This window comes from Lagopus muta, chromosome 3 (genome assembly GCF_023343835.1).
Source record: "Lagopus muta isolate bLagMut1 chromosome 3, bLagMut1 primary, whole genome shotgun sequence".
NCBI lineage: Eukaryota > Metazoa > Chordata > Aves > Galliformes > Phasianidae > Lagopus > Lagopus muta.
Genome location: NC_064435.1, coordinates 10139748 through 10283926, shown reverse-complemented (window position 1 = coordinate 10283926; position 144179 = coordinate 10139748).

The window sequence follows — 144179 nt, the reverse complement described above, 5'->3', positions numbered from 1 at the left end:
CCAGATCATGCCAGCTCTGCAGTTTGATTGGGAAGTGCGTATCCCAGGGCACCTCTAGTCCAAATAGGCTTTTAAATCACACAGGTAATTTTTAAGAAAGATCATTAAGTTCCTGAGTTACTCAGTAATGTCTACAAGTGTTACCGCAAATGGCTCGTGAAGCACTAACTTCTGCCAAGTGGCAAGTGCATTATTAGGAGACAATCAACTGCCCATGTGGCATGAGTCTTGGGGTGTTTAACTGAGTTGCTGTAGCACAGCTCTGCTGAACTGACCTCACCTGCCTCCATGCTCTGATAACCCTCCCTGGGTGAAATGCATCTTAGTGGAGCGGTGTAAGATGCTTCTGCTCCTATTTCCTGCTGCACAAAGCTGCTATCCTCAGAGACACGGGCATTTACACCTTATCCATTGCTTCCGATTAGCACAAAGCCATCTTCTGTTGATAGAAGAGCTGAAGCATGAGGAGAGGATGTCAAAATTTGACAGGTCTACTCTTCCTCCCCTTGCTGTGGATAGGGGATTGATCTCTGGCAACACAGCAAGTGAGGACAGTGACATCTCTGAGGCTGAATGCAGAGCACAAGGATCATGGGGGGCTTCTAAAGAGAGATATTACTTGAGGCATTGTAGGGGGGGAAGAGGTGAATACCACTCTGTTTCCATAAGATTGTATTAGATCTGAGTCAAAGATTTCTTTGGATCTTGGCTCAATGCTTCCATAATTTAAAATGTTGTCATTTTTGTCTGATTTAATGACAGGTAGTACCTAAGAATAGATTCCCGGGTGTTTTATCATGTCTGGGCAAATCGTGCTGTTCAAGTGTCACAAGATGCTTTGTTGAAGCCACAGTGGTGTGCTGTGAACAAGCTGCTCGGTGGCCATTTGCTTTGAGAAGCAGACCACATACACCTGAAGTGTATCTTAAAGTGTCAGCTTGGAAAACCTTGCAATGTAGAAAGGCAGCAGAGGAATATTGGGCGCTGTATTCAAAGAAAAGTGACAGGCTCAAAGTCTACCCTGAACAGCACGTCGTCCTCTAGGTAGAAGACCAATGTGAAAACCCCATTATTGCTTCTGCTCCTCCCTGCAGTATTTCCAAGGTTTTTGCTGTGTTGCTGTCAATGTGGCACAGAAATGGTTGTTGTCTACAGTAGGTTACTACGCAAGGGGCCTTGTGGAATTCAAGATGCTCCTTGCAGTAAAGGAGCACATTGAGTGGGTGCTGAGGTTTCTTCTCAACTTGTTTTCACCAAAGGCAAAGTCACAAGCTCCCCTACTCATGTTTTCATCCTTGACACAAGTCTCCTGGGAGGTCAACCACCATTCTCAGACACTTGGTCACTTAGTGGAACAAACTCAAGGGCCCTCACAAGTTATTGGTGGAATTCCCGTTGCTTCCTGGAGGAGTTTGTAGTTCCCTAATAGGACATCTTGGTTTGGGGCTCTGAAGTGTGCACACATGAACAGAAGGGAAGCATAAACGTGTACCTCCATCCTGCTAGTGAAAATTAACAGGGAAGACTTTTGTCAACTTCTAGAATTGCGTGGCTGGGATGCATTTAACTGCAGCCAGCCCAGGGGGAGGTGACACTAAAGCAACAGCGATGATCCTGATATGAATTTCTCCTCACTGGGCAATGTGTCTCTCTGGGGCAAGTATAGAGCAGTTATAGGAAGCAGTCAGATCATATCCAGTCTGTCATAACCTTTGACGAACTGGCATGGGCCAACACCAGGCCTGGGCATGGGGATATTGGGTGCCTACAGAGTGCTGGACACCGCTGGTGTGCACTGATGAAAGGAAATACACCATCAGGTACCAGCAGCTCAGTAAGGAGCCAGGAGGGAGCTGGTACGCCCTGCTGGCACTGCCTGGCTCAGTCTGCCCATTACATGTCTTGACAAGGCTTTTGGGTGCATTGGAAAACAGAATGCTAGAATCCCAGGTTGGAAGGGAACTCTGGGTCCTCTGGCCCAACCTCTGCTCAAGCAGGACACACAGATCAGGATGCCCAGGACCATTCCAGAAGGGTTTGGAGATCTCCAAGATGATTCCACAGCCGCTCTGGACATCCAGAACTAATCACCCACACAAGAAGAATTGTTTCCTGCAGCTGCTGCAGCACTGGTGTGCTGTGGTGGGGAGGCTGCAGAAGGCGAAGGCAACTGAAGTTGAGTGCTGTAATCCAGCCTCTGTTTCCTGGGTTGGCTGCTGCCTCTGGAGGTGAATGGGCGACAAGAGTGCATGTGATTGTGAGTGAGCCTGCCCTGCTGCACAGGGTTAGATTTGTCAGTGTGCTGTGGCTATGCTCCTTCCTGGATCCCAGCACCCTCTGTCCCTTTCTGACAGTGCAGGTGTCCAGGGGCAGCTCTGCCATCTGCATGGGTTTGATGGCAGCAGACTTCCCCTTTGCAAGGGGAATTTTGCTGGGCCCTACAGAGGCTAAGCAGTTACAGCGATAGCGCTTGGCCTCACTACAACAGGTCTGTAGCTGTATCACAAACAAGGAGTAGGGGAAGCACCTGGAGACACATCTGTGAAATGTATCCGTGTTGCATGGTGAGGCAGTGAGTTCATGCAGAGCCCATGTCCTGCCTGCATGCATCTTCCAGCATGGGTGCTGGGTTTGGATGAGACAGGGACAAGCTGGCTTCTGAATGTCCCTCAGACGCCTCTGTGCTGCACCCAGAGAACTTCAGCTCTCTGAAGAAGAGAGGAATGACAAAGCAAAGAATAACCAGTGTTTTCCTTGGTGAGCTTGTGGTGGGACCTCAGGAAATCTAAACACAGGCAAAGATGGATGTATGATGTCAGCCTGGTCTCCAAGCCACAGTCAACATATTTCTCACCTTAGTTCCTAACCCTCACGTTTCTTTTTTTTTTTGGAGCTGCAGTCTGAAAGCACTCAAGCTAAATGTCATGTTGTAACCGTTGCTCATCTGAAAGTGTGGAGCCAGCTCTCAGCAGCTGCTAAAATAGCAGAACTGAAGTGGAGAATGAAAAGTGAGATGGTGATTAAGACCGATTTCCCGTTGCAGCCTCGTATGGCTCCTGCTGGCTGTGGAGTCGTCGGTGGCATCAACAGCAGCAGTCTGAAATGGTCCTTGTGCTGTCCTTGGGGTGGCTGAGTCATGGTGGGCTGTCCTCTGTGCTCAGTTACTGCAGTCCTTGCAGACACTGGTAAGCATGCTGTGGTGGCCCCAGTGTGCTGCAATATATGAAGGAAAAAATTACTATTGGTGTCCAGAGGAAGGCATTTTGGGTGGACCTGTGTGGAGCAACTCCCTGAAAGGAGGTTGTGGCGAGGTGGAGGTCAGCCTCTTCTCCCAAGCAGCAGCAATAGGATGAGAGAACATGGCTTCCAGTTGTGCCAGGGGAGGTTCAGGTTGAATATTAGGAAGAGTTTATTCTCCAAAAGAGCGGTAAGGCTTTGGAACAGGCTGCCCAGGGAAGTGGTGGATTCATTGTTCCTGGACGTGTTTAAGGGAAGGGTGTACATAGTATTTAGGGGTATGGCTTAGTGGGCAATATTGGTGGTAGGTGGACAGTTGGATTAGATGATTATATATGTCTTTTTCCAACCTTGATGATTCTGTGATTCTTGTGGGTCCCTTGCAACTGGAGATATCCTATGATTCTATGATTGTATGATTAACATCCCTTGTATGAAGGCTAGAAGGGTAGGGAGGACACATGGGGTTGGAAGCAGCCACAGTGAAGTCTGGAGAGTCCTGGGGCTGATGTTAGTTTCTGGTTTCTTTCTCACCCTGGAAGTGCAAATCATTGCCCTCCTCTGTGTACTGAAACAACTCCTAGGTCTACTCTACAGAGGTTTGAACCTTGTGTTTCAGCAATGAAGGTCCAGTGATCCAGCACACAGGAAGTTGCATCTGAAGATGAGGAGAAGTTTCTGTGCTGTGCGAGTGGCTGACCTCTGACACAGAATGCCCAGAGGATTATAGGGTCTCCTTGGAGATGCTCAGCAGCCACATGGACATGGTCCTGGGCTGCCTGCTCTGGACGTCCCATCTCTGATAACCTTGCATGAACTTTCATACTAGTTAGCAAGCCACTTTGTATTTCTGAGAAAGCCACAGTAGCTCCATATCAACCCTAGTGCTAAAACCACCAGATTCTCTCACTACTCTTTGCTTAATTCATTTTTGCAAGCCACCTCTGTATGAATCTCAGTGGCATGTGCAGGCGGGCCTATTTGACCTCTCTCAGCTCTTGGGGTCACCAACATGACCACCAAAATTATATTCATGCAGCACCCAGCACTGCTGGGACAGGCTGGTGTAGAATGGATGGCATATAAGTGGCTCATGCTATCTGATCAGTGGTTAGTAAGGAAATATAAAGAAAAACACACTTTTTTTTTTTTTTTTCTGAGTGGGTCAGAGTGTGAGGAAGGCCTTGGCAATGGTGTCAGGGGAGACTCACAGCAGGCAAGTTAATTACCTTAAATTGGTACCTGTTAGCCCCATTTCTTTGCTCTGATCCAGGAATATTCCATGACTGTTGTACAGTTTGAAGTGTATGTGCAGAAGGGAAAGAAGCAAAAAGGAGAGATGGTCCTGTGCCTGGTGAACATCAGCAGCAGCAGGAGAGGAGGGGGAGTCTGCTTGCAGTGAAATTCTGCATTCTCTGCATTCACAGAGGGAGTTGTGTAACATCCCCTGCCATGAAGGATAGTGATTTCCTACACTCTTCTGTTGTCCTTCATCCCAGAGGAGTTCTTAGTTCTTTTTATACTGCTTTCATACTGCTGAAAAAGGGGTGATCAAGAGGTTTTGAGTGAAATGCACTCCTCTGCCCAGCGAGCAGTGTCTGCTGCTGGGTACCCAGTGCTCCTTAAATGCTGGCCAACAAAGCAGAGACACAGCATGACAGGATTTGAGGAACCCAAGCAGCCCAGAACTGTTATGAGTGCTTTAAGAATGATTTCACAGAATTACACAATCACAGAATGGCCAGGGTTGGAAGGGACCTCAAGGATCATGAATCTCCAACCCTCCTGCCATAGGCAGGACCACCAACCTCCCCATTTAATACTAGACCAGGCTGCCCAGGGCCCCATCCAGTCTGGCTTTGAACACTTCTAGGGATGGGGCATCCACAGCCTCTCTGAGCAGCCTGTTCCAGCACCTCACCACTCTCTCTGTAAAGAACTTCCCCCTGACATCCAACCTAAATCTTCCCTCCCTCAACTTAAAACCATTTCCCCTTGTCCTACCCTTTCATAGAGTTTTAGTGGGATGTTGGGTTAAAAGAGAGGAAATAGCACAGATAGGGAAAGGTAAACAACTGCATTTGAAATGGGGGGCTAAGGATGTCTTGGAGGTGGTAGCCAAGATACAACAGATGTCTTGAGCATCATCATCTAGATGTACTGTTCTGCTTTGCTAGTGACGTCTTTCCTATCAAACTAAGGAAGAAACAACACTTCAAACATAGCCTTGCTCTTGAACACCTGGAATATTCTCCAGTCCTGATTCTCCAGCTTGGGAAGGACAAAGAAGACTTAAAGGATTGGAAAAGACAATTGCCCATTAAGCCGTGTCCCTATGTACCACATCCCCATGGTTCTTGTACATCTCCAGAAATGGTGACTTCACCACCATCCTGGGCAGCCTATTCCAGTGCCCAACCAATTTCTTTCAGAGAAGTTTTTTCTGATATCCAACTTGAACCTTCCCCAGTGCAACTTGAGGCCATCCGCTCTCTTCCTATCACTGTTACCTGGGAGAAGAGGCTAACTCCCACCTCACCACAATCTCCTTTCAGGGAGTTATAGAGATCAATAAGGTATCCCCCGAGCCTTCTCTTACTCTAGACTGAACAATCCCAGTTCCCTCAGCCACTCTCCATAAGACTTGTGCTCCAATCCCTTCACAGTTTCATTGCCTTTCTCTGGGCATGCTTCAGGGCCTCAATGTCTTTCTCGTAGCGAGGGGCCCAAAACTAAATACAATACTCAACCACCAGTACTGAGTACAGCAGGATGGATCACCTGGTCCTACTGGCTGCACTATTTCTGGTGCGAGTCAGGATGCAAGGCAGTTCATTCTTCTGGGATGATCCAAGCTCCTGCAGTTACACCTGAGGATGAGCTGGTGAATGAGGCAGGACTCTGTTGGTGACCACATCCATCATGCAGAGCCAGTGTGCGGAGGTGCTCTGGAGCTGCACAAGATTGCATCTGAAGGATACCCAGGCCAGGCAGCGATCCCTCTGTCTTTGCTCATAGTGGTTGTGGAAGATCATGATCATACCTTGAGGTGTCCAGCACAGCCCAGCTGCAGCGGGTTGGGCTTTGATGTGCCTTCTTTTGCCAGCCATGTCCTTTGCTTGCTTTTAGAGCCTATTGCTCCAGTACCTTGCAAGACCCTAACTGGGGAGTACAGTCCAGCTTGAGAATAATTCATACAGTGCAGGTTGATCCTGAGATCAGGAGCTGTCCCCAGAAAGGGACAGTGCTGGGCAGGAGGACAGAGAGGACACATCCACCAGGCACATGTTCAGGGCAGTGAATGTCAGTGGCAGAGCCAAAAGCTCTCTCATGAGAGCGTGTCTCTGTTTACAAAGCTCGTGAGAAGACAGAAAAAGGTCATTTTGTCTGATGAGAGGCGGGAAGAAGGGTCGTAAGCACTGATGCCATGTGGGCTTGTCACTTTTTCGAGAGGAAGACAAAGCATCTCCGTGATGTCAGGAAAGCAGCGGGGAAACAGCCAAAAGATGAAAGCTAGCTCGCCCCTTAGCAACCCTCTCTCATCTCTCTTCTCTTGTATCTCTTTGCCACTGAGAGTAGGGAATAAAAAAAACCTGCACACACAACAACCAAATGACACAGGGAAAAAAAAAAAAAGAAACAATGAGAAAGGTTTTGAATAAATGCCAAGGTTGATTTAATTAGATGTATTGAATACGTTAACTTTTGAACGAGATGTCTGCTGTGCAGCACAAATTATCAGCTGTGAGCGGCAGCGGCAGCGTGGCACCGACCTGCCAAAAGGCTCAGCAAGGCAGAAACATTGACCTACTTTCATCAGCTCTGTGGGGAGCACAGACAAGCGCGTTCCTCTCACCGGCACTGTGCCTCCGTTCTGTCTGCCTGACCTGGGTACATCCATCAGGAAGAGCTGGGAGCTGCTGGGGTGTCCTGCATCACCCCTGTGCTCTGGCACAAATTCAGGGCTGGATCAATGGCTGTCTGCCTGTGGGCAGCTTGCTCAGCTCTGGCTTTGTGTGCTGGATGCTGACTTCTGCCTGGTGCTGGTTTTCTGCTTCTCCCACCTATTGCACCTTTAAAAAAAAATATGCTGGTATTCTTTGATAATAGGCCTAAATGCTGTTGCAGCTGATAAGGATGATAAAATCAGCCATGCACACTACCATGGCAACCTGCAGCAATTGTTCTGCTCTAGTCATATCTCTCCTCTGCTCTTTGATGATTGCATGGATGTGTGGTTTCAGCAAGGTCTTGCCTTGGAATTATCACCTCAGAAAGACTGTTGGGGCTCAGAGCTGAGAGATCTGGTATTGAGTTTGAGTTATGGTGTGGTATTGGAGATTGCCTCTTGAAAGAAATGCTAGAATCGTAGAATCAAATAATAGAATCATAAAATTATTAAGGCTGAAAAAGATCTCTAAGATCATTTTGTCCAACTGTCCATCTACCACCAATATTCCCCCACTAAGCCGTATCCCTAAGTACCACTTCTCTGTGGTTCTTCAACACCTCCAACGATGATGAGTCCGTCGCCTCCCTGAGGAGCCTGTTCCAGTGCCTGACCAATCTTTCAAAGAATAACGTTTTCCTGATAGCCAAACTGAACCTTCCCTGGTGGAACTTGAAGCCACTTCTTGTCCTATTGTTAGTTATCTGGGAGAAAAGGTCGACCCCCACCTCACCCCAACCTCCTTGTAGCTTCAAAGAGCTACAAGGTCTACCTTGAGCTTCCCCTTCTCCAGACTGAACAATTCCAGTTCCCTCAGCCTCTCCCCGTAAGACTTGTGCTGCAGATGCCTCACAGCTTTGCTGCCCTTCTCTGGACACGTTCCAGGGCCACGATGTCTTTCTTGCAACGAGGCCCAAAACTGAATGCAGTACTCAAGGTGCGGCCTCACCAGAGCTGAATACAGAAGGATGATTGCTTCCCTGCTCCTGCTGGTCTGATACAAGCCAGGATGCCATGAGCCTTTTTGTCCACATGGACTCACTTCTGTCTCACATTCATCTGGTCACTGACCAACACCCCCAGGTCTTTTTCCTCTGCACAGCCTTCCAGCCACTCTGACCCAAGCCTATAGCATTGTATGGAGTTGTTGTGAACTGGTTGGAAGGCCTCTAAAACAGAAGATTAATGAAGATTATAAAGACAGACCCTGGGTTTCTGCTCCTGTCCCCATCATAGCACGTTCCTGCGTGTGTTCCTGCCAAGTGCCAGATTCCTCCCCACAGAAGGTAGCCATGGGGATCCAGGTGAAGTCTGGACTGTACCACCTGGACAAGTGACCTCTGAGAAGTCCAACAGCTATACTGCATCCACATGTTCTGACTCTCGTACCAGTTATGAACCCGATTCCTTCCTCTTGTTTTGCAGTCATATTCATTGTCTGTTAGTCTGAATGCAGCGTCTTGTGAAGCTGGAACTGCCTGCCAAGTAGGGAAGAGAACATAGATCTCCTGAGCTTGACAGTGGTGTAATTATTGTAGAGGTTGTTGGTCAAGACGTTCAGAGCTACATGAGACCAGAGAGAGTTTTGTAAGTCCTAGGGCTTAAAAGTGCTGTATGGAACTTTTGTCTAGGTTGCAATGAAGATTTTAATGTTATTAGACAAGGAGATGACACATCATCAGTCTCTGGTTTTTACATTATCAGTGTTAGCCCCCAGATGGTAATACTAGGGCTACCACACACATCCTAATGGTAGTCATTCAGTGAAATGGGCAACTTGCTATTTCAATAGGGAAATGAGGCCAGGCAGTGTTGGAAAACTTGTCCAAGGTCATGCAGAAGAGACAATTGGGACGTTGTTCTCCGATGCTGAAGTTTTGGCCTTTTCTACCTACCCCGAGCGTGGCTTCTTCTCCTGACCCCACAGTCCTCTCAGCTGGAGCAGAGAAGGATTGCTCTAGTGAGGAGATGAAGAAATAAATGTTATTTCACTGAGCAATGTCGGGAAATGATAGGGGAAGAAGAAACACAGGACAGACAGAAGGAATCCAGCTGTCTGCTTCTGGGGAAGAAGCATCTCTTCATAGTTTTGAGGCTGCTTTCAGGATTCATGATTCAGCTTTCATGTTGGTTGTTGATGGTTAGGATGTTTTCATTTTGACTTCAGCTGCTGATGAGACGGTAAGAGCCTTGAGAGGACTCCTATCTCTCCATCATGTATGACTAATTGTGTTGAGACAGCCGTAGGTACGATAACAGTTCTATTTTTCTCTAGAACAACTCCATTACAGACCTCCTGGTAGCGGAGCCCCAGCAAGTGTTTTGCAGGAGTTTTGCTGATTGTGCAGCACAGATAACCTGTGAGTGAGTAAACATGGAGAGCGTTGAATATTCAGCCCAGCGTGAGACACTCAGAAACCAGAAGCAGGCTTGTTTTATTGCTTGTCTCAACCTAAGCTTTTAACTGTGTGTTGTGAGTGCTTTTCAGGAAACTGCCTTGTCTGAGACACATCACTGGGCAATGAAGTGCTCTGCTTCAGGGACAGCCAGCAGAAGCACTGTGAAAGGCCAGAAACCAAGTCTAGACAAGGACAGGATTTCTGGTATCTTTGTGTTTTGCTATGGTGCTCTACTTTCCCTGTGTTCTCCTTGGACACCACAAGTCAATCCATGCAAAATAGGTACGTTTTTAAAAAAGAGCAAACTATGATTTCTCATAGCCTTGTACTCAATATATATGTGTATATATCCAAAAAAAGGCCAATGCATGTCAGATGTCTTCTACTGTTAGATCCTGTCCCTGCAGAAAACCCAGGGGTTTTGGAGCAACCTGTGAGCCACACTTCTTGTAGCTAACCAGGTTGCCTGCTCCTCCCTGGGGTAACACTTACATGTGTGCATGAAAGCTATTTTTATGTCCCTGAAGAATTGTGTTGGCACAGATGTTCAGCTGACCACAATATACCAGCTCAGTGGTTAGTGTCCTGCAGAAAGATCCTCAGTATACAGCTCTTCCACTTGGCAGATTTAATCTATTGATTATAGAATAAAGTTCTGTACAAGAGGCTGCACAGATTTAGAGCCATGTTGATGGAAATAACTGTTTAGTCCTCAGGGAGGTTTGTAGTCATCTTAAAGCGGCACTGGAAGCATGTAAGTGGGCAAGTGGATAGTCCATCAAGCAGACAGAGGCAGAAGAGATTTTCTTAAACCCTTTCCCCCTAAATGGGAAGGAATGTTGCCTGCAGCAAGGCAACCTTGTTGTGTGCTGAAGTGTGAGAAAACTGGATATGCAGAGAAGGCACATGGCAGGATGAGCTTGCCACAGATGAGGCACTCCTTGCAAGGGCTACTTCACATGTTTGCAGTTCTTTAAAATAAGGATGTATCCTAGAATCATAGAATCATTAAGGTTGGAGAAGACCATTAAGATCATCTAGTCCAGCCATCAACCCATCACTACAATGCCCACTACACCATATCAGCTCACCATGTATCAGCTCACCATGCATAGCCCTCCTTTTCTGGTGCACGAGACGTCGTTTGCTGATGTGTCTCCATCCTGACGGACCACAGCAGGAGTGAGCTGTCAGCCTTGGGGTGATTCCCTTCACTCCTGCTGGCCATGTATGATGCACCGCAGCAGGAAGAGGAGGCATGCTGGCTGCTGCTGATGCTCTAAAAATGATGGCTGTGCAAAGTCTGTCTTTGTCGAGACTCCAAGGGGCTGCTGTGCACAAGGCCTTCACAGAGTTTCCTTAACAGGCTCCTTTTCACTTTTTCCAGGGACTCGCACTGTGCTTCATTTCAGAGGGATCCAGTGAATTAACATATTGTTGCTGCTACTTTGGTAATTGCATGCCCAGGGTCTGCTCTGCTCCGACTCAGTCTGCCTGGTTTCCCAGACAGAAACCATCCTTCTGTATCAAACAAGGCTGCAAAGTATTGCCCAGAGACATTGCTTCAACGAAGGAGGACGGGGTGGGAGGAGGAGGGGGAGATTGTTTCCAAAGGCACATCTGGCTCCAAGACCTCGCTTCTCCAGGAGGAAGAGAAGGTAGGGGTTTTAATCTTATTTTTGTACCAAGGTACTAATTTTGACTTAAGCTGTGGTTTCTCTTGCTGTTTTGTACAGACGTCCGTATGGGTACAGTTGCAGAAATTTAGGCCAGCACAAGTCACTATGGGGGCTCAATATGTAGGAACTGCTTTAAATTAGCTACCCTGGGTTACACAGGAGTTTCAACAGAAGTTGAAACTGAGTGATCTGATACCCTTTTCTGTACTAAAAATAAAAATCTCTGAGCAGGTAAGTATAAAAATGCTTATTGGTCTCACTTCCAAGTATAAAAACCTATATGTGGAACCCTTAGAGCCCTCTAAGGCCTTGTGAGAATAGACCGCATCACAAGGCAAGTTAGCGAATGTATTTTCAAAGTCAGATTAGTGTCAATGTAGATGCAGTTTTGCATTGTTAAAAGGTATTATTTGGTCATGAATAACTTCTGGTGGGGAACTGGCATCCCTTCAGCTTTGGTCTCTCAAAGGAAGCGTGGTTATGTGCAGTGTTAGTAGAGCAGCTTTGCCCCCTAACACAGAAGGCATGAAGAGGGCAGGGAGCATCAAGACACTGGGAAAAAAGGGAAGCTTGACTTTGTTGCAGACCTCGTGGATGACCTCTGGCAAGCAAATGAACCTTTCCTCATCCATTCCTTCCTCTCTTGCCTACCCCTCCATGTGATGGTTGCTTCATTGTTGGTATGAATTCCTCTAAGTGAGAGCTCAGCAGCCCTGTCTGTAAGGTTCCTTTTCATCTCCTTGGTTGTGACATTTCCTGTCCCTTAGCCACGTGCATTATTTTGACTGGAAGCAAAGGATTGCTCCAACACCTTTCACGACACAAGAGCTGGAGAATGGGGGAGGGTCATGCTGGTGGTGTAGCTGGCTCATTGCACACCAGAATACTGCAACTGGTGGACCAGAGGGAAGGGTTTTTGAGACGTCTTGATTATGTGTATTAGAAATTGCAGCCTCAGGAATTACTGAGAGTCTTTTTACAGCTGATGCTGTATACTGGGCTTAGGAAATCCTGTTTATTCTGTAAATATGTGTGTTTGTAGGAGTAGGAGGAGCTGTGACTGCTCTCTAACACCGCTGTTTGTGTGCTACAGATTGGACACCAACAGAGGTTCCTTGACTGCTGCTTCCCAAACTGTTCCTTTCAAATGGAGATGGACAGTTTGCGGGTCATGGTGGGACTGGAGGCAGAAGTGGGATTTATTATGTCCTGAGAGGAATGTAAGTTGTGATGCTGAGGATGTACCTTTTAGGGCCTTCAAGAAACCTGATCTATCGTGAAGATCTTATAGCTTATGTCCAGAGAAAGTCTGAGGAAAGAGCAGACAGAAAGTGATTATCATGCCCTTTGATTAACAGTCTGTAAAATGAGCTGGTCTGTCTTCCTGATGGACCTCCTGGACTTGAGTTATGGTTGTTTTTCTCAACTGTTTTGCTTGGATGATATCTTAGTACTTGAGTACTGAATGATCCCCATCCTTTCTTCCAAAGTCTCTGCACTGGTAGCATTTGTAAGACGGATTGTAGGACTGCAGGATAAGTCTGAAAGGGATCTAGGAGGTTTCTAGCCATACCAGTGCAGAGCAGGGTTGGATGTGACATTAGGCCAAATTACGTATGACTTCAGTCCAGTCTTGAAAACCTCCAGAAATGGGAAGTCATAGCAAGTTCCACATAAAAAAACTTTTCTCAACTTCCAGTCTGAACTTCTTGTTTCAAGTGTATTGTCTCTCATTTTTCTGCTTGACACCACAGTGCAGAGCCTAGCTCTGCCTTCTCAGTCCCATCCCAGAAGCTCTGGGAGCTGCTGCTGGATTCCTCAAAGGTGTCCCTTCTCCTGGATAAATGAACTCAGCCTCTTTGGGCAAGTCTGCCTACATGAGACAGCCTGGTGCTTCTCAACCGAACTCTAATTTGTCCGTCTTTTTTTTTTCTGGCTTCTAATGACATGACTTTTTCAGAGGCACAGGTCTAACCCTAGCAGATAAAATGGTGAAGTGAGTTCTGCAGAAAAATGCAAAGATGTGCATTTTTAGAATTATGATTGTCTCACTTACTCATCTGTAAAGCAAGCTTTTACTTGCCTCTGATCTTTCTGTGGAGCTCTGACTGATGATGGTTCTGGAGTACTAAGATGAGTGCTACAAATGCAAAGCATGATCAAACATTGCTTACTGTGTTTATTGGAGGAAGCACCATTCCTGGTATACAGGAATTGTATGTGTATATATATGTACATATGCCATACTGAAACACAATACATAAAATTTCATTTTATGCTGCAGATAGTGTGTGAGAGCTTGAGAGGACACCAGCAACCTATATTCTTTAAGATCTAAGAGCCTTGGGAAAATATCCATTTTTTTTTATATTGTACTAATTTCAAAGATGCTGGGTTTTAGCGCAGCAAAGTTACAAAAAAAAAAAAAAAAAAAAAAAAAAAGGAAAGGCAGAAAGACCTGTACAATGATTTTGAAGGTTTTTTGCTTTTCTGTTAGTCCTCTATTCAGGAAATAAGATGTGACTATACATGGGATAGGAATGAAACCACATATCACAAGCCTCTGTCAAGTTCATGAGATGGCCACATTGAAAAAATAGTGAAAAATGTGTTCTTGCCTTCGTCACCCATAGGAGTCCTGGTTGTGGCTTGCCATTGTAGTGTGAAGATTTGCATTTTAAAGTTGGCGGTTTTCCTTTTTACTCTTCCGCTTCCTACCAGCTAATTTGGTGTTGTGCTAATTGTGATTCTGGAATGCAAATAAACTCACCTGCTTGTTTTTCTTTCAATTTCAGGTTTTCTAACTATGGAAGCACTACAGAGGAGCTGCACCGTGCGCTGCTGACCCCAGGGTGGGGAGTAAGTAGGAGCTACGGTGTGCCTTTGTGAGTTGCATTATCGAGGAGAGAGGCTTTCTGACATGCCATGTAGTGTCAAAAACCATTCATTCCACCCTTCACAGCAAAAGTCCTTATTTTATTTTATTTTATTTTATTTTATTTTATTTTATTTTATTTTATTTTATTTTATTTTATTTTATTTTATTTTATTTTTGTCTTCCAAAACAGGATATTTGTGGTTAAAGATCCTTTGTATGCACATCAAGGTCATACTAAAAAAAAAAACCTTGAACTCAATTGCACAGATAAACTCAGACCACCGGGGAATTCCTGCTTAGCTGTTCACCTTTTCTTTCTTCAGTTCCTTGCAAGATACCTATTTTATTTCTATTATTTACTGTGTTTAATGTTTTTCCCACCAGAGTTCTTGTTGTCTCTTCGCATTCTGTAAAGCTCTATGTCAAGCTATGAGAAAAAAAAATCAGCAATAGCTGGAAACTGGAGGTGACATCCTTGTGTTTCAGGTTTGCCCTGGACTGTTTTCTGGTGTTTGGGCTAGATCTGAACCTCACACCATACATTGCCATGTGTCCATGGTGATGTTCTGTCTGGGAAGATGAGCCCAGAAATCTTCAGGGAGCTCAGGAAAAGGAAGAGATGGAAAACAAGAAGATGCTGGCAAGAGTTTAGCTACGTAGTTTGCTCTGAAAATAATGCCTCCTATTTGTTTCCATGGAAACTGCAGCAGATGCAAAGAGCACAATAACACTCTTTGATAGAACAAATTCTCAACTGCAAAACACTATTTTTCAACACAGACATTGTCATTAGCTGTGCATTTTTGCCAGCAATGAACAAGAGTCTGCATGCTGCGCTCACAGCAGCAGTACAAGTCACAGGGATGAAAAAACTGTAGAAACAATGAAGAGATAAAAGGACACTTCAGAGCAACAGGGAACTGCAAAACTAGAAACTACTGCTGTATACGTCCAGAGATACATACTGCAGCTGGGTTTGGTTTTGTGGTTGCTCTGGCATTCATGTGGGTAATGGTGATAATCGTTGTGTGTGGCGATGAGTTTTGTTGTTTGGTTTTTCTTCAGTGTAAAATTAACAGTCAAATTGCATTGGTAGGGCAGCAAGCCTGGTGTGGCTTTTATCTACCCAGAACCTGGGGACAAAGGAGGAGGGGAAAATGGCTCAGCCAGTTCAGTAGCCATGCCTGTAACAGTCCAGGAGTTCAAAGCAAAATGCACAACAGTCAGATGCACAAACCCACCTGGGCTTTGGCTGATAAGTGGCATCTCAAAGTGAAACACAATCCTGAAGGGGTTCTGAAACTGAATCTTTGAAAAGGGTTTTCATGAGGAGTAATGTGAACAGAAATGGCTCTTTTATGGTTTTGCACATTCCAAACATGCCAGGACTGTTTCTGTCAAGGATGGGTTTGGGGTTTTTTTTCCTTGTGCAAAATATTTGCCACAAACTGGCGTCTGAAATAGTGTAAAATAAATGAGAGTTACAAAATCATTACGGTATCATCAGTGGAAACTATGAGGCTTATAGTTACGCTGGCTGCAGAGTTTCACCCTGTTGTCTACACTGCTGTGTTATTGGGATTGAAGCAGCACTTATGCCTGTTAATATACTTCAAGATGGATGCTTTAAAAGCAGAGCTGTAACTGTTGGTTATCCAAAACTTGGACAGATGGGGTGCCACAGACTTTTTGTACGTACAAAAGGAATTTCTTTTCAGCTAAGCCACTGTTCAGTGTGAATCCACTTAGTGCATCATGACAGCAGCCTTCATTTCCACAGATCTCCGAGTACAGAAATGCTTCAGGTGTTCTGGTTTCAGACAGGCTGCATCAGTTTGGCTTGCACCTGTACACTTAGATACAAACAAGATTTAAATGGATTTATTGAGTTCCCACAAGCAGAATGACTGTGCCGTAAACCTTGAATGATAAAATCATACAATCACAGAATTATTCAAGTTCAAAGAGACCCTCAAATCCATCCAGCTTCAACCAGCTGCTGTGGGCAGGGTTGCCACCCACCACCAGATTAGGCCCCATCACCAGGGCCCCATCTAACCTGGCCTTGAATGCTTCCAAGGATGGGGCATCCACAGCTTCACTGAGGAGTTTGCCTTAACTGAAGCCTCACGTGTGGTGAAACACTAGATGTTTTATGTAGACCTGGACTGTTAAATGATTGTCTCACTCATAAGTCATCATGTCATGCTTTTTTAGCTCTGTGTGATGCCATACTCCTATGTGCCACGTGGGTAGCAGTAGCCTGTGGGTGGCTGAGAAGGCCACAGCCAGAGGTGCTCTTGCACTTGTGCAGCAATCACCTCACTAACTGAACTGAACAAGGAGTATGGCTATAAGCATGTGGTGTGGATCTCAGCCCCCTGGAGACACCCTGCATAAGCCCTGGGCACTGTTATCAATGGCACCACACCGACCACCCCAAGCTTTTGCTTTTCAGCTCATGTTTGGCCACAGCACAAGTGCAGGTAGAGGGTAAGATGCAAAAGGTGAGAAAGTGTCTCTTTGAAAGTGGAATGAAAGAGACACTGTTGGAATGAACCTTCTGGCTTGATTTTATTAAACATGAATATGGTTATTTAGTGATGAACAGCTACTTGCAGGAGCGGAGTTGAGATGTGGTGCCTGAAATCCTTTCCCACTCTCAAACACATGCTGGAGTTACAGGGGTGGGAGTCATCTTGAAAGTCAGTGAGTGCAGGAACTTTTATCACTAGGGCTGTCATCAAATGCTGCACTTGCAAGGCACAATGAAGGAAGAGCTTGTGTTAAGTTGATGTTCAACCTAATTCTTTTCACTTGAGAGGGGTCTGGCCTTGCAGCCTTCTTCTTGCCATTTTGGATTTGTTTCCTTAAAAAAATGGAAAAGTCCTCACTACTCCATCAGTGCTTCCAATCACAAAAAAAAATGGAAACAAAAGGTTGGAAGGTGCAATTAACAGCAAGCTGTGTTTTTACTGAGCCTGTCTTAGGTAAATGGTTCTGAAGTGGATTTTGCTCCAGCTCTTCAAGGTCTCTGCTTTGGAAATATTTGTTGTTGTGAAACTGTAGCAAGCTTTACAAGTGGTAGAAAAAAATTGCTTTTATAACCAAATAAATGTGTTTTCCTAGCAAGTCATACAGACAGATAAATGTATGTTTGGAAAATTTTTGTTTCTAACCAAAATAACTTCTCCACTGTGTTATCTCAAGTGGGAAAACAAGTGGACCTTGAATTGCATTTTAAAGTTGATTTCACCCATTTAACAGCTACAAAAGATTATTTTGAGATGCTCTGTTTTCTTTCTCTTGGCATGTCTTTATTCAGTATTTTGTGCTTCAGAATCCCTATTTTACTTCATTATGATGATTTGAGAGTTTTGATTGAAAGGGCAAAAACACATGAGAAGTTATGTGTCCTCAAGAAGGCTACAGCAAGTTATGCAGTGCTGAAGAACTGCTGACAACCTGTAGAAGAGCCAGTTTTTGACAGCACAGGAAGTGGTTAGCACCTCATTTGACATCCTCACATCAAAGCTGGACAGTAGGCTGGTCGAGATGTTCCGTTAGAACCACAAATTATTGGGCTTCAGGCAGAAATCACTGGATGAAATTCTGTGGTCTTTATGAGGCAGGAGGTCAGACAAAATCATTTTACTGGTTTCCCTCAGCCTTTAGTATTTATGAATCATACAGTCAGGGTTTGGGGTTTTTTGAGTTTCCATGAAAAAATTTGCATTGGTAATATGCAGACAACAAAACTGACCTGTTCTGTCATCTTTTCATCTTATTTTGCTTTTGAATTGTCCTGTAAGAAAGATGTACTTGGACTTGTTACTCACATTTCAGTATGGGTGGCAAAAAGTAACTCCACCAACTCCACCTTGATTATTATAGACATCCCATGACTGCAGGAATGAGTGATGCCCAGTGACAGCCCTGATTTAACAAACATCTGAGCACCAACTCATCACTGTAGAACAGCTAACAATGGTCTCATCTGTGTTCCCAGTGGGAGTTGTGCACTGTGTGATCCTGAAGCAAGGCAAAGACAGATTGAAAAGCACCATGCTAATGACCACATACTTTGTTTGCATGCTACCAAAGCTGGGGCTACAGAAGCCAGCAGGAAAGTAAGAGGCAGCTTAGTTGCCTGTGTAGGAGTCCCTGAACTCCAGTCCTGTACCCTACCTTGTTGCAACAGAGAAACTGGGGAAAGCCCAAAGCAGTGCTCTAGTTGGAGAAAAGAAAAAATAATGTGGCAGAAACAAGTTTTGAAGCAAAGGCATGGGGTGTATGATGAGTTGGTCTGACACTCCCGAGGCTGCTTTCTTCACCTCCAGAGTCCTCTTCCAACCTTAACTATTCCATGATTCTGTCACTTTGCCAAATGTCACAGGACAGCCTGTATCCACATAGCATCAACTTTCCATCTTTCCATACTCGGTGCCCACAGTCAGCTGATCGTTGGGAATGGTCTGTCTTGACTGTTGCTCTGTATTCAGGATGGTGCTAATTGTCATGAGCCAAGAGCATGTGAAGGAGCAGTGTAACAGCAGTAAGAATTTAATCAGCAGTGACTGGGAATATTCCTATGAACTGTTTACTACTAATGATATAATGAACCCTCTAAGGGCTGTCTCTGATAAATAGCACTATGCAAACCAACAAATAACAAAACACAAAATCATGCACTTGTGGTATTTAAATATATTGTGGTGTAGTTGGAAATGAATTCAGGTTCAGTCTCAAGCCTAAGTGGGGCTATCTTCACAACACAGTGTCAGAGAAGTTTAATAGGTCTTCATGCATAATAACAGAATCCAAGCTCTTGATGGAGCAATGAGACAGAAAGGATTTCCCTAATTCTGAAGAGCAAGTATATTCAGGGAAGGGATGCTGCCTTTTGAAGACAGAGTTGCAGGTGTCTGTACTTGAAGAGAGATGGGAAAATGCCAAGAAATATTTCAAGGAGAGCCATGGAGTGACTTGAGATTGCAAAACCAGAACTCCTTGATGTGAGGCTTAAGGAGCTCAGTTATTTATTTGGCTATTTGGGAAGAAGGCTGGGAAAGGGTGACTTGACTCCCAGATCTGATGGAAGAAACTTTGATCAGTGGCTTGATGTGCACAAGGAACCCTTGGAAGCCTTATGGCTTTCCGGATTTTGGAGAAAATCCCATTGTCTGCCTTGGGTCATCTATGTGATGATCTATTTGATACTGTTCCCCATGACGTCCTTATAACAAAGCTGAGGAAGTGTGGGATAGATGAGTGGACAGTGAGGTGGGTTGAGAACTGGCTGACTGGCAGAGCGCAGAGGGACGTTGTTGGTGGTGCAGAGTCCGGTTGGAGGCCTGTAACTGCGGTGTTCCTTAGGGTTCGGTGCTGGGTCCGGTCTTGTTCAACATCTTCATCAATGACCTTGATGAGGGGATAATGGCCACCCTCAGCAAGTTTGCCGATGATACGAAGTTGGGAGGATTGGCTGACACACCTGAAGGCTGTGCTGCCATTCAGCAAGACCTGGATAGGCTGGAGAGCTGGGCAGAAAAAAACCGGATGAGGTTTAACAAAAGCAAGTGTAGAGTCTTGCATCTGGGGAGGAATAATTCCATGCACCAGTACAGGTTGGGGGATGACCTGCTGGAGGGGAGCTCTGCGGAAAGGGACCTGGGTGTCCTGGTGGACGACAGGTTGGCCATGAGCCAGCAGTGTGCCCTTGTGGCCAAAAAGGCCAATGGCTTACTGGGGTGCATTAAAAAGAGCGTGGCCAGCAGGTCAAAGGAGGTGATCCTCCCCCTCTACTTTGCTCTGGTAAGACCTCATCTGGAGTACTGCGTCCAGTTCTGGGCTCCCCAGTACAAAAAAGACAGGGATCTCTTGGAAAGAGTCCAGCGGAGGGCCACGAAGATGGTGAAGGGCCTGGAGCATCTCCCCTATGAGGAAAGGCTGAGTGAACTGGGTCTGTTCAGCCTTGAGAAAAGGAGACTGAGAGGGGACCTGATCCAGGTCTATAAATATCTAAGGTGTGGGGGGCAGAATGGCGAGGCCGGACTCTTTTCAGTGGTGAGTGGAGACAGGACAAGGGGGAACGGCTGGAAACTGGAGCATAGGAAGTTCCGCACAAACATGCGCAAGAACTTCTTTACAGTGAGGTGACGGAGCACTGGAACAGGCTGCCCAGGGAGGTGGTGGAGTCTCCTTCTCTGGAGATGTTCAAGACCTGCCTGGATGCCTACCTGTGCTACCTGCTGTAGGGAACCTGCTTTGGCAGGGGGGTTGGACTCGATGATCTCTGGAGGTCCCTTCCAACCCCTACAATTCTGTGATTCTGTGATTCTGTGATTCTGTGATTCTGTGATGTGCTTTGCAGCTTTACTCTAAAATATTGAGCTTATTATGTAGAGATGTTGGGTGAAGGGGAGTGATCTGCAAGGTACTGAATGCAGGGTAGATAATGTCTGTCATTCTGTCTTTACATTCAGAGTCCTGACAATGCTCAGCACCTTCCTCCATCCATCCCAGAGATAGGGAGATCCTCCAGTACATGGCACAGTTTAAACTATTGGATCAAAAGCCATTGAGCCATCTTGATTTAAGGCAATTGTCTAAAACAGGTGAGCTGCCCTCTGATAATGTCTGTTTCCCTCCAGAAAGTATGAGTGGAGGACAGACAGCTGGTTGAGATGTCTATTCCTACACTCAGATTGTCTGAAGCTGAATAAGATTAATCCCCTTGCTGCTGCATCTGCCTGTATGAGTCAGAAGGAGCTATCAGAATAAAGCACCCAATGGTGATCTGTCTGACGCTGTCTATGCTGCAAATAATACAGAAACTGCAGTCAGCTCTCACAAGCTGAGTGGTCCCTGGAGGTCCCATGTTGAACCTGACCCACTTGCTGGGCTCCACTTTCACCAGGCACTCCATCCACCTGTCAGAGAAATTAAAGGACAGAGATCTAAAAGTAGACAAACATAGGGGAAGGCAGAAAGCATCAGGACTTTGGAATATTTTGATCACCCTTAAAGGCAAGCTTGCTTTCTGTAGCTTTTCCTTTTGGAAGATGCTCAGAGAGGAGTAATGCATTTGGTGAGATTTTTTCAGGCTGATTGAATGGCTATGAGAGGGGGAAAATGCAGTCAGGCTGTTGAGATGTAACTCTTGCAAGTGTTTTTGAATAGATAGATTTTGCTGAGTTTCTGTAATGAACTCTGATTGCCAGGTCCCTCCCTGCATCTCAGTCTCTCCATCCATGCTATGTTGCAAAGCTGCTGTGAGTGGATGTCCTTGTGGCTAAGCTCCAACATTCATTAGTGGCCTGGTGTCAAGGCTTTCGTCCCTGTCTTCCTGGTGGTGGAGGGAGGGCTCTTGCTATCAGCTAGCAGCAGCATGATTCTTCTCACAAATGTCCCATTTGCAAGCAGGACTATCAGCAGTGGAGGCTCCCAGTGAAGCTTGAAGGTGATGCACCCACTTTGCAGTGGCTTCGGATGGAGGTGCCGGCAAAATTATTTACATTAACAAAGAAATACTGTTTTACAGTGAGTAGGAATAAAGTCCTAAATCCATGGGCATTGAGAATATGATAGCACAGATTATTTACATAAAACCATAAGCAGTGACACCTTCCCAGAGATTTTGTTGGGAAGATGATGCTCCAGGGCTTCAGCAAAGCTAGAGAAAACCGTAGCCTGATGGTCCTCATCCCTGTGCACTCCTTGATTTTTTTTATTTCGATTTTTTCTTTCATCTGAGAGAGTAACAGAAGTACAACCTTCTTTTACCTATTTGTCATTCATTTACTGATGGGTGGCCAAAGGTTTTGTGTTTGTTTCTGCATTTACAGGATAACAGTGCTCTTAGAAAACAACAAACATAGAGTATATTCAAGCTCTCTGAAAAGCTTGTCATTATGGAGAACATATGAAAATGGTGGCCTCTCTGGAAGAAGATTTTTTATCCTTCGATTTCATTCTCAGTTTTGAATAAATATATTTCGCATAACTTAAAAAGCTGTGATTTCTCCCCCTTGCTTGCTGCAGTGTTCTTTTCTCAGAATGTTTATTCACACATGCAGATTTTCATAACAGCGAATATTTTTTGATAAACTAGTGGATGGCAAATCGAGGGAGAAGATGAGCAGAAGCCAAAAGCTGAGTTTTGATTATTGCTGATTTTGTTCTAGTTTCCTTTTTATTTAAGCAAGATGGCATGGGTTTCACTTTGACCCACTTTCAAATCTAATTAGTGAATGAACAGAGAATGGAGAAGAATGAAGAGAGAAGCTGTGCTCATTTGAACTTCAAAAATGCAGCAGGGAAAGACAGGAGAGGCTAGTAGCAATCCTGCTCTGATGGTACGCTCAGAGTTGAGCGTCTTACAGCTTGTCTTATCTTACCATTTTTTTGTTACTAGTAGCAAATTTCAAATGAGAGGAAGGAGACGATGACAAAGGCACCACTAGCACAGCTCTCACATTTTTCCTTGACTCTCCTTCAGGTGACAGCAGTGTGCATCTCTACAGTTGTCATGGTTGCATCTGGTGCTTTGTTTTTATGTAGGGCACATCCATGCATATATGTGGGGATAGACAGATGGGTGCTTGTTGTGGTCCCTGAGCTCTGGGGCCTTCTATTAGTGCCAAGGCTCAACTAAAAAGCTTTGCTCAGAGGAAGGGTATATTAACTTCGGTTAGCAGTGTCATAGCACAGTTGCAAAACTCCCAGGGAAGAACAAGGTTACCAACAGCTTTCTTGGCTCTGGGAAGATGAACGTCTGGCTGTCTGTGATTAATCCAAGATTTTGCTAAGCCATTCTTCTCCACAGCAACTCTGCCTTTCTACTGGCAGGGAAGAAGCTTCAGACAGATTTGGAAAATTCACCCCCATAGCTGCTGTCTTCTTGAAGAAGCAGCAGGAGAACCATGTTTTATTTACCTAAAGAAATCAGTGCTACTCCACTGACTGATGGATTTGGATTGCTTTTTGCCAGCCAAGAAGCTGACCTGCTGAGTGTGTCAGAGGCAGCTGGTCACTGGCTGCCTGGTACATCCAGCTAGACCTTGCTTTCAACTGTTTAGAGCTTGGGAAAAGTTAATTGTTTCAAACTCATTTTTCCACACCAGAAAATGATGATTATGAGAACAGTTCACTTTCCTATGACTTTGGCATTTCTAGTTTCATTCGTACAGTGTCAGCACCAGCTCCTTTCCTTCCTCTCATGTGTCCTTCCTTTTTTTCTGGTCCTCTCAGGAACAGGGAAGGGCTAAGCTGGTGTTGCAGCTCCTGAGGAGCTCCTGAGTAGCTCCTGTTGAGCTACTGACCACCAGGCAAGGGAAGGGGTTGTCCCACTCTGCTCAGCACTGTGTGACCTCACCTTGAGCACTGGGTGCACATTTGGGTGCCACAACGTGAGGACATAATATTAGAGAGTGTCCGGAGGAGGGCTACGAAGATGAGGAGGAGTCTGGAGGGCAAGATGTGTGAGCAGCAACTGAAGTTTCTCGGTTTGTTTGGCCCAGAGCAGAGGAGCTGAGGGGAGGCCTGATGGCGGCTGCAGCTCCTCACAGGGAGCGGAGGGCAGCGCTGAGCTCTGCTGTGTGACAGCGACAGGGCCCAGGGAACGGCATGGAGCTGCATTCAGGTGGGGGTCAGGGACAGGGTCTGCACCAAAGTGCAGTGGGCATGGAACAGGATCCCCAGGGCAGTGGGCACAGCCCCGAGCTGCTGGAGTTCAAGGAGAGTGTGGACAACACTCTCAGACACAAGGTTTGAATTTTAGGTGGTCCTGTGTGGAGCCAGGAGTTGGACTCAGTGATTCTCTTGAGTCCCTTCCAACTCCGGATAGTTGATGATTCCATGATTCTAAGACACTGGTACAACTGCCAGGTGCCCAGAGCGATCCTGCTGGCACTGCTGGCCATGACACCTCAGGCTGCCTTGTCTCCTGCCCTCTTGGGACCCTGTATGCCCACAGTACTGAGATGGCACTGAGATGCTGCCTCTGCCAGGTCAGCAACCAAAACAATACTGCTCACAACTGGAGGGAGATGCAGCTGTGCTTTGCCATTTTACCGCCTAGAATTTGTGCAACTCCACAGACAAAGCCTCCCCTACCTCCTCCCTGTACCTGACCAGCAGGCAGAGGTATGAATTCCCCATACCCAGCCATTTGCAGAGAGAAAGTAATACCCAGGGACTGGCTCTGGCACCACTCCCTGAAGCTGATGAGGGTGGTGCTGCTTCCAGCTGCCCTGTCTGGTTCCTGCTCCCTGTTCAAGGCAAGAGAAGGGCCCCAGCACCTCTGATCAGCCCCTTCTTCCCAGTTGATTTTTTAACTTCTGCAGCAGATTGGTACTGGGAATCAAAAGGATAAGGTTCAGTGTGGGGTCTGCACAGCGCTGTGGAAACCTGGTGTGGGAAGATGAGAGTGAGGAGGACAATGAGCTAAGCCTCCACAGATACTGGTGCAGGGGGGGGTGAAGCAGCCCCTCACAGCCCACCCAACGGTCAATTTTCATGGAGCCATGTGCTTCAAATAGCAGAGATTTGGGGGAAATTTGCTCCTGCCTTTTGGCACTTCATTCTACCCTGGTTGGCAGCCATTACTGGATGTCCTGCCACTTGCCAAACCTATTCATAGATGCCTAATCTTCTGCATCCCACCAGCTCAGTGTTGTGGACTTCTTACCAGGAGCCAGATATGTCAGTACCATTAAACAAGAGGCTTCTGAGTGCCTTGTGCATGGTCAGGCAGTGAGCCTGTGGCTAAGCAGGTGTTGCAATCCAGCTCTCCCAAGCTTTGGATTGGCAGCCTTTCTGCCAGGAAATCCTTCATTTAACTAAAAACTAACCCACTGCAGTGAATCAGGTAGGAAGGAAGTTTCTGTGTACTCATGCACCACTTCCAGTCTCCCCTCACCTCTTCCCAAAGGTATCTGCTCCCAGGGAAAAGACACTGAAATACTGCTCTGTGTTGATATCTCTGTTACCATGCACTGGGGAGAAGAAGGTACAAAATGTACACCAGGCAGTTTTAAGAGAGGCTCAAAGCAGGTAATGCATGTTTGCAAACTGCTCCTGCACAGCCCCATCACTGGCTCTTATCTATGGAATCCTATCAGGTGTAGCAGCAGGTTCCTGTACCACCCCTTGGTTCTCCTTCAAAGCAGGAACAAGCTGCCCTGGAACAGACTGACCTTTGACATAATTCTCTCTTTTCCCCCCCCAAGCCAAGGAAAGCTAAAACACCCTTAGTTTCTGTCAGCTGTCCTTGCAACAGTGACAGTGCTGTTGTGCTCCTGGCATTAAGTGAGAAATCAATGTTACTGAGGGAACAAACTCCCAAACAGGTGGCAGACACACACACGTATTCTTGAACTGGAGCAGGAGGTACAACATCTCCTTCTGACCCACTGATGGGAGAGGAGATCTCATCATGCTTTGTTTGTGCTCAAAGCGCGGCTGTCCGGAGGATGGTGCCCAAATAGATAAGGCTCTGGGCACAGATGTCTGCTTTGATTATTTCTTGCCTTTTGCTACAAACCATATGGCAGTGCGGGCAGCACAGATAGCTGGCAATCAAAATTCCTGGGCTCCCTCCCTGACTTCACCATTTGCTCGCTTAATTTTCAAAGTGGTTTTCATGCATCAGCTAAACTTGCCACTTTGAGCGCCTTCCCGGCTTTAAACCAAGAACTCTCCCTCGTTACTGGAGGTGCTTTTAAAAATATTAACCACATCTTGCTCTGCTATCATGAAATTAGATGCACTTAATGCTTGTAAACTACTTTGGCACCAACAGATAAAAGGCGCTACAGACAGGGTGCTAATTAGTTTGATTAAGTAAAGCGCCTAAAGTTTGCCACGGCTGCTGGAGAATCGCAGGCTGATCCACCTATAACCCAGAGGAGTAAGATGAATTAGGTATGATAAGGATTGTTTGGTTTCTGGTCTGTCAACCAGTGAATGAAATGACTCCATGTTTATATGCCAGGTCACAGAGAAAAGCTTCTTGTGATTGGAAGTGATTAGGCACACTGGTGATTAATGTTTCCAGTGCTCTTTGATCCAGAGCTGCCAGTTGGAATGAGCCTGGCTGCACAGAGACATCTCGACTGCCTTGTAGCAAATGTGCACAGGGTAGAAAATTGAATGAAAAGGAGGGTGTAGATGGGAAGGTTCTGCCGTTAGATATGCTGAATTTCCATTAGGGACTCCAGGGTTGCATTCTCTGAACCTTCTTCGTATTCCTGGAAGTCAAGGCAGTTTGTGACTTGCTTAGTGCTTGTAAAGTGTATTCATTTTAAAGAAAATGTTCAGGAAGATTGCCAAGTCATCTAAACATCCAGTGCTGATTAGGACCTCAGGGTCTGCTAAGCTTAAGAAGAAAGCATCCCAGGTTAGAGGGAAAAAAAAGCTTTATAAGCTTTAAAATTCAGCCCTTTCTGAATAGTCTGTAGCTCTCATGAAACCATTGATGTCTCTCTCAGCCATCTCCTGTATGTCTCCTTGTGATGAATATTCTTTCAGCCGCAGGATTTCCCATTTTTAACCCTCAATTAGGGTATGCCCCTTTTATCATAGGAGAGATAGTTGAAATAGTTTCCTAAGACAAGACACAGCAAGATTTGCTTGTGTAAGAAGAATCTAACCACTTCTTATCACTCCCACATCACCCCACTGTCTGTCTTCATTACTGTATGTCACCATCACGCTTTGGTTGTTATGATTGAGCCTTGAACCAGCTGAGAGCCAACTATATTTTGTTACTAACCAGAACTGTAGTATTTGTCATTCTTACCGTTACCCATGGCATAACACTTGGATATTCTGGGACCTGGGACATCATTTGTGCAAAGTTCTGTATGTCAGGATGGGATTTCTAATACAAATCAGAGTGATCTGTCTACAGAGTTAGCAGGTGGCGGATGAGCACTCAGAAGGACTCTAAGGTTCATGGTGAAGATCCTGAAATGCTTCACTGTAGCAAGGAATTACAGAATGGTTTGGGTTGGAAGAGATCATCTAGTTCCAGGGAGCTGTGATCCAAATTCATACATACAAGAGTATGTCAGCCATTGCCAAATCTCTAGCTGCTAGCTAGGTGTTTTAGAAAAACTTCCAAATCCTTATCAATTTATCTAAAAATGCTTCAACTGCATACCCCAGTGTTTCAGCATTTACAGCTGCTTTTGTTCAGGGAGGAGAGAAGTCAGGAGCTGCTGTACACTTTCCTTGAGTAGCCCAATCTCTTCCTTGCAGCCTTGGCCACTTCAGTGCTTGCAGGGGGAGGAGCAGAGTCCAAGAGACATCTTGGCCACCCCACATTTCACTTCACTTGTGTATGATATGAAGGAACAGAGGAAACCTTTTAAATATCAGATTATTTGAGGTGTCAAGAATTCAGTGATTTCAGAATGCTTCCCAGTAAATCCCACTGAGTGCCTAAGTAGATACAAGGAAGAAACTGAAATGCAATTTCTACCTAACTTTGCTGTCACTTTGGGTACACCATATTTTCCCAAGTTTCAGAGACCAGCACCCAGTGATTCCTCTTTAACATAGACACAGAAGGTCCGTGTCCCACTTCCCTTTCCAGTCAGTCACCTGCCCATCCCTGCTTCACATCCCCAGGCAGAATCTGTGCCTTCCTGGCGCACATAGCCCAGAGCCACAGCTGGTCCCCATCTGAAACTGCTGATCTCCAGCAGCGTGCAAACTCATCCCCAAGCTGGTCAGGCAATTTTAGGGTTTCTCTCCTCCGCTCAGCTGCTTTTACACAATGGGTAGAAATCTCATTATCTTTCAGTTCTGTGACATGTTTAATTGCTTTCAGCAACTGTATTAAACAGAGCAAAGATGGACAGGCAGTGATCTCCTAGACCCTGTCATGTGGGAAATGGGTATAAAAACATGAACGCATCAGTTTCCTGCCTTTGTGAAGCTGTACTTAATGCCTGTTCTCAAGCCTTAAGATGTCTTCCTGTGGGTGGCCTGGAACAGCTAAAATCAGTTTAATTGCAGATCATTTCTGCAAAAATAGGTGCTTATTCTGCTCACTTCCTTATTTCCACATGGCTCCATGGCGGCTGCTTGACTGCTGCCTGACCCACTACAAGTGCTCTTGTTTCCCTGCCTGGCTGGCGAAGCTGCACTAGTATGTTGTTGGGACAGAGAACAGTGACGTACAGTCTACTGGCAACCTCCAAGTGGAGCCAAGCAAAATACATCCAGGCATCACCCCAAGCACCCCCAGGATTGCTGCGCCCAGTGGATTCCTATTGTCTCAAACATCTCGTTGTGTTTAATAGCTATGGAGGTGTCTGCACCATTCTCACATGTAGCAAATTGTGAGCCAGGATCAGGGAAGGGAGGAGTGTGGGATAAGATACTTCTCCAGCTCCTCAGGGTAAGAATTGCTACTTATCTGAAGCAGTTTTGGAGAGCTATTTCAGGTACAATACTTCAGGTAGAAGACATCCCAAAGGTATGCTGTGGTGGTTGGTTGTCCCCAACTCCTCCCCAGCCATCCTGCTTTTGATTTCCATCTCCCACCAGCCCAGCTCCCTTTCTTTCTCCATGTGGAGGTCAGGAAATCTGCAGCGTGACTGATAAATCCATCCCCTTTATTGTGTCCATCTCAGTGTTCATCCTTAAGGAGAAACAACCCTTTGTTGCTAGGCAGGGTTTTGAATTTTAAGGGACCCAGCCAAAAATTAGTTAGTGTGATCTGTTTGCCTCATGCATGTGTTATTGCTGGAGTGGTTAACTCTATAGCTGATGACTCTGGGATATCTTATCTGTGGGATCTGGTCACCTCTTGGTCTTGTAGCTCATGCCATGATGGGCTTCTGGTGGGCTGAGACCTTTGTCTGTAACCAGTTTTGTCTCTACCAGTGAATCACCTCTTTTCCTCACTTTCATGGGAAATTGCTGCACCCACTTGGAGGCCAAACCTTGCATGCCCACTCATGTCAGAGATGGAAGATGGAAGTGCTTGTGCTTTGCACTGGTGCATGATGTGGAGCATCAAACAAGTCAGCAATAAGAGGAAACCTAGACAGTGAGAAGCAGGAGGCTCCCTGCCCCTCTGGGCAGGGTTAGACTGTACAGAAACCTGGCATGGAGGCTGTCTGCCAGGTGAGGGTGCAGCCCAGGCCATTAAAAGTCTGGATATGCAGGAGCTGGAGCTGCTGTCTGAGCTAGCAAAAGATCTTTAACTCTTTCTATGTTATGTACTCATACAAAACAAGTACTCTTGCATCCTTACTGCTTTCTGCTCCAAATACAATAGTTCAGGACTGTTTTTCCCCTGAATTCATATGCAGCAAAGTGCATGCTAAGAGGAAGAGAATCACAGAAACATGAAGTCTAGAAAAGACCTCTCAAGATCATCTAGGCCAACTTTATGTTGAAAGCAGGGCAGCAGATTAAGTTGTTCAAGGCTGAGTCAAGCCACATCTTTAATATTTCTGATGAGAAAGATTCAACTCTTCTCCAAGCAACTGATCCTAATCTTTAGTTGTTCTCACAGCAACATTTTTTCTTAATATCTAGGTGGAATTTCCTTTGAAGCCACTTGTTCCTGTTATTTCTTTTCCCATCACGCTGGAGGGAATCCCAGCGTCTTCTCCACAAGCACCCCTTAGGTACTGGAAGGCAGTTATTTGATTCCCCCACTGAATCTTCATATCCAAAGGCTAAGCAGGGACAATTCAGTCAGCATTTCCTCAGTTGTGAAGTTCTCCAGCCCCTGCTGGACCATCTCAGGGTCTCAATGTCTTTCTTCAAATGGGGAAAGAAAAACAGGATAATGTTCCAGCTGTGCCCTACCATGTGCCAAATAGAATAGGGAAATCACATCCCTTGATCTGCCAGCTATAGTTTTGCTAATCCAGCCCAGGATGCTGCTGGCCTTTACTGCTGCCAGGATACACCATTGGCTCATGTTCAGTTTTCTGTCTGCCAGGACACCCAGGGATTTTTTCAGTAGTGTTACTGCCCAGCCAGGCAGTGCCCAGCTGGTGCTACTGCTTGGGATTACTGCATCTTGGGTTCAGGACTTGACATTTGTCTTTGCAGAACCTCATGGTAAAACTCATTCTTATTGGCCAAGTCTGTTGAAATCTGACTGTATGGTTTTTCCTTCTAGCATATCTACCTCCTCTTATAATTCACCCTAAATCTTGCTGAGGGTGCATTCAATCCTATCAACCAGATCATCTGTAAAGTTGAATCACACTGACTCAAGAAACTTCATTTGCAACCACCTGCCATCTTAACTTCGAACCTTTAACCAGCAACTTCTGAGTTCAACAGTTCTGTCATTTTTTTAATGTGGATTTTTTATCTGTCCAGTCCATATCTTAGCAGCTTGCCAAAGAGGATTCTGTGGGATACTGTCAAACATTTTGCTAAAATAAAGGTAGATGATATCCACAGCTTTCCTCTTCTCAACTGAGCAAATTGTTTGGCCAAGCATGATTTACCCTTCAGCAGAAAACAGAGAGTTTCTTGTCATTTTTGTGCTTAGAAATTGCTTTTGCAAGGACCTGTTCCATAGTTTTCCCAGGGACTAAAATGCAGCCAACTGCTCTGCATTTCCTTGGATCTTCCTTTTTTACCCTTTCTGTAGATGCAGATATGCACATAGTGTGTATATATATGTGTGTGTGTATACGTAGATATATGCATGTAAATTTGTGTGTGTGTATATATATATATTATATATATATATATAAAATCTGCCTAAAATACTCTTCTTCAGATAAAACTGTTAACTCTCAGCATTTCAGCTCCACTGCAAGGAAAGGATAACTTGGCCTTCACATGAAGCCATGTGAATGACAACATGCAAAGAGCGGAAGGTCCATGTATATGTTGATTTGTCCTAAATTAGCTGAACAGGACAAATTGTGATTTAGAAATAACAGTGGTCCATGGTGACATCTAGTCATTACTTAAATTCTGCAGATGCTCTTGTTCATGGTGTGATAATCCAGTTTGCAGATCAAGGTTAAGTAAAATACATTATGGTGTACCATGGACTATCATTAATATTGTCCTTGCAGAATTTCTTTAGCAGGGACAACTTTTTTGTATGGAATGGATTCAACAGTCAAGATTTTGACTTCTTTGCTAGCACTGGAAGCCAGATCTCTGCAAGAAGGAGTGAGCTTGGTTTCATAAGTTGCTTGCATGCTGTGAGATTGAGTGTTGGTGTCTGAAACAAAGATGGGGGTTATTAGATGGTGTTTACAGCTTTTGAGAGGTAAATAGAGTTCTTCTGAAGATCACTTCTTAACAGAAAGGCCTCTACCATTTTGTGCAGACCAGTGTAGTAGGTGGCCTAGTTTTGGACTGATGCTGGTATCAGTAATTATTGGTGTCAATATGTGTTTAATCATCACAACTGGGGCAATTACATCAGAATCATAGAATCCTATATAGAATAGCTTGGGTTGGAAGGATCAAGCTTCAACCTCCTGCTGCAGGCAGGGCCACCAACAAAATGCATTAGCATTCACTCTCAAACCTGTATATTTGTTTCATGTTGCAAATTAAGCTATACATTCCCTTTTCCAGCTTTGAAATACCAGGGGTTATTCTATGATACTGTAGTAACTGCATCAGAACATGCTCTTAGAAAATATTTTTGTAACCATCAGATTGGCTAAAATTAGGAAGTCTGTGTTCCCCATTATGGAAAGCTGTTTTTTTTCTGCTCCAGCTCAACAGGTTACCAGGGCTTTTAAATATCAACTGTTGTAATACATCTTCTGAAAAGAGCAGGAGGTTCATTTGAGACCTTGAATGGTATTAACCTCCTAGACAAGTGATTTGCCAGTGCAGAACTATTTATTCAAACTGTAAGAAGTAATTGTAATTGCAATTAGAATTGTAAGGTGATTGACATGACATTGCTCAGCAGTTTTATTAATACTCACAGAGTGGGAAGTTGTGTTAGGTTTTTTAAATCTTGACTAATGAAGCGTATCCTCAAACCTTCCACCTTCTAGGAAAGTGGAAACCTGTCATCCACACAGGCTCTGTTAACATAAACCCCAAGTTATTTCAAGATATGGAGATAGAAAGTGGACCTATCAATTTTACTGTCATTTCTCCTTTCTCTTTTTTTCTTCTCCACTGGAATTACCCATTTCTGGTCTCACTGGGAAGGTTAATGGAAAACAAGATACCATTGAAACATACCATTGCTGCATCTATGGTTAGTATTACATGTGTATACTTCAACAGCCAGCTGACTTTAAATAAATATGTAAACTTCTGTTTTTGGCTTAGCAAAAAAGTGACAGCTGTTTGCTGTGATGTTTCCCTCATTTGCGGGCAGCATGCTGGCATTGCAGAGGTAGAACTGTTTGGGGTGTCATTTGCTTGCAACACTTTATCACAGTTCCCCACAAGCCCTCCTTCAGTCTGGCTGCTTACAGATTTTCAATGAAAGGCCCTGTTCACACATGCAGCAACTCAAATTATCTCTAAATAAATAGTATATGTGGAGAGTAATTCATGAACACTTCCAGAGTGATGATAAATGACAGGCATAGCCAGTGCGTACATGGTGGCCCCTCAGGGATGTGTCTCCATCAAGTTGTGCAAAGATACTGTAGAAGGATGCGGAAACATGACCTGAAAATAAGAGCTATGTCTTTTGCCATTTTAGAAGTCAGGCTCTAAGTGGCAGGCACGCTGTGTTTGATCTGTCTCCTCTTGTTAATACTGTGCTTCCAGAACTTGACAGATACTTTGGGTTTTACCCCCAGTTCCTCCTCATGTGACTATCTGTAGGCTTCCAGAAAAACAACAGTTGTCTTAGCCCCTTAAAGACGCCTTAAGTAGTCAGTTCTCATAGGTGATAAATTCTAAGAATTTCTGTCTCTATCTTATGCCCTTGCTGACATGATTATTCAACTACAGTTGAGCTTTGGTTTAACATGGGCCATTATTCTGTGATGACAGAGAGAGGAAGTGCCGGCAAATACAAGAGCCTTAGGATGTTATAGCTACATCTATCCTAACAGGTTAAACAGGGACAAGGCATAGCCCTGAGCACTGGTTTATACCTGTCCATACTGTAAAGCTGTTAGCACAGCTCCAGCCCACAGCAGCTAGTGCTTCTCCAGACAGCGCCTGGGCACTGTCTGGGGACTTGGCTGGCCAGCGGCCATCACCAGTAGGTAATTTGGCCACAGGCATCTTGTTATGGGGAGGTGAAAGGGCTTAGCTGTCTGGATACGAGCTGCTGGGCAGCTGGCTCCTGTGCCAAAGCACAGTCCTTGACTTGTTTTATTTTCTTGTATGGACAAGATGAAGGCTTGAGGGATACAGGAGTCTCAGTAATGAAGTACAACATTCGTTATTTCTGCAATTCTAGCTGCATTTTTGAAATACGTATTTCTGTTGGATTTTCATGTACTGCTTTTCATGTAGTCTTGAAAACTTGTACTTGTTGTATATCTACTATTACTCCCATACTGCAATACAGGAAGGGAGGAAACACTCATTTTCAGATAGCAGACATAAAATAATGTGAAATGTCTGGTGAGAAGTTTTTCTCCAGTTAGCAGAGAAACCAAGATGATTCATGGATTGGTGCTGATACATTTAAAAAGCAGTTGGTATCTTCTCTTGTGAGTAAAGCAGAAACAGGAGGTAAGACAGCTCAAAAGCATTGATATAATCCAAAGGAGTGATATACAATTCCATGTACAGAGGTTTACTCTCAATGTAATTATGTGTAAGCTTCATATGCAGATAAATAGTGTCTACGTTTTATTACTCATAATTTCATTGTAAAATGCATCTGCTATTCTCAGATTGGTCATACCTGCAGTTTCTGTTGAAAAAATGACTCATTTTTCTGCCCTTAAAATCCCAAAAGGAATTTATACAACTGAATAAGTAGCCTCACCTGATGTTCCTGGGGAAAAAACCTGTATTGAGATCTGAATCAATACTGCAAACCAGATTCTTTACAAACCATTAGTCTTGAAAGCCAGCACAGCTGAATTACAGATAAAATGCATTTTGGTCTAGTACATCAATGTACTGCTTGTATTGAGGAAGCCAAGACTGGACACACTGCTCCAAACACGATCTCACAAATGTCAGACAAATGGGAGCAATTACTTATTTTAACTTACAGTTGTCTCACCATAGAAGGTACCCTGGTTGGTCAGACTATAGATGTGTCTCACTTGAAAAATAGATGGTGGGCCTCAGTCCTCTTTGTATATGCTGGTGCATCTGCATGACCTGTTGTTTGGGGTCCGATATACATAGGTCACATTGTCAAGAGAAAGTATGTGACAAGGTCTAAAAGGCAGCAGAGATTTCGTATCTCAGAGGGATTAAGGTACTGTTTGGTCCTGAAAGTTCTCCACATTGTTTTATATCCATCTAGTCTTTTGCATCTTATGTTTTTTAACAAAAATAGTGCTGAAGGAGGGGACATGAGACTTGATTCAGGCATCTAAATGTAGCTGAACCACTCAAGCCAGTGGATCTGTCCAGTGGTTAGCAACATATTTAAGCCGAAAGAAGATCCAGAGACATACACTGGCAGCTCTGAAGTATTCAAGAAGGATCAACTATGGGGGTGGGGGAAAAATTCCCCATCTCCTTGCCCTGTCACCTCCCACATCTTGTCTTTAAATCTCACACTAAAAAGGTAGAAAAGATGGAGGAGGTTATAAACCTCTTGTCATGTTCCTGTGGCCTGAAAATCAGTGAAAAGCATGCAGCCACAGAACAGCCTGGAAGCCTGTCTTCGCAGTCTGGGAGGTCTGAGTACTGCCAAAGGCTTTTGGCCCCTTCTCTCAGCCTGAAACCCTGAAAGAATATCATTTGTCTCCATGACAGTATGGATCTGTTGACTTGCATGTGTGTTTTTGCTTGGATGTGTGCACAACCTCTAAAGCAGGTCTGAGGTTAAGTAAAGCCCCTTGCTTGAATGGCAAACCTTGATCAACATGTCATAGAACTTGACAACTTCCATAATGGTTTTTAAAAAATGTATGGGGAGATAGCTGTCAGCTTTCAGGAAAGGATGTGTGGTCACCACTTGAAATATCTAACTTCTGTCTCTTCCCCCATCTCCACAGAAGTTTTTAAAAAAATCATTTGATTTCTCTGTGCTAGATAGTTGATCTGTAATACTGTACTGTCTCTCTTATATTTCTTGAGTGTTGCATGTCTTACTTAAGTACTCCTTATCTCGACAATTTAAAGTAGAATTAGTGATTTTTTTGTTATTCAAACTAAAAAAAAGTGTTCCCTCTTTCCCTACAGCCCTCTTTTTTCTTTCTCTATGGGCAGATGTTTAAGACTTTTGAAAATCTATTCAATTTAATAGATCTCAAATCAGGCACTTAAAAACATGTCCCATTTAGAAATTAGGCCAAACACCCCTGCCATGGCATGACACAGATTTGTCTTGGTTGGACACATAACCTAACCCAGCACAGATCAGTGTAGAGGTGAGAGTGATAAAAAGATAGGATGTTACCTATCTTGGCTGAAAGAAAGTTTTGTCCTATAGTTACAGGAGTCTCCTGTGTTCCTCGAAGACAGTGGCTTTTGCTTTTTATGAAAGGCCTGTGTAAGCCTTAAGTAAAGACAGCTGAGGGCAAGTCTGCCCTCATTTTGACTGTGTACTTCAGGAGTGAGGTGACTGCTAGGGGCAGCAGCAATGCCTGGAATGGACCTGCTTGTCATTTATGCTAATAAACAAGTGATGGAATTTTATGTTGAAAGAGGATTGATGCACATAAAAGCATTTTATTGGATAGGAAGAAACCTGTAATTACGCCATGTCCTGCTTACCAGCTTTTTTGACACTTTTGACAAGTTTTTAGTTATTTGCAAGCAATTCCACTTGCTATGTACTTTTCTGTAACATATATCTGCTACAAATCTAGATTTTAGATCTTTAGGTTTTAGAGCTGGTATAAAACTAGTTCTCCCATCCCCACTGGACTCAGTGAGGATAAGAATCAGGTAAAAGAAAGACTTATGAAAACAACTGTTTTTTGACTGGGCCCTGATAGGACAGCAGTTCCGTTGTTCCGTTCTGATATTCGGTTGCTGTGACTCATCTGTAAAGGACTGTCTGGACCAATTTCTTAAAAATGTGCTTTGTCCAGCTTTGGCTGAGGCTGTCTGAAACTGGAAATACCAAAAAAACCACAACAGTTCTTTCAGGTGTTGACTGACCTTTTCTACATCACCTTTGCTTGAAAGGTAGAGTATGTGCTGTCTTATGCAGCAAGGTGTTTCCAATAAGAAGAATGTGTTTGTGGATGGTTGTTCTTTTTCCTTTTGAAGAAAGGAGATAAGCGGAGAAAAGACAGGTTTCAAGTCTTTCAAGCCTCAATGGAAAGGGAGGTGTCCTTAGCAACTGATCCACCAGTGATAGCTCCTTCAGAATCATTGGGGTTGGCAAGACTGAAAAAGGCCACTCTGCATCTTACTGTGGCATCTGGTCACACCCAGTTGGCCTCTGGTTTCAAAGGATTTGCCAAGCCTTTGGGAATCGCAGAGCATGAGGACTCCTGCCAAGACTTATGGGTGTCATGGCTAATAAAAATGTAACACTGAGCAGAGAACATGGAGACATTTCCTGCCATTATCTAGGATTCACGAACACTACTTTTCCCTGAAATGAGAGAAAACTAAAAATGTTTTCTTTAGTCACTCAAAGAAGCGTATTTTCAAGAGCAAGGGTTAGGGAGAACTCAGACCTGTCATCTTCCTGGTGAGAACACATTCCTTCCTTTCCACATGTGTGTTTTCCCAAAAGACTGTAATCTTGTGCCACAGTTGGACAAGATAAGCACTTACTTAAAGTAAAGTTATGAATAATCTTTCTCTCAAGGATTTTAAGGAATTAGGAATTTAGAAAAGTAAGTGAAAGCTGCTTTTGCAAAGAGAGTCTTCTTGTATGAAATCTGAAATTGTTCTGATGTAAAACCAGTGATCTTCTCTGTTAGGTATATGAGAAATCTGTCTATGCTGAAACCAGCAGCAAAATTGCAATTGATTTTAGGAGAGCTGAATTTTATCCCTGTTATGCTATGTACATTACTTTTTTTTTTCTGCACTTTTTCCTATTGCTTTTGCTATATGGACATAGAGGACTTGTGAAAAACATTGATATGATTGAGACACCCTTACTATTGTGTCAAGAGGTGAGCAGATGCCATTATCAGAAAACACGACTAAAGTTTTGTCTAGCACTTCTATTTTTCATTCTTTCTACCTACCCTGCTTCAGTTTTCCAGGTTAAACTCATGCATGAAGGACGTGTCTTATTATTTTGGGTACTCTGTGTTCTCCATTGTTTTTTAGATAAATAACTTGCAATGTATTCCTTCTAGCAGGGCAGTTCCTCCTCAACAGGATGTTAATGAGACCAATCCTTCCCTTTGTCTGATTAGTGAATCCCACTTTTCACAAACCACAGCTAAAGCCTGCCTTTGCATTGAGATACAGAACACACAGCCACTCCAAGTGTCAGTTTTTCTTAGCATGAGGAAAGTATGGGACATAGACATATTTTGATGTGAGTCTTGAACAGAGCTTCAGTATAGAGATAGTTCATCTTTAATTTATAGTTATACTCAATCGAACCATTCTGGGAAAAGATATTTTGTGGTTCTTGTGCAAGGGAAAAAAGATAAAAACTGTCTGCCCTAAGTAGAAAAAGTTACAATGTACAGTGCAAACCGATGTTCCCTAAATGAAAGCTTAATGTGAAACACTTAAAATGTTTTTCAGCATGAAAATCACTGATGCTAAAACACTTTTTGCAGATTCACTATTCTTTCTCTGGGAAAAACAGAAACATTCCTGTTTGTTTTCTACCTCTTTTGCCACAAGCTAAAACCATGTGTTTTAATCTGATTATGAGAACTGCTACAGGAAATTCTCTGGCCTCTGTTGTGCCCAGGGTTGACTTAGTTGATCAAAATGGCATTTCTGGCCTGAAAGTTCATCAATCATCGGAGCCCAACGGAAAGCTTATGATAGTGTGGTATGTTTATAGAGGTACTTCTAGTCTTTTAGGAGCCAGAAGCATTTCATAAACAGTAATTGATTCATGCCTGGTTTGCACACAAATGCAACCACCACCAAAGGATGAGGTCTGTACTGTTTTTACAGGGGATAACAATGAGGAAGAAGTTGGTAGGCAACATGTATTTATCAAAACTGGGATTTTGTCTATGTTCAGGCTTACGAAAGGGCTACGGGATTTTTTACGGGTTGGTACAGGTTGGATGTAAAGCACCACCAGTGAGGTCATCTGTGGATTGCAGGGAGGGGTTACTGCTTCTGAACCAATAGTACCAATAGGGAATGTATTGTCAACTGAATTATCTCTCCCTGGGCCTGGTGTACTTCAATGTCCTTTGCTCAGCATTTGGACAAGAGAAATTTCCATGTGCCTCCTGTTTGGTACTGCAGGTAACTATGTATTTCAAATACAATTGTGTGTCTTGCAGTGTGCTGCCTGTGTGCTTACCTCTTGTTCATACCATCTGGCAGGTCTCCTTGCTTAAGGCTATTACTTCAAACAGTGGGGTTGCTATGCTGTGTGGTGTATTCAGCCTTTGCTTCTGCTCACCACATCTTCTCCTGGAAGGAAAGTGGATGCTTGCCTAATCTGTCAGAAACTGTCATATCCAAAATTATAGGAGCAAAGAAAAACCTGAAAGGAATTTCTGCTGTACTATCTTTATCAGCAAATCTTTCCTTATTTCCATTACATGCAGCCTTGCTTATGTCTCTTAACACTTGGGGAATACTCTAATTCTGCCCTCCTTTTCTTTCAGACCAGCTGGCTTTGGGTCTAATCCAAGATCTGTTCAGATGAGAAGAGTTTTTCTAATGCTGTCAGCAAGCTTTGCATTGTTCCCTTAGCTTACACACCTTCCTTACACACCTAGAAGGCACTTATTTAACTTATTCCTAGAAAGCTGATTTCAGAAAGCTAGCAATCAAATAAGTTCATCTGGATGCTCTGCTTGAAACAGATCTGTCTGAGGGTTGCTTCTCTCAGAAGAAAGAAATAAAAAAGGAAAAAAATTATTTGGGATATAATGTGATTTTTAGTCTTTTCTGTCAAATACATTTTAATAGAAAAGCATAGAGGATAGATTTAGTCTTTTAATGAAGTGTGCTCCCTTTGTCCCACAGTCAGATTTCAAAATGACAGTGGACTGACTTGCTATACTCCTATTTTAGTGATTCTTGCTGCAATAAAAAGAACTATAGACTAGCCAAGCCTCACCATTAAATACATCCCCAGTAGGCTACACGGGCCAAAAGTTCGAAGGAGTACTGGAAAAAATCTTTGTGAATCCTGAAACCTCTAGCTAAGGAAACAGGCTTCAAATCTCGCTCCAAAACAAAAGTGGATTTTATTTTTGTTTTTATTGATAGCTTTATTACTGAGAAGGTGTATTTTATGGATAACAAGTTTTTATTGTTTTTATTCTGTTGGTCAGTGGTCTAAATTAGAAGTACAGCTGCTCTTGGTCAGTCCCAAAGGCATGGAAGATTAGAAGGGCAGAGCACGCATGTTGGTTTTATAGGTAAGAAGGAAGCACACAGGAAGCTTGTGGGAGACCAAGGTGTTTCCTCCATGTCAAGATTTGTATATGGATCCTATGTATCACTGATCCCCACTTTGGAGCAAAGCATCACTGGAGCAGCTAGCAAGGAGGAGGGTTTGTGAGGAGCTCCTGGCCATGGTGGTTTGCAGAAGTGGTAACTGCTTCTCATTGCTCCAGATGGATGGACTCAGCTGCTTAGGGACAGCTTGAACTTCAACTGTTCTCTGTCCAAACTGTACCTCTTGGTGCCAAATGTGTCTTGCATAAATGGTGATTCTTATCTGAGAATCAGATGGGGCTTCTGGAGCATCCTGAGCATTCCACACTGGAAAAGGCAAAGCTGGGAAAGCTGCAAACTCAACTTCTGCTGCTGTCATTGCCCTCCAAAAAAAAATCCAAGAACCCGAAGTATTTTCAAAATATTTGTTTATTGTTTTATTCTGTCTCTCCTTTAGTCCTTATTATGTTACAGCTACAGAGGCATTTAGTAAGAATACTGAACATAATCAACTTTGTGCATGCTAAGGGTGTTATAAAAAAACAATTACTACTGTAAAAGACTTTAAATAGTTCCATCAATCTCCTTAAAAAAGAGGAAATGAGCTGTTTTCTAAGCAGTATTTTCCTATCATGGAATTGTATTGGGGGATTTTAGAGGATGTTAAATTGACTATGAGTCAGTGGGGCACCACGGTGCTAAAGGAAGCTCTACTGGGCTGCTGGCAGTGCAGGGTGTGTTTCAAAAACCAAATAAAAAGTACCCAGGCACTCAATTTTCTGCTATCCTCAGCAGTGACTGGACCACAGAGTTCAGGTTGGGGCTTCATGTTGTGGGAGAGGACAAGTGACAGCCAGGAGAGGAGACCGTAGCAGCATGTGGAGAATGAGAATCAGTGTTTTTGCAAAGAAGAGATTCTGGACAGAAGGGAAGAGAAGTGAGCAAGGACAGCTCATGACAATTACAAACAAAAACACTCAGACAGCAACAAGTCACCTGATGATCAGAGGTGCTCTGTCTTCAGGAGCTCTGTGTTGGGTGACATCTGCTAAACTACACCAAATATACGAAGCAGTATCAGAAAACGAGTTTGGTTCCATTCATTATCTTGCTTTTGCATCTGCTCCAGATTACAAGAGGACTGACACTGATTCATCAGTAGCCATACGCAGTCAGAAAACATCATGAATGGTTTAAGCCCAAACTCCTTGGGGGAGAGTTAATTCGGAAGGAGTATTTTTGCTGTTGACTGGCAAACAGCTGATCTGACAAGAAGTCTATGCTGGTGCTGAAAGCTTGCACAAATATTTCAGAAGCATCTTAATCCAAGGCTCATATCTCAGTTGGTGTCTCAGCAGAACCGGTCACTCTACAGTAAATCTTTCAGCATTTGAGCCTCACTGCTGCTGCCCTCTTCAAACAGCAAAGACAAGGGTCAAGTCTTCTCATTAGTCATTAAGAACTGAATATAAAAATAACATGCTGATGTAGCTGAATGGAAATGTTTAAGTTGGATTAAATATGAGCAAAAAATAAATCAGGGAAGAGCAAGCTACAAAGGGAATTGCAGATTTACATTCCAGTCTGAAAGATTTTTAGAGACTGTCAATTATTTTGTTTGTACAAAGTCTCAGCTTAAATGGGGCCTCTAGCTGCTTTCACAGTGTAAATTATTGATGCTGTTAGGATCCACAAAAGACAAGTGCTTAGCTTTAAGCGCAGTGTTAATAAAACTGGAGTCTAGAGGAATCCTTTCACTCAAAGTCAAATATATGCTTCTGCGCTTTGGATCTGAAGCTTGGGACTGCTTTAGATGCCTCTGTACCTGACATGATCTTGAAATAAGGAGGACAGAAGTCTGAGTAGACACACTCAGTGCTTCCAGATAATTCTCTTGACCTCTTGGAGAAACACAGCTCTGCTGACTTCACAGAGAACCACTTGAAAAGGATAGCAGGTACACGATGCCAGTGCAAACAGTATCAACGCACAGCCCATCAGCCTGTCAGCACATTCCCTTGTCTAACAGAGGGCAAGATTGGGAAAAAGCTGAAGTGACACGAAGTTTGGCACTGGAGCCTGGGGAATGCTGAGGTGACAATAGGCTGGGCACCACTGCATGGTGGCCCAAGGGACAGCCGGGAAGCAGGGGAGCATGAGGAACAGAGCTGGGCCAGAACAGCACTGGGCCTTGGCATGAGGATCTGTGCATGTTTTGTTTCAGAGGGTCCAGATCTACACTCCCAGCACCAGATGGGCGTTCATGAAGTGTCAAGCTGAGCTTTGATTAATCAGGAGCAACAACAAAAAAGAAAGTTAATATTCTTCAGGCACTGGGGCCTTTGTGGCTTGCCGTGCTTCACACAACCCGCACTACAGCAGATTGCAGAATTTTACAGATTTGCCAGCTTTCAGAAAAAAAGCTTTGCTTTGTTTTTGGCTCACTCCTTTACACTCCTTTTCAGCCATCCCTCCCTTGCTTGGAGGTGGTAGTTTGAGATGTATTATGCATGATGTTATTTAAACCTCTATTTTGATTGTAGTTGCTATGGGACTTTTTGTTGTTGTTTTCACACATCACTGATTTTTGAAGCAGCACACTGCTGTTTCGGCTCACGCACAGGGGGCAAAGTTAGAGGAGCTCTGCAGATACGTGGTGATCAGCACAACCTACCTGATTCTGCCTGGCTGTAGGACCTTCTTGGGACTTCTGTGTTCCTTGGACACTCCAAACTCTTTCCATTATTTTCCCTTTCACACACTTGCTCTTTGTGAGGGATGAAACTGCTGGCAGCCTGCAGGATGACGCCTCTACATCCAGCCAGAGGAAGACCCTCTGGGAGGAAGGGTTTGTGTCCAAGGCCTCCAGCTGCTGGAAAGGAGCTCTAGATTTTCCCTACTCTTTTATCTTTCAAAGCAAAGAAAGATAAGCTGTGTAACACTCCTGGTTCAGTTCTTTACTCATCTACTTGAAATACAGGTATGAGAGACAAGTGACCATAGAGGTTATCATCATACAGATCCTTTTTTTTCTGGAATAAGATGATTCAAAAAGCCTTTGGGGAGATGCACAGCAGAAGCCCATGAGAGATCTATGTCAGATGAGGATCCTGCACCCAGAGCCCATGGAGGTGTCCTCCTTTTCAAAGAGCAGCAATACTCACCACATGATTTATTCACCCTTGTACTTCCTGGTTCCTCCCCAGAAAGAGCTGATACCTCCTTCTCAGTGAGAAGCAGCAGCTCCCAGCTTTTCAAAGTGTTCAGGAAGAGATCCGGCTTTGCAGAGTGGCAGTCAATCTTAGGGAATCCCATGGAAGGTGGCTGTCCTGCTCATCCAGCCTGAAATAAGATTCTTGGCTGAGGATGGTAGAGCCCATCCCAAATTCTGGTGGTTCAGAAGATCTTGCAGTTAATGGATCAGTTAGAAACCATCTCTGAACTATCTCCCTCCAAACATTTTGAGTACTACCACCTGAGAAGATTTGCTTTCTTCCAGTTCCTTGCTGCTTTATCAAACCCTTTCTGGGACAGTTGTTGTCCATAAGTATTCCTCCATGGAAACACATTTGGAGCTGTACTCAAAATGTGCTGTGCTAAAACTGAGAATTGAAAAGAAACTGAAAGAAGAAAAAGGAGAGAAAGGGGGATACGCAGATCAGGAAGCCTTAGGTGCCCCATCTGCTGAATTATGCACATTGGTACATTATTTGTTGTGCTGAATCAATCCCACTTAGGGCAGAGAGACTTAAAGAAGGAAGATGTGGCACTCGTGCTTGCCTGTGAACTTCTCAAATTGCTGTTGAAGACCTCACAAACCTGTTTGCACAAGGCAATACTGCTGTATTTCCAGGATTTTTCCACCCTCAGGCTCCATGCACTGCAATAAAGCTATCTGATGACAGTAGAGGTTGTGTCTCAAATACAGAAATCTCTGCCAGTTGTCTAGTGCACTGACCAGCCACAGGTTCTGCTATAAGGCCATCACCCAACTCTTATCCAGGTTCTGTGCGAATGTGCCACATTTCAACCCTAGAAATCAGGTTGAGTTCACTCTTTGCAAATCCTTTGGCAAATTACTCATGGAGCAACTTCTTGGTTGCACTGGGCTGATTCCTGAATTTATACAGTCAAATGAATTCAGAATGAAGAACCAGAGAAGTTTGAATTTTAATTGCAATTTTTTTTCCCCATTAATATTGATGGGAACAATTTCTTGCTTTCCTAGAACAAATTTGGGTTTGACCCACTCTTTTTGATGCCATTGTGGCCCAAGCAAGGGTTAACATCTCAATGTCACTCGTCCCATTGCCCACCCTGCAACAGGCATAGCTTGTCCTGCCATTGTTTGGACTAAACCTTCCCAGATTTACTTACTTCCTTTTGATGTCTGGCAATGTTTGTTTATTAGCGCCAGTGGCCTGTGTTAACTCTGAGTAAGTCTTTGACTAAAACCCATTCTCTGCCTTTCTTCCTCCCTTCACGGGCCTGTGAGCTGATAAACTTCAACGCTGGCTTTCAAACCCAGTGAGGTTAAACATGAACTTCTTTTACACCTGCCTGCTTTCCCAACTAATGGACTCTGGTGGCTCCTGAGAGAGGAGTCCTTTTATGGCAAAGAGAAGGCTGCAAAGGTTGAATTGGTTTCTGGTTCATATGTTCAAGAAGTGTTTTTTTTGTTTTTTTTTTTAACTCATAGAGAGGAAAAGATTATTTTAGTGAATACCCTACTGTCATGAGGTTGCCTGCTTAACTATAAAGCAATACAATAGAAAGACAGATTTTAGATAATATGTCTCATTTTGTTACATATAGTCCATCAAACACTATTTTATTTATTATCTTCATTTTTGTCATGATGCTTGAGTAAGTTTTTGGGATTCAGAGTTTAGTCAACTTCTGTCTAAAGCATGAATCAAGAGAAAGAAGATGAGAGCAGTCTGGGAAGTGATAAGTATCTCCTATGGAAAGAGTTCTAACAGTTGTGCTTTTTCCTTTAATCGTGGGAAAGTTCTGTTAGAAGTACAAAGCCTAAAAGAAAAAAGAAATCCCCATTTTTTTCACATTTTTAATATTAAAAATTTTTTGTTTTGCCATGGGTCTGTGTCAGGGGAGGAGGTACTGAAAAATCCCCTACAACTGTTTGTGCCTTTTCATTTGAGACACAAAAATTCCTGACTCACTTTCACTCATGGTATTTCATTACAGACATAAGCCTACTTTCAAATTCCATACTACTTATGTGCTCCATGTTAATATGATCATGAAATAATTTTAAAGGAAAGAATCTTTGGATTTTTATTACTCCATTATTTTGTCTTCTGAAATGTTCTTCATCAGCAGTGAATAATTCTTGAGTCATCAGTGTCTCACAGTCTTAAAATGTTTTGTGGTTGGTTAAATGTTCTTTTTACAGCGTTTACAAACCCACTGATTTATAAAACTTCATTTCGAGGGTATACAGGCATTCCAGCTGGGGCAGTAACTCTGTTGTGGCAGGTCTGTACTCTTCTATGTAGTAATATTGTCTTTGCCAAGAAGATCTCACTCACATTCAAAACAGATGTGACTGACAGGTGGCAAAGAAGAAGGATTACAGAGTATGAATTGCAAAGTGAATTCAGTTTGCACTGAGAGAATTTAAAAGCCCAGGGAAAATTTGTGGTCATCAAAAACTGAATTGACTGTGACAGTCAGACAACATAATAAAAATACTTCCTTTTCTTTCCACTTTGGTATTTTGTCATGATTCGCTTTGTCAAATTACGACATTTGCAGGAAAGGATTTTTACCTCAGTTTGGCAATGATTGTTTAGGCAATGCCTTCTTTTGGTGCTGTGATTGAAAGGATCCTGCTGAATGTCTCTGGGATGGTTTACGGAAAAGTCAGATGGCCCCTACCCAGCGCAAGCAGATGGAGGAGAATAGGCACCATAGCATTTCTGCTGCTTCGGTTCCCAGCCCAGATTCACCTTCTCTAGTCTGGCCTCATAGCAGCCTGCTCCAGCCCTGAGCAGATGATCCATGCTGTTGTTGTACACTTGCAGATGCCAAGAACGGGATCTATGAAGATGTTTAAGTGACTGACAGACTAGATGATCTTAGATGTCTTTTCCAACCTTAATGATTCTGTGATTCTGACTTCCACAGATTTCGGTGAACATCATCGCTGCAAAACAGACTGCTCAAGTCGTCTGGGGCTGAGAAGAAGAGTTAGTTTAAATATCAAAACCTAACCTGCCTTCCTATTGGCAGATATCAATGTCCATTTAGAAACTCTTCATTTTCAGGAGGTTTTTGCAATACATAACCATGACTTTCTCTGCACCTAGACTAATGACTTCATGTGCACATAAGTATTCTGCAGAAGCCTGAAAAGAGCTCACTGCTCATTATGAGCCCCAGGGCACTATTTTCCAATGGGTCAATATTTCATAGATTGTTATGATAACCGATGACAAAAAGCCTGTTTACATGGAAAACGCTATTGACGGTAGATAATGCAGTTGCAAATCCCAAGTGCATTTCAGTGCAAATCTGCATATAAACACAATTCTTTGTAAAGGAAAGCCTTATTTCCATAGCAGGCTTCTTTCAGAATAATGCATAGATTTGCCTTGTCTTTAACTAAGGTTGTGAGTCACAGGAAGGTTTTAGTTCTCATTTCTGCATGGACAAACCCCAGGCTTTTGTATGTTTCAAATATCTTCCTTTAAACATTTGCCTGTTGCGGTGCTTGTGCCCTTTGCCTGAGCAGTCAGCCAGTTCCCTTTGAAGATGTTTACTAATTAAATCAGAACAAAGATGGAATGAGTATTAAGCACCTTCAAACACTTGTTGCGGGCTTCAGTCCCATGATTGTACTTCACAAACTGCCATAAAATCCATATATTTGAGAACACAGTGCATAGCAATTCCCGTAAAATATTTTCTTTTTTTTTTAAAGATAGGTTAAGGCAAAAAGTAAACAATAAATAGCTTTACAGTCTTTTACACCTGCACCTGCTACAGCAGGAAAGGTGCACAGTGTTTTAGATCTGGCAGGACACTGAGACCCAGCATGGGGGATTGCAGCTCCGCTGATGGCTTTAGGAAACTTATTGGCTTTGCTCCTTTTCCTTATCTGCCATGCATAGGCTAGTACTTAGAAATACAACTATGAACCAAAATTTCAGCTACTGTCACTGCCACCTTCAGGGTATCCAAATTCTAAATAACTCTTATTTTTAGAATCTGGGATAAAGTTGCTTCTCACTCATTTGGGTGTGACACACTTGTGCTGATCTCAATAGCTGGAGATCTTTTTAATTAAAGAACAATGATAAAAAGCCACATAAATAGGTTGCCTCAAAGCATCATCGTACTGCAAATGCTAATTATCGTAATTATATGAGATTGCTCACGTTTATTTTCTAGGTGGGAAGGCACAGCAGCTGACCAGGTTTCAATGTGTGGCTTTTTCAGCAAGATTTTAAGGAGTCAAGTCACTTGCCCAGGAGTTGTTGTTCTTTGCAAACTGCATAGCTATGGTCAACCTCAGCTAGTGCTTACTCAAGGCATAAAAAATATCACAACGGACTTTCTTTGAGCAATTTCCAGTCTTAGCTAACAGCACAGACTTAGTCTTCTTGGCCTATGAATACTTGCCTTCTCCCAGACTGACATACGTTGCTATCTGGGGACGCAAAGGAAGTATGCTGAGTGCAGGCAGCATCTTAGAAGACTGCTGATATTATTGCAGTGTGTTATGTAGCGATCCTAATTTAGTAATTATGCCAAGATTTCAACATTTAAACCCTTCCAAAATAATATTAAACCCAGCATGGTCTGGTCCCATCATCAGTAACATGGCCATGATGTGCAATAGCAGCAGCCTCCTTCTTTCCCCTTGCAAGGGAGGTGCTGGCAAGGCAGCTTTCTGGAAGAGGAATCCTGGAACCTTAGCAGAGACTGTTGGATTGCTTCAGTTGAATTATCTGGAGGAAGGCTTCACAAGAAAGCTGGGAGGACCGAGACCTAGGAGCATTTTCACTGGTGAAATGGCTAAAGTGGGGAGAAGGACTCTTGGTAAAATGACAGGAGGGTAAAGAGACACAGGGAGATTGTGCTGCTTAGGTCACAGAAAGAATCAGTTCACGATCCCCAAATTCTGGGACTAACATTTGTTTCAAATTGACTAAAATTATGCTAATCTGTATTTTCATTGAACCAACAAGCAACTCCTGATGAACACCTTAAAAAGTCAAGACTGCTTTTCTCATCTCAAAATAAACATAGCTTGGAAGAGGGCTAAAAACATGTTGTTAGAGCCAAACAAGTGAAATAAAGTAATTTTGAATCATTCTCAATTAAAAATAATTAAAGGGTGTTGAAAATCGTGCCTAAAGATGATGTGTTTTCAGAATAAAAATGCTGAAATTAAATTGTTCCAGAGTGGGAATTCTTTTTAAACTAAAGAAGTTCAGTGCTAAAACTGTAAACTTGGAAGGAAGAAAGGAAAGTAAAGGGAAGGGAAGGGAAGGGAAGGGAAGGGAAGGGAAGGGAAGGGAAGGGAAGGGAAGGGAAGGGAAGGGAAGGGAAGGGAAGGGAAGGGAAGGGAAGGGAAGGGAAGGGAAGGGAAGGGAAGGGAAGGGAAGGGAAGGGAAGGGAAGGGAAGGGAAGGGAAGGGAAGGGAAGGGAAGGGAAGGGAAGGGAAGGGAAGGGAGGATTTCTAATCCTTCATTATATTTTTGGCTGCTGAAATTAAAAAAAAAAAAAGCAAATGCATCTTGAAATTTTTATTCATCTTTTCCTTTGAGACTGGTGTATGCAGAGGAGTAGAAGTGTGCAGGATAACCATATTAGCATTAAAGCTCTTTAATAAATATCTGAATGGTTGTAAGACAGTATAGGTTGGAAGAGACTTCAGGTGATCTGTGGTCCAGGCTCTTGCTGAAAGCAAGGAGAGTACTTAGGTCATAGAATCACAGAACTGTTTGAAATGAGAGGGGCCCTTAAAGATTCTGTAGTTCAGCTCCTCTGCAAAGAACAGGGACACCTACAGCTTGATCAGGTTGCTCAGAGTTCCATCTGGCCTGACCTGGAATGTCTCCAGGGTTGGGGGCATCCACTACCTCCCCAAGCAACCTATTGCAGTGCTTCACTGCCCTTATTGTAGCAAACTTTTTCCTTCTGTCCAATCGAACTCTCCCCTCTTTTAATTTGAAATCATTTACCTTGTTCTGTCACAGCTGACCCTGCAAAGGAGTCCGTGCTCATCCTTATTGATACTGAAAGGCTGCTCTCAACTCACCCCAGAGCTTTCTCTTCTCCAGGCTGAACAGCTCCAGCTCTCTCACCCTGTCCTCATAGGGCAGATGTTCCATCCCTTGGTCAAATTAGGCTACTTGGGGTCTTTTATCAAGTGAGCTTTTGAAAGTCCCCTAAAATGGAGACCCTGTTCTTTCTATGCTGGCAAGTATTTGGATACTCCAAGAACACTCACATGCTGTGTGCCATTGTTTTCACCTGGGAGTGACAAAAGAGGGCTGCAAGTTTGCTCCACTTCTGTTCTGCGCCATCACAGGTCAGGGCCTGACAGCCTCTTTGAAGTTGGGAAAAAGTAAAGTCAGAGTTTCTGCTTAGTGTTTTTGTACAACAACTGATTTTATGGAGCAGAAGAAACATCATAGAGTTTGTCCAGAGCCAGTTATGGCATCATATTTCAGGTCACTTAAAGTTAAAGGCAGTGTTTTCAGAGGCATAACTGAGGCAGTGCGCCTGTCTGATGAGACAAAGAAAAAAACCAAACAAACTGGTCATAGATCACCAGCAGTGTGTTTCCTTGCTGTTGTGGTGTTTCCTTTGCTACACTGAAAGTGAAGGTTTTGCATCTCAGCTTCCATAGGTTTTCCTAGTTCTCCCAGAACACAAAGCTGTACAATAAAAATCCTTTCACCTTTTAAGGAACACATTTTTACAATTATGAAAGGTGCATTTTCTTTTTTTGCCTATTGAAGAAGAATCTGCACACATTTCCATTCTTAATTTTCAACACTACTGCTTTAATACAACTTCCTCTTAACAAAGGCAAACAAAGAGAAAACCACTACTGAAAAGCTCAGATAGCTCCATGAGTAGCAAAGCCAAGGAAGTTTCATTTTCTATAGATCTATATTATGAGGTTGAATTTTTTTGTGTGGACCCTCCAGTGTCTAATGATAACTGAATCATAGTATGGTTCAGGTGGAAAGGATTCCCCAGGGTTTTTCAGTCTAGCATCTTGATCAGACAAAGAAAAGGGAGTGCAGGTTATATGGACAAAAATTCTCTCTCACCTGTGTAGCTTAATAAAGAAAACTGTGTAGGTTACAGCACAGCCATCTGGAAATCAACTTAGGCTGGGTAAACTTGCCAACTCAGATGTGGCTGTCACACAGCGCAGTCCAGAACATTCATGTCTGATGCTTTCCAAAGACTGTGTTGTAGACATCACCTAAACAGCACTGTTATAATTAATTTTGCATTAGTGTAGGTACATGGAGAGTCACTAGTTTTTTGCTTTGTTGATGATCACAGCTAAACTGGCCAACTTTTCCAAGAAGTCATCTTTGTTTGATAGCAATTCATTTTCAGTTTCTAAGAGGTTACTGCAAACATGGAAAACGTGCAACAAACAGATCCTTCCTGCAGAAGCAATGAATGCATATTGAATGACCCTTGAGTACAGATAAATTTTCAGCCATCAACACCGTACTGTTCCTGTTTTATATTAGTTTTCCATATTTATAAGTTAGTGAGTGCTACACATCTGAGGTGGTAAGTTGATCGAGTTCCAAGGACTCTTTCTAAGAAAATCAGGCACATTTGTAAAATCCACAGAATACATTGTTTAGAGGCAGAAGCTGGAGGTACAAGTTGGGATTATGTATTTCAATTAGATAAAACCAAGAGTTCTTCTCTGTTAAATTACTGGGTTTGTGTTTGGATTCTTTAAACCAGCTAGTTTGTCTCTTTCCTGTGCCATCTCATGTCTTCGGTACATCCAAAAAACTGTTATTCCTCCAGTAGTCAGCATTTGAAGGAGCCCTTAATGTAGCAAGAAAAGTTGGCTCTTTAGAAGATCTATGGATAATAAAATAGTTTTGTATCAAGCTGTTGGATTTATTTCCCACAAACCATACAGAAAATAGCACAATCTCTTCATATTTTCCAATGCTCTGTACATCTTCATTTTCACTTCCCCTCCCCCCGAAATTTGACAGTTAGAGCCTTCTTAGGAAAACATCCTCTTTTCCTGCACATGAAGTCTGATCCAAATCACAAAGCCTCTCTCTTTACCAAGCAGACGTTTTTCTTTCCTGCCTGGTCTCACAAGCTATCTTCTGCTAAGTGCCTGAGTCATCTGGTTCCTCTCTACCTCCTGAACTTCCTTTGTTGCTGAGTACTCTTCCTTCATCAGTTCAAGTCTGAGTTATTCTGCTTAGGGACTTTTCCATTTTGCAACCACTCCTTGTTTTAGACTGTCTGCATGGTGTCTTTTTCCTATTCATGGAGTTGCTTTTCTTACCTATAATTTCAGTGGTATTTAACAAACTACTGCCATCAGACGTCCTAAGTTGTCTTGTTTGAGAAAGCAATCAATCACTCAGATCTAAAGCCATCTGCCCACCAGCAGAGCTGTGGTGTCATATGTGATAGGATTGGTATAACATCACATATAATGCTAACACTATACAAAACTACAGTGACTTCACTGTACACCCATATTTCACCAGCTTCATACCCTATTACTGGAAAGAGAGAAAAAAATTAAGTCTGTATCTTCATTGCATATCTGTGTATCATGTATCTTCATGGCAGATATGCACAGTCACTTTCAGCCAGAAATCTCAAATCTCTTAATGGATAGATATTCAAATATCGTTCTGTCCACAGCTGTAGACCAACCCTCTCTGAAATGGAAATGAAGCAGGAAGTAGAAATATGCTGAAATAACAGGACTTCTCCTTCCAGTTGAAAAGCAGAGGGATGGTTAAGTAATTAAAATATCAGCCAGGAGACTGACGTAACAAAACTAGCTTTGCCAGTGTCTTGTATTGCAAATGTTAACATTGTATGCAATTAAAAGCAATAGGTCCAAATCAGCAGTGAGTGAAATCCTCTTAGAAGGGCTGGCAGGTTTGACTTGCATGGTGTGGTGCAGTGGGACAAGGGTGATGTATTGACTCTGGGACTAGCTCTTGATCCAGATCAATCAAATGGAAAGGCTGAGGGTGAAAATGGTATGTAAAATGTTACAGGTGTATTGATTACGTGCTTGCATGGAGATCTTTGTCCCAAGTGTGCTGGTAGAACTTACTGCATCTGTACCCCAGATACTTAAGGAGATGAAACACATCTCCCTCCTAACACACCGTGGATTTGAAGGGAAGGGTGATGTGAAGGCATACACTGAAAATGTGTAGTTGTTGAGGAGTGACTTGAACGTAAAATCATTCCTGGGTTTAATCTTCAGATACTAGGAAGGTCACCAAACTGAATGAAGCTTCCATGGGCTTGCTGGAAATACACATGACTTCAATCATAGAATCACAGAATGGCTTGGGTTGGAAGTAATACTTCGTTTCTAAGAGCAAAAATAAAAGCTAAAACTAGAAAAGAGATGGGAGAGCTTCATTTTTTTCAAAACTGTGGGTGGAGGTCAAATCAAACATGCATAATGGAATGAAACAAGAAAAGCCACTGAGAAGCCATGTCACAAACAGTGGTTTAATGACACTTGAAGCCATGGAGAGAGAATTGTAGAGAGTGAGCCCTGAGGCAGGGAAAAAAAACCCTGCAGCACTGGTAAAGCCAATACCTGGATTCCTTTAAAATACTCTGTCCAGATCTGGGCTGGAAGATGTTACAGGTGTGATACTTATGACAGAGGTCTTCTATTGTGTGCACACTTTATACAGTTTAGCTCTTCTTTGGTTGATTTATTCCTCTTCCCTCCACCCTCTGATCATTAGCAAAAATTCTATTGTCTGTTTTAATGGTGCCTGGACTTAGGTTACATCCCCTCATCCTCTGTACTTTCTAGGAGGCTAGAAAAGTAAAGCCAGATGTAAGATTTTAGATGGAAACAGTGGATGGACCCAGAATTACACATTTTGCTGCTTGTGAGAGGAAGACAGCTTGCTCTGTGCACTGCAAAATGGCTTCTCACAGCTCTGGAGACATGGCAACCTCAAGCAGGTGCATGGGTTTGGTTTATATCTTGCACTGATGGGGCTTGGAGACTACAGTTTTGGATCACTTTTATGCTACAGTAATGCAAATATCTTCATATTGTAATCCCCACCCAGCAGTTTTCAACCCTGACTTCTGGAGGGAAAGGTGGTTGTTTTTTTTCTTTTAAATGAGTAACACTTGGTCACTGCTTGAAATCATTGAGACAGGAGACAAAAAGATCATTTAGGAGCTAATGAGTATACCAAAGTTTGTGCAAATCTTTGTAAAGCCTCGGGTGGATTCTGCAGCAGACCTCAACTGAATTTCTTCCTTTTAGCTCTGTCTGAACTGATGTGGTCATGCAGAGCCTAGCGGCTGTTCCAAAAGGCTGATCTGAGTAAGCCCTCTTAAGTAAAGCACCTAGAAGTGGGGTGGTTGCAGCCATTTATAACTTTGACCATGTTATCCCAGTTTTAGTCACTAACCTGCTTCAGTTATGTGCAAAATCTCTACTTCTCAGAGGTCTTTCTTTGTGAGTGAACAAGAAGCTTGTGTTATAAAACTAGAGAAAAATAGTGTTTTTAATCCACTGTAGGAGCAGATGGACAGATGTTTCAGGAGGAAAAGTGGTGGACATCTCCAAAAATATTTAAGTTCCTGATTCCCAATAATTTTCTCAACAGCTCAGATGCTGAATGGAATACTGGAAAGCCAAATAAATAAATAAATAGTAAAAAAATCCACAGTTATTTGAATCCATGAGGAAAGACCTGAAGAACAACCAAGCAAGAGCTATTCTGCAAGATCTGAAGGCATTCTGTGCTGGCAGTTCATCGATGAAGGTTGCTCATTATTTGCTTATTTTGAACATGTTGTTTGCTGAAGGCCAAAGCCTGTCAGATCTTAGGAAGGCTCTTTTTCAAGAGCTTTTGTTGCTTCAGCAAACAGGTCATGAGTCCAACCCACCCACTCCACAAACAAACATTTCTCCAAATTATCAGGGGAATGGAGTTCATTTGACAGAGACATCAGTTTTGTAGAGATGGATCACCTCGGGTGTGGGGGTGTCCAAGTCTCTGCCCTCTACTCCTCAACTTTCTCCTCATGCATCCTGTGTAATGACTCTGTGTGTGTTTGTTTATTTATTTCCTTTTTGGAGCTGCTTACCTCTCTAATTATACTCACTAAGTATTCAGTACTCCAGCTGGCTGTGTTCCCAGAACAAAGGCTATAACTGAATACAAATAACTGAATTAAAATAATGTTGGCTTATAATCAGAGAAGGGCCCTGCATTGCTCAGGAAGTTTAAGACATCGTTAATCGGAAAGGTAATTCTACCTGCTTACATGTAAGTTGAATGCCTGTCTGCTTTCCAAGCCAGTCTTCATACTTACAGATCTGAGACTTTTTTTCTTGTGATAAGTTTTGTGTTATTCTAAAGACAGATGATGGCAATAACTGAAGTCTTATACTGGGACAAGAAGAAATTGCAAATGGGCAAGAGTATTTTTTAGAGGCAGAGGAATGATTCAGATGATTCACAGAATGTCTTAGCTTGAGCAGCGGCACGTGAGTTGTTGAAATGAAAGTAGAGCAGGAATTACTTATAGATGGTTTCTAAAAGACACTTTAGTGGAAGCTCACTACAAAAATGGGTGTCTTAGTCTTCCTGTTTGAAAAATTAGTTTGGTTCTGACAGAGAACTGGAAAGCATAGTGTATGAGAACAGATTACAGAGAAAGTCAAATAGATTGCTTTTCCAAGAGAAGAGAGCATGGAAGTGGCATGCATGAAGAAGAAGAGGACTCATCTTTCCATGCTGATGATTAAGAAAAAAAAACAGAACTGGAAGAGCTCATTGTGCTCTTACATTTAAATCCATCCAAATTGTTCAAAGTCATTATTCTGAAGTTGTTTTTTGTCCAGATCTTAGCTTTTGATTTTTTTTTCTTGTTATTACTTGTTATTACTTATTGGATTATTACTTATTACTTGTTATTTACTTGTTATTACTTATTGGGAGAATACTTTCTTTTCCTTTTTTTTTTTTTTTTTTTCCTTAATGTGTATTGTAAAAGTCAAATCTAAAGTGCAAAAGCGTTGGTATGTCATTTTCTTATGGGAGTAAGAAAAGTTCCCTACCTGGTGTAGGGAACCTGCTTTGGCAGGTGGGTTGGACTCGATGATCTCTGGAAGTCCTTTCCAACCCCTATAGTTCTGTGATTCTGTGATTCTGTGAGTAATTTTGATGAAAATATCATGCAATTAAGCCATACTACTATTAACTGAAAAATTTATTTCTTTTTTCTCATGACTTTCAATTTCTAGTCTTTATGTCTGTACTATTTGTGGTAGAAATATGTTTTCTACTTATTCTATCTGTCAGATATCTGCTTGTACGGAGTATTAAAGTTTGGGATGGCAACCTATCTACTTTGGCTTTAAAGGATCCTTTAGTGCATGAAGTGCCCTACGTCCTAGAAGTCCTGTGTATTCAATTGGTGCAGATTGAAGACATTATGTTATAAAGAATTTTTCACCAGAGTTAACCTGCTGCTGCTTGGGAGGCTCATGTGAAAATCCTGGGCATGCCTGAAAATAGTTTTGTGTAGAAGGGATTTACCAGGGAAGACAGAAAGGAGGTTTCAGGGATATTTCAGGCCTCCAGGGCACAACTATGTTTTGAAGGTGCTGGATTCTTGCTTTGATTTTATAATGACTAATTTCCCTTCCAGGGCCTAAAACAGTAAAGAATCCACAGCAAACACTGGAAATAACTTAAAAGGGCATAACAAAAACATTTACCCAGCCAGTGGCCACACAGGCATATACTCTACCTGACATCCAAACTATCTGCAGCAATGTGTCCTCAAGGGTCTATGGAGCAGTTTGGCTATCCTTTGCTATGGAAGTCTTTGTACATTATGGGAAATCCCTCTGGGGAGATGTAGTTTGGCTTCTCTTTACTTTTGAGATCCTGGAGCAGGTCAGCTGGTGGTGGTAAGGAAAGCCCTTAGGCTGTTAGTATAATACACAGTTCCTGGAGTCCTCAGGGTTGACAAGAAGTTATCTTCCAGACACTTGTGCAGTTCAGTCTCCCGATGTCCTCACAGTTCTACCACAGTCTTCAGCATCAAAACCCTGATAATGCATTTGCTATTGTAATTCATCAGAAACAGTTTATGCAGATCCTCCCAGAGACTGATCTGGATGGTCTCCTGAAGACTCTGACAGCACTGTGTTTCAGTGATTATCATTAACAGCAGGATCCTGCTCTGAGAAATGCTGGTCTGTGTTCCAGTTAGCTAGGATGGGAGAAGTGATACTGCAAAGCAAACAACATCTTTTATTAAACAAACTATGCAGATGCACTAAGCCTAACTTTGTGTTTTCTGAGCTGCTCGTTTTATCCTTCACCAGTATCATTTTTCCAGCAGCTCTATGGTTCACCTATCCCTGGCTTGGGATTCTGCTTCGGAGATAAAATTTAGAAAATGTATTTTTAAAATAAAAATAGTTTTCATGAAAAAGAATGACTGTGCATGAATAGAACAGAAAGCTGCACCATTCCACATAAGTTATGCATGAATACAACACTCACAATGGCTGTTTTCTTCTTGAATGTGCGGTAGGTTTGTGTGATAGTAGAATGTGAACTTTCAGAGATGGATTTCCCAACTTATTCCTCAAAGACTTCTTCTGTGATCCAGATGCAAGTGATTTGGTTCATTTAAGGGTCATCTTTTGGATGAATCTGTGTTCTAAGTTTGAAAAAAAAAAAACCAGAAAACTAGCACCTGATGGTTTGAGGTATTTTTGAAAGCACAAAGTCTCCACTGCACTGTGATCAGGACTCCTTTTGTGCTATCCAAAAGGAAGCACACCAGGATAAAGAAGTAATGGCAATTCTTTTGTCATAGTATTTGCTTCACACACATTCCTTCCCCTGTGACAGAAACTGCTGTTTTTTGTATCAGTATCAACATTTCTATAATACAATATCATATATCTAATAAATATAATAATAATATATATAATAAATCCATGATTCAGAGGAAAAGCAAGCAAAAAAGCAGAAGAATTTAATTGCATACAGCTCTCCAGTTAAGTAGGCAATGAGATTACAAAACCAGTGGTTGGAAGATGAAGACAGAAGAATTGTACTTCATTTGTAGTCTGATTTATCTACATACAGATTGAAGGATATCACCAATCAGAGCAAATTTAGAGATGTTTTGGACTCCATGATCCTTGGCCAGGATTTCTCTCAACCAGCTTTTGGTGCCAGCAATACATTTACATCTCAGCTCTGTGTCTAGTTCCCATCTGGTGAACATTCCAGTCAGTAGAGGAAATGCTGAATGCAGACACCCAAATGCAGATGGATTATTTCTATCCCTGCAGGTTGTGAACTCAACCTAAATACCATGCTCTACAACAGCCAGAGATGAAGAACCTAATTCAAAGTGAGGCTTTAGTTGTCTGTTTTGCAGGAAGTCAGACAGGATGATCATTGTCCCCTTCTGACCATAGAATTTATGAATCACCAGTGAGTAATTTCTCCAGATAATGTTGAAAACTCTGCTGACAATTTTGGGGCTTTCACTATGATTTCCCCCATCTCTAATCATTCATCTTTGCCCTAGTCAGGACTCTAAATGACAGCGCATAGGGAGACTGCTCTTCTTATTTTGGATTTTGGCCTGCTGCAGGAAAAGCAGATGAACTGGAGTGTGTCTCAAGGAAGTTTCATCCTTCTTATTTGTGACTGGTAATGGCAGAGTATATAGAACAGTAGAATCATTTGAGTCAGAAGAGACCCTTGAGGTCATCTATTCCAACTTCACTACAATGAACAGGGATGCCTGCAGCTAGATCAGGTTTCTCAGAGCTCAGTCCAGTCTGACCTTGAATGTCTCTAGGAACGGTGCATCTACCACCTGTCTGGGCCACCTGTTCCAGCACTTCATCACCTTTATCATAAAAATCTTTTTTCTTATAGCCAACCTAAATTTCCTCTGTTTTAGATAAGGACCATCAGTGAAATCAGTAGGGTTTTGAGCCCAGGCAGAACATTAGCTCAAAACATTAGAGCCCATTTTCAGTAATGGTCATATTGGTCTCATTTACCCCAATTTATTGATTGTTTCTTCCAAGTTTCTAGGCAATTTCATACGGCAGTTGTTCCCTGCTGTGTGTGTCTTTGCAATGATTTCCTGTGTGCCTTGGGATGATAACCTTTGCCAACACTCCCTGCCTGTTCTGTCCCAGCTGGTTTCCTCACTGGGGATATGCACTGTTCTCCACCTGCTTTGGATGTGTGCTTATCAATGTGTGCACAGAGCCATACTGAGACATTTCAGTTCCCTGGACATTTCACCCTTACATATGCTCTCAAAGCATTCTTTACAGATGCTCTTTTCATGCTCCTGGTATCCCTCCCACTCATCCACAGTTGTTTTTTCAGTCTCTGGGCACTCTTGTCCCTGATAGCGTGTTTTTCTTGGCTATTCTACCTCTTGGTTCCCTGCCACTCCTCTAGCTGGGACATGGTAGAGTCTGTGAGGGTTATGAACATTCAATTTTATGAATTGTTCTCCCTCCCTCATTCTATGCTTCTGCTAACATATCCATTAAATTTGAAGAAATTTTCTGTGTTGCTTTCTTGACTCATTTTATGTAATGTTTTCATCTCTACCCATCTTAAATGTTAGTCTGCTGGTATATTCCAGTTATTTCAGATTAAAATACTTTGTTCTTTCTTTTTCCACTTATCTGACTGAAGTCAAGGTCATCATTGTGTCCTACTTCTGCTGTTCTCTCCTGACTTGTTAATTTATTGCCAAATTTTTCTTAGAAATTCGCCATTCTTCTCAGTGCTGGCAACAATCCCATCACTACAATCAAGTCACTTGCAGTTTCGATTTCTTGTTCATCTGTTCGTGTCTCTTTTCTGACCTTTGCACCCCGTGGGAAATGTTTGTTTGTTTCCCTGTTGTCCTTTTGTGAACACTGCAGCAAAATAATCCTCTCTCTTTAATTTTTGTTCCACTAGGGACTTTTTAATGTCTTCTACCAATAAATTGTGTCACATCCTGGGAGAATTGCAACCTGTCTCCTTCAGTGAACTCTTAGTTTCTCCCAGACAGTTGTCTGCAACTGAATTTTACTGGTCTTTTCATTTTAAGAAGTTTGGTGTCCTCTGAGTCATTTTGATTACCTTCCTTTGCCATGACCTATTGTCTTTATTTTTCACATCTCTTGCTCTCTTCATTTTCTTGTTCATCAGGCTTACTTCACTCTCATCAACTTGCCACAGGTGAACTTTGGGACAAAGCACATCTACATCTACATTTGGAGTCCATTAACACTTTCCTCCCCTGTCTGTTTTTCCATCATCAACTTTTCTGCAGAATGGTCCATGTGCTCCCATTCTGCCCCAGGTCAGAGTACACCATAACTTATTTCTTTTTTCGCAATATATTACAGTCATGGTTATCAGCAGTATTCAGTATTATTCATAGACTCAAAGAATCATTAGAGTTGGAAGGGACCTTTAAAGGTCATCTGGTCCAATTCCCTCAAAATGAACAGGGACATCTACAGATCTACATCTACATCTACAGATAGAACACGTTGCTCAGAGTCTGTTTCAACTTGATCTGAACCAGCACAGTTACTCCCAGTCACAGGAGCCAAGAGTACACAAAAATGTAGTTCTTGTCCTAAACATTTTGCTCCAGTTTTGTTGGGTTAAAGTTGTTCTCCATGGACCAGCATACACTTGAGTGCCTGTTCTTCTGCCCGCATGCCTGAGCCCAGCTACATACTAGATGCTCTCCCTATGAATTCACAATTTACCTCAGTGCCAAACTGAATTGATGCAAATGTTACTTCAGGGAGCTCCACAGTTGGCAGAGGACCTATCGTGAGTCCAACCATGTGAACTTCACTTACCTCACATGTGAGTCCAGGTGTCTCCTGGAAGCCTTCCACATTGGAACTATTGGAACTTGTGTGGTGGGTACTTTGACAACAAATCCTGTCTTTTAGATTCTCTCTTATTTGCCCACTGGCAAACAAAGGATGCAGTCGTCTTCCATGCACTTGGAACCCTTTGTTTGCCAAAGGATGTTTTACTGCCTCTTTAAATCTACAGAAGCCATTAAAGTTGAGCAAAGCAGCAGTTAAACTTCTCAGTCAGTCCATGTTGTTCAGTAGCCAGCGACTGCTTCTGCTGTTATCAGGAAAAGCAAAATTTGCCACCTCCCAAAATGTGTAAAATGTCTTGTAATATATTCATGAAAAATAATAAGCTACCTACAAATGGAGCCACACCTGTTTCCTCCAACTAGAGGAGAAAGTGAATTAAGCCCTGACCTCATTGTTCCACAGACCTCCACAGCAAAACACTGAGCACCATTTACAGTTGGGAGCATGATTATCGTTCTGCTTCCTTAGCTCAGGGAAAAACAGCTTTTCCTGGTGTAGATTATATTTGCATTTATATTTATTCATTTGCATACAGATTCTTATGCCCTGCTCTTGAAAGGTAAAGAGATTCTAGCTCTTTTAAAGGCAATAACAGTTCATTTTATGCCCTGTTCTCCATAACAATAATTGCTATAACTCTGAAGCTCCCCTGGCATTATGAAGGCAATAAAGAAAGGGGTGGAAGGGAAAAGAGGAGAACGTTCTCCTATTAATCGGTGAGACTCTAGGGTTCGGTTCTGCGGTGCTTTATTCCTGCAAGTAATCTCATTATCCTTGGTAGGGCTGATTGTACAGAGGCGGCAGGATCATGCCCCAGAAGTCCAGCCCTTAATCAAATCTACCTGTTTAAAAGGAACACATGGCTGCCTTTCAGAGGGAGCCTTTAGCTCCAAAATGAGGATGTAAATTAGCTAAAATGCCTCAGAGGGAGGAAAACTCCATCTGCCAGGTTTTCCCTCTGCTCTTGCAGAAATTAATCCTTTGATTGTATGTGTGTGTATGGGGGGAGTGTTTCTTTGCGTTTTTTTTCCCTTTGACAGAGGCTCAGAACTCCACTTTCAGAAATAAACACAGCCTTTCTCCATGTGTCTGAGAAAATCGCATATAAAGGGCTATTTTGTATGGATGGAGTAAAGAAAAAAGCATATAAATCTTTAGTCAGGAAGGGGTGAGAATTTAATAAAAGTAGCAGGCATTTGCCAGGCACTCTCTCAAATGTTGTAGAAGCAGAATGGCTCCATAGAGGGGAATGGCAAACTCTGAAAACCAGGCAAGACCTGAAGGAGGAGAGAGAGCCAGCAGAGCAGGGCTGCTTGGCTTTAAGAGGAGGTGAAGATGGATGGATGTAATAAAGGTATATAAAATACTGCTTTCTACAAAGAAAGTAAAAGATGGACTTCAGTATAGCATTTTTCCTGATAACCAACTAAGTCTTAACGAAATGTCAAAGACAGTAGTTAAAGCCGATTAGTAGAATATTTTTTATTTTTTTAACATAATACATAACTTCCTACCTAAACGATGCCATTTAATTAAAAAAAAAAAAAAAAAAAAAAAAAAAAAGCTCACGGAGGACTTAGAAAACTACTTGAATATGGGTAAATGTACTAAAATTCTCTAAATGTGAGTAAGAAAGGCAAGCCTTTAAAACAATGTCTTCCACCCACAGCGTGGTTTAGTTCAAATTCCAGATTTGTGGTATAATAGAATTAAAAATCACTGTGTTCTTGGTCATTATGTTTTACATAAGTAGAAAACATTTATTTGTTACATAAATGTGAACAAATGTCACTGTCTGTAGCTATTAGATGGGGTAAAAACAGAAATCTCATTTTTCCCATACTAAGACATGAAATATCAGATGAAGAATAAGAAAAGACGGAGAGGAGCTCTGTTTCTTTCAGTAACTTTTAAAATAAAGCCCCAAAGCAGGAGTCCTACATTTTTTTTCCCTTCTTCTGTAAGAACAATTGCAGTCAAAAGTGGAAAACAAATGAGTCACATCAGAACAACATCTTGTCACCACTGCCTCCTTCCCCTGCCTGTCACCCACTGGGCATCTGAGGCTCTTTCCAGCTGCTGCCACCTCTTTGGTGGCCTCCAGGAGCAGCCTGAGGAGGATCAACTTATCTGATGTTCACTTGCCTATCTTAGTTTTTCCTCCTGCTGTGGGTAAAGCAAACTGCATAGAACAGAGAGCTGTTAATCACCTACTGGGTCATTACTCCTGTGGCAGAAGTCTTGGGCTGTTTTAAGGTGTTCTGCTTTTATGCTCAAAGAGCTGGAGCATCTTTCCTGTGAAGGAAGGTTGAGGGAGTTGGGCTTGTTCAGACTGGAGAAGGCTCCAGGGAGACCTCATTATTCAATGAGGCTGGTTCAAGGCCAGATTGGATGGGCAGCTTGAGATGACAACTCTGCCCATAGTGGGGGGATGGGACTGAATGGGCCTTACAGTCTCTTCCAACTTAAGGCATTCTATGATTCTATGATTCTACTAACTGCTCATACTGCAATTGAAACCTTACTATAACAGTTAATATCAGGAATGAAAATGCCACTGTCCCAGTGCAGAGTTGGTCCTGTGATCACCAAAGGCAAAGAGATTATGGCAGTTGTAGTTAGCCAGAACTGCCATAATAATGTGACTTTCAGTACCTGGCTGTTTAACCTGACCTGTTCTTTAAGCCGTACTATTTTATATCAAATGTGGACCTGAACTCTATTTTTAGGAATACTACCAAGCTTGTTTACAGAATAATTGACTTGACTTCCATCTGAAGCCTCGCGTATTTTTAGTTCAGCTTTGGTCGAACTGGGTTCCCATTATGATTACTCTACGCTTGTACGATAAACATTTGGAAACTGTCAGTGTGGTATTGCTCAGCATGAACTTTTAGTTTTGTGGCTGGTTGCACAAGACCCAACACTGGGTCAGTTGAAGAACTCCTGCTATGGGACAGTGCTGGTGAAACTGCAGTGAGCTTGGGCAGCCACACCAGTGAAGGCTGACTCATCTCATGAATCCTTGCCTGAGTCCATACTGACATTATGCAGACTCACATCATTTGTGGCATCCTCTAGAAATATGTCCCACAATCCTTGTAAGTGTGTAAACAGAGGATTTGGAAAGTGTAGAAAGTGCCAATGGGCCAAAGCATGACAGGTGTGGACAGTGCATCTGCTAGAGTTTGTAGGAGAAGCTTCAAGATGCCATGATCATGCCCAACGCTGTGGTTTTTAGCTGCCGGTTTTCTCTAGCACTGAGATATGTGGCAACATTCACACTTATGTTCAAGTTAAGTTTGATTACTCTCAAGTAAATATTTACATTTTATTTTATTTTATTTTATTTTATTTTTATTTTTATTTTATTTTATTTTTACAGCACAAAGACCTTCAATTCTTTCCTTGCATACTGTATGTGTGTATTTGTGAATTACATGTACGCTGCAAGGAACCAAACTGTACTTAATGCTGTTCACTAAATAGAACTAAGATAAACATATGTTAGGAGTTATCAATGTGCTAAAAACTTACTCTTGTTCATGAGGATGAGCTAGGTAATCTTCTAAGACTCCTTCCAACTCTGTTTTCAGTGGTATACTGCTCTTATAAGTTGGCAGAAATTTTACACAGTGGGGCACTTGAACACAAGCCCTGATAACGTGGGGACAGATTTTTGCTTACAACCCCAGGCTATGCTACATCTTGGGACAGAGTGACTGGAAGGCTGTGCAGAGGAAAAGGACATGGGGTTCTTGATCGACGCTTGACTGAACACGAGCCATCAGTGTGTCCAGGTGGCCAAGAAGGCCAATGGCATCCTGGCTTGTGTCAGAAACAGTGCAGCCAGCAGGAGCAGGAAGGTAATCAGCCCCCTCTACTCAGTTCTCGTAAGGCTGTACCTTGAGTACTTGCGTTCTGTTTTGGGCCCCTCACTAGAAGGCCCTGGAGTGTGTTCAGAATAGCTGAAGAGAGGACTAGAGCACAAGTCTTATGAGGAGCTGCTGAGGGAACTAGGATTGTTTAGTCTGAAGAAGAGGCTCAGGAGAGACCTTATTGCTCTCTGCAACTACCTGAAAGGTAGTTGTCACAAGGTTGGAGACCGCCTCTTCTCCCAGGCAACTAGCAATAGGACTAGAAGGAATAGCCTTAAGTTGTGCCAGGGGAGATTCACATTGGACATTAGGAAAAACAACCTCTCTAAAAGAGTTGTCAGGTGCTGGAACAGGCTGACCAGGGAGGTGGTGGAGTCACCATCCCTGGAAGAATTCAGGAAACGTTTAGTCATGTTATTAAGTAACATGGTTTAGTGGGCAACATTGGTGGTAGATGGACAGTTGGACTACATGATCTTAGAGGTCTTTTCCAGCCTCAGTGATTCTATGATTCTCTGACTCTCTGATATTCTCAGGTTTTGGTAACAATGAAAGAGGTGCCTGCACAGAGCAGATCTGGTGTAGAGATGTCCTGGTGATATGAGTAGTCCATATCATGATGTCATGCAACAAGCTGTTGGGTGCAGAGGTACAGTGCACTGTGGAGCTGTACTTCCTGTTTTTCTAGCAGTTTCATGTAAGTTGACTCTTCAAGAGGAAAATACACTGAGATGTACTACATTTCCCAGGATTCTCATGATCTCTGATTCCAAGTGTTGAGGGTGAGCGTTTCTTCCAGGTTTCAACTGTGCAGTGAGCATCAGCATGGTTACAGCCTTCCTCTCATTCCCATTTGATTTATTAATTGTAACTCTTCTTATTATCTTACATTCTTTTGCCATTTGTAGTAAATTTGTTCTCTCTCCTTATCTTTATTTGGTTGTTTTTCTTTCCTTCTCCCCAAAAGTGGAGAAAGGGGCCTCCTTATCCCATTGCATTTGAAATCATGACAGGAGATGAACACTTGTGATGGGACTCAATGTCTCAGTTTTGCTAGGCACAAATCTCAATACTTGTGTCATTTGGTATTGCATCTCTCCCCTGCCTGATCACCCATTCTTCTTGACTTTCACTTCCTTGCTCTGATTTGGGTACATCTGTGATGTTGAAATATTCTGCCTGTGTCTCTCTTGCTGTTACTACTAGTTCCTTATTCACTTTCTGAAATCTCTTACATTTGTTTACAGACAAAATCTTCTGAGCTTCTTCTAAGTCACCTTCTCTGTCCATTTGCAGTTGGAGATGTCTTTCATAATTTTACTTTTTACCCCCCATTAATTTATATGCATATATAATATGCATATATTATTTATTTATTTATTTTTAATTTCTTCTCATGAAGTACCCCTTCACTCTCTAGAGATTATATCTCTAGAATATATATCTCATACTCTTTTCCTTTGTTCCTGTTTTCCTGGAGATGCCTCCTACATATGTAGGTGTCCTTTTCTCTCAGTCAGGTTGGAATTTTTTTTGGTCACATATAACTATTTGCTCCCCCTGAAGCTCATGCAGATTGTACAAACACAATTTGTTTCATTAATCCATAAAAGAAAGTCTCCCCAGACTAAGATCTCTCCTAGCTGCACTAGTTTTCTTACTGCCTTCCTAGGGTTTCTATCCTGTGCTTTTCACATGAAGTCTAAATTTGAGGTCATTTTCTTTAATTAGCTAATTTTGTCTTGCTCAGAACAGGCATCAGTTTGATATTTATGGGACTTGCTTGGCATATGAGAAATCTGAGATCCAGCCCCTGACTTGCATTGACAAGGGACTTGAACATTGGTCATCTTTGTCCATCACAAATCCCTGCCCACCAATCAGTCCATTGGCCCTTTTCAGATGGGTGGCTCTCAGAAGTCTGAGAAAATCATCCAGAGGTCACAGATTCATCCAGATGTGAAACAGAAGAAATCTCAGAAGTGGAAGTTGTTTGGGAAGACCATTTCCTACAGAGCTGCCACAGGAATCGTATCCTCTGCTTTGTATGCTTGTCTCAAGGACTGGGCTGCTTAGCTGCTAATTTAAATATTCTCCAGCTTTTCAACAGGAGCAGCAGGACACCTGGACCTCAGGTATACTATTGGTAACCTGAGGCCTTTTTCTAATCTGCTCTCTGCATCCTGAATATGGACACCAAATTCTGAAAAGAGATTTTCCTTCTTGTTCATCCTTTAGAAAAAAATAGCTTTATTGTGTTCCTGCAAAGCTGAGAATTGGTACAACTTCCAGTTTGCCTTGATATAGAGGACCACAATTTCTTTCACTTCTCTTTTTTACAAGATGTCTTTAATTCTCCATATTATAAACTCAAGGCAGATTCTCTATCTTTTGTTGCTGTTACTTCTTTAGATGATCATTTCCTTCCTCTTTGTTGGTTTATGCAATAGGGTAAATAGGCTTTTACTCTCAGAAATACATCTTTTGAAGGACACTTCTAGGCAATTCCACCAGTCTGTCTCTTAGAAGTAAAATAAAATTATACATAAATGAATATAGAAGACCTGTTTTCACCATTCACCAGAAATGAATTGATGTTATAGTTGGAAATATTGAAACTCGATGAGTTATTAGTTAAAGAAAAGCAGCCTTTTCTTCCTCTTTACTTATAGATGAAGCCATAACCTTTTCTGTCAATTCACCAAATACTATTTTGTCTTTAAATCATGTTTTTCTCCTCTGTATGGCTATAATGGTCCAGTTTTATATTTCTTTTGCACAGGAATAAGGAAAGATAATTTATGTTTTGATTTTTTGTTCTCTCATTCATTTTTAAATTTATTTGTTTTCATGGCCACAGAATTTAGTTGCTTTTCTGTAGGTAAACAGCTAAGTTGTTTAAGATTGAAACAAACATTATTCCCTGTAATGAATGTATACCCACAACTTGCAAGTCTCATTTGGTCAAAGTGAGATTGCTTCATTCTGTATTTCAGATTTTTCCTCTGCTGTGGCTATATCAGCCACTGATGATCAAAAGTTGACTGTGTTTACCTCAGCAGCATGGCATGATGGATAGAATTTAACAAGCATAGAAGAAGGAGGTGTAGAGTACATGACCACTGCCACCAGGACTGATGTTACGTGACTACCTGGAGGATATCTGAGCTGCTCATGTCAGGAGTCTGGTCTCCCTCATCTTTCTTCTTGTCTTCTGGACTTCAGACTCCCATTGTTTCATGCAAGCTGCACCTCCTGCTTCATTTTTTTCCTCTGTAGCAAGGAAAGGATGCTTTCTTGCTGTGAGAAGTCTTCAGGGCTCATGTCCCCAAAGACTTTGTTGGTGGAAAGCTGTTGTCATTTGCAATACAACTTCATAATGGAGCTGACATGAGTAAAAAGTTTTCTAGAGAGGATGCTGTGTGTGACACCTGCCACTTAGACTTCAAGGCATTTGCAGAGATGAAGTAAGCATAGTATTAACTGTCTAGAAATCAAATTCAGACAAGAGGAATGGAAAACATCAATCCAGATCATTTACTACTACCTCCAAGGAGCAGATTCATTGTCTATTTTCAAAAGATTGCTTTACAGCTATTAAAGAGCATTCTTGGCTTCTTGGGGAGGGGAGAATGTACTCCCATTGCTATTAATAGTTAATAACTGCTGGCATATTTAATGAGTACATAAAATGATCAGTTCATTCATAATAACTTCTTGGGCCTGCCCCCTTCCAGGTTATCTTAGAAAAAAGTATCAGACAACAAAATGGAGATACTAAACTTCAAGATGATTAATGTGACTCACAATGCATGAAGAGGATAGGATGAAGGCAGAGTTTATTGAAGATTTTGCTGTTTAGACATCTTTAAAAATGCAGGAAAAGAAAAAATAAAGATGGTAGAAACACAGACAGATATAAAGTAGCCCAGTTACTGAAATGACATTACTTTAAATTAGCTTTGAGCGTGCAAATAAAGGAAAACAATTAGAATTAGGTATTTAGAAAGGGAAAGTCACCATAAAGGCTAGTTAAAGGCAGTGGTGAGAACTGTAAGGCTGGTCCCTAAGGGTAATTTTGAGTGAGAAGGGAATTGCCCTATCGATGTACTTAGTCTGCAGCCATTTGGGGCACAGCTTTTGTGGTGTGTCTTTACAGTGCCTAGTAAAATAAGGTCCTGGCTTGTGAGTAGGAATCCTAATGCTGATCCCCAGCAGTAGCTGGCATTGTTAAAATGTCAGCAAGAAAGATAAGAGATATCAGACTTTGGGGTAATTGGAAAGGCAACAACTCTGTTTTTGTACTTTTATTTGCAAAAATGGGTTCTGGAAGTTACTCATCTGCTGAGGATTGCTTTGCTTTTTAGGTGTAGAAGAGAAAGGAGAAACAAAGGGAAAGTATTTTATGAAATGTGACAGCAGATGGGCGATTAAATATGACTTGCTATGTGGTGTGCTGGCAAAGTCTTACTAATGACCTTGTGACTCTTCGCACTTTGGCAGAGGTTACAGACTTGACAAGCCATCCCTACCTGGCAAAGGTGAGCGCGAGCCAAGCAAACATCATGCTGCTCTGAGCCTCCTGATGCCAAAGATATTATGTGAGTCAAGGAAATGTGAGTAATTAAAATTCACATCAGATCTGAATGTTATGGACAATGTGGCTAAAGGAGTTATTTCTTCTTTCTGTTCATCAGCCTTTCTAGATATCAGATAAATGATCCAGTCTACTAAAGAAAGAGGTATTAAATGGTACATTTTCCCCATTTTTTAAGTACGGGTAAATGAGGAGAGGGTTGGATATGCTATGAAGATGGCAAAAGTGGTAACAAAATCAGAGCAATCTACAAACATATGAAGGTGGCAAATGCCTAAGAAAGAAGGTAATTATAGTAGGTTGAGATGAATGAATGAGAAAGTTAATTGAGATATGGGGGCAGTGATAGAGGTTTAACAGAAGCGTGGTCCAGGATAGTCCCAAGACTGACACTAATTGAGAGATTCATCTTTAATTTGCTAATTAAAAATCAGTTAAAGAAGTAATGTACAGTCTGGAAAGAAAGTATCTGGCCACAGAAATGAAAAGGACAGGCTGATCTAACATATTTGCTACCCACGAAATCAGGCAATAGGACAGGCTGCCCAGGGCCCCATCCAGCCTGGCCTTGAACACCTCCAGGGATGGGACACCCGCAGCTTCTCTAGGCAGCCCCTGCCAGCATCTCAGATAATTTGGCATGCTGAAACAAATCAGAGCAACCTCAGGTCAGTGACCCTCAAGGAGCTTTTGTACCAGCATGGAATAGTCAGGGCACAGTCCCAGTGCATTCCTGAAGCCAGGGATTTTTTGGGTTAGTGGTGAATATCCTCCTGCCTCTGGGAAGTCCCTGGGAAGCTTACTTCACAGTAGTAGCAGAAGCACAAAGAAATTGGCCTACAATGCTCTTGATTCCTTTTAAGAGCTAGGGAACCCAGAAGATCATGGAGAGGCAGAAAAAAGCAAACAGCCCCCCCCCAGGAAGAAGGAACTGTGGGTTCTTTTGCAATAGCTCTGCACTCATTTCTTCCAAGAACTTTGTTAGCCACTGCTGCACAAAGCCAAAATAGCACTGTCTCAGGAGAAGAGCCTGAGTCCACTGTTCTACTTGGCCTCTCATACAGCCTCCCAAGTCTCCTGATGCAGGAGGGTTGCCTGTATCAACCTCACCTTGTATCTTCAGCCATGTAATCTATACTCAGAAAGAGGTGCTGCGCTTGGCCTCTTGCTGCTTTTTGCTGGCAGCTCTGTGAGTGTGATGCAAAGCACAGTGGTGAGGGAAGTGCAGCAGACACAGCTGGAGGTGATGTCAAAGAGGTGGAAAGGAAGAGTAAATGGAAACCAAGAGTGAAACTCTAGCTGAGGCTCTGTAAAATACCATGAAAAATACTAGCTCTCTTCAGTGGGACAAGCACTGGAAACTCAAAAATTCCCTGTCCTACATAAAATTACTGAATTATCATTAAGGTTGGAAGAGACCACTAAGATCATCTAGTCCAATATCTGATGTGACAGGATGTCTCTGCAGCTTTCAGTTCATTTTCATACAATCATTCCTTTCATTTTTCCAGTGGAGTGAAGATCCCTGTGTAGGAAGTTAAAACCTAGAGGAAATAGGCTTGCTTTCCTTTGGTGTGATGAGGTAGCTCAAAAACATCTCAGCAGAGTCTAGTGGAGAAGTCTCTGTGCCAGCAGCATGTTATGGCATTAGCATATCACTGTGGGCAGCTTCCAGCTCTCTTTATAGCCAGTCTTTTTATAACAAATTGGTCATATCTTCATCCCATGTCACCATTTTCTTCCCAGTATGGCAATGATGCTGAAACCAGGACTTCCTCTGTCTGCATGGAGACCCTGGAGCTGCCAGAGCTCCAAAAACCTTTTTAAAGTGTAATCCATGTCTCATGCTTACAAGGTACCTGTTACAAGGTACTTGTTTTTCACTGAGTTGTTGGGGACAGTAGCTTCATTTTGTTCAAATCCCAGTAAAAATGAGAATTTAGAATACAGATGGAATAATGGAATCATACAGTTGCTTGGTTGGGAAGAGACATTAAAGATCAACCAGTTCCAATTACCCTGCCAGGGATGAGGGTTGCCACCCACTAAATCAGGCACCAGCTCAGGCTTCCCGGGGCCCCATCCAACCTGGCTTGGAACACCTCCAGGGATGGGGCATCCACAGCTGCTCAGGGGCTCATACTGCTTCAGGATCAGGTTCTTTGAGAGGAAGTTCTGACTTGCTGGTGTAGAATAAGCTGAAAGATTATACCAAATCTTAAGATAGGTCTGCTAAAAGTACAGAAATATTCATCTGATGAAAATGAGGTTTAGTGCAAGGAGACAGCTTTGCTCAGCATTTACCTACTGAAAATTTCCACCCCAGTCAGCTGCAGTCATGTAAAAGAATGAGTAAGAGAAATGAAGGGCAGTATTTTGCAGTAAATTCCTGGTTACCTGAATGTTTGATCTGAAATAAACATTCTATCATATACTACCATTCATTGCCAAGCTTTTTAGATGTGATTAGGTAGGAACAAACCATCTTGAATAAACTCAGCTGAAATAGTTTTAAGATGCAAAGAGTGTTTGGACTCAAAAATAATGATTTCACAGGGGAAAAAAATCCAAAGCAAAACAGCAAGAACAATGCTAATTAGAGATGTGACAGGTGCTTGGCTCTGGATTAGTGTTATGTTGGTATAATGCATTTCAAGGACAAATCACAGGCAAGAACTTGGGTAGAGGATGTTGAAATCTCCCCATCATTTTTCCTTTAGTAAAGTCTTGGGAGCAGAGGCTGAAGAGTTGAAGCAAGCTGAAGGCTCGCTAGCCCTAGCTGGTGCTTTATCCCCAGCTGGTTTCATTACCCACTAAATTGTTATTGGAATTACATCCCAGAATGAGAGGGGAAATTCAACATTGTGGTGAAAAACAGGAAGATAATTGTTAACTCTCACAAACCACTCTACCTCTCAATTCCAACCAGAATGGAAAGCAGTGACACAGTGCAACAAGATCGCTCCTGGCTATGCATCCTTTTTCACTTCAGGCAAACAAAAAATTTCTCAAGAAATGTTGATCTTCACAGTCATACACAGATTTACTCCCCAGGGTCTCTATGGACTAATTAGCTCTTTCCCTGACACGAGCAGCAATCTTTTCTCTGTCCACTTTGCCTTCTGTGTGAAAACTGAAAGGTTTTTGCAAGCAAGGTCATTAGTTACAGGTGAAATCTTCTTTTTAATGAAATTGGAACCAAGTTTTTCCCTGAGATTTTGATCAGCTCCTTTTTCTATTTTGTTTTTTACTTTCTCACAGATGTACCTTCTCATATCTCATCATACTGATATCTCTTCAACGCTTTCTTCCTCGGTTGGCCTGCGCATAACAAGGCCCTTCTTTTGTCACTTTCAGTATATATGAGACAATTCTCCAAGTTGCCACTTTGGCTGGTTTCTATGTCTTATGGAAACATTTTCCTATATGCTCTAAGAGTGACAAATGTCACATGATGCTGTCTGTCTGTGCTGGAAGGAACAGACCGGTCACTTCTTGTGACCAGAAGATAGTCATTGAGCATGGTTAGGTAAGACCCTTGAGGCAATTTATTAGGTATAACTTACAGTTTTCTCTTGCCTGCTCACTCAACATTCAGACATTTGCTTTTTCATTGCTTTGATGCTGTCAGTTGCAGCAGTTCGTTTGCTTGGCTCTACTGTAAACCTGGAACATAAAGTTTTGGTAAAATGAGACATTTTAAAATAAAGATCTGCACGCATGTGGGCTTCTGTTCCCATTGCCGATAGCCATGAGCATGCACACATCCCTCAGAAAAACCTCCCAAACACAGTCAAATACAAACCTGCTCCTTGCTTCTGCTATCTTTTTTGATCTCAGAGAAATAATTGCATGCAAAGTTGTAAACTTTTTGCAGTTTAGCTGCCTATGTTGATGAATAAGAACATGCTCTGCTTATGGCCAGCTCTGCAAAAGGGAATATGAATTAAGACTTTGAAGTCTGAGCACCGTTAGCCACACTTACCAAAAAGAAAAATATGAAATAATTAAAAAAAAAAAAAACAACAGCAGTAAGGTTTGGAAAATATTTCCTGACTGCCTTACCTCAGCTACATAGTGGAGAACCTAATCTTGTTAAAATTTTTCCCAAGTCCTTGTGCCCTTATAAGAGCACTGAACTTTATAAAAGTGTTTCATGAAAATTTCTCCAACCAATTAAACTACTTCCGTAAGTATTGGATTTGCAATTTTAATAGGCGATTTTTTCTACAGAAGGCTCTTTGTACATTGATGACATTACAGAGCTGATGAGTAATTTGATTTACATGAAATAAAATGGGGAAAATTGTATGAGTAAGACAAGGTAATGAAGCATTGAAGAAAGAAAATGTTACTATGCTGTCAAAAAATAAAACCAACAAAAAAACCTCTGTAGGCTGACAAGAAACTAGACAAGTAGTCTCTCTGAGTAATAAATTTACCAGCAGAGTAAGACATTTTTAGTTTTGATAGCATCTTTACTGGGAATGGCCTGAACCCAACTTTTATGTTTGAAAATCATAAGATTGAGTGTGTATGGCTAAATTGAAATTTGCAAGTGTTTTCATATTGACACTCGATTGACTGGAAATCCTGAGCCAAAGAAGTCTTAGTGTTTGTGTCTAGCAGTGGTTTCAAATGTTCCTTTTTTCCTTCTTCTTCTTCTTTTTTTTTTCCTACCTTAAAAAAACATAAAAAAAAACAATAAACAAGAAAAAAAACAACAAAACAACGAAACTCATTCTGTCCCTTAGTGAAAGCTTTAAGTTTATAAGGGTCAATTTCTGTTATTCAGACACTGAGATGCTAACTGATCAGGCATATTTTCTCTGTTGTGAGAAGCAGTGGGGAGTGGGAGATCTACAGACCTTGGCTTAATTCGCCTGGAGTTTAAATGACTGTCTTGATTTAACCTTTTTCTCTTTTTCACTTTGCAAAATTCAGCCTGCATGTCTCAATGCCTGCAATTTCTGTCTTAAGAGGTTTTAGCACAAAGGCTCTGAAAAGCCTGATGTGAGTTACTCCCCCCCAAAAATCACATTTAAACAATCTCCGTGAAGAGGGCACCAATGCTAGGTCAAAAATCAGTCTGTAGAGCAAAAGCCAACCCCTTTGTGTTTTGTAACTTTTAAGGGAAACACTCAGGGATTAAATCTGCTGGCTTGTACTAATGGCCAAGTTCCCAAACTGCAACACTTTCTGCCCCATGGGAGACTGCAGGTATGGTTGCATGTCTGTCCTTGGACAGACACTGCATACACCTGGCAGGGCTGCATTTCTCCCAGATAGCATATTCATCTGAGGATGTGCCTCTTGCACTCTAAACAAAGTTGCTGGGTGATATCAGCATCTAAAAGATACCTATCCCTGCAGCACGTGTTGGTCGGGTAGGTTGCTCTGGGCTGTGCTTTTGATTTTCTAATACCATGAGGCTGCCAGTGGCTATGTAGCAGCACATACAGAGGGGTTTTGCAGGGGGCATCTAGGCAACGTTTCTGGAATTTGGCCTCTTTGCAGGCCTAGCAGTGCTTTTTGGAGATATACTAGTACTCTGTTTGATTTGCATCCCCACCTCTGAAGCATCCCCTTCTCCGTTATGACTCCTCAGCAGTGCTGTGGTATCTTGCTGAGACCATTATGGAGACAGAGGTTCATCTGTCTGTCCGAAAGCAATTTGTTCCTTCCCCTGAACTTGTGAGCCTGTCCCGGGCTGCCTGAGGAATGAAAGCCACCTGCTGCAATGTCCTTCTGAAGTCCTCAGGTAACAGTACCCTCCCCAGCAGGCCTTGCTCTGTGCCTGTTGTGCACATTTCACTGAAGCAATAATTAAAAAAGAAATATTACAGAAATTTATGAGTACAAAAGAGATGAGTCCCAGTAATTATTTATACTTTATGCCACTGAGAGTGTTTTTCCATATGAAACTTTCCTTAAAATGTCTCTGAAAGCTGGTTCAGAAGTGCTTGGATATACATAGTGTGCACCATTATCCCAAATTCTTTTCTGTATGAATGGTTTTTCAAGTCAAGGTCAACCTTTATCTGTGCTGATATCTGTGCTGGTGCTGAGCCCAGCTCATCTGATCAGATCATCCATTCCTTTGGGGTGGGGAGCAAGCAACTTCACAGAATCCACATTGCTACAGGCTTGTGTTAATATACTCACACAATCGATCCACACATCCTTTTTTTATTGACTTGTAAGAGAAGCTCCAAAACTTGCTCTCCCTGTTGAAAGTCATCCTTTTCTCATACTGCCACCTCTGACATTATCTGGTGATTTCTGTGTGACTTCCTCAGCGGCAGTACAACATATTTTAAATTTCTCATCAGCAAATTCCATTTATAGCAGTCTTTATGTATTTATTTTTGTGGTAAGATTCTTAATGAAGTTATTAAGTAACATCAGTCGTGAAACCCATCCTTGAGGAACTCCAAAAATATTGTCTATAGCCCTCCCTGTTAGTCAGTTCCTTCTCTGCAGTTTTAGGCTACTGTCTCTCATTTTGGATTTGCATGGTGACTGCATTCAGCTGCTGGCACGCACCACAGCTGAGGAACAATGAAGGCAGATGTACTTGTGTTTCTGAGTCGCGCCTGTGTGTTTAGTACTTTCTGTCTGATCTCTGGTTTCAGGCTCTCAACAGACATTGAGGACCTTAGCTCCTGATTGCCTAATTCTCAAGCTTTGGTCATTATCATAATGTTAATATTCTGGAAATGTGCCAAAGTTCTTCACTCTGGTCAAAGTTTAAGTTGGGTAGGTATGAAGTAGCACTCTCCCAGATGATAACTTGGGCTGTTCACTGGTCCTCACTGAAGGCACATCCACTTCATTTATCTGTTCAGCTTTTCCCATCAGCTGGATCCCTGCTCACTTCTTTTGACTTATGAATAAATGTTTCATTTGCTTTCATCCTTCAAGAGTTATCTTTTGTAAAAAGATTGCTGATCAAACTGTGACTACGATATTCATATGAATTGAGTGAATCATAGAAAGGCCTGGGTTAAAAAGGACCACAGTGATCATCTAGTTTCAATCTCCCTGCTATGTGCAGGGTCACCAACCAGCAGACCAGGCTGCCCAGAGCCACATCCAGCCTGGCCTTGAATGTCTCCAGGGATGGGGCATCCACAGCCTCCTTGGGCAACCTGTTCCACTGTGTCACCACCCTCTGTGTGAAAAACTTCCTCCTAATACCTAACCTAAACCTCCTGTCTCAGTTTAAAACCATTTCCCCTTATCCTATCACTATCCACTCTTGTAAACAGCTGTTCCCTGTCCTGTTTGTATGCTCCCTTCAAGCATTAGAAGGCCACAACAAGATCTCCCTGGAGTCTTCACTTCTCCAAGCTAAACAAGCCCAGTTCCTTCAACCTTTCCTCATAGGAGAGGTGCTCCAGCCCCTCTGTGATCTGTATAAAACTCAGGACTTTGCAAAAGATGAGTCACACTTCATCTATAGGAAATACTGGTTTTTGTTGGTTTCATTTGGCATTTTATACAAAAGTTTTTCAATACTGAGCCCATTAAGTGGCTAAACTTGGTGCCAAATTGTTGTGTAATTGAAACAATTCTCAATACTAAAATTTTATACCAAGAGAGATTTTGGGGATATAAACTTCTGTGACTTAATCCTTACTCAAAGTAAAATGATACAGATCTCGGTTTCAGGGAAGCTTTGTTAATTCAAACCAGCTAAAATCTACCACGTAATTTGGTTTTCTCTTCTTCTGTCTGTCCATCCTTCCACTTTAAATTTCCTGTAAATCTTTTCCTTGAAATATCAAGCTTCTCTGGTAGGCTGCAGGATTTCATGGTGGTTCATTGAGATATATGGCTAGGAGTAGGCCAAGGGAAAGGTTAGTTAAATATTTGTCAGAGGAATGTTGTATCTTTTATGTAGAGTAACTGATTGGCATCAAGGGCCTTATCTCCCCCTCATATCACAGGAAGAGTGGCACCAGGCTAAACTGTCAATAAAATAAGTATACAAAGAAGACATAGTTTCTCTGAGATACTAGAATAAGGAAGAGCAGTAAAAGGTCATGTGGTGCAACTGGAAAGTAAGATATAGTGGTTTGTGGGAAAAAAAAAAAATATCCAACATGAGAAAGGTCAAACAATTTAGGATAAGTTAAACACTGATCAACTCATTCATCCTTGTGAGCTCCTGAGTGGGACACATCCGCTCTCAACACAGGGAATGCACCACAGTGAAGTCAAACCATGAGACTTACCCCAGTCAAAATCATGATCAGATACAGGTCAAGAAAGTAAAATAAATTAAGTTTTATGAAAAAAATGACAGTCACAACTGGGATGGAGAGACGGAGGAAGAACATGTGGGTGTGTGAATTTCTCAATATACCATATACTTCCTCCTGTTATTTTCCCTTATAGTGGTAACATTTTTTTTTTTGTAACTGAGGCTTTTTATGATGTAAAGAATTGTGCTAAATACAGTTACATGAATACTAACCTCAAAATAAGTGTTCTGATTTTGTTTCCCTACTCACATTTCTATTTCTCTCCCACTGTATTTTGTTACTTAGAAGCTCTCTCAACCTGCTTTTCAAGTTTGCTTTCCACTGTTTCTACTTACAAGAAAATATTGTTATAATGAACAACACTTTTTTTTTTTTTTTTTTTTTTTTCTTTCTTTCCACCTGAAATATTGCCTCTGTTCTTAATTGCAGGTATAGTATTAAAAAAAAAGATCTTTCACCAGTCCTGGAACGTTTGCTTTGAGATGGCAGGTGTTTTCCTGTTTTTCTTTAGATTGGTATTGAATATTTGAATCAAAGTTTGGACACTTTTCAAAACGTTGTGATAATCCATGGCTGGTAAGAAAGTGTAGCCAAAATGGGGGAGTCATCAAAGAGTTAATGAAAATGAGTATGATATGTTATACAATTGGATCATTTAGTCATAATACAGGGACCAAGTTCTTTATTTACAGAACATTGCATGATGGCATCAAAGCCTCTATGTGCTACAACATTATACCCAAGGGAATGATATTTTCTTCTTACCATAAATATATGATAGAATATTCAATGCTGGACACTCGTTATGTCAAAACAATTTTGGCAAAGCAGGAAGGACATCAATAAAGTGTAGAGCTCAGCTAATATGGAAAAAAAAAAGATCCTGAGTGCAGTAGACCAGCATCATCTAAAATATCATGTGATGTTTCTGTAGCTGAAAGTACTTCAGAAAGTGCCCTTGACTCCTCCACCTAATATTCATGTGTAGCTTGGTGGTTGAGAAGAAGGCTGATTATCCAATTCAATTATTCAATATTCAATTATCCACGTATTTGCTGGATAAGCAACATGGCCAGGCACACACGGTCCAGACAGTTCCTGCAATGTGTTGAAGACAGCTTTCTGATTCAGGTGGTGGAGGAACCGACGAGGAGAGGGGTGTTGCTGGACCTTGTTCTCACTAATAAGGAAGGGCTTGTCAAAGAAGTTAAGGTTGGGAGCAGCTTGGGTTGTAGTGACCACTAGATGGTGGAGTTCGAGATCCTGAGTGGAAGAAACAAAGTGAAAAGTAGGATTGCTACCCTGGACTTTAGGAGAACCAGGACCTACTTGGAGCTATCCCGTGGGCTTGGGTGTTAGAAGATAAGGGGGCCTGTGAGATCTGGTCAGCATTTAAACAGCTCTTCTTCCAAGCTCAGGATCAGTGCGGCCCTGTGAGCAAGAAATCAGGAAAGGGTGGCAGGAGACCTGTGTGGATGAGCAAAGAGCTCGTGCGCAAACTCAAAGGGAAGAAGAAGGTCCATGAAATGTGGAAAAAGGGTCTGACTACTTGGGAAGAATATAGGAATGTTGTCAGGGCCTGCAGGGATGCGACGAGGAAGGCAAAAGCCCGCCTGGAATTGCATCTGGCAAAGGTGATAAAGGATAATAAAAAAGGCTTTTTAAAGTATGTTAACAGTAAAAGGAAAACTAGGGAGAATGTGGCTCCCCTACTAAGTGAGGGGGATGTTCTGGTAATGGGGGATGCTGAGAAGGTGGAGAAACTGAATGTCTTCTTTGCTTCTGTCTTCAGTGAAAAAGCTCTCCCTCGGGAATCCCAGACCCTGGAGGTCAGTGAGAGGGTCTGGGGAATGGAAGACTTCCCTTTAGTCAGGGAAGAGGTGGTCCAGGAGCGCCTAGGCAACACCAATGTTCACAAATCCATGGGACCCGATGGGATGCATCCATGGGTGCTGAGGGAGCTGGTGGAGGCAATTGCTGAACTGCTCTTTGTCATCTTTGATAGGTCTTGGACAATGGGGGAGATGCCTGAAGACTGGAGGATAGCCAATGTCACTCCGATCTTCAAAAAGGGCAAGAAGGAAGGTCCAGGTAATTACAGGCCAGTCAGCCTCACCTCTGTCCTTGGAACGGTGACGGAACAGCTTGTGCTGGATGCTATCTCCAGACAAGTGGAACAGAAGGAGATTATCAGGAGTAGTCAGCATGGGTTCACCAGGGGGAGGTTGTGCTTGACCAACCTGGTAGCCTTCTACAATGCTGTCACTGGCTGGGTGGATGGCGGGAGAGCAGTGGATTTAGTCTATCTTGATTTAAGCAAGGCATTTGATACATCCTTAAAACAAAGCTGAGGAAGTATGGGATAGATGAGTGGACAGTGAGGTGGGTTGAAAACTGGCTGACTGGCAGAGCGCAGAGGGTCGTTGGTGGTGGTGCAAAGTCCCGTTGGAGGCCTGTAACTGCGGTGTTCCTTAGGGTTCGGTGCTGGGTCCGGTCTTGTTCAACATCTTCATCAATGACCTTGATGAGGGGATAGTGGCCACCCTCAGCAAGTTTGCTGATGATACGAAGTTGGGAGGATTGGCTGACACGCCTGAAGGCCGTGCTGCCATTCAGCGAGACCTGGACAGGCTGGAGAGCTGGGCAGTAAGAAACCAGATGAGGTTTAACAAAAGCAAGTGTAGAGTCTTGCATCTGGGGAGGAATAATTCCATGCACCAGTACAGGTTGGGGGATGACCTGCTGGAGAGGAGCTCTGCAGAGAGGGACCTGGGTGTCCTGGTGGACGACAGGTTGGCCATGAGCCAGCAGTGTGCCCTTGTGGCCAAGAGGGCCAATGGCATCCTGGGATGCATTAAAAAGAGCGTGGCCAGCAGGTCAAAGGAGGTGATCCTCCCCCTCTACTCTGCCCTGGTAAGACCTCATCTGGAGTACTGCGTCCAGTTCTGGGCTCCCCAGTACAAAAAAGACAGGGATCTCTTGGAAAGAGTCCAGCGGAGGGCCACGAAGATGGTGAAGGGCCTGGAGCATCTCTCCTATGAGGAAAGGCTGAGTGAACTGGGTCTGTTCAGCCTTGAGAAGAAGAGACTGAAAGGGGACCTGATCCAGGTCTATAAATATCTAAGGTGTGGGGGGCAGAATGGCGAGGCCGGACTCTTTTCAGTGGTGAGTGGAGACAGGACAAGGGGAAACGGCCGGAAACTGCAGCATAGGAAGTTCCGCACAAACATGTGCAAGAACTTCTTTACAGTGAGGTGACGGAGCACTGGAACAGGCTGCCCAGGGAGGTGGTGGAGTCTCCTTCTCTGGAGATGTTCAAGACCTGCCTGGATGCCTACCTGTGCGACCTGCTGTAGGGAACCTGCTTTGGCAGGGGGGTTGGACTCATTGATCTCTGGAGGTCCCTTCCAACTCCTACAATTCTGTGATTCTGTGATACTCGTCCAGAGCAGAAATATGTGTATTGTATTCATTTCAGCTTGAATTCACATCTCCAGCTGCAGCATCAAGACACCATATGTTCAGTATTTTCTTATTTAGCATAAGTAAATCATGTTTGTATATGAGTACATGAAAGGTCCTGAATGAAGGAGAGGTTATACCAAGTTATCCAATAAGTGAATGTAGCAATTTAATACTGTACAAAGAATAACAGAGCAAATACCAAGGCACTCTTCCTGAGAGGGAGATCTATTATTAGACAAGCGCAAGGTCCCAGAAGGGCTGGTACGGCCCCCACAGCATGAGACTTTTAAAATGAGTCTGGACAAAACACTCAAAAAACACTGTGGAAAGTGTGTCTTCTCTGATGGACTGGGTGACCTTGCTGCTTTTTTGTTCTGTTTGCCTTAATCTTTGAACAATAGTGCATTGAACCAGTCACTGTTTTTCAGTCACACTTCTGAGGATACAGAAGTCCAACAGTGTCCGCTTGCTTCACGGTTCTTATCCCGGGTCTCTTAAGCAGGGCTTTTGCCAAACAATAGGCATTTCTTTCCCATTGAAGTGACAGGTACTGGGGAACATTCCATTGAAATTCAGGATTGGTTCCCCTCTTGAACACTTTAATGATTAATAATTTTCTTACATATTAAGAGAAAAGGCCCTCAGTATGCATATTTTATGCAGAGAAACAAAGTGATGTCCTGTTTATATCTCTATGATCTGCTATATTTTAACCTTGGCAGAAAATGTGTGAAACTGTAGAGAGGATCCAAGTGAAATGGCATGCCATACACAATTTCTGGTTACTGCAGACACAAAATGTTTAGAGGGTATTTGCTTCTTAGAAACAAATAAAAGCCGGACATTTTAAGCATGATAGAAGTCCAAACTCCCTACGTAGTCATCAGAAACAGATGTCTTCAGAGGGTCACTGATCCTGCCTGTAATGGACATTACCTTTGTTCTCCATTGAGTTTGGAGCCTAGAAAACAGCCTTGTATTAGATTCTTAGCTTTTAGATCGCTAATCTCAGATAAAATAACAAATACTAAAATAAAATGAATTCTGCTTACTGTGATTAGTTTCTCTACTATGCTCTTGACCTTCTCCACTTGGATTCCACAGACAGCAACAAATCCAATTGTGTCAAGCTGAAACTATTCTAACAATTTTTTTTTTCTTTTATTTTCTTACACTTTTTTGGGGACTAAAACTGAAGGTACTATTGCATGTTCTTTTTCCTACCTTAATCATATTCATAGCTATGTTACACAGGTGTGGATGAGGTACATGGATATTAACATATTCACAAAGAAATAATATATTCATGTATATGCAAATAGCAAACCAGTTAACTTTTGTGATGCCACAGGGCAGGCTCTGAAGAAGAAAAAACTCCTGCAGCGTGCTTCCATTGGATATAAAGAAAGCATAATGTTGTACAGGAATTACAGCAGTCTGACCTCCAGCCGCCCTTCAACAGATACGAGCCAACTGGCAGTTGTCCCATAGGGAGGGAGTATCACCTGTTCTTTATGCAATCTTGATGTATCTGTTCTGTGCAGTTTGCAGACCTAAAGGCTGCAGGTCTGACCCCCAGACTATCACCAGTCTGTACAGTTTTTGTGTCACCTGAATGAGGAATAGGAAGCTGACTGCTTTGTAGAATATAATCGGAAATATTCTTCCATGAAGAGCTTCTTTAAATCAAATTTGTCAGATGGTATATCTCTCTTTTGCTTAATCTCCTATATCTAGGGGAATGGTAACCATTCAACATCCAGTCTACTTTCTGCACTTGATGCAGGAGTTGTTAAACTGTTGTATTCTGCAGCCAGTCACTGTTACCCTGAACAACCCCTGACAGCATTCCCGAGTGGTGAGATCCTGTGTTTTGAAGAGGAATTTTAAAATAGTGTGTTCACATATTGTGTTGCTCAAAGGTACAGCCTGGAGCAAGGGGAAAGTGTAATTGTGAACTATAGAGTCAAGCTGTCAGTAAGGACATAGGGTTCCCCTTTGTAAAGCTGAGCGACAGATGACTGTGAATGGTAGCCACATGTGATTCTTCTGTATGGGGCAACACTGACTTCTGCAGCCACTGCAATTCTATCTTGACTCTGTGTGGAGATTTCAGTTTCTTTATGTGTGGCCATTCATTTGATAAAGTGCGTGTGGGAGCAGAAATTATTCAGCATTATAGTCAATTCACCATTATCCATGGGTGGGTTTTTCTCATAAACCATGCAGTAGGTGCTGAGAGATCCAGCCCTGAACCACTCATATCATCATTTATTAGCGTAGGCATGGTGCCAAGTGCATGCATTGATGTTGTTCTCAGAGCCAGGTCCTTTCAGCATGTAATGGGGGGCTATAAGAAAGAAGGGAGCAAATTCTTCAGCAGGGTCTGTTGTGATAGGATGAGGGAAAATGGTTTCAAACTAAAAGAGGGGAGATTTAGATTGGATATAAGAAGTTTTTTACAGTAATGGTAGTGAGGCTCAGGAACAGGTTGTCCAAAGTGGTCATGGATGCCTCATCCCTGGAGACACTCAAGGTCAGGCTGGATGGGGCTTGATGTAGTTGTAGATGTTCCTGTTCATTGCAGGGAATTTGGACTAGATGGCTTTTAAGGATTCCTTTCAATTCAAATAATTCTATGATTCTGTGAGGTATGTGGAAATCCACATGTCAATCAGAGGCTTTAAACACCCCTTGCTGAATGTGGGGCTGCTCCTGCAAGGCCCTTGTAGGTGGCTCTGTCCATCATCTCCTGGTTCATGGAGAGTGGCTGGTTTTGGTTCAATTCTCTCTGTTGTATCTCTACTTCAGAAGGTTCTCTTGTTTTGCACACATTGCATTGGAGACATTTGAAATGTTTAAGGACTGTGGTACTCAGACCACTGCTACCAGCAGCATTATCCAGGGTATCCTTTCCCTCGGGATATCCCAGCCCCATCATTATACAGGCCATTTATCATAATCCTCCTAAATGCTACATTACTGAATGTGTTAGAAGATGGGAAGCGATGTACAGCTGAAGCACTTACATTTAAAATATACCTTCCATACAAAGACAAATCTCTGAAGGGTCCTTACCATCTATTGATCTCTTATCCTTAAGATGTATTCTGCAGTTAAGGAGTGCAGGCCTGGAGGGGTCTCATGTGTGCAGGCAATCACATTATACAATCCCTTTTATGAACTGATTAAATTCTGTCTTATAGTTAATATGTTTTACACACAAATGTTCTTACTTGGAGCTTTTTTTTTTCTTCTGGTAAACCACTGCCCTGGTGTTTAGAGGTGCTGCAGTCTATGACAATGAGTTTAGATTCTTTTGTTCTTGGAAGCACAGGCACACTTTGACTGGACATTGTGCAAGATGGTGGGTCTTCAGGGACCAGACTTGACAGCCTGTGATATGGAGGTTGCAGGGATACAACTCTTTTTCTGTTGAACAAATACAGGAAGGCGCAAAGCTTGAATTTTACTGGCTTTTCAGTCCTGAACAGAAGAAAAAACAAGAGCCCTTCTTTTTACTGTTATTTCATGAATGAAGATATGATGACTATGACTACTCAAGAAGGAGGTCTGCTGAGTGAGTTGGTGCGATTTGCAGATAGACAATTTTCAGAATGGAAATGGCCTTCAGGGGACTTTCCTAAGATCAGATGGCATCTTGTAGTAAAGCTGGAAATGTAACCCTGACTTTAAGTAATTTGTTGCTGCTAGACAAAGTTTCTACCACTCATCTGCCTCTGTCTCTGTCTCTTTTATTTTTTTTTTCTTTTTATTTGTTCTGGGTTAATCACTGAAGTAACTGACTATCTTGCAAATTGTAGTGAAAATGAAGCATGTTCTGCAAGATTCTTTTTCCCGGAAATTTTTTGCTCAACTCCAAGTGACAGCCTGGCTATTGCTATCAGTGGAGCCCTTTGCTGATGGCAGTGGGTACTATGTTGAGGCTTCAGTGATTCACGTTTCATTTCTATGTGCTTAACAATTTCTCCTCAAATAGGCCTCACTTGTTCACACGGGGAGGCCTTGCTTCACACTTGTAAAAGTGTGGAGAGATGTTTTACTGTAGAAGTGTTGTGTGGGAACCAAGAATGACGTGAGATCTGTAATAAGGAAATAGAGATGGTGGCAGCTACTAAATTTCTTCCAGGTAAAGTTCAAAGATCAGTTTTATTTAAACACATGGAAAAGGATGGGAGGTGCACCCATTCTTTCCCAAGAGGAAACTTAGGTGATGATGTGACCGCAAGATCAGCCATGGCAGTCTGTTCTGCTTTGGAGGTCTTCTTCCATCACAGTGATAACTGAAATATGACATCCAATTGAAAGAGCATAACTATGTGGGTTTGTTCAGTGAAACCCTCAAGCTGCTCAGTGCTACAGATAAATGGATCCGCTGATGTTTAGAAATTCTCATGTCATTCAATTAAAATATTCAGGGAGAAGAAATCTAGACATAAACATTAGGAACAAAGCTGGTTTCAAGACCTTTTTTTTCTGAAATTTCAAAGAGCACCAATAGAACAAGATAACATAAGTACAACTATCAGCAGCTGTAAAGCAAGCACAATTTAGATCCTGCCATTTCAAGACTAAGAGGGAACGTTATTTTAAAAGCAGTGTTTGGATGTAAGTAACTGAAAATCATGTCTCCCAGTCCCCTGTGGGTGGAGGCTGGTTCCTGATCTCCACTGCCTTTATTTAATTTCAATTCAACTAATTCCATCACAGAGCTTTTTTTCACAGCTTCCTTTTTTTTTTTTTTTTTTTCAGATTGGCCATAGTTATCAATCACAGTGACAAATCCTATCTTACTAAGTGATAGGCAGTATATTTTTTTCCTTTGGGATTCTCCCTTTCTCCCTTTCCTACACACTTCTATTTATCAGAATTTCATCCATTCATTAACATGTAGACTGGATCCTGAAATATTACAAGCAAGTTTAGCTTCAGTGGTTTCAGGGAAGGCACACCCATAGATTCCCACTCACAATCTAGCCTTTATATGTGAGAAATGGGCCATTCTTTTAAGATAGAAAGGGCCATTGTCCTGTCTTTGAAATATCTCCTGTTTGGTACTCAGAGAAGATAAATTCGAGTCTTTCCTTAAATTACTTTTCACTCCGAACTGATGTGACATTTATCTCTGCAAGAGTGTTGACTGTATGAAAAGCTGAAGCTTGTTTAAAGAATGCTGCCAAACTAGAAAGATTGTAATCCATCTAATTACCGAGCGAGGATGTGCCAGTGCTGCAAACTTCAATTACCACCATTAAAGCATCAATTGAAAGCTTCAGCTGATTCCCAGAGAGTCAGACACTTCCAGACATTTCATGCATTATACAGATGTTTTCCTGTTCCTTCAGTCACTAATGGCTTGCTGTTTCGAACATTTGGGACTTCTGTAACATGAGAAGCAAGCTCCAGATGTAGAGGGATTTCAAGTGAATTCTGTCTCTTAAACCACATCTTGCCAATTGTTTCCCCAGTAGGAAGTGATGACCTCATGCTGGATGCCTTTTATTTTTCCCAAGTGTTGTAAGATAAATGTGCCCCCACAGGATTACTTACAATTCCTGGGAATCCACATTTCCATGGATATCAAAGGCACAGTGCTACAGTGAGTTCCCTGGGACAGAATTCTGCAGGCACACAGCTCTCTTTGTAGGCTTAGCTGCTAATTCTTAATATGTCACTATTGCCGTCCACACATTTAAAAAATAGCACCAAAATGTGCAAAAATGACCCTGTGTTTTGAGCAAAGCTCTGGAAACTTTGTGGGCAACACCTTCTGTGATAAGCTCCCCCTTGTTTCACTTTGACACAACTGTTAATAACTCATCTTGATTGATTCCCTTCTGGCAATTTGCTTTTAAGGCGAAGCTGGTTGAAAAAATCAAAAGACAAAAAAAAAAAAATCCTTCTGGAGTTTAACCTTTAAGAAAGCCTTGGACTTTAATAGCTGAGCTCTGAAGGAGGTTTCAGAATTATAAGTCAACTTGAATCTAAAAGTCAAATAATTTTATTTTGGAGACATTGAGACAAAATAGTTCTGTTTCCAAAAATGTCTCTTTTCAGATGCAAATCATCTGAGAGAGGTCACCAAAGTCATTGCTTCTGTGTCACTTACATTGCTTGCATTTGCCAAAGGCAAAAATTGCACCTGTGCAGAACAGCTCCAGAGTTAGATCAGCAATCCACAGGACTTCAAGCACTGCTGACTTGTACCCATCTCTCCAGAGAATATCCTACAGGGAGACTGTGCTGCCAGGCAGAGGGCAACTGCAAGCTGAAGTCCTCTGTCTACAGTATTTTGTTTTGTTTCCTTTGTTATTAATATTTTCTCCTTTATGGGAAATTTTACCCTCCCTCACAGCCAAAAAGTAAGTGCACTCTATACCAGTGTAGCTAATCCCCTCTTCTGATTTATTCTTTTATTCTTCGTGCTTAAATGAACATAAAGCTGATGCTTAACCTCAGGCTGTTTTTTGAACAGAAGAAAAGCTCAGAGGCAGATTTTTCCAGTATGTCCCATACGTGAACATCAGTTTCTAGGGACACACCCAAAGTAACGTGCAGCTTTACCTTTGCCAGGGGCTGTGATGTGGGAGTTGTGGCTGCAGTTAGCACATACTTCTCTCTACAAGTGCATTCTCTTGTCAGTTCCAGGTACTGCTGGAGCAGATTTGGAAAACAGAAAAAAATTAAAAACTCTGAGGACAGTTTTCAAGTGTACATGGCTTCATATTGTGGGCAGCTTCTACTCCTGGGCTGTGGTCTAATGTAATAACAAATGTTAAAACACACAAGATTACCTTTAAGGAATCAGTAATTACCTATAAGAAGGAGTTGGAATCAAATGATCTTTGAAGTCCCTTGCAACCCAAGCAATTCACTGATCCTATGATTTGAATTTCCCCAGAACTACCCTGTTGTGTCAACAGAAGTGACTTCACCAGCTACATTTCATAGATACTGGAATGCTACAGTGGCATAATCGTACACTGTCAGTCAAAATTTCAACTTGAATTAGGTGAAAATATCAAAATAAGAAATTGCATAGGGCAAGTGTGCCCAATAGCTCTGTAAAAGGGTTTCTGATATCTAAATTGAACGTGAAATAGTAGCCACTTCTAGCAATTAGGAGATTGCTAGCAACTGAAGTTACAGCATGTAAGAAGCAGATGGAAACCATTGCATAGTAATTGCTACAGAGGGAACCTGCAAGTTGTGAAGACATTTGTTAGCAGAATTGGCTCAAGAAGTTGGGTTGACATTAGTTGAGGAATGAATATTAATACCTTAAGCACAGAAATTTAAGATTCATCTACCCCAGGATTTCTTCCTATAACATTCATTTGCTGTGATGTCTAAGGTATAACAACATGCCAAGCATCCAGTTTCACTCCCACTGACATCTCTTCCCAGCTACTTCTGATAAAAAAGGTGTATGTGTATTTTTCATTGTCACTAGTAACATTCCATTTCATAAATTTGCCTAACAGCTTTTTGAATTCACCTTGGTGAATTCACTTACACGATCCTGCAGCAGAGGACTCTATTTATTCAAGTTTTCTTTGCATGAGAAGGTACTTCCATTGGTTTAAATATTCTATCTGATAATTCATTACTGTCTTCTAGTTCTGGTTTTGGGGGGAAAGAATGAATAATCATTCCCTACTCATCTACTCCTTGTCACTCACAGTTTCACGTTGGCCTCATCATATAGAGAATGAAAAGCATTCAGCCTAAATCTATATATGGGAAGAAAATGCATGAGTTGTCGTAATTCGTTCTGCTGCTGATGGATTAAAGTAAAAGAACTCTTATCAGACTGAAAACAGTAAGTGCAAGGTTTTGTGTTCTCAGCAGCTTGTGGCAGTAATGAAGATGGGTAGCTCATGGAGTTTTCAGGAAATCCTCAGTTTGAAATGCATGCAAAAGCACGGCAGTCATTACAGGCTTCTAAATTTGAAATCAAGCTAAAGAGCACTACAGGGAGATGTGAGTGCTTCCACTAGTGTGGTGGTTAAATCTACACTTCTTACGGCTCTGATGCTCTTCCCTGTGCTACAAATGTTATTCAGGACTGAAAATTTGCTGGGCTTACTGTATTTAGTTCAAGAGCACTGAAATGAAAATAACATGGCTCTCATCAGTAAAACAGAATTTAGTATAAACATTCCAGGAAACTATTTGTTTATTTGCAGGACCATGTTAGCACCTATAAGTTAGCCAGATTGAAGCTAGTTCTTGGACTCTACATGAAGTAGATACTGCAACAAGCATCTCTGTGCAGACTAATTGCATGGGTGTTTACTCTTCACAAGCTGCTCTGAAACCTGAAATGAATTCCTTGTCTGTGAATCTGAGCTACCAGTAATGACTATGTCTTCTACATACCTTGTGAGTAATCCAGGAACCATGTTCCTACTTATGGAAGAGAAAGTGCAAGTGTTGGCAAGAGAAAATAGGCCAGTAGAAGAAAGTAGTTCTTTTGTGGGTGTGTCTGAAGGGCCTGGATAGGCATCACCTCAAAGGGCCACGGATAATGCAGAAAGTGATGCAAGATCTTTGCATCTTTCAACTTTTCATCTAAAGGTTGTTCCAAGCTATTAACTTGTGTTAGGTGTAACCCAAGGATCACAGGATTTTTTTTTTCCCTTCCTATTCCCAGTTTTCAGGCAACATATCCTCTAGAAAGAATAATAGGCATTAGGATCACATTGATAGCTGAAGCCCCGCTGCCTCTGATCTCCAATTTGTTATAGTATTGACTTTGTTGCAGAAGAAAGGAAAGTAGAGGTCCAAAAATCACCCATAGTGGATAAGGGTGTTATTAGTTACACTGGCTTGTAACAGAAGGGAAGAACCCCAGTAATTTGTTTCTAAAACCGTGGATGATCACCAATACTGCTATGTACTTCCTAAATTTATTAGAAGATAATTTCCCTCAGTTGTGGAATGGATTTCCTTCACTGAATGGTGGGGATGGATTTCTCTAAGCTTTGTATCTGATTGGAGATTCCAGAGATCCATTGCTCTGTATTATACTTTTTTCTTTAAGTGTAATGAAAGGAATAGCAAGCAATTGCTGCCTCCTACTTTATGTAGGAGTTATGTAAGCAGGTTTGTTCATTTTGCTCTGTCAATTTTAAGACTTGCATGTCTCCTCCATGGGCTGTGATGTGTTTGCATGAAGTTCACAGCTGAACGTTCACACTTATGTAAAAATGCGTGCAGAGTTATTACTTACAATGAAAGATTAAAAAAAAAAAACAACGCCTCACTGCAAGTCATTAAGAAAACCAACTCATTGAGTAAAAAATTATCTCTGGAAAAGGAAACAGCCAATATAACTGCAAACTACCGGTCTGACCACTCATTTTTCATTCTTACAACCACAGAACATACAAGTAACAAAAATCCCCTATCTCAGAGTTTAAAGGGGACTCAGACTAGCTGCTTATTTAAATGAAGTCGCCCAACTTGTTTAAGGCTGAAATTCACATCTGTGCTGGCAGCCAGGCACAAAGATGGGGGCTGGGTCTGATAACAGGCTCTGCAATCCCCTGGTTTTAGGCCCTGGAATAGAATTTACAATTGCTCAGCCATTTACCTCTGAAGACATGTTGTGCATACTTTGGATGTGCTCATGGAGCAGAGCCCTGGGCTGTGGCTGGAGGAGAGCCCTGACCCTGCATGAATCAACAGATTTTTCAAAGAAGTTGCACTTACAGAATGTGCAGGTGAGTGCTGCTCTCAGTTTGGGATCTTGGTTCCCAAGTTCAGCTTAAGTCCAGTTCTAGATTCCTAAATCCTAAATTGATTTTTGCTTGTGAGTAACATGTAAACCAGCATGGTCGCAGCCTCCTGTCCTGAGCTGAGCAACTCTCTGCTTATGGTAGTAAACACTGGCCACAGCAGGCAGAAAGCTGTTGGCTCCTACACTCATGTCAGTCAGAGGGCTCATCACTGTTGCTGGGGGTTCTCCTGATTTGCATTGGTTTAACTGAATAACAGACTTTGGCTGGAAATGAAGATGAGCAGCAAATCAGCTCCAGCACAGAAAAGGCTGAAATGGAGATAGGCTGAGGAAGACATTAGAATAATAGAATCGTTAAGGTTGGAAAGACAACTCAGATCATCTAGTCCAACCATCAGCCCATGCCTGCCACCATTTTAGACCATGTCACTCAGTGTGACATCGGCCCTGAATAGCTTTGAGGACGGTGACTCCACTACTTCCCTGGGCAGCCTGTTCCAGCACCTCACCACTCTTTCGGAGAAGAATTTTTTCCTAATATCCAACCTGAACCTCTCCTGGCACAACTTAAGTCCATTACTTCTCATTCTATTGCTGTTACCTGGGAGAAGAGGCTGACCCCCACCTTACTACATCCACCTTTTGGGTCATTGTAAAGAACAACTTAAAAAAGATCTTTCTGCTGCAGTCTGGGAGTCACAACACATAGTTGTCTTTCATCTTTCTGTGCTGTTATCACTGATTTTAACTTGGAGAGAGAATCAGGCCCAGGGTGATGTTTTCTTTAGCTCTTAGTCCAAAACCACGCTTTGCTTCATAAGCATATTGTAGACTGGTGCTACTTGGAAGGGTAGCGAGAAGCAAGATGCAACACTTCATCCTCTGGTACCAAGTCCTTTCAAGATGTTTCTTTGAGTCATCCATCCTCAGCCACTCTTCCTATTCATTTCCAGCCCTGTATCTGTGTCAGCTAGCCAGGAAGACTGTGTCCTAAAGATAATGCTAAGATGTCCCTTGCTGCTGGAGAATTGTGCCTGAGAAATGTTTCACTTGGTTCAATCAGCCCCAAAACTGCTGGTGATGAATTCAGCCCTTTGCTAATACTGTATGAAACTGCATTTCTTACAACCGCTGCCATTTACATAATGCAATATCCATATGGTGATTGTTTTATTTATGTTCCCCTCACTTCAAGGCAGAGGAAACCAGCAGCTGGGACTGTGAGATAGAGGCACCCACCAGTTACTGGGCTGTGTTGTTCGCGGGAGTGATAAGCTTTTATCACTCACTGGGAGTTTGGATCTTGTTTGAGTGATAGCATCCATTCCTTGAAAACAGAACAGAGCTCTCACTGTTTGCTTGTCTGAAAGGAAAGAGTTTATAACCCCAGACTTTATAGTGACTGTGAGCTAAAACATGACATAGCCCAATTGTCTTAATTTCTTGACTCATTCTGTTCAAAGACACAATGCGAGCATTTGCTTCCTTTGCATCAAAAGAGTTTAATTGTGTTTGCGTTACCCTCTTGCCTGTATTTGCCACTGGAAGTCTTAAAAAATCTCCCTGTCTTATCTGACTTTGATTCTGCTAATCCCTACCTGCCTGTATGCCTTTTGAACCAATTAAAGTGCAGTTTATGGTTTGCAAGAAGAAAAAGCCTAAATGAGCAGCAACTCTTTAGGCTGTAATGTGTGTAGCTACAGGAGATTTGAAGCACAAAACAGGAAAAAGGATTACCTCATTGGTTTGTTTCTGTTGCACTCTGGATTTCATACCATGGGAGACAAAGTGTAACTGTTGTTTTGTTTTTGCAATTAGAATAACATCACGGGCTTAGTCACGGGCTGTTGCTGGATGTGTTTTGTATGGGAAGTTCTATGGTTAAAAAGGAAACAGGAAAATTTAAGAAAGTTCATTTTTAATTAATCTATAGAATTATTATTATTTTTTGTGTGCTTTTTTTGCATGTGAATTCCTAGTCACTTTAAAGGAATTTTATTCTTCTTCACAGAAATGAAAATGTGTCCCCTTTTCTTATGTTATCCAAGCAATTTTATAAGAAAAGATAACGTTACAGGGTCTGATTTTACAGTTCTGTTACTGTGTTCATACATCTTTGTGATTCTACCTTGTGATTATGGCTTTATTGTGGCTTAACATTCAAGGAGTAAGAACTCATGTAAAGAGGTTGGGACCCTTAGTAGCAAGCCTAAATCTGTAAAAGCTGTACAAAGCATGATGCTGCTAATTCATAAGGGAGACTTTGCATTTGCTTTAGTAGCTCTTACTGTTTTCTGTGTCTCCACAACCACAGTCAGAATGGTGAGTCTTAGGCTGCAACAGATGTGATCCCAACCAAAGCTGAGCCCCAGTTCCCATCTTAGCCTCCAACTTCAGCCACTGAGTTTACAGACATCAGGATTGCTTTTAGGGGGCAGGTTGTCTGCCTTGGTCTAGTTTTTCCTTATGTTGTCTGTCTGTTCCCCCTTTTTGCAAAATTATAAGGGCCAGTTTTGCAGCAGGAGTGATACCATAAGATCACATGTGACATAAATGACACATCCTCATTTCTACAGTTAGGCTTAGGCTATTGCACAGTCATCCTACATCCTTAGGCCCTTGCAGCAGTGCTTAACTATGTCTGGGTATGACAGTTTAAATTCTTATGAGGTCATCTCCACATGTTTACATGTCTCAAAACGATGTCTTCACAACACAAACGATTTGATAACAGTGGTTTGACAACCTCTGTGTCATTCCTACCCTAATTTCCAACACTTGGTAATTGAATTCCATGGAATTACTTCTATTTTACAGTTGCTTAGAAGGATGCATTTTACTTTTAATATTCTGCACATTTAATATTAATTACATTGCATATAAGGATTTATTTATTTTTTAATGCAAACACTTTTTTCAGGGTACACATCAGAGTTTCTGAATCATTGATGTACTCAGGGAACACGTCCAGATTTTATCCAATATTCAGATAGCTCCATGGTGTGTTTCATGATGTAAACTGCCCTTAGAAGTCTATTTATTCATTTTCAGTCTGAATTGAAATATTCTGGGAATTGCTAAATGTCACTTAATTTTTTTTCCAAATAGGTGTTTGTGGCATATTAAAGGAAACATTTGTATTTCCAGTGTAAAACAGAAAGAGAAGCAAAATCTTTTTTCTAACTTGATTTTAGGGTGACATTTTCTTAAGTGCTTGCTCACTCTCACCTAATGAATAGCTTATGGGGCTTTTGAGGGCTCCAGAAAAAAAAGAAAAAGAAAAAAAGGCTTGTCATGTGCCATGGTGACTCCTCTAAATTGGTTATTTTTTACTACTTCTGCTATTGCAACACTTTTAACAGTTGAGGTGGAGCGGAAGAATGGGATGGGAAGGAAGTCATGTAGAGGCTGGAGTGGTATGCGTGCTCTTCTATGAATTAATTTATTGTTTGTCCAGGAGTGTATTCAACCAGTGCTGATTCTGTCTTTGGAGCTCTCCATTTGTGGGAGGCAAAGGGACAAGTGAGAGGTACACAGTGATAGGATAAGGGGAAATGGCCACAAACTGAAGCGTAGGATGTTCTGCGCAAATGTGCGTAAGAACTTTGGAGTGAAGGTGACAGAGCATTGGAACAGGTTGCCCAGGGGGGTTGTGGAGTCTCCTTTTCTGGAGACATTCAAGACCTGTGTGGACACCTACCTGAGCAACCTGGTATAGGTAGCCTGCTTTGCAGGGGGGTTGGACTAGATGATCTGTAGAGGTCCCTTCCAACCTCTACAACTCTGTGATTCTGTGATTCAATAGCTACCTCTGTAGAATAGAACAAATCAGTGAGATGTAGTAGATCCAACAATTTGTGTTAGATTTAGGAGGTCTGAATTAGGATTAGGGCACCCTCTGTTTTCATTAATAACAAAGGGCAATTAGTTCTTCCTTAATATTGTGAAGTACAGTCATGGTGAATCAGTTGGTACTGAGATGATGAGAGTGCTACCAATACTTAGACTTAAAATGTAGATGGATAGAAATATCAGGCTTTAGTGTAACAAGCACTGTGAGGCCAGCCAGCTGGGCACAAGTGCACCTAAGAGAGCCCTGCTTTGATTTTGGTTTGGATGATCCCTTTGACCTCTGATACCTTGGGATAAGGGTAGCAAGGACCAGTGGTGGCAGGAAGGCAGGCAGACTGACAGGGTGGCTGCTCAGCACTGTGGGTGGCTTGGCTCAAGAAGGAAGGTGATGCAGTAATGCCCTCTCTCTGCAGAGCAGCGTTACCTCCAAGGAGTCATGCCTCCAGCAGGGTGTTATCTGCTTCTGATGCAGCCTTTGTGGCACTGCAAGAAACATCCTTCCACAGCAATGAAAGGAAAATGAACAGTGACAAAAGTTAAAGTGCAGAACAGAAAAGGGGAGCTAAAAATCTTTCCGCAGACTACAGACAAGCCTAAGCAGCACATCCAGAGGTCTCTGTGTGCACCCATCAATCCAGAAACAGAGGGGAAACCATGATCTGGAAATAAAACTGTCAAGCAAAATACATTTCTACACCTCATGTCAACCTCTGCTGTGTATACTGACTTAAAGCTTCTGGATATTGCCACAGGGGCTTTCTCTGACATGGAAACCCAGGGAAAGTCCTCTGCTAAGTTTTGTGTTTCATTGGATTGAATGAATAACAGGTTGGAGAGCAGGTGATAGTGTAGAATTGGGTACCCAGCTCTTCTCGAGCATACAGAGATGGGTAACCAATGCTTCTCCGGCACATAGATTTGGTACCCAGCACCTCCCAGGCATGCAGGATGCATACACATAAAAGAAATTAAAGGCACTTCAACTTAAATGTGAGATTGGCTTACTTAGAGTCAGGTTCATACCCACATTTAACGCTGACCTTTATGATTTTACCGTGAGGTAAAACTGAAATGCTTTCACTGTGCTGTGTTTTTACAGCATGATGCCTTGTATGTATTTCCTAAAGAAAAACAGAAATGATTATTAGCCACAGAGATAGGAAGATAAGCTCAGCACTGCCCTCAACTAAATAAGATGCACAGAATCAAGCATGATAGAAATGCGATGTATGGTTTGTTTACAGAAAGTTTTTAAATTTCTCTCACGCTAATAACAAGAAATGACACAGGGTGGGGAAAGAAATGTTTTTCTTGGTGTAGGAGCACAGCTGAGACATTTTTGATGGTAGCAATTGATTGTAACACACTGAGATAAATGTGAACGTCTCCCACATAGAAACAGTACACACATATATGGCTGCCTTTGACTGTGGTATATATTCGTTGGCTTCAAACACTCTGGTTATTTCTCAAAGGTCATAAATAATATCTTTTCTTAGTAGACCATCATTATGAAATCAATTTCTAGCTAGTGGTTTTTATGTCTTAAATTTACCCAACAAAATATATTTTTCATGAGATTTCAGATGTCTGCTTGTACTTCGGAGGCCTATAAAAATGCTGGAAATCTATGACCTCTGGATATTTCCTACTTGAAATAGGAATATCAACAACGTTAGATGGGATCAAGGGCAAATGCAAGTTTATTTTAAAAGAGTAAATAATTTCTTAAAGTTTTCACTGTACTGAAAGTAGCCTTTTTACCTGAGTTCAAAGAGTTCTTGAGCTGAGCTAAATTCAGTAATTTCATCAGGTAATCATTGTCACCAGCCTATTGAGCTGCAACAGCAGAATCTGGAGCTCCTCATGACAATACTTTCTATGGTGCAGGTATTGGTCACAGAAATTACTCCTGAGTTCTATTGGTGTCATTTGCATAAGGAAATGTCAGGCATCAGTAAACAGGAAGCTTCTTTTGGCAGAAACCCTACCCTGCTGCTGAAACATCTGTACTGCTTGCACTGCTTCCCAGTGTCACAGCCTCAGTGGTGAACTCATCTTTTCCTATCTACAGCATCACATCTGAGCTGCTTTCACACCTTCTGATCCCCAGTCCTACATGTCTGTGTGGCCTTACCTGAGCACCAGATGTTCATTTCTGCAACTGCTTTGGAGTTCAAATACTCCTAAAATCAGATGAACTAGCTCCTGCACCTTGGGGAAGGTTGAGCTCAGTCTGTCTGACAACAGTGCGAGACTTAGGCTCTGCTTGGGTCCTGCACACATCTGCCAGGGTTGCCTGATGGTGGACCTCAGTATTATTTTGTGTTTTGGGTTGGTCTGTATGGAATTAACATTAATATCATTCTTATTAAACAGGAAAAAAGTAAATCTTAAATAAAGAAAAGGGAAGGGAAGGGAAGGGAAGGGAAGGGAAGGGAAGGGAAGGGAAGGGAAGGGAAGGGAAGGGAAGGGAAGGGAAGGGAAGGGAACCATGTTTATTGAACAAGTCACCCCTCCTATCAACTCATCACTGAAATCTGTGGTGATACAGGAGAGACAAGGAAGGGATCATTGCAGAAAATTGTTTTCCCTGCTGGATAAACATGGAAAAAAAAAGTGAAGAGGAAGAACTGAATAGTACTGTAACTGCAGGTAGAGAAGGGTAAAATTTGGGTTACTTTCACAAAACCAATCCCCAAATTGCTCTCTACTGATAGCAATTCCAAGAGGCAACCTGGAGAGAAAACTATGGTAATCTGCTTGGGTGAGATTTGTCAATTAGGTTATGATCTGAAAACCTTATTTATAAATCAGGTTCTAGAAATCAAGAGAATTTTGAGTGTGTGTGTTGGGCCCATCTCTAGAAAAATAGAAGAAATTCCAGAAACTTCGGTTATTTCCGGTGCAAAGTCAAAGCTTTACATGCCTGAAGAGCTATGTTTCAGTTCTGGTTAGCAATAAGAATTTTGAACAAGAAAAACAGAAGAAACTTCTGTCTTAGAAAACCATAAAATTATCTTACAAAGTTTCAGGTGATCAGAGTAAACAATAGATAGACGTGCTTGGGACAAACAGAGACATGTGCTCCTTTGCTTTCTCATCCTCATCTGAAATGCATTTCAACCTTTCTGAGGCTCATCCTCAGAGGAAAGGAAAATACACATCTACTGAGGCAGCTATTTCTCTGGTTAGGAAACCGGAGAAGCCATAGTTGCTATTTTTACAAGTTTGCTTCCTTCAGGGGAGAGATATCTTAGGGTGGAGGGGGAGGTAATGTGATCTCTTTTTCTATTTTTATAAAGGGCCTGGGGATGCACTGGGAAGCTGTAGATCTGTGCAGTTGAAAGTCTTCAGCTCCTCTTTTGAGATACTAAGGGAGGAACAGTTAGAAAAGCATGGCCTAATTAAGGATATCTAATATGGTTTCAGGAAGGGAAGGGCATGCCTCATTAACTGGCTGGAATTCTTTGAGGATATTGCTGCCGAGGGAGACAAAAAAAAAAGGCCACTCACTGTGGGCATTGTGCACCTCAGTGGGTTGGGGGAATAAAGCTGTTAAGAAAGACCGGGGTTGATGCCTGCATTACAGAGTGGGTAAAAATATAAGGTGAAATTAACTGTTAGTTAAACCTGAAGGGAGTGGAGCTATTTCTTAGTTCTTGAAATCCAGGGTACATACTTGCCTTTTAATCTTTTCTTTAAAAGAAATTAAATTTTTATTATTGGTATAATTGGCTTTTGTGATTCAGCTGAATCCACAGCACTTGCAGATGGTATTGTGCTACATTTGGAGGGCAATGAGGAAAATTGCTATTAGATACAAGTGGAGTTAAATGATTTTTAAAGTTTCTAGCACAGCAGATGGTATATTCAATAAAGGTCAGATAAATGCAGCATAATGACAATAAGCCAAAGACCCTTGAACCAGGAGAAGGGGTTTCTTTGTGTATTGGCAGCTTTAATGTTGGAGTTGTGGGAGCTGCAGTTCCCAGATCTTTGCAGAAATAGAGTTTTAAATGCTTCATTATTCTTGAGAGGAGTGATATGAAGAGGAGATTAACACACATTTTGTCTTGGGAAGTGCAGAATTTCATGTGAAGTTGGTCAGTGCAGGGAGGATGAGAGCTCTCAGGGGAGCCAGTATTAAGATGTGACCATGGGGCTGCTGGGGATGTGGAGGCAAATTAATCATCTCGGCTAATCTTGCTCGGGGGAGCAAGGGGATGGCACAGGACCAGTATTTTTTCCCCAGTGGAAGACATGGGGCTGCTAGCTTGGTTGCCTGATAATCCCAGGGGCTGAAAGACCATCTGAGCATGATCTCCACCTGCAAATCCCTAAGAATCTACAATGAATGTTCATTTTAAATCATAGGATCATAGGACCTTTTAAGTTAGAAGAGACCCTTGAAATTCATTTGGTTCTAATGCTCTGCAATGAACAGGGACATGTATTGCTACAACAGGTTGCTCAGAGCCCCATTCAGTTTGATCTTGAATGTATCCAGGGATGGGTTATTCACCACCTCTCTGGGCAACCTGTTCCTATGCCTCACTACTCTCCCCATAGGAAACTTCTGCCTTATATCCAGTTTAAATCTCCCCTCTTTTAGTTTGAAACTATTTCCCCTTGTCCTGTCACAACAGACACTGCTGTGCCCTTCTTTCTTATAGTCCCCCTCTAGATACTGAAAGGGTGCTATCAGGTTTTCCCAGAGCCTTCTCTTCTCCAGGCTGAACAGCCCCAGCTCTCTCAGCCTGTCCTTGTAGGAGACGTGTTCCGTCTTGTGTATCATTTTTGTGGCCCTTCTCTGGATGTGCTACAACTGAGGACTCCATATCTGGACACAGTAATACAGGTGAGGCCTTACCAGCACAGAACAGAGGGGCAGGATCACTTCCCTAACCCTGAAGGCCACACTTTTGATGCAGCCCAGGATATGGTTGGCTTCCTGGGCTGTGTGGGCCCATTGCTGGCTCACGTCAAATCTTTTTCAGCAGAGCTATGCTCTATCCTTATATCCCCCAGCTTTTACTGATAGTGGGGATGTCCTGATCCAGGTGCAAGACCTTGCACTTGGATTTGTTAAAAATCATGAAGTTCTCCAGGGCCCACTGCTCAAGCTTGTCTAGGTCTGTCTGGATGGCACTTGGTCCCTTGTGTGTGTCAACAAGCTTTTGTCATCTGCAAACTTGCTGAGAGTGCACTCCATCCCACTGTCAATATCATTGACGAAGATGATAGAGCACCAGTCCCAGTAGTGACCTCTGAGGGACACCCTCATCACAGATCTCCATCCAACATGAAGCCATTGCTCTCCACCCTGTGTGTATGATCTCACAACCATTTCCTCATCCATCAAATAGTCCACCTATCAAATGCATATCTTTCCAGATTGGAGAGAAGTATGGTATGGGAGACCACGTCTTTACTGAAATCCAGATAGATGGCATCAATGTCTCCTCTCTTATACACTAACAGTACACAGTTATGCCATCATAAAAAGCAGCACTGTTGGTCAGGCAGCACCTGCCATTGGTGAAGTCATGCTAGTTATCCCATATCACCTCCCTCTCTTTCATATGCCTTAACATAACTTCCAGGAGGATCTGCACCATGATCTTCCCTGTCACCAAGTCATCCTTTCTACCCTTCTTAAAAATGAGTCCTTTATTGCCTTTTTTTCCGGTCACCAGAGACTTCACCTGAGCTTCCTTGACTTTTCAGTTATCATTGAGAGTGACTTGTCAGCTATGTCAGACTTTTCCCTCAGGTCTCTGAGATGCAGAGTATTCTTCTGGGAGGAAGGGTGTTCTTACAAATTCTCAGCCACTTGGAGATTCTTTCACAGCCTGGGAAAATTCATGTTTTCGACCTGGCTATGCTCTTCATTGGTTGCAGAAGATCCAGTCCCTCAATTTTCTACATAACTGGAAATTCCATGTTGCTTGCTAAAACCTTGTACCATGTTCTTATGGTTGCAAGAAACAGTCTGGACTCTGAGACCTCATGTGAGAAAACAGAAACTTCCTTATGACTTATGGTAGGTTTTGTTCCCTTCTGAACAAAGACGAAAGCAGGTACTACAGAGAAGAAAATACTCTTTTATTTTCTTTTAATACATATGAAAGTTAATGAGCTTTGAAGGTACCTCATATATATGTTTCTTTCAACAATGTCCTTTTGCAGTTCGGCACAAGATTGGGTCCATATCACTCTTCAGACATAAGAGAATGGGCACCTGGAGCTGATATTATGCCTGTGAAGTAGACAGCATGTAGGAGAAGGAGTCTAGCTGTGCTGGAGGGAGATCGATCACAGATGAGGTCTGTGTAAAGCTCACATTGAGCATCAGTAAGTTTGCAGATGACACCAAGCTGGGAGGTGGTGTTGATCTGCCTGAGCGGGGGGAGACCCTGCAGAGGGATTTAGACAGGCTGGATCTCTGGGCTGAGGTGAATGGGATGAGGTTCAATAAGGCCAAGTGTCGGGTCCTGCACTTTGGCCACAACAACCCCATGCAGCACTATAGGCTTGGGGATGAGTGGCTGGATGAGTGTGAAGAGGAAAGTTTGGCTGATGCTCAGCTGAACATGAGCCAGCAGTGTGCCCAGGTGGCCAAAAGAGCCAACGGCATCCTGGCCTGCATTAGAAATAGTGTGGCCAGCAGGAGCAGGGAGGTGATCATCCCCCTCTACTTGGCACTGGTGAGGCCGCACCTCGAGTGCTGTGTTCAGTTTTGAACCCCTCACTACAGGAAAGATGTTGAGGTCCTGGAGCGTGTCCAGAGAAGGGCAACAAAATTGGTGAGGGGTCTGGAGCACAAGTCTTATGAGGAGTGGCTGAGGGAGCTGGGGTTGTTCAGTCTGGAGAAGAGGAGGCTCAGGGGAGACCTCATTGCACTCTACAACTTCCTAAGGGGAGGCTGTGGTGAAGAGGGATTTGGCCTCTTCTCCCAGGCAACGAGCAGGATACGGGGCAATGGCCGCAAGTTGTATCAGAGGAGGTTTAGGTTGGACATAAGGAAGAACTTTTTCTCTCAGAGAGTGGTCAGGCACTGGAATGGCTGCCCAGGGAGGTGGTGGAGTTGCCGTCCCTGGCAGTGTTCAAGAGGCGTCTGGATGACGTGCTGCGTGATGTGGTTTAGTGCTTGTGGTAGCAATGGTGTTGAGGAGACAGTTGGACTAGATGATCTTATAGGTCGTTTCCAACCTTGTAATTCTATGATTCTATGATTCTATGATCACCTCATCCACTCAGCTCCACAGGGCCAGCTTGCAGTTGGGCCCAGGCCATTGCTAGGACTGCTCTGCCCGTCAAGGCCATGTAAGGGTAAGATGGAGCATAAATGCCATTTCTTGCAAAAGGTGCTTGACTGATGCTCCTGTGTTTATCCATGGACTAGTTGTAAAAATTGAGGGAGATGTAGCCAAGCAACTTCTTGAGTATTTATCCTTGTTTTATGGTTTGTGCCATGGGAAGGGCTGTTCTCAAGGACCAGATTCTCCCCATGATTGTACAAGAACTGAAAACAAAGACAGCTGCCTCCTGCAGAGCTTTAGATGTGGGCTAGAGATAGGAGCAAGCAGCCAGCAATGCTGGCCAGAAATAGGAGGGAGAACATTGTGAGAAGGCACAAAAATAGAGACAGTGAGTGTGACAGAACACGTTCTTGGATAGCTACTCAGCTGTCATTCACAGTTTTAATGTTTTGCAGAGCCAAAGTATTTACCTCCAAGACAAGAAGCATACTTGAGTTTCCAGAGGTTATTTAGTTCTTGATCTGTGGCTTAATATGAGCATTTGGTTATTACCTGCAATGACTGCTCTGTGAGGAACGCATCTGGCTTTGGGGAAATGGAATATTAAGTTAATGTTGGCTAAATCACTTCACTGGTGAGAAATTAGGTCAAATTTTGTGTTAAATGAGTTTTGAGGTGGAGGAGCTTAAGGTCCTGTGCACAGATATGTTTAAGTTCCCCTGTTCTCCTAGCATCAAATTGCCCATGGGGAATATCCTAAATTTTAAGTGACCGAGCCAGACATTAGCAAGCAAGTCAGAGACTATTATCAGTTCTTAACATATTCGTTGGACTGGGACTCCAAGATGTTATTTGTGCAGGGGCTGTGTGAATTCATTGGACAAAATCATACTCTGTAGGTTCTAAAGCTGAAAGTAGAGCCAATCTACTTAGCTATAGTGAAAAAGTGTTGTACTATCAGCCTAAGATGGGCCAAAATTTCTTTCAAAAATACAAAACTGATAAAGTCTATACACGAGTTACACATTGCCTCAAAGAAAATTGGGAAAGCAGTAGACTTTCTAGACTGAATTGCTTGACCATGTCTTCAGAATGTTATACCAAAAAGGGTACAAGCACATACATTTGTGCTGTGAAAATGCATATGCCTACCAACAACGAAAGAAAAAATTCTTGAACATCCATTTCCCCATCTGAATACGGGATGTTTTCTGGTCTCACAGGTCAGCACATTTTACACACCAAAATCCATACGAAATTTGTGTTTAGCCCATATCAGTGTTAAAATCCCAGAGCCCTAGACGAGGTCCAGCAGTTGCTAAGAGCTGGAGTGCAAGATATCTATAGATAAGTGTGTTTAAGCCCTGGGATCTGCTGTGACATTCGCAGGTCACTTTCCATCTCTGCCTCCTTCCAGTTGCAGCTGTATGGCTCCTGGACAGTGCTGCTTGTTTGTGTAGTGCCTGGTACGATGTGTTTCCAGCAGATTTGCCTGCTGCTGTGTGATCTTGTGATATTAATAATATCACAGCATTATAACTGGACCATTCTACTCCGTAGTTTGTTCTTCTATAAATGATTTATAAGTTTTATGCATTTTATATGCCTCTCATTAAAAATGCATTGAAAAATACTATCAAAATACCATTTTGTGAGGCTCAGGCTCTCTTTATTCTTGTTACAGCCATCTGCCATTAAGCTTTAATAACTGACTGATTATAATTTATTAATTTATCACCTGTTCTTTATACAGTTGGATAAAATAATTGTCAACCAATGTGAAATGGTCTCCCATTGGGTTATTAATCCCCAAAGCAATTAGAAAACCCACTGATTGAACAAACCATTGAAAATGGGCAGTAACTCATGTTAGAAATGATATGCAGTGCTCACATCAGCACACTTAGTGCGTGACTGGTAATAGGGTTTCTGTCAGCAGCGTGGATTTGAAAAGGGGTAGTTTAACTAGGCAAGCTTTTATTTTTATTTATTTATTTTATAATAAGCTTGGAATTCTAGGGCTGATGATATACGTGTAGGCTCCAGCTTGTCTTACAGATTTTCTGAGCATAGTATGAGGAAGGTGACACAAACTTGGTATATATGTATTGCATGAATGCTTCTTAAGCCTGTTTTGGAGAGATTTCAGCCTCTACTACACTCCCCCAAGAATGAAGGGTAATTTAGGGATAGCTATAAATACCAAGTCATTTAAGAGATTGCCTTCAGTCAGCTTTGGATGAAGACACCAGACTTTAGTATCTCTCCTTTGATTTTTATCTGCACAGATTCCAATATATGTGGGTGTTTGTGGGCTTTCTGATATGGATATTTACAGTATGCAAGAAGACATGGAGCCAATGGTTTGTTGAATTCTACAGCTGTCATTTAGCAAAGACATTTGCTTAGTTTGAAAGTGAGAAGGAGATATGCAGGCTACCCCAGATGTGAAGGAGCTCCTTATCTCCTGCCTTATTGCAGTGCAGATTTCCAGCTACCTGTGTTACAATGCCTCCACAACTAAAAGTCACATTCAGGTAACACTATTTTTGATGTAGTTTGAACTAATTTTCTGATGAGAAGGAAAAAAATGCCACTGACATCACATGAGAGAGCAGAGCCACACCACTGAAGAAGCTGCAGATGTTTCTTTGTCCTAAATGAAGCTGCCTGGCACCTTTTGTGTGTGTTCAGGCACTGGGGATGTGCCGTGCTGCCAATTACAGCAGTGTTTTCTTCCAGATCGCTTGAGGTGGTTTGGGACAAATTTTATTTAAACAAAATGATTACAAAGATCTAAAAACTGCCAATATTTTGCTATTGAAACAAGGCCCTGGGCAGGCTCAGGAAGAGATTTTTTTGTCTCCCTCTTTTGTATTGAAATACCGTGTAATTAATAGATCTGTGCATTAGTGCAGTGTACCAAATATGGAGTATGAGAAACTCTTGAGTCTTCCACCTATATTATGCTCTCTCTGTATGACCATAGCATAACTGAATTACTGTTTTTCCACCAAACTTCTCTGTGTATCTTTGCTCTTACATTACAGCATTTTTAACTTCTCGGCTAAAGTTGGAGAAACTGACAAAAAGAACAAGAAAAGCTGGCTATGGACAGATCATATTGGGAGAATTGTAATTCCTCCTATTGGGAGCCCAAAGCAGAAGTAAGGAAGCTATTTTTTATATTCTTATAGTACTTCTGGTTTTTTTGTTGTTTTGGTTTTTTTAAAGTAAAAAATAAGAAGATATTTCATGCAAACGTGCTTGACAATGTCCAAGACAAATGTGAAGATCTAAGGGTTTCAGAAAATAGAGATAAAAGCACAATGAGTTATTTCTCTCAAAGCTCGAAACACTACAGATAAAGTCCTGTAGAAAAATAAATAGAAATGGTGCAGCCAAACATAATGTCTTGCACTAAAGGCACACACCTTTGCCTACAGGACTGTCAGTTGGAGTCAGGATAGAAGGGATCTTCCACCTCTTCCCACCTGCACTGACATCAGGAGACTTCTCTGCATTAGTAAGGTATGGTAATGATGACAATTTCTTCACCCTAGCTTGCAAGTGAGTGTTCACCTCTGTCACAGTACAGACCACAGTAACCCAATTAGACTTTTCCAAGTTTTGGAACACTCAGTTCTTGTGGAGTCTGGATCTCAGCATCAGTTTGGGATCTTATGGGTGTGGGAAAAATTTTGGCAAAGAGTCTGATCCAAGCTAGTGGAAAAGTCATTTTTCAAACAGCAGATTGACAGCTTTGCTGTTTGTGTTTTCTCTGCAGGTAAGAGATTTCCAATTATGGTTAGTCTCAAATGTTAATTAAGCAACATGTGCAGAAGAGTATCATGGAAGGAAGTCCATGTTCAAATCAGGACTAAGTTAAATAGTCCATGTAACAGGACTCCGTGGCTGTACTGCCTGCAAAGTTTGTGATCATTCAGAAAACTTCACAGCTGAAGTCTGTGTCGTAAAATCTTCTGAGGTTGTGCTCTTGGCCCTTCCCCTCATCAGAATCTTCATCTAAGGAAGCTGTCATACTCATGACACAGTTTCAATGTGGGGGCCACTGCATACTTTGGTAGAACCATTTCCAATCATGCAGGAAGATAATTGTTGCAAAAATGTAGGAGACTTCATCATAGAGCTAAACTCAAATTTGCAAATCTTGGTCATATTCTATGCACATTTTTTACAACATATGCATTTCTGTGTGTCATTTAACTCATCAGAGCAACATCCTATATATAATATAATTCTATATTTTATTTATTATGAGTGTAATGATAAAATTGGAAGTGCCTAAGTATTCAAAGCCTGAAGGAAAGACGTTGGACTATGCAGAGCAGAACAAAACAATCCTGGTTCATTCTTATCTGTAGTATCTGCTGGGAAATATTTTCAGAGTAGAATATCTAGGAAAAAACACTTCAGTTTTGCTTATAAGAACACTCCAAAAGTGGCGTGGGGGTGAATTAATCATGCAGTGCAGAGAATCAGAGAATCAGAATCAAGACCAAGGGTGAGTTAGAAAGTGAGATGATGATGTAAGCATCCCACCCAGGTCGGTACATGCAAATTGAGGGGCACAGAGAGGTCTGGGAAAGTGTTGGGGAACACAGTATTCAAATGCAGCAACTACTTCTTCAGCAGTGAAATAGTGTATGTCCATGTGAAAACAGAGTCTGAGCTTCAATTGGTAATCCTGCTGTGAATGAAAAGCACACGCCCAGATTTGGGTTTCTCTATGAACTGGAAGAGACAACTGCTTCACCTGAGTAATTTTGGAAATGAAGACATAACATCAGAGGCACAAGATTGATTATTTATTTATTTATGTGGGAAAAACTTATTAGGTGCTTAAGAGAATAGCAATAGAATAGTTAATACACAACAATCTAACTTCATTTTTCAAATACTGAGTACTTGGCTTTGTTAGCAGCTTCTCAACCATATTTCATCCCTCCTTCAGGAAAGTCTTGTGAAGGTAACCTGTTTAACAAAGCTGTGCCATAGCATGTACTATGAGGACAGTGAAGATCTTCCTGAAAGCCATTTGCATCAATTAGCTCCACTACGAGTATGTGGTTGCCCATGTATCAGGCTGCTGGCTATTATCACTTGAAGTGAAGACCATTATAGATAGGGAAAGTGATAAGCTTTTTCTTATGTGAAAGAGTTCACCCAAGAGTGCTTAAGCCAAAGGTTTCCTGGTAGCCTCTTCAATAGGTATGTCAGTTTAATTAAAAAATGTATTTTCTTTTCCATTAAATTTTCTTTAAAATTTTCCTTTTCACTTAGACGCCTGAATTAATACACTGCAGTTTGCTGTTAGGACTTCCAGGCTCTGATGAGCACAAGCAGTGTCACCTTCTCAGGATGCTATCCAAGACAGAATCACAGAGGGATAACTACCATCAAGTGGGGTCAACAGTCCAGTTCTGCCATGAAAAGTGCATTGCTGACATCTACTGCAGTCTTCTGGCTTTTTTCCAAGGTTTCCCCTCCAGCTGAAATCCCAGCTGAAAACAGGGACGAATATAACATAACAAATGCACAACATAGCTAATTAGTAATTAAAATATCTTACAGCAGGTACTATCACATAGAATTTCAAATTTCCTTATGAATTCAGCTTCTGAAAGGTGCAGACATATCCAGTGAAATGACAGAGCCAAATAACAAGGTTTAAAATATGTGTTTGTGACAGATATATTAGAAACAGGGTTTAGAGAGGAAGAGAATCAGGTTTAATGGACTCTGACAAAATTCCATCACAGTGAGTCACATTTTAATAGAAACAGAATAAAAGAAAGCAAGGGTGGGGAAAAGACATGGGTGAAAATCGGAGGTCACCTGCATTGTGATAACTGAAGTTTTGGAAATGAATCATCACACTAGGCAGTGGAAGGTTTCACCTCGGGCTGTGACAGGAAATGCACTGCTCTGTGCAGAACATTTCAGGCTCTCGATCAGTTGCTATTGATTGGGAAAGTACAGTTGCACCCAGAAAGTCTTAGCTTTTCTCTCATTTTCAGTTGGACAGAAAGGAAAATCTCAAGCAGCCATTTTCAGCTTCTCTTTCTCGGAAGAAATGGGGAAGGTGGGAGGGGAGTTCACAGGGGGAAGACACAAAACTTACAGTTTTAGTTTTAGTACGAGATTTAGTAAATCTCGTACTACCAGTGTCCTAAACAGAGAAAAACAGAAACAAAACCACCTTACTTGAAAGAAGTCCCTATGTATGTCTGAGAGAGACCTTCAGGGAGATCCTTCAAGGGCCCTTGTTTATTCATAACCACATAGCTATCAAGTGAATTCCTGTCTGGGCATAAAATTTCCTGGGATAGGACTTGACCAGAAGATGAGCTTATTTCTGGAGTCTATAAGACAGAGGATTCCAAAGTTCTGCCACGCACAAGCAATATTGCTGTGGCTTCTTCTGGCTCTGTGACATACTACAGCACAAGTCAGAGTAGCTCACACCTCATCAGTTGTAAACTTGTTTTGGTAACCCTTGCTCATATGTATCTAGATGTGTTTGTATGAACATATACAGAACAAGCCAACATATCTTCTTGATGTGGTACAACCACGTGTAGGTTGTACATCAAAATAAAAATGGTCTGCAGGTTGAAGGAAGTGATCCGGCCCTCTACTCTGGTGAGACCTCACCTGGAGTACTGCGTCCAGACATGGAGTCCTCAGTACAGGAGAGACATAGACCTGTTGGATTGCATCCAGGGCAGGGCCACAAAAATGATACAAGAGATGGAACACTTCTTCTAGGAGAACAGTCTGAGAGAGGTGGGGCTCTTCAGCCTGGAGAAGAGAAGGCTCCAAGGAGACCTGATAGAGGCCTTCCAGTATCTAAAGGGTGACTACAAGAAAGAAGGAGAGAGACTCTTCAGCGTGTCTGTTGTGACAGAACAAAAGGAATTTTTTCAAACTAAAAGAGAGGAGATTTAGGTTGGATAAAAGGGAAATGTTTTCTTTGGACAGGGTAGTGAAGCACAGGAACAGGTTGCCCAGTGAGGTGGAGCATGTCCCATTCCTGAAGACATGCAAGGTCAGACTGACTGGGGTTCTAACTGACCAGCTGTTGCTGTACATGTCCCTGTTCACTGCAGAGGAGTTGGACTGGATGACCTTTAAAGGTTCCTTTCAACTCAATTCTACGTTTCTGTGAGCTCTGTGATGAGGAATGAGGTCAACATATATGCCTTATGAACATTGTATGTGGTTGCAAATGTCTAGTATGTCTTTGGAGATAAGTTTATCTGTGAACAGGCAAATGCTGTTTGATGTCTCTCCTGATTCAGGTGTCTCTATACTGTTGTTTATCTCATGTTGTGGATGTGTCTAGTGTGTATGTTTGAATGCTGATATATGATGAATGGCAATTAAGTGATAGGTACAGCAGCAGTAAACATTTCCACTTTGCTGGGGAAGAACTGGATCTTACACACTGGTAAACACATGCTTACTTACGTAGGTCACTGAAGAGTAATGCCTTCTTTTTATTTCCATAGATACTACAGCAGAGAGCATGATAACACTGTTTGATAGAACAAACTCTGACCTACAAAACACCATTTTTCAACACAGTCACCACTATTATCACCAGCAATAAACAAGAGCCTTCATGCCACACTTGCAAAAATCCACCCGCTGTCAATATTGCCACTATTGAAATGCATCACCCATCACCTCACTATGCTGACATCCACAGCTTGATCTCCAAAATGTTCATCAATCATTGATGAATGTCAATGGGTGCCATTTTTTCCACATGGAGGGATTCAATGGCATCCTGTTTGCTTCATCTGAACTTCCATATCAGTTGCCATTCTGTCAGACTGTCCCTCTGCAAAAAAATATAACAGTATTGGTGGGAAGGTTCAACTCCTACTGCCATACCACCAACATTTGCCTCTGATGCTGGAGGCCAACATAATAAAACAGGAGATATTACTGTAAAAGCAGCCCTTGGAGATAAATATGTGCCTGTGCTTGTGAAGCCCCATCAAATTAGGGCACTGTGCCAATTTATATCATGTGGGCTTCACTGCTATTTCATGTGAGATCTCCACCAAAATCTTAACACGTGTGCAATCACTTGTCTGCAGGTCTTATTGTTACACCATTTCTTTCACAATAGAATCAAAATTCTGGGAAAATCAGATAAGATCATGATTTGAGGATACACTTTTAACAGAACAAATATAAAACTCTCCATGTATGAGAAGAGAAATTTACCCACTGAGTTAGTACAGAAAAAGCCTATTAAAACTCTGAGAAGTACAATTTAGACACTGAACCAAATTTTCTTGTTTCCTTATTTTGTGCTTAAAAATACTTATGAAATTATATGCAAAACAAAAATTAACAAATTCCTACCTCAAAAGAAAAGTCTAAAACAAAAGCGGAACCCCCTAATCTCCTGCCAGTCTTAAAATTGCCCAGTATTTCCTGCATTTGATTCATGTGAGATGAAGCATTGAAAAGTTAGGAAATTCCAAATGTTACGGTATCTCACAAGTTTTCATGGCTGTAGGAGAGATGTGTCATATTTTCCTTGTGAAAGGGAACTCAGAATATCAGATTGTTATTAATAGATGCTATTAAGTACGAAGAATGTGAAGTGCAATGGTTAATGATCTTTGAGTGACTGTGAAATGTTAAATGTAACTTTTCTAATTTGAAAAGTATTTTGGAGCTACCCAGCTGTCAATGACTTTCTTCAGCTGAAAAGCCTGCAAAGCAAATCACAAAAAATTCTATGACATTTGGTAATTTTATTAACTACACAGTTTATCATGTTTTCTGTGTTTCCTGTGCAGGCAATGCATATGTGAGAAAGTTAATTGAAAAAAAAACTATTCCCAAGAGTCTCTTGGCTCTGAGCTTCACCTAAAGCTGTGTACAATATGCCTGCAGATGTGTAAGTGAGGTTGAAAGCTTGTTTTGATCTCCAAAAATTAGCCAGGTTTGGGCATAGCCAAAACAAGTGCTACCAGTCCTTTTTGCTCTAGGGAAGTGAGTGGTGGTGTAAGCTGGAGGTGGTGGTGGGATGCTGGATAAGGATTTTCTACAGCATGGTGGTACTAGCAGGGAGTTATAGAATCACAGAATCATTTGAGTTGGAAGGGACCCTTTAAGGTCATCTGGTTGAACTCCTCTGCAATGATCAGGGACACCTACAATTAGATCAGGTTGTTCAGAACCCCATTCATCCTGACCTTTAATGTCTCCAGGGATGAAAGCATCCACCACCTCTCTGGGCAAACTGTTCTGGTATTTCACTAAAGCAAGAATCTCTGACTCTACTTTAAAACACATCCGGCTTTTGGTATTTGTGGGAAAGAAGAAAAATCAGCCAGTAATTTGTAGACTTTTCATATATAAAGTAGAAAATTTTATGTATTTCAAGTCAATTTTCAGGTTGTTTAGAGGCCACCCGAAGATCAACATCCTAGTTAGTTAGCATTCAGGTACATTTTAAGTGCAAGAAGGTTGAAAAGAAGGAATTGAACCACTGAACATGTTCGTGGGACCCTTGTCACTGACACACCTCATATATTACTCTTCACACTCTCCAGAGGGAGTCTTAAATACAGATGAACCATGATGCAGAACCTGTGACTCAGGTGAAGTGAGAACTGATATCTCCAAAATTCTTCACTAGTGCCCCATTGAGTCAACAATCCTACTATTGTTAGTCTTTCTGGCTATGATGCTACAAACTTTTGCCTTCTAATGGGATCATCAGATTGTGTCTGTCTTACCAGAGCTGATCTATGCCACGAGTGAGAGCTGAGCCAGATGTGTGTGGCGCTGAATGTGGGAGGGGTCTGGCATGAATACTGCAAAAATATTTGAACAGCCTCTATGTTAATATCTATTAACTTTTAACTGGTCAAGCTTGTAAATGTTATGGTTGGAATTTGGAGGGGTTTTTTTTGCTTTTGTAGATATCCTTATATAATAAATTACATAAGATTTCCAGCTTTGCTGGTATGAATATTAAAGAAGCTTTAAAATTAGAGTTTCATATTTACTGAGATGTTTCTGAAAGCTGGCAACTATTTTGTAAGTAAAATAACAAGTAACAACACTATTGCTCTTTTTTCATACCAAAAACTGAGTTTAGATAGTTTACACATAATTAATAGTGTTATGATTGGAAAATATTTCATTACATTATATTAATACATCTGAATAGGCATGGATCATGTCACACACAGTTGTTAGGTTCATTGTTAATCAGATCCCTCACATTAACATATTGTAGTTAAAAATGAAATGCCCTGTAACTGACTGTGTAATGCAAAGAGTAATTTCTGAAGCTACTTCATTATCCTGTCCTAAGTAACTTGAAATTGCTTATTTAATTGAATATTCAGTCCCTAAAATATATCCTCACCGTTCTGCTGTTAACTTCACAAAATGCTTAAGGACAAGCACAGCCCCATTTGTCCTTTTGGGAGAAGGCTGAAGTTATTAGCTGTTTGAGAGATCCTGATCAGCGAATGCCAAAGCTAAACTTGTCACAACTGTCCTTATAATAGCTGAACTTTCCACTTCCCCAGGAATGGCCTGTCTTGTTACGCTTATTCTACCTGACCTACTTTTCAGCTCTGCGCTTATAGATGCTAAAAAAATTCTGAGTCTCTAGAATGAGGACAGAAATAGCTTTCATAGTGCTGAATCAACACAAAAACGATCCACGGCTGGGCACCTCTGCCTCCTGCTTTCCGCAGAAGGGATTTTCCTTTGGAGCCCTGGACTGTTTCTATCGCACCTTTCACTAGCTGAGGAATTTCATTATGAGGAAGAGATACACAGAACTCATGGAGGGCTGCTTAGTTAATGCTATGAACGTAAAGAAAATAGGAACGAAAATCTACTGTGCTGCAAATATTCAGCAGAAGTTAGTAGTTGTTCATCCTGCTGTACTGTCTGTGTTTTCAGAGAGCTCCAGAGAACACAGCTATGTATAAACTGTTATTGTAAAGGCATGAGGTCAATCCCAGTCACATCTTCATCCAAAAAGCCTACCCCAGATAGCTCTCCTGGGCAGTATTCTGGCACGGTTCAGGGGCAGACCAAGCCAACAGCTTTGCAACAGGCAGGCTGACTCAGTGGTGCTAGGAGAAGGGGGAATCCAGCTGTCTGGGCATCAGCCATCCCATCCTGAGACAGCCTCTGGCCTTTTTACTTAGTATAGACATAGCCACAGAGACTTGGCATCAGGTTACTTAATGATAGCAACATCCTGTGCGTTTATTTATGTGTCTGACTAGGGCAGTGATAAATATGGTTTTAAAACCTCTAACAAATTGCCTTGTTCTTTCCTCAAACAGCAATTAGAGCTCAAACAGCTCTTTGAATATGTGTCCACACAAGTAATAGTATGTAGGACCATTTTCTGGCACTGGGTCCACATGTCCCATCTCCTATGGTTAATCTGTTTTATCATACCAGAATGGTTGACTACATCCAAATTGCCTATTGGGAATGATCTTTGGCCAATGGTAACCTCTAAAATGTACCTAGGGATTTTTTTTCCAGAGAATGAACAAACCCAAACTATGTCAGGGAACATAAATAGTGATCAAGCTCCCTTGCCTGGGAAATAAATCTTGGATTTGTTTCATTTATTGACACAAATATTGCCTGAAAGATCCCAGCAAGTTCTTGATTCTGTATAATTACTACTATTGCACTAAGTAACAAATTGTATTCCTTGAATGAAGAAGGTAAAGATTATAACTTCTACTGTACAACTTGGTAAGTTAAAAACCTGTAGAGCCAAATCTTCAGAACTTGGTGGAAGTTATTCCTATAGTCAAGACTGCAGATTCTTTCTGAGATTTACAACAATTTCTAGAATTTGGAAACTATTTTGGGGCTGAGTACAGTAACAACTTGTCCCTCTGAAGATACAGTTGACATTAGTAGGAAATTCTTTATTCACATGGTGAGATGCAGTAACAAGTTGCCCAGAGAAGCTGTGGATGCCCCATCGCTTTAGGTATTCTAGGCAAACTCTGCCCAAGGCATGGAGGTTGGGACTTGTTTTTAAGTTCTCTTTCATAAAATCAAACACAAGACATTCTCTGATTCAACCCTAGCCATTCTATGATTCTATGATATTTTTCAAAGTATGGATTTGTTTGCCTCAAAGAAGTAAGTTTTGTCAAAAGAAGATGCTGCAGTAGCGGAAGGGTGCATGCTGATCCAGAACCTGGTATTGCTAACAAAGAATGGCCATGCTAGTTAGCATGTATCAGCACAGGTTTCTTGTCAACACTACTACCAAATAGCTATTTCACCATAGCCAAATCCCTTCACCTCTTCATTCATTTGGCACACTGTAAAATAAAGGATATAACACACTTAAGGTCTCCAGATTCAACTGTGAAGCAAAGAATCAACATGAACTTAATCCACGTTCTAAACAAGTACAATTTTTTTTTTTTTTTTTTCCAGCAAACCTATGACTTAGGAGCAGCTTTTCATCCTCAATGGAATTGCTCTACTTTTAGAACTTTTGCATATGTGTAATTCTGCTAAATCAAACTACTGTATAGAGGAACTAGTTTTTAATCCCGAATTTTTACTGGAAATTCAAGAGGAAGTACTGTCTTAGCAATAGTCAAGTCCTCTTTCTTCTCCTGTGCTGAACCAGCACTTTGTAAGGAATACATTACCAAAGGACAAATGCTTCATTTTTATACAGCAGCAATTCTCATTTTTCAGAGCAGAACCACATAGGTGTGAATTAGTGGAGAGGGAATGTGGTCCTCCAGTAACAGGATTCCACTACCATCTGCTGGTAGGAGAAACGTGGATTTACCTAGAACCCCCCCCCAGACATGTATTCTGTCTATGGGAGGCAGTCAAGAATATTTTTAATTAATTGCTTATGTCAGTTAGAGGCACTCTGCTAATAGTAGTCATATCTTAACAGATGAACTCCTCACACCTTTCTAGATGAGATTCAGTCAGTGTGGCCGAGTTTCTAGTATGTAAACACTTAAGTGTTCAGACATCAAGGTCCTACATGACTAGTGGCATAAGGTTGGTGTACCTCAGAGTGTGAGAGTGCAAGCAGCTTTGCAGCATGAACACTTGGGGCAATATGGTTCCCTTCTGACAGATGCAAAACTCAGAAGAGTTATTACATGACCAGGTCTTTTTCAGCTGTAATGACAGACCCTCAAAGAGTCAGTTCTCAAAATGTCTATGGACTTCTGGTCATCTACAGATCATTTGATAGTGCTAGTACATTTTATAAGCCTTGATTCTGTGAAGTGAATTTTTAATTTTTCACTTCTTCTCTAGTGCCATTGACCTTAACATCTGCAGAGTTCACATGCTCAGCAAAACTAAGGTCAAATTGCTGAATCTCTTCCTGGCTTTGGTTTAAAAAGTCACTGTGGCAGTCTAGAGCGCAGCTGTGGGTATCTGCAGAGACACTCAAGCTGTCTGTAATCAGGCAAGCATGGGCACAGACAAGAATTATCATCTTTTAGCTTAAGCATCAACACTGATACCTGAACTAATCGCTAAAACTAATTCAAACTCTCTGCTTATACTGCAACCATGCTTCTAATAGATCTAGTTGATAAAGCACATTAACCTTGTTTTTTTTTCTGAACTGGCACTTATTACAATTCTTTTTGAAAATGCATATGATGGCTGGACTATATATTCTGATGTAGTTATCAGCAGTGCTATGGATATTACTGTAAAACTTTTTTATATTGTATACTGTTAATAAAGATGGAGATAAATATTAAGATTTAGCTTTCTGAATTCATATGAAAGGTCTTCTGAAAATCATAGAAGTATTGTTTGCTCATCTAGTATAAATGACAAGTTAAATGCCCTTCATTGCTCTTCAGTGCAACCTTAACAGAAACAGATGGAAGTTTTAACAGTTTGTTATCAGACTAAAGAACAAGACCTGTAGTGCTATTACAGGTCTTTTTACCTTTTCCTCTAAGTAATAAAAAGCACACATATTTTTTTTCTTTAAAATTCCCATATCATCCAAATTATATGTGCTTTATGAACTATGCCTGTAAACTGGGTACTCCATACAACCCTTGCCACTTTTCATGTAACTGGTAATAATAGTACTTACCTTACTACACTATCAAGGACTACTGCATCTGTACTCTCCATTTTAACTCCATTTCAGTCTTTAGATATTAATATACCGTACATGATTACTGTTATTCATGAAATGAAATGATCTTTGCTATTGAAATAAATCATTAAATATTATTGGTTTCCTAATTTCACTCTTCTGCTTGAGAATCATAAAATCATATTCAGTTAGTCCTAAATACCTCTTCCAGAATCAGGAGTATCATGATGTTTTCAGAGCCTCTTGGCTGTATTTCCTGAAGTATTTCTATGAGAGGCAGCCTAGATTTTGTCCCCTAAACACTGAGACACCAAGACCTGGAGCAGTTAAGACCTAGGTCTTCCAAATTATTTGTGTATCTAATTCTAATAAACTCTAATTTTCCTTTTGATGTCCAGAGCAAGTCTAGCTGGGAAAATGGTTAATCTTCCAGCAATCCCTGACAACTTACTAGTTTTTGAAAGTGAAGGGCTTTCAGGCATTACCCCTTAATTAATTGAAATTAATAGTTACTTACGAAACTTTAGGCCCACACTGGGATACTCTTTCCTGCCATTCCAGATGCAATACATTTTTGTGAACTGTTTTATTTACATAAGTTGCCTTTCACTCCCATTTGATGAGTTATTTCATCAAATATACACTGCGGTAAAGCACCAGGAATGTGAGATGCTTTGATAAAAATCAAAGTTCATGCCTCTTTTAAGTGTGAGCTTGATTTTTTCCCCTTGGTGTTTGGTTTCCCATTCACAGGAAACGCAAAAAAACATTTGCACATAAATTAATGCCTCAGCAGAGAACAAAAGGTATTTCCTTCACACTTCTCTAGCAGGAGAAATGCCCACTGAAGTGTAATGCAATTTCATTGTCAGTGGACAGTTGCAAAGGTTTATTGTAAAATTCTTAGGATACTTTCAATCTATTGCCTGTAAGCCTGGAACTGCAAAGCTTAACTCATGGGAGTTATTCTTCACGCTGATATGGTTCTTTATGCTGTCAAACTGTTTTACATATAGTAAATCAGACATGTTCATGTTCTGTGGAGTCTTAGGCAAGGCCATGTCATCATCATCCCAAGGCCATGCAACAAAACTACAGTAGCATGAGATTTTACCCCAGTCTTCCCAGCACGAGTCTTAGTGTTCCTATGGAGCAGAAGTTTGAGGTGTGATACTTCTTGCTTCCTCCCGGTCTTCAGAGGAAAAAAATGCAGAAGAAATGATCAGCTGTAATTAGTTATCCACTTCCCAGGAGTTGACCAAGGAGGCATGTCAAAATCTGTTTATTCGCCTCTCTGCTTTTTGAATGATTAGGGAAGACTAAGCTCCCAGGAAATACTGTTCTAGAGCACATACATAAAGGAGAAAGTCCAAAGAAACACAGTTTCTATCAACAACATCAAGCCACAGCAGACACAGTGAAATGTAGCTGTATGCCTCCAGGTGAAGGAGCCACTGCTCATGTCACCACTATGCTCCCAGGAATTTAGAAAATCTGACCATCTCTGCTTTTTCTGGGGCACTGACACCAGACTATTCTTCTCAGGTCCCAAACATCAGTAGCTGCTTTTTCCAATTCTAAAAATCCAGATTTGGTCAGGCTTTCAAAGATTACAGGATCTCCTTGTGAAGAAGCATTAGGAACCATTGTGAGTAGTAAGGAATAGTCGAACATAATTATTTCAGTGGTGTTTTTTGTTTGTTTGTTTGTTTCTCTGCACTTCAGAAATTTTCTGTGCCCTTATTTTTCTTCTGAAATGTTACATTGTAATTTTCCCTACATTTTGAAATTCCTCCAGATTTTGATTAGGTCTTTGCCTTTTGTAACTCTTTCACTGGACTGTTACTAAGCTATGTCTGTGTTCATACTGCCTGTTTACTCCTACCCACTTGGAAACAGTCCCCATGGGTGGTTCACAGGTGAGACCTCCAATGCTGAACACTGAAGTGAACACGAGGGCAAGCCACTGCTTAATGAGTTTCCACAGATTTTCTGTGCTGTCACTAAGAACACAGCTTAACTGCAAGCATCCTTCCAGCTACAGAACCTTCTGGCTGCAAAAATACATGATCAAACTCATTAGTGCCTTCTGCCAGTTTGTCATTATCCCTCTGCCAAAAGTAGCCTTCAACGGGCTGCTGGTGGAGCGGTCTTTAGGAAAGATGCTGTCCCCTTGCACCTGGTCAATTAAAAAAATGCAAATAATTGAACTGAAGCAGATTTGGGTTGGAGAAGGGAAAATCAAAACATTTTGCTGTGGCAGAAGAGCTGAAGGTGGTCACCTGCAGTTGCTAGGCAAGGACAATCAGCAAAACCAGCTCCAGATGAAGGAGGACTGTCTACTCACTCCACACAGAATGTTGCTGCAGCCTTACGTACCATGGATTCCTCACCACTGTATGGGACAGAGGAGTTAAGCCATTTGAAATCTGTTGAAAGGAAGAAATGGTGTGGACACCTCCTCACAACTTCAGTTTGCAGAGTAAAATTTACACTAAAAATTGTGCTAGTGTATTTACACCCATAGAACTCATCATAGGACTGTCTTATCTCATTGCAGTGTTTTGTTTAGTGAGGGACAGTTATAACCTCAGCCCAAAATGTTTTGTGACATGAATAGCAGCTATTCTCCTTCACTGTGAAAGCACCAATCACACCAACAATCCTTCTGATGAGTTTTTTATAATTTCCATCAGTACCATCTAGTTTTATCTGCACAAATTTATTTATGCCCATGATACTTCCACAATCTGCGTGTACTTGACCAAACTTTGGTAGCCCAGGTTGGATCCAAAGCATATTACAACTTGACCTGGGAAGTAGAAATGCAGTTTAAAGTGTCTTTTCAAAAGCAATACCATTTTTCACCAGAAAACCCAGAAAACACACCTTCCCCAGCAGAGTAATTTTAGTAAAACATATATGTAGTACAATTTCTTGCACTTGCACATACTGAGAATAGCACATGAGACTACTGACAAACATGAAGAGTTCTTTTTAAAACAGTTACTTTTTTGGTATGGACAGAGAACAGTTTTGTACTGACTTGAAAAACTGCTCTCAGCTTTGTTTGAGGGTAACACCTGCCTATGTCAGGGTGGGGTCTGCAAGAAGAGAAGCAGGGTAGAACACGCTGTCCCCATGACCAGCGGAGACGGGATGTGTTCACACCTCCTCACCACCTACATGTGCACACATCACCTTGAGTGTGGCTTGGGGCCCTGGCAAACTGGGGTGTTTGTGCAGTGCTTGTGTGGCACGACCAGCACCCGAGGCACCTCAGGCTCTGGAGATGTGGGCAGAGACTCACTCCTTGGGTGCAAAGAAGCGTGTTATTTCTATTTGAAGGTTGAGTACTTGATGCTTATCAGGTTTTTATTGCAGCGTGTGGTGTCAGCTAGTTCTTTTGGAGATGCTTTAAAGCAATCTCCAGTATCTGATCTCACTCTCTCAAGATCTGCCCAAGATTTCTTTTGTTTTCACTGCAGGAGTGAGAGAATTACAGAGAGCCAAAGATCTCTTTTTCACCCCAAGAATCATTCCCTCTGCTTCTCAGAATGTTTTTTGAAACATTTTAGGAGCAGCCAGTCAGAGCTGAGGAGTCCCAGTGCATGGTCTTTACCTCTTCACTCTCCACCCATCCAACTGAGACAGATTTCACAACCTCAGTCTCTCCCTAGTTCTCTGCCACTTTCACTTGCTGGTGTAGGACTCATTATTTGACTCCTGCTCTTATGCAATGCCCATCCCTGTGGTATCTGAGCATCCTCTTCCTCTCACATTCCTCCCCCTCTGAGGTTCCTACTGGGTTAGTGTTCAGCGGCAACTGTGACTGGTATTCCTATTTAAGCATGAAAAGAGAGAAGTGCTGTTTATAAAATCTAACTTCTGTATGTCATGTGGATCCTTCTGTGTTGTAAATCTCCATATTGTTGTACAGTTGGTGATTATTAATTCTGCTGTTTGAAACTCAAAGCTCTGCTCATCTCGGGAATACTGACATGGATTTTTTTATTAACAAACCTCCAGATTTTAACAAAATATTGAGATGTTATTCTATGAGAGGGTTCCAAAACATACAAAAGAGAGGAGTAACCTTCCTTTAGCAGCTTGCATAGGATTTAATCAATTTCTGGATTAGCATGTTAAATTTTATTTAGGGTGTGATTCAGCAGAATATTTTAGAACTGCTTACTTGGCTGAAATAAACAGTGATGGATCTGAGCACAAGCTTAGAGATCATTACATATTTGTGGATGAGATTTTTAAAGGTATTTAAATGTTTAACTCACTAACTACTTCTAAAAATCTGTCTTTAAGTACCTTGGTGAATTAGGGTCCTAATTCCCATTTAATTATGTGGGCTGGATTCCCCAGATTGCCAAGTTCATTTGTTCCCTTTGGACTTCCTCCTGAGATTTCCCTTGATCAGCTAATGCATATTGAAATACACCTTCTTCTGTCTTCAGTTGGCACTTAAAATGCGTTCGTTAAACACATTGGCTAATATGTTATTAAAGAAACACTTTCATCCTTCTCTCATGATGCAATAGATGCTGGGTACATTTCAAAGAAGAGTAATTGTGTCTCGCAGCGTCATGATGTAACAGGCATCTCAAGTATCATCCTTCTATGTGTGAGACATGGCTGGGTTGGTTGATGGAATGAGAGCATATGTGATACACTGGCACAGGGTGGAGGAAGAGGTTGGTGATAACGTTGCTAGGAGGTTATGCTTTTCATGTTTCAGTGCCATGGGCTCTTGCAGAGCTGCAGCCACATGCTAGGGACAACCTGAAGAACAGGATGACTAGGTACTTGTGCCCCATGGGCTTGCAAGGCTGTAAAAGCTTGAGACACAGTGCTAGCGGGATAAAGGGAGAGCAGTGTTCTTCCTGTGCGACGCCCAAAGCAGCAGCTTTGCACTGGCATGGTCCTCACTACCAGACGTTCCACATAAAGCATGGAGTTGACCCTGGTGCAAAAGTAGGGGAGGTGTGCCATTGGACCAGGGTGACGTGGGGCATCACACCCTTCACTCCACAGTGCCAGCACAATGTCACAGCTTGTGTCATCCCTATGGGATGTCTCTGCCTGCTAATCTCAGCCTTCAGTGCCCACGCTTCTTTGCTGAGCTTTGGGAGGAATGTAAGGGCTTTATTGACCACAGGGTTGAATTTCAATAAGGTTAAGTCCCTTTGAAAACTTAAACTGGATTGTAGATGAGCTACACAGAAATGCTTCCTGTGTACTGCATTACCGTCTCTAGGTTCTGCCCGTTCTGAAACACAGAGCAGTCATGGTGGGATTTCAGATTATGCAGTGAATGGCAGTGAAAGAAATGTGATACTCTCATAACCCAGGAACAGATCAGTTGATATAAGTCAGGTTTGGCTGAAGAATTCTCCACCAGATTTGTCTTCTCATGCTAAAGCCTAGCATAAACAGGCTGGCTGGCTGAACATTTCTGAAGCTAAGTAAAAATAGGCCTATGAAAGGAATCTGCATTAGAACAATAACTGCACAGAATCTACTACTTCTCCTTATTGTGCCAGTTATCAGTATTTAATACACATATGCACACTGGAGCACAGGGGAAAAAGAGAACCCCACAGGACATGACTTCTAATTAGCAGGGGGACACATCCCCTGCTGTGATTTACTATTGGAAAAACATGCAGAAGATAACTGAACATTACACTCTCTTCTCCCCTTGCTGCTGGCAGCATTGCGAGGAGGGCTGCTTTGCTCACGTCAGGGATATGGGGAGAAGGGATCAGGCAAGAACATGCAGCACCACATAATAGCAGTGATTCATAACCTCATGGCACTAAACTCACTGGGCCACATCTTTAGCTAGTGCCCACTGATGTAGATCCATTGAGTGCAGGAGGGAGAAGCTGATTTACATCAGCTACAGATTCAGCCCATTTACTTTTTTTCTCTTTAAGAAATCAATAAACTGTGCAGAGGGAGAGCAGGATGTGCAGTGCTCTATGTAGCAGCCTGATGTATTTCTGCAGAGGGATGCTAAATTTCTGATACATACTGACCACTTATGCATAGTATGATCAGGTCACAGAATCACAGAATCACAGAATGGCCAGGGTTGGAATGGACCTCAAGGATCATGAATCTCCAACTCCCCTGCCACAGGCAGGGCCACCAGCTTCCCTATTTAATAATAGACCAGGCTGCCCAGGGTCCCATCCAATCTGACCTTGAACACCTCCAGGGACGGGGCATCCACAAACTCTCTGGGCAGCCTGTTCCAGCACCTCACCACTCTCTCTGTAAAGAATTTCCCCCTGACATCCAACCTAAATCTTCCCTCCCTCAACTTAAAACCATTTCCCCTTGTCCTGCAGTTGTCAACCCTTTCAAAGAGTTGATTTCCCTCCTGTTTATAGGCTCCCTTTAGGTATTGAAAGGCTGCAATGAGGTCACAAACATTTTTCTCCAGGCTGAACAAGCCCAGCTCCCTTGGCCTTCCTTCATAGTGGAGGTGCTCCAGTCCCCTGATCATCTTCATAGTTCTCCTCTGGATCCTCTCCAATAGTTCCCCGTCCTTTTTGTACTGGTGGCTCCAGACTTGGACACAGTATTCCAGATGGATCCTCACAAGAGCAGAGTAGAGGGGGACAATCATCTCCCTGTCCCTGCTGGCCACCCCTCTTCTGATGGAGCCCAGGACACCATTTGCCTTCTGAGCCGCAAGGGCACACTGCTGGCTCATGTTAAGTTTTTCATCAAGACCCCCGGGTCCTTCTCCGCAGGACTGCTCTCAAGGACCGCTCCCTCCAGTCTGTATGGATGCCTGGGATTCCTCCGCCCAAGTGCAAAACTCTGCACTTTGCTGTGTTGAACCTCATCAGGCTCACCTGGGCCCACCTTTCTAGCCTGTCAAGGTCCCTCTGAGTGGCATTCCTTCCTTTTACCATGTCATATTGCCCCTTGTGACTTGAACTGTGAAAATTGCTATTATAGACTTGGAGTACCCAAAGAAGTTGGAGTGATCTTCATTATAGTTAAACTCTGTGGAGCAGTCAAGGACAAATCATGTTCTGTCAGGTTTTAGGAATAGGTTCTTGCTAGTAACATCATCATCTAGAAGTGCTCACATCCCTGTTACAGATGATGTTTCTATAACCTGATCATATTTTTAAATCCTGTTCTACTTGCCCTGTCTTCATTTAAGGAAATAGAGTATGGTTCAGCCCTGGAAATGCAGGTTCTCCCCTCTGCCCAGCTCCAGCAGGGACACGCTCCATGACCTTGAGCAAGTCCCTGCATGGTTCTGTGTCTGACACTCTTCCTTGGGTCTTGAGAAGACCTTCTTTCCTTTGTGCCACTGCCAGGTACACTTTCATTTTCCTAGAGAGATCAACCCCTCTCTGATGAGATCCAGACAAGACAAAGCTGTCCCTTCTTTCAGGCTAGGGCCACATGCAATGCACCCCACCCCTGCAATGAAAGAGCTACCAGGAGTTTTCTGTCTGTGATGGACAAGAGCCTGGACTGGGTTGGGGTCTGTGCAGCTGTGCCTGAAATAGGGCTGACACAGGAAGAAGCCAACTTGCACTGGGAGGACCTGGGGAACGGCAGACTGTACTCACTCCATTTGGCACAGGCTGCAAGGAGGAATTTTTCATCACAGGGTTTGAAAATGTTAGCAGGTTTCACATAGCTTGTGCTTGCTTTCTCTAGCTGAACCAGCCTGTGATTTAATTACATGTGTGGCTTGCAGCAAACTCCTGAGTGCCTCCCTGTCACATTCTGCACAGCCCAGTGCAGATCTGGCCCTGGGAAAGGAGCTGGGAAGCTGTGCCCAACTGTGCCGAGCTGCGCGTGACTGCCAAGACCTGGATGTGTGAGCGGGGATCACATTCAAGGACATGATAATTTCCTCCCTTTGCCTGAGCTTGATGTGGTTTCAAGAATACATAACAAACATGTCTGCTTAATTATTTTGCTTTTAATGTGGCTTCCTGTTCTCGTCCCTCTGTCTGTATGGTGATGCCATGAGCTCCTCAAGGCAGGACCGTGGCTTTGTACAATTTTGCTAAATGTTAATGCACTTGTAACGCTGCTGCCTGGTGAGCAAGATCACCGAAGCATGAGCTGGCTTCAAATTCAGTTTCTTGCTGAGTTTTCCTCAAAGCACCAGGCAGTGCTGGGCTTGTAATTTGGGAAACTGCAAGAGTGAGTTGGAGTGAATTGTGCTGATCTGATCTGCACTGCAACAGCACCTGAAGGAGAAAAAAACAGGAAGAGCAAAACTCAGTGTTGTCAACGCTGCACTTAAGAATCATTATTTTTGTCCTGAAAAAACCCTCTATCAACATAGAAATCATGACATTCTAAAGTAATTAACGTTTGGCTGTTTCAGCTGTTTTTGTATTCATGCTTTCAAGTTTTCATTTCAGTTCTCCACCGCCTTCTATCCTGCAGTCTTCTGACTGTGAAATGTTAAGTTTTATTTTAGTGAAGATCAAGATTATCCAGAATCACCTGACTGTGGGAGATGAATGATCAAGCAAAAAGCATACACAGCACCAGAAAGCTCAGGAAAAAATGCCTTAAGCCCATTGTGTTTACGCTTACTGATGTTAGAGAAGTCCTAGGGAAGAACTAGATGCAGCCCAGACATCAAGTCTGGTAATGGCAGGGGGTGGTGCTTCCAAGACTTTTATTAGCATTATTCACCAGGTGCCTCAAAAATAACCTTAATACCGCTTTGCAGCATGTAAGTGCTGTTATTTCCATTTCACAGCTGGAGAATTGAGACACAGACACAATTAACAGCTTGTCCATAGTCATACTCATCTGAATCACAGGTCAGAGCCCTCATCCATGGGTGATTCCTTCTCACTGATGAAATAGGCTGGAGAAGCGAGCTAGTAACACCAGGTTAGCTCCTGCAGGCTGAACTAGGGTTCAGTGTAAAGAAGCAGTCAAATGTTTGGCTGGCTATCTGGAGGGTATTTGCACTAATAAAACTGCTGAGTCTGGAAAGCTGGGCATTTTCCCGTGTGATTGCTGCTGCTTCATTTTCTGGTCATGGTGGGAACAGCCTTTCTGGTTCTTAATGGAATTAGTAAAACATCCAAACATTTCATAACTTTAATGGCTGTAGAACTGGGAGAAACTCCAGCTGGTAGGAGTAGAGATGGCTCCTGGTTTTCCAAGTCAGTTTGCCCTTACTCTAGAAATCTGCTTTGTTTTAATTTAGTAACCTGCTGTTTTGCCTGTACAGCCTGGACAGAAGAAAATGAGGGAGCAGATAGCAGAGGTACAAACTTTTCATCTTAGGAAGCAACAAAGAAACAAATAGAGATCAAGCAAAATGGGACTCCTTGGCATTCCAGAACAAGGCTCTGCTCCATGTTGACTGTGCTGTTTTCCCTTTGTGCTTTTTGGCAGCCTGTAATGACACCAAGTCCCTTAGTCAAACTGCCTCCTTATCTCTATTGGTGGCCTCTTCCCTTGTTCCTTCTTGGCCACTCATTGACAGATCTACAGCCTGAGCTCAGAACAGCCCCCATTTACAGAGGGGAATAATCCCCTCTATACACACTTCCTTTTGAAGAAAAAGCACTGTTGTAAAATCACTTGACACACAGGCATCCTCCTTTCCTACAGAATGAACACCAAGATCAATATGTGCTTGTTCTTTGTTGCCTAGTTTTGCAAGTGCATTTAAAAAAAAAAAAATCATAAAAATCATGTAACCACTGCATTTCTACCTGTTTACACAAATGGAATAAGTATCCTTTCAGTTGTTTGGATCATGGAAATTTTTTTATTTTTTTTCACAGAATCACAGAATCACCAAAGTTGGAAAAGACCTGCAAGATCATCCAGTCCAACCATCCACCTATCACCAATACTTCTTACTAAACCATATCCCTCAACACAAAATCCAAACTTTCCTTGAACACCTCCAAGGTTGGTGACTCCACCACCTCCCTGGGCAGCCCAGATTTTTGTAATCTTGTAATCTTGTAAAAATTCATTTAATATATACTTATTTTCTGGCCAGTAAATACTAATGAAGGCATGGGCCAGTGAAAGGTGGGAAGCTGCAGTGACTAGTTGCTGAACCGGAATTGAGGAATGCTGTGCTCTCTGCTAGCTCCTGGAATGAGTCATCTGCATTAATTTTGGCAAACCATCTGCAGGACTGAAAGGAGATGCTGCAGACCACCTGTAAATGCAGTATATCCACCATTGTGCCCATCTCCCACCCATGTGGCTCCTTCACAGTCTGCCTGCAAGAAAACTGTATGATCATGCCTGCATTTTGGGTCACAAACATCCTGCTTGGGGGTGATTTGCTACTGCTGGAGATGATGCTTGTGTGGATGATGAGCTTTCACCCACCCTTAGCAGACCATTGTAAACATAGCCCTTGTTTCTTTATTTGTAGAACAGGAATAAGTTTTCACCTAAAAAGTGTTGAAGACCAGGTTGGTTGGGGCCCTGGGCAGCCTGATTTGGTGGGTGGCAATCAGCCCATGGCAGCAGGCTTGAGCTGGATGATTTTTAAGGTCCTGCCCAACCTAAGCCATTGTATGATTCTATGATTCTAAAAACGTGGTGCCCATTATTTGGTAAGTATTTACTTGTTCTTAGTGTGTCTCACTCTGCAAACGGCTCCACGGAATATTTTTGGAAGGGGAGGGGATTGTTGTGCAATATAACAGAGTGTGATGGGGAACAGAAATGGACTCTGAGTATTTTCAAAGTGCCTCAGGAGCCTGAGATGAAAGACGAGATGCAAGCGCAAAGTATTATTATTCTAATGATGCCCAACCCTCACTGAGCTGTGCCTTGTGGAAGTGTGTGAACTTTGGAGCGTGCCCTGATGAATGTGAACCATGACAGCTCTCAGGAGATGCAGGGGATGCTGACAATGGCTTAATCAATTATGACAGCGATGGTAAGATCTGTCCAGATTAGAGCACTTCAAAAACTACAAAGCCTCAGGCTTCTCTGTCTAGGTTTTTGCAAGAATGGGACAATGAAGGAAGCGGATTGATTGGGGTCCTTTGAAATGTGGCAATACTAGCATCTGCTGTCTTAAATGCAAGACCATCTAGATAGGCTTTTATAATCTGAAGATGCAACTGGGACAGAGGCAGTGCTGTGAGTTTTGCAGTTATGCCAGAGCACCAGTGGGTGAGATATGGTTTTTCCCTGGGAGATGGGTGGGAGTTATTTCAAATGCCTTACGGTAAAATGAAGCCGGGATGAAGAAAAAAACAAAGGGAAAGTATCACGCAGAAAAGATCTGGGAGAATGGGTGGTTCTGCAGGAGTATCAGATCAAAGGACACTTCTTGTTAGGAATCAAATCATCGTCTTCCTTTCCAAGTCAAATGGGCCCTTTTGAGGAACAGATAGGTGAGATAAAGCCTCTAGGGTGATTTTATCTCCCTTTTGAGTTGTCTGCTTGTGTGAATCTCAAATAAACAGCAGCAGAACAGAAGGGATTAGGTGAGCACAGTGAATCACGCCTGCCTTTTGTGAGAAAAACGAAGTAAAAAAGATGTGGATCAAAATTACCAGATCAGCAAGAAGCAATAAATGCAGTAATATTCCAACAATATTTCCTAAATGTTTTCTTCAGAAACAATTTGCAGAGTAGCTGCTCAGCTGAATGAGATCTGTGGGATCCAGATATATGAAATATTTCAGGGTACATTTCAGGGTACAATGGATCTTATAAGCAGGAGAAAAATTGATGTTTTATGTGGGTAGATAATGATAGGACAAGGGGAGATGGTTTTAAACTAAAAGAAGGGAGATTTAGATTAGATCTTAGGGGGAAATTCTTTATTCAAAAGGTGGTGAGGCACTGACAGAGGCTGCCCAGAGATGCTGTGGATGTCCCATCCGCATTAAAAGGCCAGGATGGATGGGGCCCTGACAACCAGCCTGTGGCACTTTAAAGTTCCTTCCAACCCTTTCTATGATTCTACGATACGTTAAAATAACAAGCTCACTTGGAAGCCACCAGGGTTTCACAGGTAGCTGTCAAAGAACAGCCCAGACACTGAACTGAATGTCAGTATTCAGGGACATGTCCTGTACAGTGCCAACTAAGAGTGATCACAAGGCATGCATTGTACTGGCACTGCTTTCCCTGTGGCTGTCACACTCAGGGCTCCAGTGATGCACGGCAGCTTTTCTGCATGGGATGACTCACCCATCACTCGTCACTGTCTGACGTGTAGGAGGAGATGAGAGTCCAGCATGCATGTCTCACAGCTGGTGTGTGAAGCCTGACAGATCATACGAAGCCCCGCAAGAAGAGAGCAAGCTACACACAAACCTGCAGCCCTACAATTAAGCAAGGAAGCAGGGCTGGGCTTGTTCAGGAAGAAACATGCTGTGATTCTTGAGAGAAGAGCAGGTTTGTCAAAGTATCTCCTCCTGTTCTCTGTTGAAGAGCTAATGCCTGGTCCAAATGGAGAGGCTCGCAGCAGACCTGTGGTTTTGACAGCCCTCAGTGCACTGAAGAGGCTGTTTCTTGTGCAACTTGTGCAACAAAGAAATGCTAATTGCCTGCTAGTGCACTGCATTGGTTTAAGCAAGGATTAGCAGTGCAGTCCTTCCATTGGTACTTTGGGGCTGGTAGCAGCCTTCCAGCTCTTCCTCCCCACATCAAAGACTCTGGGGAGTGACACTTCGGGTTTGCAACCTCAGTGAAGTTGTATTGTTTCCATTTCCTTAGGAAAATGCAGATCAGTAACATTCACCCTCTTTAGCAAAGCACCTTGAGGTTAGCCCATGAGAAGTGCTGAGGAGAAAGTCCTGCACTGCTTCCTTCTCACTGCTGCATCTATGTCACAGCAAGTGAAAACAACACAAAATGTAGAAACCACTCCTGTCTTTAGCGTCATTGGACTTCCTTTATATATTGTTCACAGTTATCTCCTGTGCTTTTGTCCATGTCTCTACTTAGGTAGAACTGATCTTGGTTACCAGACAGAGATGCCTACAATGGTGCTGATGGTTGGTAAGTGAGCATCATAGATCTTTACCTGCATATTAAGTCAGAGTTCTAGGAAGGTGGCCAGCAATGGCTGCCTGACTTTGATGTTGCAACAGCTTCTTCCTACTTATTGCATAGTGAGGCACATTCTGGCAGCCCTAAATATTAGACAATGAATCACCTACTTAATAACTGTAATAGGCAACCAGAACACAGTCCACAGCCTTTTGGGGTCTGTCCAGTGGCTACTTTTCTGTCAGTAGGCACACACTTAGAAGTAATAATTGACTCCTGATTCACAGGGTCAGTACTTTCATGTACCTACATTTTATGATGAAAAAGGAAAAGGGTTTTCTCCTAGGGTTTAATTTACAAAGAGAAGAGCAAGAAAATTGTTGAAGAAGAAGGGTGTAATTTTAAAAAGTGAATACTCCTGAAAGGACTTTTTCCTTCCCCCATCACCTCCCTGCCACCATGTTTTATTTTATTTAACTTAATTTTTAACTTTGCTGTTGTTCATCTTGAAGGAAAAGAAAATTCTACCAGTGTGAGAGAGGTTTTCACTGTTTACCCAAAGGACTCGAGTACAGTGCCTTTCGCAAACTCTGCTCAGTCACTAGTGAAGTGCAGAGACCACTATTGCATGTGGTTTGTCACTGCTCACAATGGCAAAGCCCAAAGCTATTTTTCCTTACCATCCATTAAATGAGGCCATCTCCATTTGTCTTTACACATCTATTTACTTCCTAGTTTGGGATGTGGCATCATGACTTGATAAAGGTTTCTTAAGAGATTCTCCCATCACTGCTTGGGATGTACACCATTTTCTTTGTCTCTAGCTGGAAGAAATTAGTAAAGACCAAGCTTTTCTCTTTTTCTGTCACCTTCTGTAGCCAACAGAAAGGTCACACAGTGGTGGCTCTTCCTTTCATGCAACTATGTTGTCTTGCACAGGGCTGAATATGCATCCTCTTCTTATCTCTCTTCTGGCTTTTGTGCCCAATTTTCCTTCCCCTTAGAGTGAGGAATAGAGAAAAGGTTCAGTCCTTGATCTGTTGCCTTCACTCTTGCCTGTTGATGACCACACCCACTGCCGGAATGATGAGCTGAGAGAATGTTACAGTGCTCTTTCCCACTTCTGACTCATTTTTGTCATTCATTACTTGGTCTGTCTCTCATAGCCATAATTACAGGCTTGACTTTGTACATGCTTCTTGAAGCTAGATGGTTTTTGGAAGGTCACTGGATTTACGCTCTCTGGAGAGAATCCCATAGATTTATCTACTTTCACTGCAGAAATGGCTGAGTTAAGCCATCCTCTTGGTGTTTACAAATATGGTTGTAAAAATGTTGTAACATTTTCTTCTCCAGAAGAAGTAAGGATGCTCCATTCCTGTAATGGAGTATTTCAACATGCTTTGCACCTTATGTTATACCCAGATTTCCCTCACTTCCCCCAAAAAGAAGTTCCCCAAATAGAAGGGGACTGCAGAGAAGATACTTCTCTGGTCAGATCTCATAAATTTGTAGCTGTAGTAGAAATGTTGAATTGAGCGAGAAATCTGAAATGGGACATTCCACTTCAGGCAGATCTGTGACTTGAAAGGCAGCTTCTATTGAAAGCACAAGATCTCTCCACAGACACAATGTGTTGATTTTGTTAATTTATTTTTCTGATGAGAGCTTTGGGAGGGTCATTCTTCATTAAAATACTTCTCCCCTTCTCCTTCTCCTTCCCCTTCCCCTTCCCCTTCCCTTTCCCCTTCCTGTTCCCCTTCCCCTTTCCTTTCCATTTCCCCTTCCTGTTCTCCTTCCCCTTCCACTTCCCGTTCCCCTTCTCTTTCCTTTCCACCAGGCAGTGGTACCACAACATTCTTCTTCCACAAGAAGAATGTTTCAGAGATTATAATTACCAGAAATTTCATAGAAAACAGATTTAAAAAAAAAAAAAAAAAGGCAAAGACAAGGATCATTGCCAAAGACAAGGACTGCAACCACAATTGCATGTTCTTGGGAAAAAAAAAATACTGTTACTCTGCCAAATCTACTGGGGAATCTAACTTCATTCACCAGTTTGGGATTTATGAAGGGCAACAGAATTAGAAGCCCACAAAGTGAGATTATATTTAATGTACCTGGAGGGGCAAGAATTTAACTTTGCTTTTATGATTAATCTAAAAGACAGCTCTTCTGGTGGCTCTATACCCTTCTGACACAATCTAGCCACATTTGTTTTAATCTGACTCAGATGGATGACTATCTGCCATGAAATCATTGGCATCCATTTTGCAGCACACACTATGACCTACAGCTACTGATTTTTTTTTTATATATCTTTTATTTCTTTTGGGAAAGATCCAGATCTAGGGCTCAGTTTCCTGAAAATTGACAAGATGGGAGCTTACAGTCTCCATTTGGGAGAGAGAGACGTGAGAGGGCGGTGATCGTGCCCCTCTGCTTTGTGCTGGTGAGACCTCACCTGGAGTACTGTGTCCAGCTGTGGAGTCCTCTGTGCAGGAGAGATGTGGACCTATTGGAACCCATCCAGAGGAGGACTACAAAAATGACCCAAGGGATGGAGCACTTCTCCTACAAAGACAGATTGAGATAGCTGGGGCTGTTCAGCCTGTAGAAGAGAAGGCTCCAAGGTGATCTGATAGCAGCCTTTCTGTATCTACAGGGAAGCTACAGGAAAGAAGAGGACTCTTTAGCAGGGTCTCTTGTGGCAGGACAACGGCAAATGGTTTCAAAATAGAACAGGAGAGATTTAGATTAGATATAAGGATACATATATATATATATTTTTATGATAAGCGTGGTGGGGCACTGGAACATGTTGCCCAGAGATGTGGTGAATGCTACATCCCTGGAGACATTCAAGATGAGGCTGGATGGGGCTCTGAGCACCCTGGTGTAGCTGTAGGCATCCCTGTTCATTGCAGGGGAGTTGGTCTAAGTAGCCTTTAAAGGCTCCTTCCAACTCAAATAATTCTATGATTCTATGATTGTGCTTTATCTGCTAGCTTAAGAGAATAAAACCTGAGCAACTCTGCACAAAGTCCATAAAAAAATAATTCCATGTGTAGACAAACCTTAAGTAAACATTGTCTTTCCACAACAAGTCTCTTAATTGCAGGTATTTGTGAGTCCAAGGTATGTTAAGAGCATGAAGCGGAAATACCTAATATGTGACAGACTGATGCTGCAATATTCCAGAGGGCAAGTTAAGCTTGGCTGTTGAGAGAGAGATGTTCACTCATGGAGATCCCAGTGGAGCTGGTTGGTATTTTTCCCCCAACAAAGTTACCACTGTGAAGACACAGGGATGGTAGCAGGTCAGCTACTCTTTTCACATGTTAATATTTGACCACATTATAGTCTACGAGTGACCTATTAATTAGCTGCAAACTGCTGAAATGTCAAGATTTTAAATGGGAGAGTAGAGAATACATTTATAACATAAATGTTAGGTCAGTTCTTAAGGTTGTGTAGAGATACACAGAGCTAGGTTATCTGCAGACAGTGTTTTGGGGAATTCCTCTGTGTGTTGTGCACTGTGATAAGTCTTATAAAAATGTTGGTTAATGCTTTAAATTCCTAGAGTTATTATGTCACTATCTACTGAAATGCAGAGGAGGAAAAAAAATAAAAATGAAAGTGTTCTATTGCAGTTTCTAATGACCTATATCTACTTGGTTAATTTATATCTTTTTAGAATATGAATCTAAGTTGTTAAGAGGGCAAACTAGGCTAGAAATGTAAGTTTGCTGATGCCATAGGATGGAACAGAATAATGTGTAACATCTTGCATACAAGTAGTAGCTAAAATTTCTTCAAACAAATAACTCAAAAGACTCATTTACATATGGAGTAAATTAAATTATTATTCAGGCTAAATTTATTGAAGTATAGCAGACAAGTGGAAGAGATAGAAATAGACATTAGACATAGACATAGACATAGACATTAAAAGCAGGATGTGTTACCGTGACACATTCAAAGATGTAGAAATCTGGGAAGATACAATGAACAAATACACTTATATTTGAACACAGAGAAGAAATTTTAACAGTGTTAGGGGGATGAAGGACAAGTTGGATGAGAGAAGAAAGGTGAGACAATGTCACTCTTGGGGGTGAAAGATGATGGGGTGAATCTGAGGAGAGTTTTTCACCTAGAGATAATAATTTTGAGCTCAGTGAAGAAAAACTGATCATTTCTGGATATCATTTGATCTTACGCCCTCTTTATATTTTTAGCCTGATACAGAACCACAACTGAGGCTCGGGCAGGTGATTTGCAGCTCGTCCCTCCTGAAAGCTGCTCCATCTCTTTGATGGATAAGTGACACCATGCGAAGTCAGGAGTGTTTCAATGAATGATGAGCAGGAATGCTTTTCCGTGTGTGTATTGATGAAGTAAGCCTTGGGAGTACTTCTAATGGCTTGGAAGAAGTTAACTGAGTTAGCTAAGAAAAGGAACTCACTCTTTATGGACACATTTAGTACGTGAGGATTTACTCTTTGATTAAGCAGGATCTTCTTGGGCATCATACCAAAAAAGGTTGAGCCCACAGGTGGAGAGAAACAAAAACATGACAGAAACATGAAAGGTTTCAAAAGGAAAAGAAGGTTGCTGTGGTGACAAGGTTGTCCTTTCTCTTTGCAGGCAGCTACCAATAGAAAATATCAAATTTTGTGAGCAGTTGCCATTCTGGCGGCTGTAATAGAAGATCTATCAGTGCAAGATGTATACACATCAGTATGAACAAAGGCTAAACAAATACTTCAAGAAAGATGGAGAAGTGTGTGTGTATGTGTGTCTAATGTACTCTTGTGAAAGACCGGATGAGATCCTATGTATGGATGGATATTTACCCAGTTGTAGTACTATCTCCACTGAAGTCTGTGTGAGTTTTGCCAACTTTGGAGGATAGAATCAGGCTTTCTGATGGCTCTCTAGGAGTTGGCAGGCAAAGTAGAGTGGGATGAGGTATTCTGGTAATGGGCCACACGGTTTTATTCAAGGGAATTGCATCACACTGGGAATGGAGATGTTTAGTGATGGGTGGAGTATCACAGATAAATAAGCAACTGAAAATTGGGATGCTTGTCCAGCCCTTATCTAAACCAGCCAGATCTCTTTGTTGTGCAAAAAGGGGCTGGAAAGTTTGTGGGGATAAACTCCCTTATGACATTCAATATTCCCTGCTTCTGCTTCAGACACAGGCACGAAATCAGCCTCACACTTGTGTCCACACAAGGGCACTGGGGGACAGGCAGCATGCCAGCTCCATTTTTTCTGCTCTTTTCTTAGGTCCTTTTCTTCACCTCTTTTTTTTCCCTCACACCAGCTGCTGTATGGCACAGGCACTGGCTGCAGCTGCTGGTGGGTGCAAATTCCTTCACACCGCCAGCATCTTCCCCTATACATCTGCATGGGCTCATAAGTCAGTTCCAGAAAATTTAAGCAAGATTGTCTCTGTGGAAACAAGAAGCCTCATCTACATTCAGTGTAATATTAAGATACTGTTGGAGTGAAGCAGACTGAGTCCAGTTCTGGACAGTGGTTCATGATTCACCCTTTTAATGTATTTCATTTTTGTGCCCCAGAAAGCAAGAAAGTTAGTGATGCTCTCCTTCTCAGGCTAAATGCACAAGAGATTTTGAGATCCCCTGCTGCTGCAGAAATCAGACTGTAGAGATGTGAATGAGTAGGTGCCATTGGGTATAGCTTATCCTTGTGTGCAATAGGTAATTAACAGGAACAATTTCTTTCCGCTAAATTGAGATATGGCCTTGCTTGCAAGCAACCTCTGCAGTTCAACATAAACTGATACAGCATTTTTAAACAAATCTCCGTTTCATTCTGTAGGTATAGATTGTAAAATTGAGGTTTTCTAACTGTTTGTCTTTCCCATATGCATGAGAGACAGTTCTGAAAATGCAGTCCTGTTTGGCAATATGAAGGTTATGTTTGCTATATATGTAGATAGTGGATTTACAGGATCAATCACTTCTCAGATGATCAAATGAAATAACCTAAAGCAAAATAAACAAGTCCAGTTAAGGCAGACTCAAAACATGCCCTGGAAATTGTATGACTGACATATATTTGCAGAATAGGTTTCCACCATTTGCAGAAGAGTGACTAATTGCACTTTTTCACTGAAAAAGTTCATCCCCCTACAGGTATTTTCATTTTCAATGGCTGAAAACTGAGCTTAGGTAGTAAGTGTACCATTCACAAAAATATTGTGTTGGGATGAAAAGTTTTGGCTGTTAGGTTTTGCACTTTCTGCTGAAGGGTCATGTTCTACTGTAGAAGGCTAACTCCATTTACAAAAATAGGTTGTTTACCTGAAAGTACTTTAGTTTTTAAAAGGTTTGCTGTATCCAAGGTCAGGATTTTCTATAAGATCTAACGCTTTGTGCATTCATGCATGGCTGTGTGCAGTAACATTCTGAGTTCCCAAAAGTCGAAAAGAGTGAAGAGCCACTTCTCATTGCTTTTTGGAGAGGGTTTTGCTTAACTCTCTGGGCTATCAAATGACTCAAAAAATCACCATATGTCAGATTGGATCAGCTCAAAAATTAAAGTCAGGAAGCCACTGATATCTTCTCTGGAGTTCTGTGAAAGTTTACATAATTGTCATCGCATGTCATTGGGTTTAGCAGCTGCAGGAAGATCCTACTCCCCAATAAACAGAGATAATTGATTAACTAACTGTATCTGTGGCCACCACAGTTTATCCAATGCACTAAGGTCTGTAACACTCAGTCCTGCAGTCCTGCTGCTGGAAATACAATTTATGCATTCATCTAGTTTAAGGTGCCTATTTGGTCTTACGAAACTGTGGTGAATGATTTCAAAGATCCAGAATTGATTAAGCTAAGTGCACATGCTAATAGGATTAACATTTTAGGGTGAGTCCAGTTGAACTCATGTCAAACTTTCATTTTGCTTTCATATGACATAGAATTGGAAGGAACAGGAAGGTTTGCTGAGCCCATTTCCCATCTTAAGTAATATCATGAATTTCCATGACTTATTTCACTTGATAAAATCTCGCAACATTTTTAATATTTTTAAAAACTCCTTTCTCTGATGGTTAGAAAAGCCCTACTCTCTGTCTTATGTTTATTCTTAGGAAGCTTGTCCTAGTTGTTGTGCCAACAGTCATCTACTTCAAGCAGTTCTTCCATGGTGTTTGTCAGTATGGGATATTTAGACACAGCGCTGCTATTGTGCCAGCCTTCACTCTGCAAAGGCAGACAAAACTTGGCCATCTTATCTCTTTTTGTAAAACAGGCTTTCCCTTTCCCTGATTAGTTTAATAGCCCTCCTTTGCATCTCTTTTACTGTGAATTCATCTTTCTTGTCAAGGAGTGATCAGAGCAGCACTCTATATCCCCAGAGAGATTTTGCAGGGCTGTGTATGATAGATTATCACTGCCATCATCTGACAAGCTAAAAGTCTGTTTTAGGCTGTTTTACGGCCTCATTGGTCCATAACAACCTTGTGATTGGCAGATCTGTCCAGGAGGGCACTGAAGCTGCCTGGTTAATCCAACTCCTTTAAACACAGATCATTAAGATACCCAGGTGATTTTTGAGAGTTAATTTTGAGAAGACGATAGATTCCAGATGCATTCCTACTGATTTCCAGAGAGGGCTCTGTTGTATCCTCCCAAAAAAGGGCCTAGTACTATTTCAGTGAAAATCTTCATTTTACAACTCTTTGGAAGTGAGGTACAGAAACCCAAAGGCCATGATCTAAGAGAAAAGGAGGGCCTTATCTTCCCACCATGACTGGCTCAGAGTGGTGGTAGTTGCAAAACCCAATTTTTATGGGGCATTTGCAACAAGATAGAGGGCACGCAAGGTGGTGAGTTTGTGCATCATGTAATGTTGTCATTTCTGCACACCTTAAAATACATCACCCTGACTCCAGCTAAGACTTTCTGCACTGCAATCCACTCTTGTCCTTTCCCATTCTCAGGCTGATGAGGCTCTCTCAGGCCTTCAATCTATCGAGTTCATTTGGACTGCTGAAACGAGTAGGGTGAGAGTGCAGGGTTGAAGACCTATTGTAGAATCATAGAATCATAGAATCATTAAGATTAGACCTATAAGATCACCTAGTACAATTGTCCACCTACCACCAATATCACCCACTAAACCTAAGAGTTATATCTAACCTTTCCTTAAACACACCTCCAGGAATGCTGATTCTACCACCTCCCCAGGCAGCTCTTTCTAGCACCTGACCATTCTTTTGGAGAAAAAAATATTCCTAATATACAATCTGAATTTCCCCTGGCACAACTGAAGGCCATGCCCTCTCATCCTATCGCTGTTACCTGGGAGAAGAAGCTAACCCTACTTTCCCTTTCAGGGAATTATAGAGACTGATAAAGTCTTCTCTGGAGTTGGGTCTGAGTATCAATTTCCTAGGAAAATTTAGCAGGCCACAGAATAGCAGAATGCTTGAAGATGGAAGGGACCTTTGGATGCCATCTGGTCCAACCCCTGCTGATGCAGAGCCATTGATCTGTACTTGCTGTGCTGCTATCAGCATATGAAGAAGTGGCTGAGGAAGGAGCAGCAGGACTCTAAATGGTTCTGTTGGTGTTGTTGAGCAAGTAGGATTTTCCATGGATTTTTTCATGGATTTTATGTACAAAGAGGAGCCCATAGTATAACTTCAAAAATAAAATATTTCACTGTTTTTATTTGTTTTGTGCTCTCTCTTTTGGCCTGCTTTCTTGGTTTATCTTGGTTTTCTGTGGCTGGTTTGTGTCTGGGTCAGCATCTGTACACCTGTTACATCCATCTGGTCTCCAGCCACCTAGCTGAATCTATACGTTGTTTGGTATCCTCATCTCCCAGGTCTGGCTGATGATGTTTGAAGGACAGGAGAATATGCTCTCAATTCAACTAAGCAATACAACATGTTGCAATCTTTTGAAGAAAACCTTTTATGTATCATAAAAAGAAAGAAAGAAAGAAAGAAAGAAAGAAAGAAAGAAAGAAAGAAAGAAAGAAAGAAAGAAAGAAAGAAAGAAAGAAAGAAAGAAAGAAAGAAAGAAAGAAAGAAAGAAAGAAAGAAAGAAAGAAAGAAGGAAAGAAGGAAAGAAAGAAAGAAAGAAAGAAAGAAAGAGAAGTGTGGAGTTACAATGAAAATCTCTGATGTATTCTTCATATCTCAGCATTTTCTGAATTTTCTGAGGATATCAATAAAGAAAATAATCTTCAAAGCTACCTCCTTACAGCAATTTTGATACATTTAAGACATGCAGTAAAACATTCATGATGAACCACAAAGTGCACGGTTTAGATACATATATACATGCCTGTGGGAGTACATATTACACTCTTACATGAAATATATTTTACTTTCATATAAATTTTAAACGAATTAAAACAATTATTCAAAATCTCACTTTAAGATGCATCTGTAAGTATGTAACTTTATGTAATTTTAAAAGTATTTATATAAATATCCTTAAGTGGAAAAATTAATTTTTCACTGGAAGGATCCTGCACAGGCAGTGGAGGAAGTAGGGGTAAACTGGTGCTCAAAAATCCTTCCTGGTAACATCCTGAATCTCTGCAGTTAGACAAGACACACGGTTCTTCAGTTCAGTGTCTGAGCCCACTCCTTTACTGCCCATTTCACCAAGTCTTATAGTTAAAAGACATGAACATCCAGTGAAGATCAAAACTGGGCAATGGATAAATTTCTCTTTTCGAGTAAAAGATCAGCTAAAAAAAAATATCAGAAAAGGACTGTTTACCAGCTTGGATTAAATTTATGGAATAATTTTACAGCAATATAAAGCAACAAAGGATTTCCTTTAAACATTGCAACATATCTTTCTCATAGTTATCTATTGCAAACATTTTGAATTTTCAGTTGAATGTGGTCTTTCAGTTTAGAAATTAGCCCTGAAAATAATTCTGAAGGGTAGAAGATAATGCCATAAAAATATTTAGGTTTAAATAAAACTTTTCTGATTAATAGAAAGTGATTTTTTTTCAGAGTTTTTGTCTTTTCAGTTGGCTGAAATAAGAATTATTTTAGCCACTGACCCAGGTGGAAAAAAAAAAAAGGGAGGGGGGAGGGGGAAAAGCACTTAGATTTGATGGTCAATACTTATTTGAGTAAAAACCTGGAAGAAGAAGCATCAAAATTTTCCATACATTATTAAACATGACATAGTCTCATGTTACTCCCAACAGATTAACAGACGTAGAAAAATATGTAAGCAGTTCTTGTGAAAAAATAAAACTATGAAAAACAAATTTATTGAATTTTAAATGTCCATTTGTTTTCACCATCATGGTAGATGCAGACTGGACTGTGATAGTGGTGCATCACTGGATATATTTTATTCTATTTTCGCATGAAAGAAATACATGCCCTAAAACCCTAACTTGATGTAGTTTTCTCCACCATTGACAGGTGGAAGGATTTTTTTTGTTTGTTTCATAATTGGTTATGATGCCTTCTACATGCTCCCAGGGTAGAACACCTCTATATTCCATACACCTCCTTGTGATGGGGACCTATCAAATTGAAGCTGAGGTGGTTTCATCTTCCCTGATGAATGTTTCAAAGGATCTGTGTTGAGGCTGAGGGATAAAAGTCTCCTCCATGAGAATGTGCTGTTAATGCACACTGACTCCTAAACCCCAGCCATTCCACTCGTTCACACTTTGCAGTTTGGATACCAGGAAAGGAGATAAGCCATAAAATAGCATTCACTGCCCAGGGGAGGAGCTAAAAGTTGGCTAGCCTTTGTGATGGGGCCCATGCACCATGCCTGTGCACTGTGTATCAATATATGGGGAAAATAGGACTCCAGGATATTTATATGTCCATATGACATATAAACTCTCCTTGTCCTTGCTGTAATACAAATTAACTGAAGCAAGGGAAGGAAAGACCTTCATCACCACACCCAACCATTTTTTGCTTTGGGTTCTCTCCCATCTTCTAACCCTGCAGCATTGATTTGCAAGGGCAGGTCCTGCATCCAGTGCAAGCACCATGGGCATGGTCAGATGTGGAAACATAGAGACACTCACATCTTGCAGCCCTGTCACTAATTACTCCAGCCCACAAGGGCTCAGTTGTCTTTCCTGTAGATACAAGAATAACTCGACTTTTGCACATAGCCCAGTGTGAAAATCTTCTCACCATACAATCTCCAAAGCAAGACATGGATAGAATATGTTCCTGACTTAGCCTTGCTCCCAGCCATTCCTTCTACCTGCATTGGAGAGCACTAATGTGCTTCAGTTAATGCTGCCCTCAGACTGCACTGGCTGAGTTGTAGTAGATGGAGCCCCAGAGGAGCAGCAGAAGCATTCATTCCTCTTTCAACTCATCTTTTTTGTAAAGTTTTCACTTGTGAGATCAGAAACTCAGTGACCTTGGCAAGGAAGGAACTGGAAAATTGGTTTAGTGTGAAGGTATGACTCAAAAGCACTGTTCAGAGCTCAGATATCTTCCCCTAGGGATTATAGAGTGAGCAATACTCAAATCAGTGTGTCAAGATGTCACCAGACACACGTTGGAAGAAACTTTATGCAGCCTGATGTGAGTGCTATAGTTGAAGCTCTGAGTTTAAAGGAATGCTCTGATTCAATCAATGTCCTTACGCTTGTATGGCTGTCTGCTCCTCCTATTTCAGTCCTTTTACTACTCTGGTGCTCTTTATTGTTTCCCCCTCCATAAGCGTCTATCACAGAGCCATTCTTATCCTCTGCCTCCAACAGCTAATGGGCATCTGTCACCAGACCACTGTTTGACAACACTCCATCGATCACCCTGAAGGAAATGGTTATTGAGTGGGTGGCAATCAACTTTTTACCTCTCCCTGGAGCTAGAGTGCATCAGTGCCTTCCAGTATTAGGCAGAAGACTCTTGGAAGGTATTTTTTGTGCTGCAGTTCTTCACATGGAAGCCTGATGTGCCAGTGCCAAGCCATGGGGCTCAGGGGACATAGCTGCAATTTGTTGCTAAGTTGTGCTTTGAACTCAATGCCACCTGAAGGTAGGAAAGAGAGCTGGTGCTGGAGGCTGAGAGCTTCTGGCTGACAACTTCTGATTTCCAAGTGTGGGCAGCAATTGAGATCAGTGGGGAAATGATCTGCTGATGCCAAAACTTTCCACCATCACTCACCACCTATGCAAGCACGAACGCAAACTGAGACACATTGGAACAACATTACCCAGCATGACTGGAGGAAGGAAGCCCCAGGTGCAGATGTTCAGTGGGAAAAAAGAATTTGGATTAAATATGGATTGATGATGCAGGTTTGGTACAATCCTGTCCCAGGTTTTAATGGAGAAAGTTGAATTTTTATTCTGAAAGAAGAGAAAGACAAAGCATAAAAGAAAAGTCAAACCTTCTGAGTTTCCACACAGGAACAGACAGTAGACCAGAACCTATAATTCTGGAAACTTTGCTGCATACAGATAGCTATCCTCACTAATTCCCATTAGCCCTGGAAGATAACTGCACTTGAAAATGTGGTCTTTACCAAAAGGACATGGAGTCTATGGTGCTGTGTCCTGGTTTCAGCTGGGACAGAGTTGATTTTCTTCACAGTGCCTAGTATCATGTTATGTTATGAATTTAGGAGAAAATCAGTACTAATAACACTGATGTTTTAGCTGCTGCTGAGCAGCGCTGCACAACACCAAGGAAATTTCGGCTTCTGGTACTGTGCAGCCAGGGAGGAGCCAGCCAGGAGACGGGGGGCAGAAGGAACTGGGAGGGGTCTGAACCAAGAGAGCTGACCGAAAAGGTAGGACCTGTTGTGTTAGAAGCAGCAAAGTTTGCATGAAGCTACACTGCGGACACACAACACTTCACAACTGCCCATGTGTTCACTTTTAAAGTGTTTTGCAAACATCAGTCAGTGTCCATTGATGACCTACTGAGTTTGCTATTGATCTGCAATCAAGCTGTCTTCAATTGATACCAGCCTTTAATATATTATTCTCAGATTCTCCAAATTTCTTCTGCACCAGAGCTGAATTCAGTACTGCTCATAGTGAGAGTATGACAAGAAAATCAAAATGAGTAATTTTTTTGATAGTTTCCTCATTTTCTGTTCACAAATGATCCATGAATAGAGTGTCAATTTCTCTGATGTAGTCATTAGAAAAAAATAATTTGAAAATTTCTTCTGAAATATAATTCTTTACATGCAGGAAATCAGTCAAATTGTGGTTCATACTAGTATTGGAGGTATGGTTTGTGCTATAACATAAGTAACTTTTGCAATTAACATTTGTTACTAATTAACTGCTTAATTCATCAGCGCATTTGGTTTATGAGTACCATCGCTAATTACTGTCTATGCAACAGTGCTGTGTTGTCACCCAGCTGCCTGCTAGATCTGCAGGAGGAAACCATGACAAAGAAATGAATCCTCAGGAAATCAGCACCCCATGTCCTCTGCATGCCAGGCTAAGGACCTACCTCCATGACTTGGCTCCCCAAAAGTTGGGGATCATGTAGCATTGTAATGGCAAGCAGCACTAGCCTTTGTCTTTGCACCATGCACATGAATGGAGCAGAGCAGAATAGATCATGAGCGGGTTGCCTCTGGTCCTTGTTGGAAAAGGTGATGAGGTCCTTTTCCTTACTTCTCTGGAGAAAACCTTGGGTAGATTCTCCCAAATACAAAACATATTACATGAGGACAAGTAAAAGGATGAGTTAAAGTAAGGGAGGTAGTGATTGTGAGTATCTGCACCAACTAAGCTTGTGTTTGTGGCCAGGATCCATGATATTTTCCCCCCCTGATCAGAGTGAAATGAACAAAATTTCTGTTGAAAATGTCCTTCTCACTCCCTGAGTTACTGTGGAAACATAGCCGGAGTTTAACGGGTTTTGTGCATCAACCCACAGCTATAGTTATACGTGCGTCAAAATGCGACAGAATAGTCAGGTTACAGGTACTGTTATAATGTCCTGATCCCCACCTCCCTCTCTATCACTCCATACATGCTGGTGATATTTTTTTCCTCAAATAGGATTTTTTTTCCTATCGCAGAACGAGCAGCATCACAAAGGCATTCTGCATCAAAAGGCCTTTCACTCTGCTGCAGCTCTTAGATGGCTTCCGATCCAGATCTACTACAGATATCTCCTTTTGGCTACTACTGGAAGCTCCCTGCAGCGTGCAATAAACATTCACTTCATATCACACATCTCTCTCCGACAGGCAAATCCCTTGCATATCAATGCAGCCCTGTGAAGAGATTTTGCTTTTTGCATTCCTTCCTCTCCCAGCTGCTAATTTGCACTGACTAGATAGCAGGGGGTCCCACTCTGCCCCAGAGACGTGCTTGTGACTTCCATCGACTTTAATAGGATTTGCTTGAACTTGTAGAGAGTCAGTCCCTCAGCAGAATTCAAACAAGCTGGCTGAAAAATTCAAAGTCATCAAGAGGCTTTGAAAACTCAGTTTCTCTTAATGGGAGCGAAATGTTCAAATCTCAGGTTAAAAAAACATGGAGTTCATAATAACTAACTGGGTTTAGTTTTATTGTCTCTTCCATAATGCAAACCTACCGCCTGCAATGACTGCACAAGAAAAAAAAATGAGGGTAGGAGTTAGCCTTTCACTTACTGGTATTTTATTTGAACTGAATGACAATGCGTTCATAAGTTCAGTTTGTGCAAGCGTGAATTACTTCTACAAACATTTTGACAGACCTGCAAAGGACTGAAAACACCTTTCTCTGCCACTGCTGTTTGTAGAAAATGATTTATGGGTGCTACTGATAACTGCTATTGCAGATTAAAGCTGAGCTACTCTAGATTAAAAGGAGAGTACTAAATAATTCAGGAAACCTCTAAACGGAAATAGTGTATACATATATAGCAATCTGTGTCTGATTGCCTTTATCCACTTGAGTCATAATCAGCAATTATTAAATCAGAAGAGCTGAAAATGTTAAAGGCTTCTAAATAGATGTTCAGTTCCCGTGACTTTCAGAGAATATATATGCCAAAAAAGCATGCAAAGAATGGGTTGGGAATTGAGAGTATGTAGGTCCAGTGCATCAAACAAGAGTAAATCATTTAAGAAGAAAATCACTTCTGTATATTTTAAGAAGTCCACATTTCAAAGATACCTCTAGGTACACATGATGCCTTCATACTAGTTTGAAAAGAGTTCTGGGAGACCACAGTTCTTGTAATGGAGCTGATGTAGACAAGGAGTGCAAATGAATGTGATTAACTGTTTGTTTTTTAAATATTAACCAGGTCTTCTCTTTTCCATCTCAAATCTATCAAGTTGAGCAAATTGCACACAAGACAGGAAAGAAAAAAAATCCTTAACTTAATTATTTAGCCAATATTTACTGGGAAGAGGTGTATTATTAACACAGCAAAAGAGGCTGTTAATTACTATTCACTGCATCTCTAATAAAAAATTGGCATCTGCTACTTCTATAAAAGAAATAATGGCAGTAATAATCCATCCTCAGTTGCATATGTGGTAGAATAAACTGTGTGTCATTTGTCTGTACTATATAGACATATGCTACACGAAGAAACATCTTTTTTCAGACAGTGTCTCAAAAGGCTTTTTGTTGGTGACCTTTAATCACCCAGTATCTAATTATGCAGACATCCAATCATATGCTTATATACCTGTACATGTTTTTTTTTTTTCTTCCACAAAAGCCTGTGCTTTGACATCACCTGCTTTTCACATATGTTGTGATAACAGAGACAGCAAAAATAGAAACAAACAGATCAACATGAATGCTGTTTCATTTTGTATATGAAAAGGTTTTAATTGTAGAATCGTTGTTGACTAAAGTGTGTTATCTGTTTATCGAGAGAAAGAGGAAGTGAGAGGAAAGTTGTTCTGAGGTTAAGACACTTGAACTGTGATTGTTAAGGTCAGACTTCAAT